Here is a 144,179-nt window from a genome sequence, read left to right on the forward strand (position 1 = left end):
GAGTGTTCCCCTGGCTATCTGTAAATGATGTCTGAGTGTTGGAGTGTCCCCCTGGCTATCTGTAATGATGTCTGAGTGTTGGAGTGTTCCCCTGGCTATCTGTAAATGATGTCTGAGTGTTGGAGTGTTCCCCTGGCTATCTGTAAATGATGTCTGAGTGTTGGAGTGTTCCCCTGGCTATCTGTAAATGATGTCTGAGTGTTGGAGTGTCCCCCTGGCTATCATTAAATTAAACAAACAAGAACATCGTGCTGTCTGGTTTTCTTAATATAAGGAATTTGAAATGATTTATACATTTACTTTAACTTTTGATACTTAAGTATATTTTTGCAATTATATTCACTTTTAATACTTAAGTATATTTAAAAACCCAAATACTTTTTGACCTTTACTAAAGTAGGATTTTATTGGGTAACTTTCACTTGAGTCATTTTATACTAAGGTATCTTTACTTTTACTCAAGTATGACAATTGGGTACTTTTTCCACCACTGGAGGAGACAAGACATTACTGAGCAGGGAGACAAGGCATTTCGTTTTTCAATTTTTTTTTTTTTTATATATATCAAGACATACAGCAACCGAGATGACAAACATGTAAAAACATTTTTGTTACAGATAATTATTAAAAAAGGTTTTTTTTTTAATTTTTTACTTTTTTACTTTACTTGCTACGTGAAGGAAGGAACTAATTTACAACTGAGCTCAAACCCTGTCTGCATCATTCAATCATTCTTCATAACGAACATTTCCCACCTCTAGGTAAATAAAATGCTCTGTTCAAAAAGACATGCATGCCAACTACATGGAAAACATTTGTCACATTACACACACTTGCATACCTAAACATATGTAAAGCAAAGAATAATAATAATAATAATAATAATAACAACAACAATACACCAAAAGTAATGTGAATGGTTATCAATATCAACAGTTTGTCCGCATTTTTGGGGGGCAGAAAATATCCCAGTTAATTCTCAGAACTCTAAAAACAAGGTTTGGAAAAATAACCTTCTAAATGCCATAAGATGTCAACAAATGCATTCTATGGACTATCAACAGGTCGAGACGAGGAGGAGGAGGACAGGTGGAAAATGAGCTTTTCTTCTGCAAATCAATTCCTTTAATAAAACATAAAAAATAAAAAACTGAAAGTAAAAAAAAAAACTAAAAAAACATCCACTCGCCTCTTTCTTTTAGTCAAATCTTACGTTCTGTTCGTTCATCTTCCGCAGCAGAGCAAGTACAAAAAAAAAAAAGTCCTTTATTTAACGCTTCATTAGACCACCAATTCTGAAATAAGTGTCAAATTACCTGTCGAAATAGGGCTGTGAAAAACCATTGTACTTTTCACCCTGGCAGTCAGTCAGTCAGTCAGTCAGTCAGTCAGTCAGTCAGTGTCCACGCATCCTCCAATGAAAAGGAAACAGACTACTTTATTCTCTAGTCTCCTAAACCTACATCAAAAACACTTCCTGTGACGTGGGTACGAATGAACACAGTGATGTCACAAAGCAAGACGAAAGCCAGGACAAATACAGAGTCTTAAAATCGGTTGACGATGACGATGATTCCCCTTCAAAATGGAGAAACACTTTGTCCTCCCCAAGTGCTGTCTGTTTTCCCATCGCTGTGTTTTTCTCCCCCCCCCCGGCCCCCGTGACAACGTTATGATGCTGTGTTCTTCTGTTCCAACCATCCGGATCCTTCTAAATGTGACCAATCGACCGACGAGCAAAATGACATAGGACATACACAGCTATTTGTGCTGTGTATTGCTCGTGTTGATAAACCCGGGAGTGGGGGAAAGCATGGGATAGAGACTAAAGAACTAGCTAGCAACTACAGTTAAAGCGGACTCAACAGTTTTTTTTTTCTCGTATTTTTTTTGATTTCACCGAAAATCATAAAAGAAAAAAAAAAAGCAAGAGAAATGTAATTATGTGCTTTCAACCGTTTTAACAGAAGATCAGTAATAAACCAATAAAGAAGTTGAAACACGGTGTCCTTGGCACCACAACCTCCAGTGATGAGGGCAGGGTTCTGGGATTATTTTCAAATGGGTTTTTCCCTTGCGGCCGTTTTGTGAATGATGGGTAGTTTGGGTCCAGGTTTGGGGGACCGCTCTGGGTCCAGGTTTGGGGGACTGAGGTTGAGGCAAGGATATTGTAGATAGTTGGTGAGGGGGCTGGTTGAGGCTGGGGTGTTGTATTCAGTAGGAAGGTGTTGTATTCAGTTCAGTCATAGTCATCATGGAAAACAAGAGGAGAAGAAGGAAACCCCTTTTACTGGTCTGATCTGGCCTTCTTTGGACCAGTAGCTTTCCTAAAGGACAGAAACAAAATGATTCAACAGATGAACATAGACAGGGGGGGGCTGCAGGGTTAAGAGTCATGAGTCGGGGTTAAGAGTCGGACTGAGAGTCGAGAGGAGAATAAAGTTGAGAGTTTAAGGCTCACCCATGTTGAATGTTATATTGTTTGGTTTTTGTGTGCATCTGAGTTGATGTTGTATCGATTCCCGAGGTCATTTCATGTTTATCTAAGATCTTGATCAGAAACTCGGGTAGAAATACAGCCGGTATGACGCAAAACGCATCGTACCGGCTAGATTACCCCCCCCCCCCCTGGATATCTGAAAAGTTAATTGCTGACATGCAAAGCGTTTTGGGACTGCATCCAAAGCGGACTAATTAAACAAATACCAAAATATCGTTTTTGAGTGGAGCGTAAAGTTAAGAATTATGACAGAGGGGTGACTGGGCTTGATCACAACTGACTACTTTGTTCAAATACTTTCGCATTTCTCAAATAAATTCATAGCATTTTTTTTTTTGAATGTATAGTTAAATAACCTATTATTTCATGTGGATGAAGAGAGACAGGGAGAGAGAGAGAGACAGGGAGAGAGAGAGAGAGAGACAGGGAGAGAGAGAGAGAGAGAGACAGGGAGAGAGAGAGAGAGAGAGACAGGGAGAGAGAGAGAGAGAGAGACAGGGAGAGAGAGAGACAGGGAGAGAGACAGGGAGGGAGAGACAGGGAGAGTGAGCGAGACAGGAAGAGTGAGCGAGACAGGGAGAGTGAGCGAGACAGGGAGAGTGAGCGAGACAGGGAGAGTGAGCGAGACAGGGAGAGTGAGCGAGACAGGGAGAGTGAGCGAGACAGGGAGAGTGAGCGAGACAGGGAGAGTGAGCGAGACAGGGAGAGTGAGCGAGACAGGGAGAGTGAGCGAGACAGGGAGAGTGAGCGAGACAGGGAGAGTGAGCGAGACAGGGAGAGTGAGCGAGACAGGGAGAGTGAGCGAGACAGGGAGAGTGAGCGAGACAGGGAGAGTGAGCGAGACAGGGAGAGTGAGCGAGACAGGGAGAGTGAGCGAGACAGGGAGAGTGAGCGAGACAGGGAGAGTGAGCGAGACAGGGAGAGTGAGCGAGACAGGGAGAGTGAGCGAGACAGGGAGAGTGAGCGAGACAGGGAGAGTGAGCGAGACAGGGAGAGTGAGCGAGACAGGGAGAGTGAGCGAGACAGGGAGAGTGAGCGAGACAGGGAGAGTGAGCGAGACAGGGAGAGTGAGCGAGACAGGGAGAGTGAGCGAGACAGGGAGAGTGAGCGAGACAGGGAGAGTGAGCGAGACAGGGAGAGTGAGCGAGACAGGGAGAGAGAGACAGGGAGAGAGACAGGGAGAGAGACAGGGAGAGAGACAGGGAGAGAGACAGGGAGAGAGACAGGGAGAGAGACAGGGAGAGAGACAGGGAGAGAGACAGGGAGAGAGAGTGAGAGGGGTGAGAGTGAGAGAGGGGTGAGAGAGGGGTGAGAGATGGAGAGACAGGGAGGGGGAGAGTGAGAGTGAGGGGGATGAATGGTACTCACATGTCAGGCGAGGAGCCTGGTCTCTTGGCAGTAGGCTTAGCTGCGACGCCATCTTTCCCTACCTCTACAGGGAGAGGACATAGGATTAATACATTATAGCACTTCTCATTACAACGAGAAACTCAAAACCTCACCTCATCTTTCCCTACCTCTACAGGGAGAGGACATAGGATTAATACATTATAGCACTTCTCATTACAACGAGAAACTCAAAACCTCACCTCATCTTTCCCTACCTCTACAGGGAGAGGACATAGGATTAATACATTATAGCACTTCTCATTACAACGAGAAACTCAAAACCTCACCTCATCTTTCCCTACCTCTACAGGGAGAGGACATAGGATCGTAATAATACATTATAGCACTTCTCATTACAACGAGAAACGAGAAACTCCGTCTTCAAGAGAGCGAGAGTTGCACCCCTTCTGAAAAAACCTACACTCGATCCCTCCGATGTCAACAACTACAGACCAGTATCCCTTCTTTCCTTTCTCTCCAAAACTCTTGAACGCGCCGTCCTTGGCCAGCTCTCTTGCTATCTCTCTCAGAATGACCTTCTTGATCCTAATCAGTCAGGTTTCAAGACTGGGCATTCAACTGAGACTGCTCTTCTCTGTGTCACGGAGGCTCTCCGCACTGCTAAAGCTAACTCTCTCTCCTCTGCTCTCATCCTTCTAGACCTATCTGCTGCCTTTGATACCGTGAACCATCAGATCCTCCTCTCCACCCTCTCCGAGTTGGGCATCTCCGGCACCGCGCACGCTTGGATTGCGTCCTACCTGACAGGTCGCTCCTACCAGGTGGCGTGGCGAGAATCTGTCTCCGCACCACGTGCTCTCACCACTGGTGTCCCCCAGGGCTCTGTTCTTGGCCCACTCCTATTCTCACTATACACCAAGTCACTTGGCTCTGTCATATCCTCACATGGTCTCTCATATCATTGCTATGCAGATGACACACAATTAATCTTCTCCTTTCCCCCTTCTGACAACCAGGTGGCGAATCGCATCTCTGCATGTCTGGCAGACATATCAGTGTGGATGACGGATCACCACCTCAAGCTGAACCTCGGCAAGACGGAGCTGCTCTTCCTCCCGGGGAAGGACTGCCCGTTCCATGATCTCGCCATCACGGTTGACAACTCCCTTGTGTCCTCCTCCCAGAGTGCTAAGAGCCTTGGCGTGACCCTGGACAACACCCTGTCGTTCTCCACTAACATCAAGGCGGTGACCCGATCCTGTAGGTTCATGCTCTACAACATTCGCAGAGTACGACCCTGCCTCACACAGGAAGCGGCGCAGGTCCTAATCCAGGCACTTGTCATCTCCCGTCTGGATTATTGCAACTCGCTGTTGGCTGGGCTCCCTGCCTGTGCCATTAAACCCCTACAACTCATCCAGAACGCCGCAGCCCGTCTGGTGTGCAACCTTCCCAAGTTGTCTCACGTCACCCCGCTCCTCCGCTCTCTCCACTGGCTTCCAGTTGAAGCTCGCATCCGCTACAAGACCATGGTGATTGCCTACGGAGCTGTGAGGGGAACGGCACCTCCGTACCTTCAGGCTCTGATCAGGCCCTACACCCAAACAAGGGCACTCCGTTCATCCACCTCTGGCCTGCTCGCCTCCCTACCTCTGAGGAAGCACAGTTCCCGCTCAGCCCAGTAAAAACTGTTCGCTGCTCTGGCACCCCAATGGTGGAACAAGCTCCCTCACGACGCCAGGACAGCGGAGTCAATCACCACCTTCCGGAGACACCTGAAACCCCACCTCTTCAAGGAATACCTGGGATAGGATAAAGTAATCCTTCTAACCCCCCCCTTAAAAGATTTAGATGCACTATTGTAAAGTGGTTGTTCCACTGGATATTATAAGGTGAATCCACCAATTTGTAAGTCGCTCTGGATAAGAGCGTCTGCTAAATGACTAAAATGTAAATGTAAAACCTCACCTCATCTTTCCCTACCTCTACAGGGAGAGGACATAGGATTAATACATTATAGCACTTCTCATTACAACGAGAAACTCAAAACCTCACCTCATCTTTCCCTACCTCTACAGGGAGAGGACATAGGATCGTAATAATACATTATAGCACTTCTCATTACAACGAGAAACTCAAAAGGCGCTTTAAAAACTAATCGTTTTGTCAAAGACTAAAGGTGGCTTTTTATTTTTAAACGAAAGAGCATCATGAAGTATTGGTCGTTGCTATGGAGTCCATCAATCTTCATTTCAATTCATCAAAAAAGGTCAACACAAGTCAAGTTTGGATTTTATTCCATCATAAATATCCAGAGTCCTCTGGTATAATAGAATATCAACTTTTATTTATATGTATTTATTTATACAGGGAATTAATTCCCTTTCAGATCAATGGGATTTCACTTAAGAGCAGCACAAAATACAAAAACACAATAAGGAATTAGTGACATAATTCTACCAGCTTAGAGACAGAGGAAAGCAGGGTTAGCTTAGCGTAGCGTAGCGTACCTTGGAGCCACCTGACCTGCGTGGCAGGGCCGTATCCTTTCTCGTTGCGGGCTGCGATGCGGAAGATGATGGCAGGCTTTGTGGTGTAGTCTATGTGCGCGTTGGAGAGGCTGGACGACTGCACCAGACAGGAAGGGTTGGGCCCACAGAACACCCGCATGAAAGCCAGCTGGGCTGGGGTGGTGGTGGTAGTGGGCTTGGCCTGCTCCCCGCTCTGGGCGCTCTGGATGGCCAGGTACACCGAGTACTCGATGATCTTACCAGATGTGACGGACGGAGGCTCCCAGGTCAGGTGGGCTCCGTCTGGGCTCTGAGGGGAGAGAGGGAAGTGGGGAGAGAGAGAGAGAGGGGAGTGGGGAGAGAGAGAAGAGAAGAGAGGAGAGGAGAGGAGAGGAGAGAGGAGAGAGAGAGAGAGAGGAGGGGGAAGGGAGAGAAACTTTTAAAACTCCAGTGAGATAAATGTAACATTACTGATCTCTGACGTGGCGTGTTTTGAGCTATGAACACAAATTCAAAGGAAACTAAATAAAACATTCAAATTAGAAATAACGCTCCCTGGGCAAAGGACGTTCAAAAATATGTTTTTTATTTTAAAAAGAACTTTCGTGGTTAAATAAATTACACTGAACAAAAATATAAAAACGCAACAACTTGAAAGATTTACAGTTCAGATAAGGAAATCAGTCAATTTAAATAAATGCATTAGGCCCTAATCTATGGATTTCACATGACTGGGAATACAGATATGCATCTGTTGCTCACAGATACCTTAAAAAAAGGTAGAGGCGTGGATCAGAAAACCAGTCAGTATCTGGTGTGACCATTTGCCTCATGCAGCGCGACACATCTCCTTCACATGGAGTTAATCAGGCTGTTGATTGTGTTCTGTGGAATGTCGTCACGCTCCTCTTCAATGGCTGTGCGACGTTACTGGATATTGGGCGGGAACTGGAACACACTGTCGATCCAGAGCATCCCAAACATGCTCAATGTGTGACATGTCTGGTGAGTATGCAGGCCATGGAAGAACTGGGACATTTTCAGCTTCCAGGAATTGTGTACAGATCCTTGCGACATGGGGCCGTGTGCATTATCATGCTGAAACATGAGGTGATGGTGGCGGATGAATGGCACGACAATGGGCCTCAGGATCTCATCACGGTATCTCTGTGCATTCAAATTGCCATTGATAAAATACAATTGTGTTTGTTGTTCCGTAGCTTATGCCTGCCCCATACCATAAACCCCACCCCCACCATGGGGCACTCTGTTCAGCAAACCGCTCGCCCTCATGTAACATTTGGGTCGGTTCGGGGTCTCGCGGACCTGTTCACACCACGACATCTTCCTGGTACAGTTGAAACCGGGATTCATCTGTGAAGAGCACACTTCTCCAGCGTGCCAGTGACCATCGAAGGTGAACCATTTGACCACTGAAGTCGGTTACGACGCCGAACTGCAGTCAGGTCGAGACCCTGGTGAGGACGACGAGCAACGCAGATGAGCTTCCCTGAGACGGTTCCTGACAGTTTGTGCAGAAATTCTTTAGTTGTGCAAAACCCCCCAGTTTCATCCACTGTCTGGGGTGTCTGGTCTCAAGACGATTCCCGCTGGTGAAGAAGCCAGATGCGGAGGTACTTGGGTTGCCGTGGTTACACGTGGTCTGCGGTTGTGAGGCCGGTTGGACGTACTGCCGAATTCTCTAAAACGACGTTGGAGGCGGCTTATGGTAGAGAAATGAACATTCAATTCTCTGGCAACAGCCCTGGTGAACATTCCTGCAGTCAGCGTGCCAATTGACATCTGTGGCATTGTGTTGTGTGACAAATCTGCACATTACATTTTAGAGTTGTGTAAAAATGCAAATGTGTTACCTTGCTGATCTTGATAGCACAAGGAGCTCCGGGGAAGCCTGGTAGACAGGTCTTGAAGGCTGAGACCTCTGAGAAGTTCCCCCGGCCACAAGTGTTGATCCCGGCCACTCTGAATTTATAGGCCGTCCCAGGCTGGAGTTCCATCTTCTTCATCTGGCTGTAGTCCGGGATGGCCCCAGAGTCATCCTACAAGAACAAGACAAGTTCAGTCACACACGCACGCACACACAACGTGAATAAATTAAATTCATGTTAATTGGTAGCGTACACTGATTTGCAGATGTTATCGAAGATGCAGCTAAATGCTTGATTCTTTAACTCCAACAGAAAGCTAAATAAACCAAACTCAATGGATTCTTCGCATTCTGTCTTAAAATATTGGATGAGAAGGTCAGAAGGGACTTGGATGTTTTCCTCCAGAGTGTTTTGAGAAGGAGAGGATGACTGAGCATGTGAAAGAGCCCTAGAAAAGCGCTATATAAACCCAATGTATCATCATAGATTCCACGGTGGCATTAGTGTGACTTCAGAATAACAGTAGCCTTGATGAGGCCTCTGCATGCTTCCCAGCAGAAACCGTTTGGAAGAGTTCTTGCATATATTATTGCAACATTTTGTGAAGTTTGTTTGTTTTGGACTTCGACGAGTTCTCTTTCCCCTCTTCTCCCGACTGTTCGGGCACACAAAAAATGTTTGAGAGAGACAAGCCGAAGTTCGGAGGCGAAGTCCACGCCCCATTTGTCAGTGATTGGTCAACAGTAGGGATTCTTCAATAAAGTCGTTGTCACTCAACAAGAGACGACTCGTTTTCATGCAAAAAAAATTTCATTGAGAAATACTGCACTAAATATCTTAGTTCGACGTAAAATCACGACTAAGATCTCCTCTGCAAAAACATCAAAATGAATGACAGATGAGTTATCTTAGATTATTTTTGAGGAAGTGTATACAGGTTACGGCATCTCAAAATGGACAAACAGTACTATCGCCGCTTTAAAAAAATACAAATAATTCAAGCCAAGGTCCTTTTAAGGGATTATGCGAGCACAGGCGCCAGCCAAACTGAAGCATGCTGATGCCTTTATAGAGTCTTACATCGACCGAGGCCTGGTCATCAGCGGGTAGTGTGTGTGTGTGGTGTGTGCGTGGTGTGGCGTGTCTTACGTCGACAGTGGCTTGGTCGTCAGTGGGCAGGTAGTAGTGCGTAACCACGGTGTTGGTCACCTTGACGATGCCAACGTCAAACCACTGGTTGTCTTTCTTCACCGGGGCTTTGGCCACCGCAGGAGGAGCTCCTTGCCTCTAAATAAACAATATGGGAGGATTAGAAGACAAGGTAATAATCTGGAGGATTAAAAAACAAGGTAATAATCTGGAGGATTAAAAGACAAGGTAATAATCTGGAGGATTAAAAGACAAGGTAATAATCTGGAGGATTAAAAGACAAGGTAATAATCTGGAGGATTAAAAGACAAGGTAATAATCTGTAGGATTAAAAGACAAGGTAATAATCTGGAGGATTAAAAGACAAGGTAATAATCTGGAGGATTAAAAGACAAGGTAATAATCTGGAGGATTAAAAGACAAGGTAATAATCTGTAGGATTAAAAGACAAGGTAATAATCTGTAGGATTAAAAGACAAGGTAATAATCTGTAGGATTAGAAGACAAGGTAATAATCTGTAGGATTAAAAGACAAGGTAATAATCTGTAGGATTAGAAGGTAATAATCTGGAGGATTAAAAGACAAGGTAATAATCTGTAGGATTAAAAGACAAGGTAATAATCTGGAGGATTAAAAGACAAGGTAATAATCTGTAGGATTAAAAGACAAGGTAATAATCTGGAGGATTAAAAGACAAGGTAATAATCTGTAGGATTAAAAGACAAGGTAATAATCTGTAGGATTAGAAGGTAATAATCTGGAGGATTAAAAGACAAGGTAATAATCTGTAGGATTAGAAGGTAATAATCTGTAGGATTAAAAGACAAGGTAATAATCTGTAGGATTAAAAGACAAGGTAATAATCTGGAGGATTAGAAGGTAATAATCTGTAGGATTAAAAGACAAGGTAATAATCTGTAGGATTAGAAGACAAGGTAATAATCTGGAGGATTAAAAGACAAGGTAATAATCTGGAGGATTAAAAGACAAGGTAATAATCTGTAGGATTAGAAGGTAATAATCTGTAGGATTAAAAGACAAGGTAATAATCTGGAGGATTAAAAGACAAGGTAATAATCTGTAGGATTAGAAGGTAATAATCTGGAGGATTAGAAGGTAATAATCTGTAGGATTAGAAGACAAGGTAATAATCTGTAGGATTAAAAGACAAGGTAATAATCTGGAGGATTAAAAGACAAGGTAATAATCTGGAGGATTAAAAGACAAGGTAATAATCTGGAGGATTAAAAGACAAGGTAATAATCTGGAGGATTAAAAGACAAGGTAATAATCTGGAGGATTAGAAGGTACTAATCTGGAGGATTAAAAGACAAGGTAATAATCTGTAGGATTAGAAGGTAATAATCTGTAGGATTAAAAGACAAGGTAATAATCTGGAGGATTAGAAAACAAGGTAATAATCTGGAGGATTAAAAGACAAGGTAATAATCTGGAGGATTAAAAAACAAGGTAATAATCTGGAGGATTAGAAAACAAGGTAATAATCTGGAGGATTAAAAGACAAGGTAATAATCTGGAGGATTAAAAGACAAGGTAATAATCTGGAGGATTAAAAGACAAGGTAATAATCTGGAGGATTAGAAAACAAGGTAATAAACATCCTTTAACATCTATCTCTGGAAATAGGGTCAAAAATATTTTATTTTTTGACAAAATATTATATTTATTCAGACAGTAAATCTCAAGAGGTGAACATAAATTCGCGACATCTAACAATCAATCAACAGATGACAGAAATTCTGACAAGGTTCAGTCCACTCACCCCTGCAGCAGACTCTATGCCGTTAGCCACCTCTGCCAGGGTCGCAGCTGCCTGCATCTTAGCCGGACTGGCCACCATCATGGGCTGAGTCTTAGCCGGACTGGCCACCATCATGGGCTGAGTCTTAGCCGGGCTGGCCACCATCATGGGCTGAGTCTTAGCCGGGCTGGCCACCATCATGGGCTGAGTCTTAGCCGGGCTGGCCACCATCATGGGCTGAGTCTTAGCCGGGCTGGCCACCATCATGGGCTGAGTCTTAGCCGGGCTGGCCACCATCATGGGCTGAGTCTTAGCCGGGTTTGTCACCACCATGGTGCAGGTCGGGGCTAGCCGGGCCACAGCCTGGGTCACTGCTGCAGCCAGCTCCTGGCCGTTACTCTCTGACGCTGGGTCGTTCAGGCTGTCTGCTGGGGCCAGGCCCTCGGTGGGCTGGGTCAAATCAAACTTCATTTATATAGCACATTTCTTTAAAAAAAAAAAATCTGTTCAAAGTGCTAAACAGAAGAAAAAGAGAGAACACCAAAACCAATCGATTTATAGATTTAATACGCAACGCTTCACCCACACGCATTGGTCCCCAGTTCAAATGTTTAATATGAGTGCATTGATCCCCGGTTCAAATGTTTAATATGAGTGCATTGGTCCCCGGTTCAAATGTTTAATATGAGTGCATTGGTCCCCGGTTCCCCAAACCGACCCAAATGTTACATGCATCGGTCTCAAAATCAATTAAAACTTTACGAATCACTGGTTCATATTTTTTCCCCCCATCTGAAGTTACTTTCTACCATCCCCCCCAAAAAAACGACATTTTCTGACAACGGTATCCTCTCCTCCAGTGTCAATCTAAACATGCAATTGGGAGCTTTATATAGTCCTTATACTGGTTTCTACTTAACTGGGAGCTTGCTACAGCCCTTCTTATGCTGGTTTCTACTTAATTAACTTCTTTGGGATCTGGGGGCAGTATTGAGTAGCTTGGATAAATAAGATGCCCAGAGTAAACTGCCTGCTACTCAGGCCCAGAAGCTAGGATATGCATATTATTAGTAGATTTGGATAGAAACCACTCTGAAGTTTCTAAAACTGTTTGAATGATGTCTGTGAGTATAACAGAACTCATATGGCAGGCAAAAACCTGAGAAAAATCCAACCCGGAAGTGGGAAATCTGAGTTTTGTAGTTTTTCAAGTGATTGCCTATCCAATATACAGTGTCTGTGGGGTCATATTGCACTTCCTAAGGCTTCCACTAGATGTCAACAGTCTTTAGAACGTTGTTTCATGCTTCTACTGTGAATGGGGAGAGAATAAGAGCCGTTGGAATCAGGTGTCTGGAAAAATGGCATGAGCTCAGTCATGCGCACCGTGAGAGCGAACCGAGTTCCTTTTCATTTCTGAAGACAAAGGAATTGTCCGGTTGGAAAATTATTGAAGATTTATGATAAAAACATCCTAAAGATTGATTCTATACATCGTTTGACATGTTTCTACAAACTAATGCAACTTTTTTGACTTTTCGTCTGGACTTAGTGCAAGCGCCTTCTGCATTTGGAATAGTGAGTGAACTGAACGCGCAAACAAAAAGGAGGTATTTGGACATAAATATGGACTTTATCGAAACAAAAACGAACATTTATTGTGGAACTGGGATTCCTGGGAGTGCATTCCGATGAAGATCAAAGGTAAGTGAATAATTATAATGCCATTTCTGACTTCTGTTGACTCCACAACATGGCGGGTATCTGTATGGCTTGTTTTGCTGGCTGAGCGCTGTACTCCGATTATCGCATGGTGTGCTTTTCCCGTAAAGCTTTTTTGAAATCTGACACACCGTTGCATTTTTTATTTTTTAGATATACAGGGTAAAGTTGATCATTTCATAACGAAGACAGCAATCACGTTTGCTACCCTTCACTGCATGGTTGAAGCGGTTGGGGGTCTCAGGCTCTGCACACTCCTGGATTGCATCATACCTGGTAGGTCTCTCCTACCAGGTGGCGTGGAGAGGATCTGTGTCTGCACCACGTACCATCATTACTGGTGTCCCCCAGGGTTCAGTTCTATACCCTCTCCTCTTCTCTCTATACACCAAGTCACCAGGCTCAGTCATATCCTCACATGGTCTCTCCTATCACTGCTATGAGGATGGACCTCTCCTCTTCTCTCTATACACCAAATCACTCAGCTCTGTCATATACTCACATGGTCTCTCCTATCACTGCTAAGAGGGTGACACTCAACTACTCATCTCCTTCCCCCCCTTCTGACACCGCGGTGGCGACACGCATCTCTGTGTCAGGCAGACAGCTCAGCTTGGATGTCGGCCCCACCACCTCAACAAAACCGAGCTGTTCTTCCTCCCAGGGAAGGCCTGTCCGCTCCAAGACCTCTCCATCACGGTTGACAACTCCACGGTGTCGCCCTCCCAGAGTGCAAAGAACCTTGATGTGACCCTGGACCACACCCTGTCGTTCTCCGCAAACATGAAAGCAGTGACTCGCTCCTGCAGGTTCATGCTCTACAACGTCCGTAGGGTACAACCTTTTCCCTCACACAGGAAGCGACGCAGGTCCTAAACCAGGAACTTGTAATCTCCTGTCTGGGCTACTGCAAGTCTCTGTTGGCCCAGTTCCCCGCTTGTGTCATCAAACCCCTTCAATTTATCCAGAACGCAGCAGCCCGCCTGGTGTTCAACCTTCATAAGTTCTACCATATCACCTGGCTCCTGGGTCTCCATAGGCAAGCACCTGGGTCTCCACCGGCTTCCAGTCGAAGATTGCATCATCTTCAAGACCCAGGTGCTTGCCTATGGAGACCCAGGTGCTTGCCTATGGAGACCCAGGTGCTTGCCTATGGAGCAGCAAGGGGAACTGCCCCTCCTTAAGGGGCGATGCTCAAAGCCTACATCCCAACCCATAGCACTTCGTTCCACCACCTCTGGTCTCTTGGTCCTCCCACCCCTATAGCAGGGCAGCTCCCGCTCAGCCCAGTCAAAACTCTTCTCTGTCCTGGCACCCCACCACCACCACCTCCCCGCCAGCACCACCACCTCCCCGCCAGCACCACCACCTCCCCGCCAGCACCACCACCTCCCCGCCAGCACCACCACCTCCCCGCCAGCACCACCACCTCCCCACCAGCACCACCACCTCCCCACCACCACCACTACCTCCCCACCACCACCACTACCTCCCCACCACCACTACCTCCCCACCACCACTACCTCCCCACCACCACTACCTCCCCACCACCACTACCTCCCCACCACCACTACCTCCCCACCTCCCCACCAGCACTACCTCCCCACCATCTCAGCAGCACTACCTACTAGCACTGACGTTGCTGAGTAATACTTTGAGAGAAAATGTACTTGATACGATTGTGATGCGTCGTCTCACCTAGCTATCTTACGACGAAGGCAGTAATTACGTCTAGATAAGAGCGCCTGCTAAATGACTACGACGAAGGCAGTAATTACGTCTAGATAAGAGCGCCTGCTAAATGACTACGACGAAGGCAGTAATTACGTCTAGATAAGAGCGCCTGCTAAATGACTACGACGAAGGCAGTAATTACGTCTAGATAAGAGCGCCTGCTAAATGACTACGACGAACTGTAAGAGAAGCTCATTCAAGTCCGTCAACTTTCATCATTCCATGATGAGGGGTGACATCCATACCCGTGCTATCTATCTATCTATCTATCTATAGTATCTATCTATAGTATCTATCTATCTATCTATCTATCTATCCATAGTATCTATCTATCTATCTATCTATCTATCTATCTATCCATCCATCTATCTATCCATCTATCCATCTATCCATCTATCCATCTATCCATCTATCCATAGTATCTATCCATAGTATCTATCTATAGTATCTATCCATAGTATCTATCTATAGTATCTATCTATAGTATCTATCTATAGTATCTATCTATAGTATCTATCTATAGTATCTATCTATCTATCTATCTATCTATCTATCTATCTATCTATCTATCTATCTATCTATCTATCTATCTATCTATCTATCTATCTATCTATCTATCTATCTATCTATCTATCAGAATGGAAAATGAATGTGTTTATGTAACAAACTTTAGTGAATCGAACCGTTCCTCTAATCAAACAATCTCTCTGAATCGTTTCAAATTAAAAAAAAAGGTATGGTTCAACAGTCTACATACCTAGATACGCATCGAAAATCATCTTGAAAATGAAACGAAGACAGACAGTTCAGACAGACAGATGAAGAAAGCAAAACAACAGTGGACTGACCTGGTTGTGCTGTGCTGCTGCTGCCGCCGCCGCTGCTGCCTGAGCCAGGGCCTGGGCTTCCTGTAGCTGCTGTTGTTGTTGAACCAGGGCTGCCAGTTCAGCCTGAGTCAACACAATGGGGATGGCGGTGGTCTGGCCACTGTCTCCTTCATCTGGAGGAGAGGGGGGGGGGGGGGGATGAGACTTGTTACAATCTACCAAACTACTAACTAGGGCTGGGTGATAAGTCTATTAATGCGAATGTATGTTTTTGCACGATATTCCAAAGGCCAGTACTGCAGGAATATTTTTTTTTTTACATTTTATTTTAATGAGTTTAAGTCTGCTTGTTCTCATTTTGGTATCATCTCCTTCTGTGCCTATAGGCTGTACCTTCCAATGTAGACACACACACACACACACACACACACACACACACACACACACACACACACACACACACACACACACACACACACACACACACACACACACACACACACACACACACACACACACCAAAGATGAGATCACATTCCTCTGACAAGCGGTTTCAACTCACCATTTGCATTTGAGGTTCGGTCCAACAGAAAATCAGTCATATTGAACTGCAATGCACTGAGACATTATTTTACTCTAAAAGAGATGTTCAACTGACTACCGATACCATTTTATGTTTCAACTCATGGAATTGCGCGCAGAGCAGACACTACTAAAACGGGAGTATAAATTAACATTGAATCTGGAAAATCAGTTTGTTGCGCGCGACATTGCAGTACCACGTAACGCTAGCAGCATTTTAACCAAATACCATTACGCCAGCCGCCCGGTCAGCGTCCGCACGCCAGCCGCCCGGTCAGCGTCCGCACGCCAGCCGCCCGGTCAGCGTCCGCACGCCAGCCGCCCGGTCAGCGTCCGCACGCCAGCCGCCCGGTCAGCGTCCGCACGCCAGCCGCCCAGTCAGCGTCCGCACGCCAGCCGCCCAGTCAGCGTCCGCACGCTAGCTGTCTATAGTAACTCGTTCTCATTCTGAATCACTTATTTTATATTTTTGAAACCGTAACCTCTTTCCCCCCCAAATTTCATGACATCCAAATTGGTAGTTACAGTCTTGTCCCATCGCTAAAACTCCTGTAAGGACTCGGGAGAGGCAAAGGTTGAGAGCCATGCGTCCTCCGAAACGCGACCCTGCCAAGCCGCACTGCTTCTTGACACACTGCCTGCTTAACCCGGAAGCCAATGTGTCGGAGGAAACAACGACCACGCCCGGCCCGACACATGGAGTTGTGATGGGACAAAGACATCCCGGTCGGTCAAACAATCCCTGCATCCCGGACCACGCTGGGACAATTGTGCGCCGAATCTGTAGTGACGCCTCTAGCACTGCCTTAGACCTCTGCGCCACTCGGGAAAGCCAACATTTAATTTCAAAATCTGTGAGACAGGCTAGCATGCTGTTCAAAACAGTTGGAGACGGACAGAAGGGTTTGTGTTCATAACAATTCAACTGTTCTACCTTAGTAGCTAGCAAATACAGCCAAGTTGGCTAAACTTGAAATAAAAGATTAGCTGGCTACTTACAATGACGGGCGTTTGAGATATTGTTTATGAGACCTGTGTTAAATTTTCTGTAATGTCTGCTACAATAAGTTAGTCTATTTGTGAATGTGTATTATGCATGATTCTGGTTAAATTGGACTTCATAGACTTGAAAGACAGATCAGTGATTATTGCAAAGCAGGTTCAACTAGTTTGATGAAATAATGAAATGATTGTTGAAACCGGGATTCAGCCGTCACCCAGTTCCTGCACTGACAAGGTAAAAATCTGTCGTTCTGCCCTTGAACAAGGCAGTTAACCCACTAGGCCGTCATTGTAAATAATAATTTGTTCTTAACTGACTTGCCTAGTTAAATAAAGGTTAAATAAAGGTTACAAGTTGCAGAGAGTCCCTGTAATCCGAGATAAAGATCATTCAGTCGAGAAATAGGCCAGTCGTGTGAGAAACTTGTCATCATGCAAGCGGTCAGACAAGTGAACATTATGGTCAGTAAAGAAAACTTTAAGCTCGTCTCTCAATTCAAAAAAATAAAAATGTCAATACTTTGCCCCTTGATAACCAGTGCTCTTCTGTATGTTGTAAAAGCGTAACATAGTCGCTGCTCATATCATTGCATAGTGCAGAGAATACACAAGAGTTCAGGGGCCTTTTGCTTTAACAAAGTTAACCATTTTCACTGTAGTGTCCAAAACGTCTTTCAAGCTGTCAGGCATTCCCTTGGCAGTAAGAGCCTCTTGGTGGATGCTGCAGTGGACCCAAGTGTCGTCGGGAGCAACTGCTTGCAGGCGCGTTACCACTCCACTATGTCTCCCTGTCATGGCTTTTGCTCCATCAGTACAGATACCAACATGAGCAGCAGCTACGTTTGGATACTTACAGACTGTTAGTGGAATTCCCGAGGGAAACGATTAATGTGATTGGATGTTAATAATTTGACTAGGCTACCTGTATTTGACAGTGTGTTGTTATTTCGCTGAACACTAGATGGTTTCATTTTATTTTTGGCAGTGAAACGAGGCTACTCCGGCGAGGAAAAAAAAAAACTCACCCAAATGTATAGACCCATTAGAAAATATAAATGGACAGTTATATATATATATACATTTTAACGTGTATCACATTTTTATTTGGGGTACCCCCGACGGCATTGTGGGTACCCGTACCCCAGTTTGGGAATACCTGATCTACAGTATGACCAGGACCAGGACTGTCTGTAGTCTGTAGTGCAGCCTGTATGACCAGGACCAGGACTGTCTGTGTAGTCTGTAGTACAGCCTGTATGACCAGGACCAGGACTGTCTGTAGTCTGTAGTACAGCCTGTATGACCAGGACCAGGACTGTCTGTGTAGTCTGTAGTACAGCCTGTATGACCAGGACCAGGACTGTCTGTAGTACAGCCTGTATGACCAGGACTGTCTGTAGTACAGCCTGTATGACCAGGACCAGGACTGTCTGTAGTACAGCCTGTATGACCAGGACTGTGTGTGTAGTCTGTAGTACAGCCTGTATGACCAGGACTGTCTGTAGTACAGCCTGTATGACCAGGACCAGGACTGTCTGTGTGTGTGTGTGTGTCTACTCACTCATGACAGCGTGCTGTGCGGCCTGCAGGACAGCCTGTATGGCCATGGCCTGGGCTGTGTGTGTGTGTGTGTGTGTGTGTGTGTGTGTGTGTGTCTCTACTCACTCATGACAGCGTGCTGTGCGGCCTGCAGGACAGCCTGTATGGCCATGGCCTGGGCTGTGTGTGTGTGTGTGTGTGTGTGTGTGTGTGTGTGTGTGTGTGTGTGTGTGTGTGTGTGTGTGTGTGTGTGTGTCTGTGTGTGTGTCTCTACTCACTCATGACAGCGTGCTGTGCGGCCTGCAGGACAGCCTGTATGGCCATGGCCTGGGCTGTGTGTGTGTGTGTGTGTGTGTGTGTGTGTGTGTGTGTGTGTGTGTGTGTGTGTGTGTGTGTGTGTGTGTGTGTGTGTGTGTGTGTGTGTGTGTGTTTCTCTACTCACTCATGACAGCGTGCTGTGCGGCCTGCAGGACAGCCTGTATGGCCATGGCCTGGGCGTTAGCCTCCTCAGTAGCAGCGTGTTGTGCCGCCTCCTCAGCAGCAGCGGTAACAGCCAGCTCCTCGGGGGTTAAACCCGTCACCATCAGGGTCTGCTGGCCCACCGAGCCACCTTCAGACATCAGCTCTGCAGGCAGGCCCTAGAGGCAAAGAAGAAAATAATGACAAAAATATATATATATATATATTTTTTTCAATGTTACTAAAAATGTTTTGTTTTCGCACACACAATTCAGTCGCTCATGTGTGTTGCTAGGAGAAAACAGCGTTTCATTCTGTGGCCTTTTCCAAGACATGACAGTGGACCGACCTGTGGATGGTGGTTCCCTTCCGCGAGTGTGTGTTGCACTGTATGTATATACACACTACCAGTCAAAAGTTTGGACACAGCTACTCATTCAAAGGGGTTTTCTTTATTTGTAAACTTGTCTACATTGTAGAATAATAGTGAAGACATCAAAACTATGTAATAAACACATATGGAATCATGTAGTAAAAAAAATTATTTAAAAAAGTGTTAAACAAATCGAAATATATTTTATATTTGCGATTCTTCAAAGTAGCCACCCTTTGCCTTGATGGCAGCTTTGCACACTCTTGGCATTCTCTCAACCAGCTTCACCTGGAATACTTTTCCAACAATCTTGAAGGAGTTCCCACATATGCTGAGCACTTGTTGGCTGCTTTTCCTTCACTCTGCGGTCCATCTCATCCCAAACCGTCTCAATTTGGTTGAGGTCGGGTGATTGTGGAGACCAGGTCATCTGATGCAGCACTCCATCACTCTCCTTCTTGGTCAAATAGCCCTTACATAGCCTGGAGGTGTGTTGGGTCATTGTTCTGTAGAAAAACAAAAAGTGTCCCACTAAGCCCAAACCAGATGGGATGGCGTATCACTGCAGAATGCTTTGGTAGCCATGCTGGTTAAGTGTGCCTTGAATTCTAAATAAATCACTGACAGTGTCCCCAGCAAAACCCCCACACCTCCTCCTCCTCCATGCTTCATGATGGGAACAACACATGCGGAGATCATCCGTTGACATACTATGCGTGCCACAAAGACACAGCGGTTGGAACAAAAAAAACTAAAAAAATGTGGACTCATCAGACCAAAGGACAGATTCCCACCGGTCTAATATCCATTGCTCATATTTCTTGGCCCAAGCAAGTCTCTTCTTATTGGTGTCCTTTAGTAGTGGTTTCTTTGCCGCAATCGACCATGAAGGCCTGATTCACACAGTCTCTTCTGAACAGTTGATGTTTCGATGTGTCTGTTACTTGAACTCTGTGAAACATTTATTTGGGCTGCAATCTGAGGCTGATGAACTTATCCTCTGCAGCAGAGGTAACTCTGGGTCTTCCATTCCTGTGACGGTCCTCATGAGAGCCAGTTTCATTATAGCCCTTGAAAGTTTTTGCGACTGCACTTCTTCAAAGTTCTTGAAATGTTCCGTATTGACTGACCTTCATGTCTTAAAGTAATGATGGGCTGTCATTTCTCTTTGCTTATTTGAGCTGTTCTTGTCATAATATGGACTTGGTCTTTTACCAAATAGGGCCATCTTCTGTATACCACCCCAACCTTGTCACAACACAACTGATTGGCTCAAACGCATTAACCTCTTACATCTAGACGTTCCGCTAGCGGAACTCCTGCTCCAATATCCAATGATAGGCGTGGCGCGAATTACAAATTCCTCAAAAATACAAAAACTTCAATTTTTCAAACATATGACTATCTCACAGCATTTTAAAGACAAGACTCTCCTTTATTTAACCACACTGTCCGATTTCAAAAAGGCTTTACAGCGAAAGCAAAACATTAGATTATGTCAGCAGAGTACCAAGCCAGAAATAATCAGACACCCATTTTTCAAGCTAGCATATAATGTCACAAAAACCAAAACCACAGCTAAATGCAGCACTAACCTTTGATCTTCATCAGATGACACTCCTAGGACATTATGTTATACAATACATGCATGTTTTGTTCAATCAAGTTCATATTTATATCAAAAACCAGCTTTTTACATTAGCATGTGACTAGCATTCCCACCGAACACTTCCGGTGAATTTACTAAATTACTCACGATAAACGTTCACAAAAAACATAAATTATTTTAAGAATTATAGATACAGAACTCCTTTATGCAATCGCGGTGTCCGATTTTAAAATAGCTTTTCGGTGAAAGCACATTTTGCAATATTCTGAGTAGATAGCCCGGCCATCACAGGCTAGCTATTTTGACACCCACCAAGTTTGGTACTCACCAAACTCAGATTTACTATAAGAAAAATTGGATTACCTTTGCTGTTCTTCGTCAGAATGCACTCCCAGGACTTCTACTTCAATAACAAATGTTGGTTTGGTTCCAAATAATCCATAGTTATATCCAAATAGCGGCGTTTTGTTCGTGCGTTCAAGACACTATCCGAAGGGTAAAGAAGGGTGACGCGCCCGGCGCGTTTCTTGACAAAAAAATTCAAAATATTCCATTACCGTACTTCGAAGCATGTCAAACGCTGTTTAAAATCCATTTTTATGCGTTTTTCTCGGAAAAAAGCGAAAATATTCCGACCGGGAGTCGTTGTTTTCGTTCAAAGACAGATAAAGTAAAATGGACTCTTCACGTGCACGCGCGCACCCGTCTCATTGTTCTCAGATCGACCACTTACCAAATGCGCTACTGTTTTTCAGCCAGAGACTGGAGAGTCATCATTCAATGTTCTGGCGCCTTCTGAGAGCCTATGGGAGCCGTAGAAAAATATTCTAGTTACTGGGCAGGAGTAGTAACCAGATTAAATCGGGTACGTTTTTTTATCCGGCCATGCAAATACTGCCCCCTATCCCCAACAGGTTAGCAGGTGTGCCTTGTCTTTCCTTAACCTCTTATGGCTAGGGGGCAGTATTTTCACGGCTGGATAAAAAACGTACCCGATTTAATCTGGTTACTAATCCTACCCAGTAACTAGAATATGCATATACTTATTATATATGGATAGAAAACACCCTAAAGTTTATAAAACTGTTTGAATGGTGTCTGTGAGTATAACAGAACTCAAATGGCAGGTCAAAACCTGAGAGATTCCTTTACAGGAAGTGGCCTGTCTGACCATTTCTGGAACTTCTTTCCCATCTCTATCATTTACTAAGGATCTCTGCTCTAACGTGACACTTCCCACGTCTTCCATAGGCTCTCAGAGCCCGGGAAAAAACAGAATGTCGTCATCCCAGCCCCAGGCTGAAACACATTATCGCCTTTCTCAAGTGACCGATCAAGGGACACTGGGCTTAGGCGCGTGACCTGGCCGCCCCCGTCTTTGTGATTTTTTTCCTCTGTTTGCCGAAAAGGAGATTCCCGGTCGGAATATTATCGCTTTTCTACGAGAAAAATGGCATAAAAATTGATTTTAAACAGCGGTTGACATGCTTCGAAGTACGGTAATGGAATATTTAGAATTTTTTTTGTCACGAATTGCGCCATGCGCACGACCCTTCTTTACCATTCGGATAGTGTCTGGAACGCACGAACAAAACGCCGCTATTCGGATATAACGATGGATTATTTTGGACCAACCCAACATTTGTTATTGAAGTGGCAGTCCTGGGAGTGCATTCTGACGAAGACAACAAAAGGTAATCAAACTTTTATAATAGTAAATCTGATATTGATGAGTGCTAAACTTGCCGGGTGTCTAAATAGCTAGCCCGTGATGGCTGGGCTATGTACTTAGAATATTGCAAAATGTGCTTTCACCAAAAAGCTATTTTAAAATCGGACATATCGAGTGCATAGAGGAGTTCTGTATCTATAATTCTTAAAATAATTGTTATGCTTTTTGTGAACGTTTATCGTGAGTAATTTAGTAAATTGTTAGCAAATTCCTCCGGAAGTTTGCGGGGGGCATGCTAGTTCTGAACGTCACATGCTAATGTTAAAAGCTGTTTTTTGATATAAATGTGAACTTGATTGATGTTTTGCTTTCGTTGTAAAGCCTTTTTGAAATCGGACAGTGTGGTTAGATAAAGGAGAGTCTTGTCTTTAAAATGGTGTAAAATAGTCATATGTTTGAGAAATTGAAGTAATAGCATTTCTAAGGTATTTGAATATTGCGCCACGGGATTCCACTGGCTGTTGACTAGGTGGGACGCAAACGTCCCACCTAGCCCAGAGAGGTTAATTGAAATGCATTCTAGGTGACTACCACATGAAGCTGGTTGAGAGAATGCCAAGAGTGTGCAAAGCTGTCAAGGCAAAGGGTGGCTACTTTGAACAATCTCAAATATATTTTGATTTGTTTTAACACTTTTTTGGTTACTACATGATTCCATATGTGTTAATTCATAGTTTTGATGTCTTCACTATTATTCTACAATGTAGAAAATAGTAAAAATAAAGAAACACCCTGGAATGAGCAGGTGTGTCCAAACGTTTGACAGGTAATTAATTAATTAATTAATATATATATATATATATAAATAAAACTGTATGTATTGTACTGTACCTCCTGCTCCCCCTGGTTCTGTTCCTCCATGCCCTCCACATGGACCTGTATCCCAGCTGCAGCAGCCTCCTCCAGGGTCACGACCCTCACCGTGCCCTCTGGGAGACAGTCGGTCTGCATGGCCTCCTCTCCCTCTATACATGCCGCCACCATCGCCTCAGACGACCCAGACATCGACGAGATCTCCTGGTGGAAGGAAGGGTCGGGGACAGAAAAGGGTTGAATGGTCAAAAGTAAAATGATCCCAAAAATAAACATGCCATACTGCAGTGACTATCTGAACCAGCTAACCACAAGAGAGTAGACACTATAACAGCCTTGTGTGTGTGTGTGTGTGGCCCTTACAGGTACGGAGGGTCCAGGTGTGGGTGTGGACTGGGTAACCGTGGTAACTGCTCGACCAGACGCCACCACGGCGCTGGACTCTGTGGTTACCGAGGACGACGAGGGAGCCTCTGTAGTTCCGTTGTCTCCCTGTGTCGAGTCACCAGGCTGGGCTGGAGGGAGGAGAGACGTCACACAATTAAAACCAAAACATCCCGACCAAAACGTCCCGACACGGAGACCAAAACATCCCGACCAAAACGTCCCGACACGGAGACCAAAACGTCCCGACACGGAGACCAAAACATCCCGACCAAAACGTCCCGACCAAAACGTCCCGACACGGAGACCAAAACATCCCGACCAAAACGTCCCGACACGGAGACCAAAACATCCCGACCAAAACGTCCCGACACGGAGACCAAAACGTCCCGACACGGAGACCAAAACATCCCGACCAAAACGTCCCGACACGGAGACCAAAACATCCCGACCAAAACGTCCCGACACGGAGACCAAAACGTCCCGACACGGAGACCAAAACATCCCGACCAAAACGTCCCGACACGGAGACCAAAACATCCCGACCAAAACGTCCCGACACGGAGACCAAAACGTCCCGACACGGAGACCAAAACATCCCGACCAAAACGTCCCGACCAAAACGTCCCGACACGGAGACCAAAACATCCCGACCAAAACGTCCCGACACGGAGACCAAAACATCCCGACCAAAACGTCCCGACACGGAGACCAAAACGTCCCGACACGGAGACCAAAACATCCCGACCAAAACGTCCCGACACGGAGACCAAAACATCCCGACCAAAACGTCCCGACACGGAGACCAAAACGTCCCGACACGGAGACCAAAACATCCCGACCAAAACGTCCCGACACGGAGACCAACACTGAGACCAAAACGTCCCGACACTGAGACCAAAACGTCCCGACCAAAACGTCCCGACACTGAGACCAAAACGTCCCGACACTGAGACCAAAACAGAGACCAAAACGTCCCGACACTGAGACCAAAACGTCCCGACACTGAGACCAAAACGTCCCGACACTGAGACCAAAACGTCCCGACACTGAGAACAAAACAGAGACCAAAACGTCCCGACACTGAGACCAAAACAGAGACCAAAACGTCCCGACACTGAGACCAAAACGTCCCGACACTGAGACCAAAACGTCCCGACACTGAGACCAAAACGTCCCGACACTGAGACCAAAACGTCCCGACACTGAGACCAAAACGTCCCGACACTGAGACCAAAACAGAGACCAAAACGTCCCGACACTGAGACCAAAACGTCCCGACACTGAGACCAAAACAGAGACCAAAACATCCCGACACTGAGACCAAAACGTCCCGACCAAAACGTCCCGACACTGAGACCAAAACGTCCCGACACTGAGACCAAAACGTCCCGACACAGACCAAAACGTCCCGACACTGAGACCAAAACGTCCCGACACTGAGACCAAAACGTCCCGACACTGAGACCAAAACGTCCCGACACTGAGACCAAAACGTCCCGACACGGAGACCAAAACGTCCCGACACGGAGACCAAAACGTCCCGACACGGAGACCAAAACGTCCCGACACGGAGACCAAAACGTCCCGACACGGAGACCAAAACGTCCCGACACGGAGACCAAAACGTCCCGTATTCAGGTAGGAGAAAATATTACTAACATCTTAATCTTCTGTTTTAAAACACTAAGGCTGTGTTTATACACGCAGACCAATTCTGATCTTTGGACCAATCAGATCAACCCCTTTTCCCCAATAATTGGGCAAAATATCAGAATATGTAGGCCTGTGTAAAGATAGATAGATAGATAGATAGATAGATAGATAGATAGATAGATAGATAGATAGATAGATAGATAGATAGATAGATAGATAGATAGATAGATAGATAGATAGATAGATAGATAGATAGATAGATAGATAGATAGATAGATAGATAGATAGCAGTAGCTCCCACCTGTAGTAGCCGTGTTGGTGGTGCCCGTTTCGTGTGTTTCACACGGCGGATTGGAACACACTCTCTGGACCGTTCCCGTTCCCGCCAGGTTGGACGTAGTCTGAGACGGGGTGTTGGTGGTGCCCGTTTCGTGTGTTTCACACGGCGGATTGGAACACACCTTCTGCACTGTCCCTGTAGTCTGCCCGTTGCCCATACTGGAGTTGGCCCTGCGTCGACGTAGCGGTAGTGCCAGTCTGGTGTGTTTCACAAGGTGGATTGGAGCAGACCTGTGTGGCGCTGCTGCCTTCAGCTCCGGTCACAGTGGGGCTTGTCTGGTGTGTTTCACAAGGTGGATTGGAGCAGACCTGTGTGGCGCTGCTGCCTTCAGCTCCGGTCACAGTGGGGCTTGTCTGGTGTGTTTCACAAGGTGGACTGGAGCAGACAGAAGAGGTGAGTGGGGATCCTCCTCCACCACCAGCGTTGGATGACTTGCTCTGGTTATCTGAGGACGAAGAGCTAAGCGTCATGCCCATCTTGTCAGAACCCATGTTAGAGCGCGCGGTGGTCGAGGTGTAGGTGGTCCCCGTTCTCAGAGTCTCCGGTCGTAGCACCCCGGGGACAGAGCTGGTACCAGAGACAGACGAGGGCGAGACGGCTCCGGAGGAAGAGGAGCACGGAGAGGACGGGGGATCAGACCCGCTGGTGTTGTTGGTCACACTGGAACCTTGTTGTTGCTGGTTAGATCCCATGTTACAGCTGGCGATGGTCTGGGTGTTGGTGGTACCTGTATCGTGAGTCTCTGACGGCGGGTTGGTGCACACCTGCTGCACCTGGCCCATGTTGGAGGACGCCGTCGTTTGAGTATTGGTGGTGCCGGTCTCGTGAGTTTCGCACGGCGGGTTTGTACACATCCTCTCTACCCCACCATTACCAGTCATGTTAGCCGAGGCCGTTGTAGCGGTATTGGTAGTGCCGGTCTCGTGGGTCTCGCAGGGTGGGTTTGAGCAGACCAGGGTTACCGTTCCTGGGTCGCCTGCCTCGGGCTGGGTGGACGAGGGGTCGGCGGAAGTAGGGGAGGACAGGATGGAGACAGGGAGGTCGTGGACAGGCTGAGCATCCACACCACTGGGGGTCGTGATTAGGGTCACCTGAGTGGGTTGAGCTCCCGCCTGGAGGACAGAACGAGTACAGGAGGTCAATCAGGAAGTCAATCAGGAAGTTAATAGAAACTGTTTTTAAAGCTGTGTAAGCATTTTTTTTTTTTTATATATAAAAAAAATTACATATTTGAATAAATAAAACATATTTAAATTGACAATTGAATCAATCCAAGTATGAGTGTTTTCTACAGGTTTTTTCATGATGGCATGTCTGACCAGAAGAGAAGAGCCACAGTTCATACGAGAAGCACAGCAAGTCCTGCTTTTCACAGACAGCCATCTCCCAGCTGTATCACTGCATGTGCCAGCAGGACAAGCATAGCAGCCGAATTCAAAATGGGACTCAACCCATTGCAAGTATTCATGACAACATGACAGGATTGGATGCATCTATACCAAACACAAACAACTTTCCCCGACGTAAAAAACGTGACAGATAAGACGCCGAGACGACACTGCTTTTACAAAAATAAGGCAGCCCGATTCTGATATTTATTTTTGACCGATCAGATCTTCTAATAATTGGGCCGCCTGTGTTAAAACTCAGCCTACGTTTTTCCTACATGAACTGTACCTGAGCTGCGGCGACGGTGACCTGTCCAGGCAGAGTGGTCATGGTGCCCAAGGTGGTGATGGGGGTAGCCGTGGCAACGCTTCCACCCGCCAGGCTTGAAGACACTGTGCCAGTGACCGTACCAAACGTTGTCACACCTAAAAGGGGAAAGAAAGGGGACAACATTAATCGATTATGTATATTGGTAGCCTGAAACCCAGACCGGTTTTGTGCTAACATTCCACCAGGTGTTGTTAGCGAGTGGAACGTTAGCGCTAAACAGACTGGTACCCAGGCTAAATCTATTGGGATTGATGCTTGAAAACAGTAAAGGATTTAGCTAAAGGATTTAGTTCAATGCATCCAACTGTTGATGATTCAACGCGTCACTAAAACTAAAAACGAATCTTTTAGGGAACACAACTAGTCAAAAGGATGAAGCTAAGCGCGCCGACTAGCAAAGCTATTGTCGGAGGTTCACTGAACATCCTTACCCGTGGTTCCCTTGACGACAAGGGTGGTGACGTTAGGTTTGACGCCGGAAACAGTAACCGGGGAGACGAGACGTACTCCTCCCATGGGGACGGTCCGTAAAATAGTCCCGGGCTGTCCAGGAGCACCCTTCAGCACCACCTGGTACAAACATAATATTAATAACAGCCTGTTAGAATCATAACAACAACAACCTGGTAGATTCACAACCACAACAACCTGGTAGATTCACAACCACAACAACCTGGTAGATTCACAACAACAACAACCTGGTAGATTCACAACAACAACAACCTGGTAGATTCACAACCACAACAACCTGGTAGATTCACAACAACAACAACCTGGTAGCATCATAATAACAACCACAACAACCTGGTAGATTCACAACCACAACAACAACCTGGTAGCATCATAATAACAACCACAACCTGGTAGCATCATAATAACAACCACAACAACCTGGTAGCATCATAATAACAACAACAACCTGGTAGCATCATAATAACAACAACAACAACCTGGTAGCATCATAATAACAACCACAACAACCTGGTAGCATCATAATAACAACCACAACAACCTGGTAGCATCATAATAACAACAACAACAACCTGGTAGCATCATAATAACAACAACAACAACCTGGTAGCATCATAATAACAACAACAACAACCTGGTAGCATCATAATAACAACAACAACAACCTGGTAGCATCATAATAACAACAACAACCTGGTAGCATCATAATAACAACAACCTGGTAGCATCATAACAACAACAACCTGGTAGCATCATAATAACAACAACAACAACCTGGTAGCATCATAATAACAACAACAACAACCTGGTAGCATCATAATAACAACAACAACAACCTGGTAGCATCATAATAACAACAACAACAACCTGGTAGCATCATAATAACAACAACAACCTGGTAGCATCATAATAACAACAACAACCTGGTAGCATCATAATAACAACCACAACAACCTGGTAGCATCATAATAACAACAACAACCTGGTAGCATCATAATAACAACAACAACAACCTGGTAGCATCATAATAACAACAACCTGGTAGAATCACAACAACAACAACCTGGTAGAATCACAACAACAACAACCTGGTAGAATCACAACAACAACAACCTGGTAGCATCACAACAACAACCTGGTAGCATCACAACAACAACAACCTGGTAGCATCACAACAACAACAACCTGGTAGAATCACAACAACAACAACCTGGTAGAATCACAACAACAACAACCTGGTAGAATCACAACAACAACAACCTGGTAGAATCACAACAACAACAACCTGGTAGAATCACAACAACAACCTGGTAGCATCACAACAACAACAACCTGGTAGAATCACAACAACAACAACCTGGTAGAATCACAACAACAACAACCTGGTAGAATCACAACAACAACAACCTGGTAGAATCACAACAACAACCTGGTAGAATCACAACAACAACAACCTGGTAGAATCACAACAACCACAACAACCTGGTAGAATCACAACAACAACAACAACCTGGTAGAATCACAACAACAACCTGGTAGAATCACAACAACCACAACAACCTGGTATAAACATACAGGTGAAGTATACATGAGCAAGATAGGAAATATACGCACGTCAAACTTATTCAGGTGGGCAAGAGAATAATGTATGCAGCTTTTGGTTGAACATAGAAAGACTTAAATTGATTATTACATTAGGCTAGTTTGATATTTAACCAATGGCTGGACAGTATACTTTATTTTTTATATTTTATATTGAACCTTTATATAAAACTGGACAAGTCAGATACGAACAAATTCTTATTTACATTGACGGCCTACACCGGCCAAACCCGGACGACGCTGGGCCAATTGTGCGCCGCCCTATGGGGACTCCTAATCACGGCCGGTTGTTATAACAGCCTGGATTTGGAACCAGGGTTTCTGTAGTGATGCCTCTAAGCACCGAGATGCAGTGCCTTAGACCGCTGAGCCAGTCGGGAGCAGCTGTTCTGCAGGTATCGATGCAACGGACCAGTTTGGGTTTTTTAACTTGACCTTCTAAAACGGCATTTCAATGTTTGGTTTTGTTCAAATGTGATGCGTAACTCCGGTAATGTAATGTAGTAATGCGTAACGTAGTTTAAAAAAAAAAATAATACTTTTACTCCGTTTGCTACGAGTCATCTTTCTCCCTTTACTTTACTGCTGTTGCATGGCGCTTACAAAAATCCCACTGGCTAGATGTGCCAAGCTTATAGAGACATATCCCAAGAGACTTGCAAACGGTGGCTCTACAAAGCATTGACTTTGGGGTGTGAATAGCTATGCACGCTCAAGTTATTTTTCTTTTTTTTTCACCAAAAATATTTTGCATCTTCAAAGTGGTAGGTATGTTGTATAAATCAAATGATACAAACCTCCCAAAAAAATCTATTTTAATTCCAGGTTGTAAGACAACAAAATAGGAAAAATGCCAAGGGGGGGGTGAATAGTTTTGCAAGCCACTGTACACGCTGAAGCTGTGCTGCGCTTGGGTGACCTCTGTTTCAAACTAACATCGTTGGTGCCGACGTGGATAACAATATCCCTATACTCTCTACACTCGCCAGTTTTAGCCTCACCCTCTTCAGATTAGCCTTAATGTCGGTAGCCCTGCCCACTGGTAAACAGCGTATGATCGCTAGATTATATATTTTTTTTTAAAGTGTAATATTGCAGGTAATGGAGTCGCCAAAGACTCGTTTTTTTTTTATTTTATTTGTCAGAGCTAAAACGGTAGGAGGCTTTGGTGGAGGAGAGACCTGAGCAGTCTCGGCCTCTTGACTCGTTGCTTAATGAAGAGGACCGGTTGAAAGAGTGTCGGCTGAATGGAGCGACACCGATTGAGGATGAAACAGCACCTGTGCCACCGGTCGTGGGGATTTATACTACTATCTGTACTTACTGGTGGCACAGACACGGTTTCATCCTTTCTTACACTTAAACTGCCCTCGTCTAACGAATGCGTCTGAAGCTGGGCTTACAACACAGCTATGCTCACCATTAAGACGATAGTTCTCATGTATATTATGAGCACGGCGACTGCAGTTAGATGGCATAGTGTTAACGTTACTACTTAGCTTTTTCGGCTGGCGGAGGTCCTGCAGAACCATGGAAATGATAAGTGCATAATTTGATGAAAATTCAGATTTTTTTGTTGTTTGAAGTTGAATGAACCGTATAAAACTAAATCAGAATGGATAAAATACCCATTGAAATCACTTGTGTTGCCACCATAGGGTCATGAACTTACTCCAGGCATATTTTGAACTTCTATTATTCAAAAACAAAATACCGTAAAAAAAAATAAAAATAAATAAATAAATAAGAGACATAGTTTGGTCATATGGCCCCAGCCTTAACTGGAGCCCAGAGCCAGAGCACAGCTTGACCTGGAACTGCCTGGTTTTCTCCTCGTTCCTTATTTACTCTTCTTACGTTTACCAAATGTTATTTGTTACCTGACCCAAGTTAGGGACTGGAGTCGAAAGAGACTGTACACGAGTCCCTGCTGATGGTCTTGACTGGTGTTATTGTACCAGGGTTAAAGGTTAGAGAGGGGATAGGTGTACCATTGCGCTGATGGTCTTGACTGGTGTTATTGTACCAGGGTTAAAGGTTAGAGAGGGGATAGGTGTACCATTGCGCTGATGGTCTTGCCTGGTGTTATTGTACCAGGGTTAAAGGTTAGAGAGGGGTTAGAGAGGGGATAGAGAGGGGTTAGAGAGGGGATAGAGAGGGGTTAGAGAGGGGATAGGTGTACCTGTGTGAGTCCCTGCTGGCCAGCCCCAGCTCTGGGCATTGCGCTGATGATCTTGCCTGGTGTTCCAGTGCCTGGTGTCATCATCTTAGTGGTAATGATGGTAATGGGGGACTTCATACCACTTCCTGTCACTCCTTAACCAGACAACAGATTAAATACATTTAGTAACAGGAAGTTATTGTCATACGTAGACACATTTACAAATTATCCATGTGGTTGCACCAATGGGCCACTATGAAAACGTTGTACAAAATCCAAAATGTCATGCCGACTATGAATCCAAACGATCTAAAAAAATAAAAAAAACTCAACATTTGTAAAGCCCTCTTTTAACAATATTTAAAAAAATCACAAATTGCCTTTCAATTGATTGATGAATTGGTTGACGTATAGGAAGCAGACAGGACTAACCTGCTTGTCCGATGGCAGACATGGGTATGGTCTTGATGATGTGCGTGCCAGGCTTGGTGGTGGTGGTGGGCATGCCGCTGTAAGATAAGATGGTGGGCTTTCCTCCCGCGGTCCCAGCCTGAGACGTTGTGATGATGGTGGTTGGCTTGCCGTCCGCTGACGTCACCAGCTTCAGGATGGTGCCCGCCGGGAGGGGACCTTTAGTCTGATTGAAAGGAAAGGAGATAAGAGGTGGTTTTCAGGGTTAGTGGTCGGTAGGTCAAGATAAGAGGTGGAAGCTGACGTACAATATGAAAACATGGTCCTTCGAGACGGATATCTCAGGTTGGTTGACATTGCATTCATCAGAATACTAGGCTGATCCCGTACAGGACTAGGCGGATCGCGACCATGTTTCTTGATCGCGTACAGGACTAGGCTGATCGCGCACAGGACTAGGCGGATCGCGCACAGGACTAGGCGGATCGCGTACAGGACTAGGCGGATCGCGTACAGGACTAGGCGGATCGCGTACAGGACTAGGCGGATCGCGTACAGGACTAGGCGGATCGCGTACAGGACTAGGCGGATCGCGTACAGGACTAGGCGGATCGCGTACAGGACTAGGCGGATCGCGTACAGGACTAGGCGGATCGCGTACAGGACTAGGCGGATCGCGTACAGGACTAGGCGGATCGCGTACAGGACTAGGCGGATCGCGTACAGGACTAGGCAGACCCCGTACAGGACTAGGCTGACCCCGTACAGGACTAGGCGGATCGCGTACAGGACTAGGCTGATCGCGTACAGGACTAGGCTGATCGCGTACAGGACTAGGCTGATCGCGTACAGGACTAGGCAGACCCCGTACAGGACTAGGCAGACCCCGTACAGGACTAGGCAGACCCCGTACAGGACTAGGCAGACCCGTACAGGACTAGGCTGACCCCGTACAGGACTAGGCTGACCCCGTACAGGACTAGGCAGACCGCGTACAGGACTAGGCAGACCCGTACAGGACTAGGCAGACCCCGTACAGGACTAGGCTGACCCCGTACAGGACTAGGCTGACCCCGTACAGGACTAGGCTGATCGCGTACAGGACTAGGCTGACCCCGTACAGGACTAGGCTGATCGCGTACAGGACTAGGCAGACCCGTACAGGACTAGGCAGACCCCGTACAGGACTAGGCAGACCCCGTACAGGACTAGGCAGACCCCGTACAGGACTAGGCAGACCCCGTACAGGACTAGGCTGATCGCGTACAGGACTAGGCAGATCGCGTACAGGACTAGGCTGATCTCGTACAGGACTAGGCGGACCCCGTACAGGACTAGGCGGACCCCGTACAGGACTAGGCGGACCCCGTACAGGACTAGGCGGACCCCGTACAGGACTAGGCGGACCCCGTACAGGACTAGGCGGACCCCGTACAGGACTAGGCGGACCCCGTACAGGACTAGGCGGACCCCGTACAGGACTAGGCTGGCTGTCAAGAGATTTTCTCACCAGATCTAAAGACATATCGAACACAGCCACACAGATTAAGACTAGTCGTCGACACAAACCCTAAATCAGGGATGGGCACCCCCAGTCCTCGTGGGTCTGATTGGTGAAACAATTTTGCCCCAGTGCCCGTAAACACACTAATCATGGTCTTTGGTTTCAAATGTAATTAGGTTAAAAATCAGATGCATTTGCTAGGGATGGGGGGGAAAAGTGAGACCCCAATCAGGCCCTCGAGGACTGAGTTACACATCCCTGAACTAAATGACCCAAGTTATACTTTATTAAAAGTTTATTTAACCTTTACTTAACTAAGCAAGTCAGTTAAGAACAAATTCTTATTTATAATGACGGCCTAGGAACAGTGGGTTAAACTGCCTTGTTCAGGGGGCAGAACGACAGATTTTTACCTTGTCAGCTCGAGGATTTGATCTAGCAACCTTTCGGTTACTGGCCCAACGCTCTAACCACTAGGCTACCTGCTGCCCCCAAGACTAAGGGAAAGAGGGGGATATCTAGTCAGTTGTACAACTGAATGCATTCAACTGAAATGTGTCTTCCGCATTTAAACCCAACGCCTCTGAATCAGAGAACAGATTTTTTTTGACATTGTCAGCTCGGGGATTCGAACCAGCAACCTTTCGGTTACTGACCCAACGCTCTTAACCACTAAGCTACCTGACTACTGACCTGTATAATGTGCTGGAGGCTGGAGCCAGCCTGTCCCGTCACAGCTCCGGTCTGACCAGGCTTGGTCTGGACCACGGACATCACCTTGCCCAGGTTGGACAGGTTAGACAGCTGAGGACAGAGGAGAGACAGGTCAAAAACAACATATCTTGATAATGTATCTATAACCTAGTATAATACATTCCACTTAGCAGACGCTTTCGCATCACTTCTATCAAGATAGGCCAATTTAATGTCAGATAATATCATATATGGGTGGGTATGGTTGTACTTACATGGCTGAGGAAACTATGTATTTTACATTTGTCACTAATTAAATTAATTAATGGAAGTTAGCAGATGTTTTTATTTAAAGCGACTTCCATACTGTACGTGTTTAATATGTGACCCCCCCCATGGGAGGAATGGACTGTTCTACTGTACATGTTTAATATGTGACCCCCCCATGGGGAGGAATGGACTGTTCTACTGTACATGTTTAATATGTGACCCCCCCATGGGGAGGAATGGACTGTTCTACTGTACATGTTTAATATGTGACCCCCCCATGGGGAGGAATGGACTGTTCTACTGTACATGTTTAATATGTGACCCCCCCATGGGGAGGAATGGACTGTTCTACTGTACATGTTTAATATGTGACCCCCCCCATGGGGAGGAATGGACTGTTCTACTGTACATGTTTAATATGTGACCCCCCCATGGAGGAGGAATGGACTGTTCTACTGTACATGTTTAATATGTGACCCCCCCATCGGGAGGAATGGACTGTTCTACTGTACATGTTTAATATGTGACCCCCCCATGGGGAGGAATGGACTGTTCTACTGTACATGTTTAATATGTGACCCCCCCATGGGGAGGAATGGACTGTTCTACTGTACATGTTTAATATGTGACCCCCCCATGGGGAGGAATGGACTGTTCTACTGTACATGTTTAATATGTGACCCCCCCCCATGGGGAGGAATGGACTGTTCTACTGTACATGTTTAATATGTGACCCCCCCCCCATGGGGAGAATGGACTGTTCTACTGTACATGTTTAATATGTGACCCCCCCCCATGGGGAGAATGGACTGTTCCACTGTACATGTTTAATATGTGACCCCCATGGAGGGGGAATGGACTGTTCTACTGTACATGTTCAATATGTGACCCCCCCATGGAGGGGGAATGGACTGTTCTACTGTACATGTTTAATATGTGACCCCCCATGGGAGGAATGGACTGTTCTACTGTACATGTTCAATATGTGACCCCCCCATGGGGGGAATGGACTGTTCTACTGTACATGTTTAATATGTGACCCCCCCCATGGGGAGAATGGACTGTTCTACTGTACATGTTTTAATATGTGACCCCCCCATGGAGGGGAATGGACTGTTCTACTGTACATGTTTAATATGTGACCCCCCCCCATGGGGAGAATGGACTGTTCTACTGTACATGTTTTAATATGTGACCCCCCCATGGAGGGGAATGGACTGTTCCACTGTACATGTTTAATATGTGAATGGACTGTTCCACTGTACATGTTTAATATGTGACCCCCCCATGGAGGGGAATGGACTGTTCCACTGTACATGTTTAATATGTGAATGGACTGTTCCACTGTACATGTTTAATATGTGAATGGACTGTTCCACTGTACATGTTTTAATATGTGACCCCCCCATGGAGGGGAATGGACTGTTCTACTGTACATGTTTAATATGTGAATGGACTGTTCCACTGTACATGTAAAAGACAACAGAAGGCATCCTAACTAACCCAATGCTGCACGTCCTTGCCAGACATCACTTTGTTTTGACCCTGGTTGGCCGCAGTCAGCTTAGAACGGGGGGCACAAAACAGATGCAGTGAGTCACTGCTAAACCAGGGGTGTGGGGCATGTCACAAAACTGGGGTCAACGAGATAGCCAGCTAACTTGTTTAGCTTTAATGTTCAGATTTGTTTAAACATATTGTATAGGAAGGATGCATGAAATGAGAATTGGGATTAATTCAACCAACAATTTACAACCCATATACCAAGTTTATCTTTGGAATAAGCAGAAAAACAAACCAGAAAATCTAGTTATTTCTGAATTGTCAAAGTTATTATTATTATCATTAATATTTGTTATTAAATGGTTTCATTAAATTTATTGAAAACAACTACTCCAAACTGTAGACCCCCCCCCCCCCATAAATCGAGTTATTTCTGAATATTTCTCAAAGTTAGCCGGCCAATTTATGGATCCTGATAAGGTAACTAAACAGTATCTTACCAGTGTTCCACCTCCCCCCATAGTAAGGGGACTCTTAACCAGGGTGATTGTCTTGGTGACTCCTCCCACTACCGTGGTAACCACCTGGTGTTGCTGGGCAACCGTCACCGTGCCAGACTTGTGCACGGTGATGATTGGGCGAGAAGGAGTTCCGGGAGTGGCAACACCTGACGTGCCAACCTGAGCGGCAGCAGTCTTCAGCATGCGGGTTGCTGGGTTACTAACCTAGGAGGACAACACCGGGTGAGAGACAGACAGAGAGACAGAGAGCATTCAGAAGGCACGGCCAAGACAGCATTCAGAAGGCACGGCCAAGACAGCATTCAGAAGGCACGGCCAAGACAGCATTCAGAAGGCACGGCCAAGACAGCATTCAGAAGGCACGGCCAAGACAGCATTCAGAAGGCACGGCCAAGACAGCCCCTACAGCATTCAGAAGGCACGGCCAAGACAGCCCCTACAGCATTCAGAAGGCACGGCCAAGACAGCCCCTACAGCATTCAGAAGGCACGGCCAAGACAGCCCCTACAGCATTTAAAAGCACGGCCAAGACAGCCCCTACAGCATTTAAAAGCACGGCCAAGACAGCCCCTACAGCATCTAGAAGGCACGGCCAAGACGAGCCCCTACAGCATTTAAAAGCACGGCCAAGACGAGCCCCTACAGCATTTAAAAGCACGGCCAAGACAGCCCCTACAGCATCTAGAAGGCACGGCCAAGACGAGCCCCTACAGCATTTAAAAGCACGGCCAAGACGAGCCCCAACAGCATTTAAAAGCACGGCCAAGACGAGCCCCTACAGCATTTAAAAGCACGGCCAAGACAGCCCCTACAGCATCTAGAAGGCACGGCCAAGACGAGCCCCTACAGCATTTAAAAGCACGGCCAAGACAGCCCCAACAGCATCTAGAAGGCACGGCCAAGACGAGCCCCTACAGCATTTAAAAGCACGGCCAAGACAGCCCCAACAGCATTTAGAAGCACGGCCAAGACGAGCCCCTACAGCATTTAAAAGCACGGCCAAGACGAGCCCCTACAGCATTTAAAAGCACGGCCAAGACGAGCCCCTACAGCATTTAGAAGCACGGCCAAGACGAGCCCCTACAGCATTTAAAAGCACGGCCAAGACGAGCCCCTACAGCATTTAAAAGCACGGCCAAGACGAGCCCCTACAGCATTTAGAAGCACAGCCAAGACGAGCCCCTACAGCATTTAAAAGCACGGCCAAGACGAGCCCCTACAGCATTTAAAAGCACGGCCAAGACGAGCCCCTACAGCATTTAGAAGCACGGCCAAGACAGCCCCTACAGCATCTAGAAGGCACGGCCAAGACGAGCCCCTACAGCATTTAAAAGCACGGCCAAGACGAGCCCCAACAGCATTTAAAAGCACGGCCAAGACGAGCCCCTACAGCATTTAAAAGCACGGCCAAGACGAGCCCCTACAGCATTTAAAAGCACGGCCAAGACGAGCCCCTACAGCATTTAGAAGCACAGCCAAGACGAGCCCCTACAGCATTTAAAAGCACGGCCAAGACAGCCCCTACAGCATCTAGAAGGCACGGCCAAGACGAGCCCCTACAGCATTTAAAAGCACGGCCAAGACGAGCCCCTACAGCATTTAGAAGCACGGCCAAGACGAGCCCCTACAGCATTTAAAAGCACGGCCAAGACGAGCCCCTACAGCATTTAAAAGCACGGCCAAGACAGCCCCAACAGCATTCAGAAGGCACGGCCAAGACAGCATTCAGAAGGCACGGCCAAGACAGCATTCAGAAGGCACGGCCAAGACAGCATTCAGAAGGCACGGCCAAGACAGCCCCAACAGCATTCAGAAGGCACGGCCAAGACGAGCCCCTACAGCATTCAGAAGGCACGGCCAAGACAGCCCCAACAGCATTCAGAAGGCACGGCCAAGACAGCCCCAACAGCATTCAGAAGGCGGGGCCAAGACAGCCCCTACAGCATTCAGAAGGCGGGGCCAAGACAGCCCCTACAGCATTTAAAAGCACGGCCAAGACGAGCCCCTACAGCATTTAAAAGCACGGCCAAGACGAGCCCCTACAGCATCTAGAAGGCACGGCCAATACATTGCTTCACTCCATGGTGGTACAGTAGGTAATGTGGATATTGGAGCACAGCCTTGATAATCAGAATCACTCTAGTGTACCTGAAGAGTTCATAATTAACAGCAGAGGTTTACATGGTGTGTGTGTGTGTGTGTGTTACTATTCGTACAGAGATCTCTTACCATAACAGGCGAAGCTACTTTAGCAGTCTGTGCTCCGGGGCTCATGGCCACGGTCTTGACTATAGTAGCACCGGCTGGCAGCTGCATGGTGGCCGTGGAGGGCGGGATCTTCTGGGTGGCCGCAGCTGCTGCAGCCAACGCAGCCATGCCACTCATCTGAGGGCTGCTGCCCATTGGCTGAGGGGGTGGGGTTGGGGGGGAGAGGAAGCAGACGCGTACAAAATAATTACAATTATTAACATTTATAAATCACTTTTTTTGTTTAACAAGAATAATCTCAGTGTATAAAGTTTGGTTATTCATAGGACTAGAGAATATGGAATAGAAGGAACTAAACTTGTTGTGCATGAATCAAACCTGGGATAACTATAGTTTTAACTACGACTTATAGAAATATATTTCCTTTATTATTTTCCCATAACCCTACCACCCCTCCCCTACTATGAGTAAACTAATGGACACCAACACTTAGGCTTCTACTTCCTGGTTACACACACACACACACACACACACACACACACACACACACACACTAAATAATGTAAAATATACTCTCCGTGAAATTGAAGGAGTATGTCTGTCTGTAATAAAGCCCTTTCGTAGGGAAACACTCATTCTGATCGGCTGGGCCTGGGGCTCCCCAGTGGCTGTGCCTGGCTCCCCAGTGGGTGGGCCTATGCCCTTCAAGGCCCACCCATATATGCACCCCTGCCCAGTCATGTGAAATCCATAGATTAGGGCCCAATGAATTTATTTCCACTTATATGAACTTTAACTCAGTAAAAAAAAAAAAAAAAAAAAAATGAAATTGTTGCACGTTTCGTTTATATTTTTGTTCAGTATCTCTGAAGACCATCGAGTTTTGATATCTAACTGCCATATATTTTTTCCACTGTGCTGTTTCACAAAAGTTCTGAATCTTTCTATTTATATAGTTCCTACAGATTGTAGATAAACACCATTGCTAAGATAAGTCATAGTCAAATCGATCAATAATATAATTAATCAAAATCACCCAGCAGTGCTATTTGTATCAGTGCATAAACCATGTGCCATGTATATCGGTAAATCTCCTCTCAACTATTTTGCAACCAGTAAGGTACAGCTGTCAAATTTTTGGTCCTTAAATTAAAAACTGGTATACTTTATTTCTCACAATTTTCTTTAAACAATTTTGTTCTTTAAAGCCATTAGTTGGAGGTCCAATGCTTTAATATTTTATAATTTCTTCCCTCCGAATTAATATTCATTATATAAATAGGCCTGTTTAATTTTGAATGGCTTGCCTTTCCAAATAAAGTGGAATATTTTTTTGCTCATATAAAAAAAGTTGTTAGGTAAACTGGGATATGACTAAAGAGTTAATCAGGGTGATTTTTACACAAACACACGTGTTGTGCTTTCCATGGTAGTAAAATCTTAACAAATTTGACTAACTTTCTATAAAAATGTATTGTAGTGAGATAACTTCCTTCTTTCGGGACATGAATACAGAGTATGCCCACTTCACCGTGGGACATTTACATTTTAGTCATTTAGACAATACCCTTTTTATGGAAGAAAATGTATGAAATGTATGCATTCACTACTGTAAGTCGCTCTTATCCAGAGCGACTTACAGTAGTGAGTGCATACATTTCTTCCGTACTGGTCCCCCGTGGGAATCGAACCCACAACCCTGGCGTTGCAAACACCATGCACTACCAACTGAGCCACACGGATCATTTTATTGGTAAACTACATGGTAATGTAAACGTTTAATATTTTAGAGATCCAATACCTAATATGGTAATCTTATCATAATTTGGTTTTAATCCTCTACGAGGCTGTGGAGGGATCCAAATTGTGGTTTTAAAAAGAAAAAACACGAATCGTCAGCGTACAATGACACCTTTGTTTTTTAAGCACTGGATTTCTATCCCCTTAATATTATTGTTGTATCCGATTTTAATAGCTAACATTTAGATGGCCATAATAAATAGATATGCTGATAACGGACAACCTTGTTTTAATCCTCCTGACAATTTAATACTTTCTGAAAAGTATCCATTATTAATCATTTTACACCTGGGGTTGCTATACATAACTCCATCCCATTGTATGAGAGATTCTCCAATATTAAAATAGTCCAGGAATTTATATATAAATTCCAGTTGTACTTTCCCAAAAGCCTTTTCAAAGTCCGCCATGAATACCAGGCCTGGTTTCCCAGATATAGTGTTCTATTGTTTCCAGTACTTGTCTTATATTGTCTCCAATATATTGTCTCCATGTATTATCCATGTAAAAACACTGATTAGGATGAATAATATACGACAATACCTTTTTAATTCTATGCGCTATCTATGGATGTGTACAGGGTCTCCAGTTTGTTTAAATGGACTGGATCTTAATATATTTACCACTTGGGTTGTGTTAGAGTAATAAATAAATCAGACCTTCTTGCTGAGTATCTGATGGTCTACCATTTTTATAGATGTGGTTAAAACAGGTTAATAACGTGCCTTTGAGTACAAAAAAATATTTCATATATAGTGCCTTCGGAAAGTATTCAGACCCCTCAACTTTTTACACAGTTTGCTAAAATGGATTAAAAAAATAATCTCAGCAATCTACAAACAATACCCCATAATGACAAAGCGGACAGGTTTTTAGAATTTTTTGCTAATTTATCAAATAAAAAAAACTAAAATAACTTATTTATTTAAGATTCAGACCCTTTGCTATGCGACTCGAAATTGAGCTCAGGTGCATCCTGTTCCCATTGATCATCCTTGAGATGTTTCTACAACTTGGAGTCCACCTATGGTAAATTCAATTGATTGGACATGATTTGGAAAGGCACACGCCTGTCTATATGAGGTCCCACAGTTAACAATGCATGTCAGAGCAAAAACCAAGCCATGATGTCGAAGGAATTGTCTGTAGAACGCCGAGACAGGATTGTGTCGAGCCACAGATCTGGGGAAGGGTACCAAAAAAATGTCTGCAGCATTGAAGATCCAACAATACAGTGGCCTCTATAATTCTTAAATGGAAGAAGTTTGGAACCACTAAGACTCTTCCTAGAGCTGGCCAAACTCAACACTTGGGGGAGAAGGGCCTTGGTCAGGGAGGTGACCAAGAACCCAATGGTCACTCTGATGTGGCTCCAGAGTTCCTCTGTGGAGATGGGAGAACCTTCCAGAAGGACCTCCATCTCTACAGCACTCCACCAATCAGGACTTTATGGTAGAGTGGCCATCGAAAAGTACAACGTTCCTTGATGAAAACCTGCTCCAGAGTGCTCAGGACCTCAGACTGGGGCGAAGGTTCACCTTCCAACAGGACAACGACCCTAAGCACACAGCCAAGACAACGCAGGAGTGGCTTATGGGACAAGTCTCAATGTCATCGAGTGACATAGCCAGACCCCGGACTTGAACTCGATCGAACATCTCTGGAGAGACCTGAAAATAGCTGTGCAGCGACGCTCCCCATCCAAACCGACAGAGCTTGAGCGGATCTTCAGAAAATAATGGGAGAAACTCCCCCAAAACAGGTCTGCCAAGCTTTGTGGCTGTAATCACTGGCAATGGTGCTTGAACAAAATACTGAATTGATAGTCTGAAATCTTTTGTAAATGTGACATTTCCATATATAATATTTAATACATTTACAAAAAACTGATTTTGCTTGGTAATTACATGGTTTGGTGTGTAGATTTGGGGGGGGGGGGGCAATTTAATCCATTTTAGAATTCGGCTTTAACTAGCGATGCACAATATATAGTCCGATATTAGCTAAAACTGGCAACATCGGTATCAGCCCGATGTCTAGTTACACGTGCACCACAGCATTCCTAACCTAGCCCACAATGTCTGCTGTGTGGATCGAGCAGTCAACAAGTCGAGCAGTCATTTGAAAAAGGTAAGAACATTTCAGAGAGACAACTCAAAAGGCGAAATACATTAAAGCCAAGATAATGGAATTCATTGCCCTTGACAATCAACTGTTCTTTGTCGTGGGTGATGTTGGCTTTCGCCGACTGGTCGAGCACCGATACACACTACCAAGTGCGCTATTTTTGCGCTATTGTTGCCCTACCGGAGTTACACAGTAATAGCGTCACTGCTATTAGCTTCACGACCAGCGATATCAGCCCCATGAGCAGGCTGAGTCTGACAGCACGGTGGGTCGTCGAGGACTTCGTACTGAGGAAAGTTGTATTGCATGCTCACGAATGTGCTGGTTGTCATACCGCTGCTGCCATTTCAACGGCATTTGAGAACATGTTTGAAACATGAACACGCTAGCTGGCTCCATTCGAACAACTGAGAAGGAGAGAAATAAGCTCCTCAACTGCACCTGCAGCAGACGTTATACCCTCTGTCATGGCATTGAAACACCTGCTCTCACAGGCTGTGAACAAGCGAGTCGGTGGCTTTCTCTCTTTACTGTGTCGCCACCATGCTCGATGCTATGTACAAGGACCGCTACTTCGACGCAGACAAGAAACAGGGTTTACGCGAAATGTCACAGACACAGCTGGACAAGATGGAAACGGACACAGCGACAGTGCGCACCGAGGAAGAGGCGCTACGGACAGACAGAGCTGAAACTTCACCGCTTGACATGTATGATGAAATCCAGGTTTTTACTTAACCTGTATTTAACTAGGCAAGTCAGTTAAGGACAAATTCTTATTTACAATGACGGCCTAACCCCGGCCAAACCCAGACGACTCCGCCCCTATGGGACTCCTAAACACGGCCGTTTGTGATACAGCCTGGATTCGAACCAGGGACTGTAGTGACGCCTCTTGCACTGAGATGCAGTGCCTTACACACACGGACACTGCGGTCTGTTAACTATTTAACTGTACTAGAATGCTTAAAAAGGCCGTTTTGTTTTTTTTTAATATAGGCAGTGTTTTTTTGAGCAAGAAAAATATCAGATATCGGTACCAGCCAAAAATGTCATATCGGTGCATCACTAGCTGTAACATAACAAAACGTAGAAAAAGTCAAGGGTTCTGAATACTTCCCGAATGCACTGCACCTCAACTTGCATGCCATCCAGTATATCAAAAAAAGTTTGGTATACTTCCACTGGTATGCCATCCAGCCCTGGAGTTTGGTTATACCTCCACTGGTATGCCATCCAGCCCTGGAGTTTGGTATACTTCCACTGGTATGCCATCCAGCCCTGGAGTTTGGTTATACCTCCACTGGTATGCCATCCAGGCCTGGAGTTTGGTATACTTCCACTGGTATGCCATCCAGCCCTGGAGTTTGGTTATACCTCCACTGGTATGCCATCCAGCCCTGGAGTTTGGTTATACTTCCACTGGTATGCCATCCAGCCCTGGAGTTTGGTTATACTTCCACTGGTATGCCATCCAGCCCTGGAGTTTGGTTATACCTCCACTGGTATGCCATCCAGGCCTGGAGTTTGGTTATACCTCCACTGGTATGCCATCCAGCCCTGGAGTTTGGTTATACCTCCACTGGTATGCCATCCAGGCCTGGAGTTTGGTATACTTCCACTGGTATACCATCCAGCCCTGGAGTTTGGTATACTTCCACTGGTATGCCATCCAGCCCTGGAGTTTGGTATACTTCCACTGGTATACCATCCAGCCCTGGAGTTTGGTTATACCTCCACTGGTATGCCATCCAGCCCTGGAGTTTGGTTATACCTCCACTGGTATGCCATCCAGGCCTGGAGTTTGGTATACTTCCACTGGTATGCCATCCAGCCCTTGAGTTTCCCCAGCCTTAAAGGCTTTAATTGCATCAAGAAGTTCCTCCTCTGTAATTAGGCCTTCACATGAGTCTCTGTACAGCTGTTAATGTTACACTATTATTAGAAAAATACCCTTACCATTAGCTTTAGTTAGTGGCGATGGAGGAGAATGAAAATGAGAACATATGTTTAAAGTACTTTGCTTCCTCTTTTAAAATATTGTTTGGTGAATCATGGAATCATTTGTAAGAAGTTGAAGTAAATCATTTTCGGTAGCATTTTTATGTTGAATATAATAAATAATAAAAAAATTCTGTGCATTTTCTCCCCCCCACATTCCATCCATTTTTTTTTAATAACGCTTAAATATTTTATACACTTGATCTTTATTACGTTCCTTCATTTCTTTTTCTTATTCTGAGCCTTTACGGTACAGTTTTTATTGCTATCTATCTATACTTTTAGTTCCTCTGTTTGAGATTAACTCTTTTTACCTAAATATGTTGTTGTTTAAAAAAAAAAAAAAAGAGAGGAGTATTGAATTGCATGGCCTCTTAAAGTACATTTAAGTGTCCCCATACAATAAAGGGGATCAGTTGTATCTATTTTACGTAGGGGGGGAAAAAAGTCACTTAAATTCTTCGGTCTAGGTTAATAAAAACAATTTGTCATCCAGTAGGCTTTGATTACATTTCCAACACATCCTTTCTCTAAGAGTATTGTGTATACCAATGATTTGATAGTTGGGGGACAGAATGCTGTCAATCAACACTAACTTTTGGTGCCAGCAAAAATGACATGGGTAGTCAAGACGACTAGCTTGATCGAGCCTCCGCCATGTATATCTCACAAGGTCAAGGTATTTAAGTCTCCATATATCCACTAGTTCCAATACATCCATGATTTCCTTAAGTGCATGAGGGTGTTAAGTTTGTAGTGTGATTTCCCTATGGGCCCTGGTCAAAAGTAGTGTCCTCTATAGGAAATAGGGTCGCATTTGTTACATAGAACATAGTACGTCCTTTACCGTTCCCTGTGCACCCTGGGCCGGCACCACCATGCGGACCCCGGCAGGAAGTGACGTCACCGTTACGGGAGATTTCCCGCCCTGGTTGGCCTGTCTCACCGTGACGATGGAGGTGCCTGTGGTGGCGTGAGGAGCAGACACCTTCAAGATAGCTGGAGGGGAGAAAATTAAAACCAATGTTTAAGATGGTGGCTGATCTGAAAAGAAACCGTTCGATTTCGTTTTGACACAATTATAATTAAAACAGTTTTGGAGAAGTTAAGCCCCCCCCCAAAAAAAGAAAAAAAAAGAGATCATTTAAAATATTACAGCAATAAGGTTAAATAAAATCATTTATTCAGTCGTCGTTACCTGGCCCGCGTGCATTAGCAGCAGCCAGTGGACTCCCAGGCATTGTGGTGGTGGGGGAGGGGACCAGCGTTATGCCTTGGAGAGGCAGGCCCTGCGGGGACGCTGCAGAGGCTGTGACAGGGCTCTTGGGGGAGTTGACCGGTAGTGATGTCGCGGGGCTGACCCCGGGGGTGGTGGTGGCTGAGGTGGGAGGGATATCGTACTTCTGCAGCTGCAACAGGTAGGTGTCTGCGGTAGGTACCGCCCCCCAGCTCACCTCTAGGCTACTGGTATTGGCTCTCACCAGCTGCACTCGTGACGGGGGGCGGGGCTTCTCTGTGAGGAACAGAGCAGCGGCTCGTGTTAACAAATCAAAAATAACTCCCTGATTTCTTAAGGATTCGCTGTATCCCACCGTACTTATTTGTACTGTTAAATTCCCAACACACAAGTACTTCACAGATTATCACGTTGCGATTCCCTGTATTAAAAATAATAATAAAGTGTCCTACATAAAAATGAATTATTGATACTTTCAATTAAAAAACATACAAACAGGCAACAGCATCTTTCTGAACAAGCAAGTGTCATACAGACTGACGAAGTGAACTAAGGGACTCACCTGTCTCCAGGTACCAGAGGTCCTTACAGCACACCTGGTTGTTCCAGGCCTTGCGGTATCCGTCCCGGCCGCTCCACACGTAGAGACGTGAGTTGATGGCCACGGAGCAGTGACCGGCCCTGGCCCTGGGGATGTTATCTTCTAGAGAATCCATCAGCACCGACTCCCACGCCATCGAGTCTAGGAGCGGACAGAGGAGAAACATCAGCGGCACTAGTCAAGTCACTAAACATTTTGATTTTTGGATTCGAGCCATCATGTCCCTGTTAGGTTTGGGCAGTACACCCGTATACCGGGGTATTTTGGGGGCAGTACACCCGTATACCGGGGTATTTTGGGGGCGGTACACCCGTATACCGGGGTATTTTGGGGGAGGTACACCCGTATACCGGGGTATTTTGGGGGCGGTACACCCGTATACCGGGGTATTTTGGGGGCAGTACACCCGTATACCGGGGTATTTTGGGGGCAGTACACCCGTATACCGGGGTATTTTGGGGGCGGTACACCCATATACCGGGGTATTTTGGGGGCAGTACACCCGTATACCGGGGTATTTTGGGGGCGGCACACCCGTACACCGGGGTATTTTGGGGAGGCACACCCGTACACCGGGGTATTTTGGGGGCGGTACACCCGTACACCGGGGTATTTTTTGGGGCGGTACACCCGTATCCCGGGGTATTTTGGGGGCGGTACACCCGTACACCGGGGTATTTTTGGGGGCGGTACACCCGTACACCGGGGTATTTTGGAGAAAGCCTCATGATGGTTTTCAATACCTGCTTAACTATTTCATTGAAGTATAAAAAAAGATATATTTGTAGCTACTTTTTTAAAAGTAAATACCTGCAGTCAACTTGTGCAACACGTTAGGAGATAAAGCAGATCGCGTACTTCATTTCGTCTGTCGCATTATTATGATGCTTACGGTAGTGCTCAGTCACGTGTTTGTTTAACAGCACACAACAACGACAAACCGGAGCCTTGCGAGTCACTCGCTGCTGTGCAGAATGCGCCAGGTGATCTAATTACAGGATGGGAATTCACTACAAAAATGTTGGTCAGCTGGATATAATATAAACGATTAAGTTAACTGTGTAAAATGTACTAAATGCTTCACAGTTGAGCATTTGTTTTGCCAATGTAGTAGCACGTTAGCTAAGTGGTTAGCTTCTTCCATTCCATAATCAAGCATTCGCTTGGTAACAGCAGAGAATTCCCTCCTGGATAGAGAGCCTTGCCAGCTAATATTTATTTGTTTTGTGCATGCAGCGGTGTAGCACTTGAGTACTTTATATAGTTTAGGTCATGAACTTGTACAAAAAATGTTTTTGCAATGTGATCGTTAGCATTCTCTATGTGATTTTACATGTAACGTTATTTTTTTAGCATTGCGAATGGAGTTTCAAAATAGCGCCCCCCCTGTTCAGTTCCCGGGTATTACAGAGGTTGTATGAAGGTATGACAAGCTGGATACTGGCCAAGCCTTGTCCCTGGGACACATTTTACATTACACAGCTTTAATAAATATATATATATATATATTTTTCACAGAAATGTGTCCGGGTACTACACGCTCAATTTAAAATGAACGTTTTAAAATGATTTTTGTAACCATGGAGAAACAAAATAAGCCATTAGCTAGCAAAACCAGAATCTCTTTCCTCATCATTGATAACATTCCAAACAGCTGATTGGTCAGACATACCAAGGCCAATACAATGTTATTGTCCATGGAAACAGTCTGGGACAGAGGGGAGATTGCATTTCACATTACTAAGTTGAGAGGTCAATTGTAGCAGAGACGGGTTTCTGTCTATCATTACAGTTTCTTTTTTTTTTTTTTTCGAAATGTGTAAAAAAAAAAAATTGAGGTCAACATTTTATAAAACATTGAGCACTAAATACTGTAATTTTTAGGCCATTTTAGCTAAAGGGCTCTACACACTATGCACTAACAGAACAACGGAGCGCCGTATACGACCCGCTCCAAAATTATTCAGCGGCACAAAAGTATGTAAAACTACACAGATAGCGACACAGAGAGCGTGTAGCCCCTTAAAAGAATGGTTGATCGGTCAGTCAGCCTGACATACCTAGGTTGAGACGGGCCAGTGTGTCGATCAGCCTGACATACCTAGGTTGAGACGGGCCAGTGTGTCGATCAGCCTGACATACCTAGGTTGAGACGGGCCAGTGTGTCGATCAGCCTGACATACCTAGGTTGAGACGGGCCAGTGTGTCGATCAGCCTGACATACCTAGGTTGAGACGGGCCAGTGTGTCGATCAGCCTGACATACCTAGGTTGAGACAGGCCAGTGTGTCGGATCAGCCTGACATACCTAGGTTGAGACAGGCCAGTGTGTCGGATCAGCCTGACATAACTAGGTTGAGACGGGCCAGTGTGTCGGATCAGCCTGACATACCTAGGTTGAGACGGGCCAGTGTGTCGGATCAGCCTGACATACCTAGGTTGAGACGGGCCAGTGTGTTGGATCAGCCTGACATACCTAGGTTGAGACAGGCCAGTGTGTTGGTGCACTTCCACTCCTTCTCGTGTGTCGCTACTTTGACGTCATCCATCACCAGGGGAACCCAGCCTCCGAAAACGTACATCCTGTGTTACAGAAGAGACAGGTGAGGAGGGAGAAAGGTGAGCTCCTGATAGACAAAATACGCACCAGACTAGCTCAGAAATAAAAATGTTCACACTACATCCAGTTACTTGCCGGTTCAGGGTATAAAAAGCAAAAAAGTGATGACAAAAAAAATAAAACTTTTAAAAAAAAGTCCCTCTCCCTGAAAAGACAAATGTGTTGCTCAAGTTAAGCAATTGGATTAACTCACTTGTTGGTGATGGTTGTGGCAGAGTGGAGACTGCGGGGAAGAGGAGCTGTCCCGTTGATAGACGGTTTATTCCATGTCAGGGTGTCTGCAGAGGAAAGACAAGGACAGATCAAGTTCCTGTGCTAAAAAGGCCACGCTACTAAGTAGTAGGGATGTGACAAATGGGGGATTTTTTTATAGAATTATTTTGGGTTCTGTTAAAACGATAAGAAAAACTGGATAAAAAAATAAAGAAATTATTCCCATACAGGACTTCACTGCCTTTCACTTGCCTTTCTCTGCCATTTTTCCAACTTACGGACAATGGTCTTTCTTAGTGGTAAAGACTCCAAAATAATTGATTTCGTGAACTCCATTGCATATCGACTCCCGTTTTAGTGTCGAATCTGCCAACCGCTAAAATGTATTATCTTTGGAATGGAGGAGACTGATTAGTAGCCGTACTTCAGAGAAGAGCGGCACAGTATAGGCCGGTCAGCCACCATGCAGACGGAGTCAGAACCGTGCACCGGGCCCGTCTATCAGCAATGTAATGCTGTTTGTTATCTCGCAATTACTTGGCTTGAAATGTCTCGCAACTTCAGTAAAGCAGGGACTATAAACGAAGAGGCTATGATACTCTACACGCAACAGACCAAAACCAAAAGCAACAGGCAAGCCAGTGAGACAGTGAGAGACGAGAGAGAGAGAGGGTGCAGCCAGAATGAACTGGCACATACAGTTTGAGCACATACAATCCCCCCACATAGATCTGCCGATGCAAAAACAGCTTTATAATTTATTTTCTTTTAAATGATTGCGTAAGCCCCAAGAAGCATTTGTCTGCAGCCATCTTGGCCAAAGCCTGTGAAACCATGTACTTGCTCTGGGGTGCCAATAATTTTGTCCATGCCATGTCTCTGTTGCACTTTTCCTTAAAAAAAAAAAAAAAAAAGACTGATTTCTTTTAAAAAACATAGAAATGTGACAAATTTTGATCACCATACATTGGATTTTTTTATTTTATTTTTGGCATGGACAGAATTATTGGCACCCCGGAACAAGTACATGGTTGCACAGCCTTTGGCGAAGATAACTGCAGACAAACGCTTCTTGGGGCTTATGCAATCTTTTTTTTTTTTTTTTTTATAAAAGCCCTTTTTTACATCAGTAGACGTCAAAGGGCTTATACAGAAATCCGGCATAAAACCACAAAGAGAAAGCACTGCTCACCTTTCTACTGGCAATTTCTCTCACTTTTCAGCAGCAAACTGTTTGCATTCTTCAATATTTTGAGGGGTACCCTCTCCAACATGCTTTCAGATCTCGCCATAAGTTTTGGGTGAGATTCAAATCTGGACTTGTTGTTGGCCAGTCCAGCATCTTTTCTTAACCATTCCTGTGTGGTTTTTAAAACAAATATGTTTGGTGTCGTTGTCCTGCTGGAAGACCCACAACCTTGAATGGAGACCCAGTTTTTATAAACTGGGATGAACATTGGACTGCAAAACACCTGATAATCTGCTGATTTTATGATGCCTTGTTCATGCCCCCCCCCCCCCCCCAGAAGTATAAACGCAACCCCACAGCTTGACAAAACCTCCCCCATCTTTGAGACTGCTCTTTCCATGGATTGCTTCATTTGGTCGTCAGTGAACACAGCACTGACATGTATTGCCAAAGAGCTCTAATTTTGTTTCATTTGGTCCACAGAATATTTCCCCTCCAGGATTTAGGTGGGTTTATTGAGAAGTTCAAATCAGTTCAACAATGCTGCGGGGCTGCCTCTGGTACTACGGGCCTTGAATGTGTGCAAGACATCATGAAATCAGATTATCAATGCCATACAACTCTCCTTAGGTGGCCTCCAACTGCTCTTAAAATGCTAGTAAAAACAAATGCATGCTTTTCAACCGTTCGCTGCCCGCACCCGCCCAGCATCACTACTCTGGACGGCTCTGACTTAGAATATGTGGACAACTACAAATACCTTGGTGTCTGGTTAGACTGTAAACTCTCCTTCCAGACTCACATCAAACATCTCCAATCCAAAGTTAAATCTAGAATCGGCTTCCTATTTCACAACAAAGCATCCTTCACTCACGCCGCCAAACACACCCTCGTAAAACTGACCATCCTACTGATCCTCGACTTCGGCAATGTCATTTACAAAATAGCTTCCAATACTCTACTCAGCATACTGGATGCAGTCTATCACAGTGCCATCCATTTTGTTACTAAAGCCCCTTATAACACAAACCACTGCGACCTGTATGCTCCAGTCGGCTGGCCCTCGCTAAATATTCGTCGCCAGACCCACTGGCTCCAGGTCATCTATAAAAGTTTATGCTAGGTAAAGCTCCGCCTTATCTCAGCTCACTGGTCACAATAGCACCCACCCGTAGAACGCGCTGCAGCAGGTATATCTCACTGGTCATCCCCAAAGCCAACACTTCCTTTGGCCGCCTTTCCTTCCAGTTCTATGCTGCCAATGACTTTAAACATCAGCTATCTGAGCAGCTAACCGATCGCTGCAGCTGTACATAGTCCATCTGTAAACAGCCCTCCCAATCTACCTACCTCATCCCCATATTGTTTTTATTTACCTTGCTGCTCTTTTGCACAACCAGTATCTCTACTTGCACATCATCATCTGCACATCTATCACTCCAGTGTTAATCTGCTAAATTGTAATTACTTCGCTACTATGGCCTATTTATTGCCTTACCTCCTCACGCCATTTGCACACACTGTATATCGACTTTCTTTTTTCCCCAATTGTATTATTGACTGTATGTTTGTTTATTCCATGTGTAACTGTGTTGTTGTTTGTGTCGCACTGCTTTGCTTTATGTTGGCCAGGTCGCAGTTGTAAATGAGAACTTGATCTCAACTAGCCTACCTGGTTAAATAAAGGTGAATTTTTTTTTTTTTTTTTTTTAAATCAAGGTGTTTTGGAGTGCAATGTTCAACCCAGTGTCCAAAAACTGTCTCTTGAAGGTTGTGGGTCTTCCAGTAGGACAACAAACCCCAAAACACACGTAAAAAGCACCCTGGAATGGTTTAAAAAAAAAAACCACTGGACTGTTCTGGAGTAGCCAATGAGAAGTCCAGATCTCAATCTCATCCCATAACCTATAAAACATCAATTGGTGGATGGCACCCAACAAACACTGAAGAATAAGAGCAATTTGCTTATGAGGGCCAAATTGGCCATAGAACAAGTTGCAGCAAGCTCATCGATGGCTACAATTTCCGACATTGTAGAATAATAGTGAAGACATCAAAACTATGAAATGACACATATGGTATCATGTAGTAACCAAAAAAAAAAAAGTGTTAAACAAATCAAAATGTATTTGAGATTCTTCAAAGTAGCCACCCTTTGCCTTGATGACAGCTTTGCACAATCTTGGCATTCTCTCAACCAGCTTCATGAGGTAGTCACCTGGAATGCATTTCAATTAGCAGGTGTGCCATGTTAATTTGTGGAATTTCTTTCCTTCTTAATGCGTATGAGCCAGGTAGAGGTGGTATACAGAAGATAGGCCTATTTGGTAAAAGACCAAGCCCATACTACAGCAAGAACAGCCCAAATTAACAAAGAGAAACGACAGTCCATCATTACCTTTAAGACATGAAGGTCAGTCAATCTGGAAAATGTCAAGAACTTTGAAAGATTCTTGAAGTGCAGTCGCAAAAACCTTTCCTTATCGTTTTAACAGAAAACCACTTTTTTTTTTTTTTTACATTTGTCACATTGCTACCAAGAACCAAAATGACCACTGACAGAACTACAGAGTTCCTTAGCTGAGATGGGAGAACCTTCCAGAACAGTCTCTAGAGCACTTCACCTATCTGGAAGAATTTCCCCAAATCCAGACACAGACATAACCAAGACAATCAAAGCTGCACTCGCCACCAAAGGTGCATCTACAAAGTATTGAATCAGGGGTGTGAACACTTACGTAAATTTGATATTTCTGTATTTAATTTTCAATTATCTTTTTTTATTAGCAAACATTTCTAAAAACATGTTTTGACTTTGTCATTATGGGGTATTCCATGTGTATGGGTGAGAAAAGTAAATTTAACAGATTTTTGAATTCAGGGGTTAACACAAAATGTGGAATACGTCAAGGAGTATAAATACTTCTGAAAGCCCTTTTTTTTTGTTTTTTTTTTTTACAAATGTAAATACATTTAAATAAATCGCAGGAAATTACATTTAAAACTGAAACAAGCTCTCCATGGAGAAGTGTGTAGAATTGCAGGAAATTGGCTTAAATATCAAAAAAGTTCTCTACACCGCCAAGATGGGGGTATTTAAAAATGTTCTCTAAACACCCAGCTGTACGTGCCCATTGCCACGCCCTCTGCCACATAAGCTCCCCTTTGATAAAGGAAAAAACCCTGTACCGTGTATCCAGTGCATATGAAAAATGAACTTGATTTGATTTTCCAAAAATCGGCAGGAAAATTGACCAATCACTCACCTATATCCAGGGTCCACAAATCCCCCAGTCGACAGCCGCTCATACCCCCATAGATGACCAGACGGGACTTGCTAGAGGTCTTCTCTGTGTAGACGACGGCAGTATGGCTCTCTCTGGGTGGGGGCAACACCCCGTAGGTGATGGGGATGTCCCAGCCTACTACACTGGAGCCGGCGCGCAGCTCCAGCGTATACAGATCATTCAGGTATCTGGGTGGAGGAGGGAAAATAACATTAGTCTTATTCTGTGCCTTATATTCAAATCACATTTTATTTGTCACGTGTGCTGAATACAACAGGAGTAGGTTAACCTAACCGTGAAAATGCTTACTTACAATCCCTTTACCAACAAGGAAGATTATTATTTATTTTTTTAAGTAAGAAAATTGCACAAACAAAATGTAAATTAAAACAAATTAACTAACCAAATTAAGAAAAAGCAGCAAAATAACAACAAGGCTATATACATGGGGTACCGAGTCAATGTGTGGGGGTACAGGTTAATTGAGGTAATATGTACATGATAGGGGTAAAGTGACTATGCATCGATAATGAACAGCAAGTAGCAGCAGTTTAAATAAAAGGGAGGGTCCGGGTAGCCATTTGATTAACTGTTTTGCAGTCCTTTGGTTCGGAGGTAGAAGCTGTTAAGGTGCCGTCGGCAAACAGGGAGAACAGGAGGGGACTAAGCACGCACCCCTGAGGGGCCCCCGTGTTGAGGATCAGCGTGGCCGAGGTGTTGTTGCCTACCCTTACAACTTGGGGGCGGCCCGTCAGGAAGTCCAGGATCCAGTTGCAGCGGAAGGGTTCTTGGATTAGTGATGAGCTCGGAGAGCACTACGGTGTTGAACGCTGAGCTGTAGTCAATGAAAACCATCCTCGCGTAGGTGTTCCTTTTGTCCAGGTGGGAAAGGGCAGCGTGGAGTGCAATAGAGATTTCCTCATCTGTGGATCTGTTGGGGTGGTACGCGAATTGTAGTGGGTCTAGGGTTTCTGGGATGATGGTGTTGATGTGAGCCATGACCAGCCTTTTAAAGCACTTCATGGTTACAGACATGAGTGCTACAGGCGGTAGTCATTTAGACAGGTTACCTTGGCGTTCTTGGGCACAGGGACTATGGGGATCTGCTTGAAACGTGTATTACAGACTGGGTCAGGGAGAGTTTGAAATGGTCACTTCGCCAGTTGGTCAGCGCATGCTCAGAGTAAGTGTCCTGGTAATCCATCTGGCCCTGCGGCCTTGTGAATGTTGACCTGTTTAAAGGTCTTATTCACATCGGCTACGGAGAGCGTGATCAGTCATCCGGAAGAGCTGGTGCTCTCATGCATGGTTCAGTGTTGTTGCCTCAAAGAAAGCATAGAAGGCATTTAGTTCGTCTGGACGCTTTAGTTCGTCTGGAACGCTAGCTCGCGGCTGGGTTTCCCTTCGTAATAGTTTGCAAACCCTGTCACCACATCCAATGAGCGTTAGAGCCGGTGTAGTAGGATTCAATCTTCATCCGGCATTGACTGTTTGATGGTTCATCGGAGGGCATAGCAGGATGTCTCATAAGCATCCAGATTAGAGGTCGACCAATTATGATTTTTCAACGCCGATACCGATTATTGGAGGACCAACAAAAGCAGATGCCGATTAATCGGCCGATTTTTTATAATATATATATATAAAATAAATGACAACAATACTGAATTAACACTTATTTTAACTTAATACATCAATAAAATCAATTTAGCCTCAAACAAATAATGAAACATGTTCAATTTGGTTTAAATAATGCAAAAACAAAGTGTTGGAGAAGAAAGTAAAAAAGCGCAATATGTGCCATGTAAAAAAGCTAACATTTAAGTTCCTTTCTCAGAACATATGAAAGCTGATGGTTCCTTTTAACATGAGTCTTCAATATTCCCAGGTAAGAAGTTTTAGGTTGTAGTTATTATAGGACTATTTCTCTCTATACCATTTGTATTTCATATACCTTTGACTATTGGATGTTCTAATAGGTACTTGAGTATTGCCAGCCTAATTTCGGGAGTTGATAGGCTTGAAGTCATAAACAGCGCAATGCTTGAAGGACAGCGAAGAGTTGCTGGCAAATGCAGGAAAGTGCTGTTTGAATGAATGCTTACGAGCCTGCTGCGGCCTACCACCGCTCAGTCAGACTGCTCTATCAAATCATAGACTTAATTAGAATATAATAACACACAGAAATACGAGCCTTAGGTCATGAATATGGTCGAATCCGGAAACTATCATTTTGAAAACAAAACGTTTATTCTTTCAGTGAAATACAGAACCGTTCCATATTTTATCTAACGTGTGGCATCCCTAAGTCTAAATATTGCTGTTACATTGCACAACCGTCAATGCCATGTCATAATTATGTACAATTCTGGCAAATTGATTACGGTCTTTGTTAGGAAGAAACGGTCTTCACAGTTCGCAACGAACCAGGCGGCCCAAACTGCTGCATATACCCTGACTCTGCTTACACTGAACGCAAGAGAAGTGACACAATTTCCCTAGTTAAAAGAAATTAATGTTAGCTGGCAATATTAACTAAATATGCAGGTTTAAAAACATACTTGTGTATTGATTTTAAGAAAGGCGTTGATGTTTATGGTTAGGTACATTGGTGCAACGACAGTGCTTTTTTCGCAAATGCGCTTGTTAAATCACCCGTTTGGCGAAGTAGGCTGTGATTCAATGATAAATTAATAGGCACCGCATCGATTATATGCAACGCAGGACAAGCTACATAAACTAGTAATATCAATCATGTGTAGTTAACTAGTGATTATGTTAAGATTGATTGTTTTAATTTTATAAGATAAGTTTAATGCTAGCTAGAACCTTACCGTGGCTCCTTGCTGCACCCGCATAACAGGTAGTCAGCCTGCCACGCAGTCTCCTCGTGGAGTGCAATGTAAATCGGCCATAATCGGTGTCCAAAAATGCCGATTACCAATTATTATGAAAACTTGAAAATCGGTCCCAATTAAAAATCGTCCATTCCGATTAAATCGGTCGACCTCTAATCCAGATTAGTGTCCCACTCCTTGAAAGCTGCAGCTCTAGTCTTTAGCTCAGTGCAGATGTCTGTAATTAGGGCTGACCACAATGACCTCAGTGGCTCCATATGGAGGAAGTGACCTAACTCCGGAGCCTCCAGAGGCATGCAGAGGTCAAATGAAGCTCATTACCCCATCGCCATGCGCCTCCCTCTGTATAGCTCCGCATTGACGGCAGGTGGGGGGGTGGTACATTCTGTATAAACAAACTCACTTCCTTGACAACAGCTCTACGCTGCTCTGCAAAGCGCAAAGTAGTATGAATGCCCTGACTTCTACAGTATCACCGTAAAAGCTGCATGGCCAATGCAGACGTTGGATTTAACACATTCATTGTTTCATAACACCATTGTGCGAATTGTTGGCGTCAATTCCCCATTACATATATCACCAGTAGTACATTTAGCATTAATTCCTAATCTACAATGTTTATTTGGTTACAGCAATTTCAATATATGATTATTAAATTTTACCTTTTGTCATTGTCGGAGTGGACACATTGTTTTGCAGAGCGCACAACATATGCAACACTTGTGAGAAACAAGTTTTGGTTCATTTCATTCCATTTCCGAGGTTTGTAAACGTAATGTAGTCATTGTCTTTTGTTTGGAGTGCTCCTGTCAATGTTGATTGAGGACGCTGATTACGCTCAGAAGTAGGCCTATAGGTTTCCTGGCCTGCGCACAAATGTAGGCATAATAATGTTGCATTTGGGGGATCTGATAGCGTTTATGATTGGTTTAACGCACCACCACTAATAATCCGCGGAGCTTCTCAAAGTAATATTTTCTTCACCTCAAAAACAGCAAGCAAACAAAGTCTGTTTTTACATCCATTGAGAATGACAATTCTTTAATATATTTGAAAAATCTTTCCAGCTCTCTCCCTTTCGATAACCACTCGGCGTGAAATGGAAAAACGTCATGCTCTGATCTAGTGGAAAACGTTAAAAATAGGCCAACCTGATTACTTCTTATCAGTGCTCGACTTGGACCGAAATAGGTTTTGATACTCATTTTGGGTGCTGGTACTGTTTATATTTAGGTGGATCAGGCCAGACCCAAGATAATAGTTGAAACATTTCAAGTTCGTTGCAGACAGGACATACGTAGCCAATGTGATTTATAGGATATTTCTTTTTATCATTATATTTTCTACCTGCAGGCTGCAATGTTTTTATTTGTTGGCTGTATGTAGGCAATTTTTACATAGTTGGCAACGGCAATAGAAGTGACTTTTTAGGTTTGTATCATTTTCATTTAGATATAATTTTGCTTAACCACATGACAAGGAGTTTAAGATATGAAGACATTATTATAAATTAAATGAAACTGTTCCACAAAAAAAAACGTGCATATGAAAACCATAACTGGCAAACAGATCGGTCGTAATTGTAAGAAATTGGCATTAAACATCAGAAAGGTTGCCAACTCTTTATATAGCCCATTACAGGCAACTTCTGGAGAGTAATGGCAGAATCTGTGAAAGCCAGCAGGATATTTAAATCTTGGGCCATTTGTGTCTTATTTAATCAAACAGCATAAAGCATCAGACAAGATCAATGCCAGATCAATGCATATAGTTGATTTTATTAAAAACGCATAAGGTACGTCTATATGGAAAAATACATATTTAAAATGTTCAAACAAATTGACTGGTCCAAAGAACAGACTTTAGGTCGACCAAGATTTTTTTTATATAAATAAACAACTTCCTTCACTACCTGTAATCCAGGGCCTCTGGTTTGGATATATGTACAGTCAATGTGGGGACAACACCGGCGGCGATGTACTTGTTGATGAAGCCGGTGACTGGTGTGGTATATTCCTCAATGCCATCGGATGAACCCCGGAATATATTCCAGTCTGTGCAAGCAAAACAGTCGCTTAGCTCATCAGACCACTTTGGCATTTAGCGAGTCGCTGGTACTTCCTGCTTGAGTTTTTGCTTGTAAGCCGGAATCAGGAGGATAGAATTATGGTCAGATTTGCCAAATGAAGGGCAAGGGAGAGCGTTGTATGCGTCTCTGTGTGTGTGTGTTGTAAAGGTGGTCTCGAGTTTATTCTCTCCTCTGATTGCACATGTAACATGCTTGTAGAAATGGGGAAAAACACATTTAAGTTTCGCTGCATTAAGTCCCCAGCCACTAGGCGAGCCACGTCCGGGTGAGCATCCTCTTGTTTGCTTATGTCCTTATACTGCTTGTTGAGTGCGGTCTCCGATCCTGCATCGGTTTGTGGTGGTAAATAGACAGCTATGAAAAACATTGATGAAAACTCTTGGTAAATAAATAGTCTACAGGTTATGAGTTACTATACCTCAGGTGAGCAAAACTTAGAGACTCCCTTAACATTAGAGATGGCACACCAGCTGTTGATGACAAGACACAGATCACCACCCCGTCGTCTTACCAGAGATTGCTGTTGTCTTGCTGATGCACAGAAAACCCAGCCAACTATATATTATCCATGTCCTTGTTCAGCCACGACGACTCGGTGAAACATAAGAGATTACAATTTTTAATGTCCCGTTGGTAGGATATTCTCGAACGGAGCTCATCCAGTTTATTCTCCAGTAATTGCATGTTTGCCAGCAGGATGGATGGTACATGCAGATTATCCACTCGCCAACGAATTCTCACCAAACACCCGGTTCTGCACCCCTTGTATCGGAGTATCCTTTTCATGTGAATGAGGGTGATTTGGGCCAGGTCCGGGAGGGGCCGTACATCTTTCGCCTCCGATTGAATAAAGAAAAAAAAAAAAATCTTTGTCCAATCCGAGGTGAGTAATCGCTCTTCTGATGTCCAGAAGTTATTTTCAGTCATAAGAGACGGTGACAGAAACATTAAAATGATGAAATAACACATATTGCGTCATGTGGTAACCAAAGAAAGGTGTTAAAACGAATCAAAAATGACTCTTGGCATTCTCTGAAACAAGTTTCATGAGGTAGTCACCTGGAATGCATTTCAATTGACAGGTGTGCCTTGTCAAAAGTTAATTCCATAAATGTCTTTCCTTAATGCATTTGAGCCAATCAATTTTGTTGAGACAAGGTAGGGGTGGCACACAGAAGACAGCCCTTTTTGGTAAAAGACCAAGCCCATATTATGGAAAGAACAACTCAAATGAGAAAAGAGAAACAACAGTCCATCATTACTTTAATAAGACATGAAGGTCAGTCAATCCAGAAAAAGTAAAGAATTTTGAAGGTTTCTTCAAGTGCAGTCGCAAAAACCCATCAAGCGCTATGATTAAACTGGCTCTCATGAGGACCGCCACTACTAAAAGACACCAATAAGAAGAGATTTGCTTGGGCCAAGAAACACGAGCAATAGATATTAGACCGGTGGAAACCTGTCCTTTGGTCTGATGAGTCCAAATTTTAGGTTTTTGGTTCCAACCGCCAAGAGTAGGTGAACGGATGATCTCCGCATGTGTGGTTCCCACCGCGAAGCATGGAGGAAGAGGTGTGATGGTGCTTGCTGGTGACACCGATTTATTTAAAATTGAAGGCATAGCCAGCATAGCTACCACAGCATTCTGCAGCGATACGCCACCCCATCTGGTTTGAATCTTAGTGGGACTATTATTTGTTTTTCAACAGGACAATGACCCAACACACCTCCAGGCTGTGTAAGGACTATTTGACCAAGAAGGAAAGTGATGGAGTGCTGCATCAGATGACCTGGCCTCTACAAATCACCCGACCTCAACCCAATTGAGACGGTTTGGGATGAGTTGGACCGCAGAGTGAAGGAAAAGCAGCCAACAAGTGCTCAGTATATGTAGAAACTCTTTCAAGACTGTTGGAAAAGCATTCCAGGTGAAGCTGGTTGAGAGAATGCCAAGCGTGTGCAAAGCTATCAGGGCAAAGGGTGGCTACTTTGAAGAATATAAAATATATTTTAATTTAACACTTTTTTGGTTACATGATTCCATGTGTGTTAATTCATTGTTTTGATGTCTTCACTATTATTCTACAATGTAGAAAATAGTAAAAAATAAAGAAAAACTCTTGAGAGAATAGGTGTCCAAACTTATGACTGGCACTGTAAGTATTCAGATCTTTTGCTACGAGACTCGAAATTGAGCTCAGGTGCATCCTGTTTCCATTGATCGTCCTCGAGATGTTACTACAACTTGGAGTCCACCTGTGGTAAATTGAATTGATTGGACATGATTTGGAAAGGCACACACCTGTCTATATAAGGCCCCACGGTTAACAGTGCATGTCAGAGAAAAACCAAGACATGAGTTTGAAGGAATTGTCCGTAGATCTGGGGAAGGGTACCAAAACATTTCTGCAGCATTGAAGGTCACAGCGACCTCCATCAATCTTAAATGAAAAAGTTTGGAACCACCAAGATTCTTCCAAGAGCTGGCCACCCGGCCAAACTGAGCAATCAGTGGAGAAGGGCCTTGGTCAGGGAGGTGACCAAGAACCTAATGGTCACTCTGACAGAGCTCTGGAGTTCCTCTGTGGAGATGGGAGAACCTTCCAGAAAGACAACCATATCTGCAGCACTCCACCAAATCAGGCCTTTATGGTAGAGTTGCCAGACGGAAGCCGCCACTCAGTTTGCCAAAGGGAACCTAAAGTACTCTCAGACCATGAGAAACAAGATTCTCTGATCTGATGAAACCAAGATAGAACTCTTTGGCCTGAATGCCAAGCAACACATCTGGAGGAAACCTGGCACCATCCCTACGGTGAACCATGGTGGTGGTGGCAGCATCATGCTGTGGGGATGTTTTTCCAGAGGCAGGGACTGGGAGACTAGTCAGGATCAAGGCAAATATTGAACGGAGCAAAGTACAGAGAGATCCTTGATGAAAACCTGCTCCAGAGCGCTCAGGACCTCAGACTGGGGCAAAGGTTCACCTTCCAACAGGACAATGACCCCTAAGCACACAGCCAAGACAATGCAGGAGTGGCTTTGGGAAAAGTCTCTGAATGTCCTTGAATGGGAGAAACTACACAAATACAGGTGTGCCAAGCTTGTAGTGTCATACCCAAGAAGGCCCGAGGCTGTAATCGCTGCCAAAGGTGCTTCAACAAAGTGCTGAGTAAAGAGTCTGAATACTTACGGAAAGGTCATATTTCTTTTATATATATATATATATATATATATATATATATATATATATATATAAAAAATTCAACCCTGTTTTTACTTTGTCATTTTGGAGTATTGTGTGTAGATTGACGAGGGGGGAAAAACGATTTAATACATTTTAGAAAAAGGCTGTTCAGTAACAAAATGTGGAAAAAGTTGAGGGGTCTGAACACTCTCCGAATTGCACTGTAGGCTACACAGTACACACATACCTGGGGGTGTGGTTCTTGGTGGATAATATATGATGCATACCTGGGGATGTTGTTCTTGGGGTCCTCACTGTCGTTAGCCAGTCCTCCAAACAGGAAGCATTTGTTCCCTACTAGGGAGAAGCTGTGTCCCAGGCGGGGACAGGGAGGAGGGCCGTTCTTAGGAGACTTGGGCTTCAGACGCTTCCACTCCCAGCGACTGGCCTGAGGAGAGATCAGCAGCAAACGACAACATGAATGCAGTGACTCACTAACAAGCTCAGTTGTGCCTACAGAGCTAAGATCTCTAATTAGGCTATACCTGTTCAAGCACATCTTATGCAAAACATAGAAATGACAAGGAACGTGTGTTACAGTTTAAAATTGAGGACGGAAATTAGTATAACAGATATTTTTTGCAAACTATTTCGTGTTTACAACACCAAATCCCACTAAATAACTGTCAGAGCTTAATTCTGTGGGCTGAACACGTACCTGCAGTTCATACAGATCGTTACTGTATTTGCCATACTCCACCATCCCTCCGAACACCAGCAGCCTTGTGCCGTCGCACACAAACCCATACGCAGCACAGCCAGGCGGGATGTCGCCACGGACAGCAGGAATGAACCACTGATTGGTTGCTGAAACACATTGAATTGATGGATTATAAACCCTGCTAGGTACTGAAGTTACTGTAGTAATAACCAGTGCTCGACTTGGGCAGGCCGGCTAATCAAATCTACTTAGTGTTGCACGGTATACCGGTACCACTGTACTACCACGGTACCAAAAAAAGTGTCATGATACCAACATTTTAGAATACCATAGTACCGTTTCATATACTACCAAATTGTTCAGTCCTACTGATCTAAAAGAACCTGCTTACTCGTGTTATAAAACGTTTAATAAAGTCAGTTGTGTTTATAAATTCTGTTGAATCTAAGCAACAGTCACTAGTCTCTTGTATGTTCTGGTCCAATAATATCTACTTCACTTTAAATGCTCATAATCACGTGTGACAGCTATAAATACGGTAGTGCATCCCTTACAGCAATCACTCACCCGCTTCTCTCCTTATGCATCATTATGCATGCATATTCATTCCTCCATCCAAATCACAGGTAGGCATTTGCAAATACTGTATGAGCAAGTGTGAATATCAGCGACAGGTTGTATAGCGCATGCGCATAATGTTTAGAAAGCAGGAACATGGTTTCCGGTGACGGGTTGAACAGGACTCTAGGTCACTGAATTTCTCACTGTGGTATCCTGATACTACTCGGTATCCTGATACCTGGTCCGGTATTTTATTAGTAAAAAAATATTCTACTGCTTGAGTACTGCAACTTATAGAGTATTAGCTCGAAAGTATTGCAGAGTTCCTGCACCTAAATATAAACAATCAGAGCAAAGCATCTATTTCAGTCCAAGTCGATCACTGGCAATAACCTGCTTAACTAACGACTGTCAAAAGCCACAGCCTGTTAGAATTCCAGTTATTTCAATTAATTAAATAGACTATCAAACATGCCAATATGTAAATTAATTCCTGATGCTGCACCACTGGCAGACCATAGAAATAAAGTGATGCCCAGTGAAAGGGATGCTTTGTTTACATTTTTTTGTTGTTGTTGTTTTTGGCACACCCGTTGAAAAAAAATACCCATTAGTGTGGATTTTCACAAACGGCATGGCTTATTAAAAATGCAGATCATAGATTAATGGTCAGTTTATATATTTCAGTTTATTATGCAGTTACAGAGCTTTTGTTGATATTATGACGTGGGTTGTTTTAATTTAACCCGCCATTTCTCTTTGCAGTTTCCCTCCAATCTCCACTGGGCGAGTTCGGCTTTGCCAAAAGGCTTCGCAGCTCAACTGGGTACCATTAGCCATATAACTAGCGAGCTAGCTACTTGGTCCCATTAAATTTCACGGCACGTCAACACTGGCGCATGATTGCTTTGCACAATATGAGAAAAAAAACAAGTCAAACACTTTAACCACCTACCTATTCACTGTCACAACCACAGAGATACATTGGTAATTTACTGGTGTTGAGCGACCCATGCATAAGAGGTTTAAAGCAATAACTACTTGGTGAAAATATTTAGCTAGTTAGCGCTACAGCCCATGAAATGGCTAACTAGCACAAATTAGCCGAGGAGTATAGTTCGTATCCAATTGCTAAAAATGTTAGTACCATAGCAACTCAAACATTTATGAACAATACCGAATGTATGCAAAAATAACAATGGGGACGATTAATCTTTACCTGTGTTATATACGTGTAGCTCATCCACAATTCCTTCATTGCCTCCCCCGAAAACAACCATCAATTCTTTGATTGCAACTGCACGATGTCCGTGTCGGGGCCGAGGGACAGGGCCGGACCAACCCAACACCCGCTTCCACCGTGGCTGCAGAACTGAGCCAGAGTTCCCAGATGTCATGGTGCCGGTAGATTCAGTTTCTCTTTGAGGGAAAAAAATCCAATTTGAAAAGCTTTCCAATATAGCTAAATTGCTAATGTACAACAATGCTAAGCTAACTAGTTAGCTAGCTTCCGTTAGGACTAGCCAGCTAACGTTAACTGACAACAAGCTAACAGTAGCTGGCTACAGTAACGTTAACGCTAAACTAACAGGATTAAAAAACGCGTCCTGCTAAAATACTGCACTCAAACATCAAATATAGTATCAAGATTTGTATGCGTTGTTCCCAGTTCAAGACCACTTGTAGATAATTGTATAGAGAATATAAATATGTCCAGGCTGTGGATGCTAGCTCGCAAGCTTATTTAGCCAAGAAGAAGCACAAAAAAAACCATCTATGGGAGCCGCCATTTTAGCAAGCGAGACACCCGAGAAGAAAATATGAAACGTAGATCCGGAACAACATGAATGCACAGCCATCAAAATTGTGTAACTCTGAGACCATTTTTTTAAATAATCTCTTCAAAATTAAACGCATTAATTTTCTGTTGCAGTTATATTTCAAAGGAAAGCAAGGCGGTGCGATTCGATGGGTGCCGCCATCTTGTAGCTAACAAACTAAACAAACCATCCAGAAAACAGCCTGACTAAAAAAATAAAAAAATGGCAGTACCAAATTAGGCACTGAAACTGGCTTGCTAGTTTAATCGTTTCAGATACCTTTAGAGTAATGTATGTACCCAATCCCGATTAAAATTTGCAAGATACATTATGGTTGGACATTATTATCCCGGGAGAAATGACTATTGCAGTTGATTTTCATGCTTCTTCATGAGCAGAAATTATTTCTCAACTTGTTTCAGTCAGTAAACCTCCAATTGTCATATGTAACTGTAATTTTATAGCCAGTGTTTATTTGTTCTGTTGCACTGTGATTGCACTGTGACGGTAACAAGCTAGCTTCCAGACAAAAAATGTCATGCCTTTCTGTTCTGGGTGTCGCCATTTTGACATACTTAAAAAGCTACAGTAGTTAAAAAAAAAAAAAAACGCTAGCTCAGCTAACGCGTTAGTGAAGCATCTTTGCTAGTGAGCTAGCTAACGTTAGCGGATGCTGCAAATTAACATTCAAAATAACGTTACTACCAGATTATACAAGACATTCCAATACAAACCAGATAGCTAAATGGCTAAGCTAAATAGCAAATATGCTAACAGCTAATTTCTTAGCTTGCTAACGTTAGCTTTCAGCTTGGAGGCTACAGCTAACGTTAGCTTGCTAATATCCTTCTTGACCAATTAACAGAAGCTAGTTATAAATGAAGAACAACCTTAATAAATCCTAACATGATAGAATCATTTAACGAAATTAAGTTTTACTTCTTTATTAACGTCTGTTTCATTGATGCATTCATATCAATAAGTTATTTTTTTTGTATTAGCCTTGCTAGCAAGCTAGCTAGCTTCCCTCAAGAAAAATGGCGGAGATAACGTTAGCCGTCACAATAAAACGCGAAAAAAAGTTAGTCGCGTAATCGTTAGCACATTATACTTACTCGTAAGTTGTAACTTTAATCAAAAGTCTCGAGAGCGGGACTCAATTTAATAATTTGAACCCGGGATAATTCTAAACAAAAATGAGAAAAAGCTACATGTTCTCATGCCGCCCAGGAAGCCGCCATTTTCTCATCCGCCTCAAACACCACTTTCCATAAACCGATAGTGGAGAGATGTCGAGCACGGTGGCCACTGTCACCAATTCTCACTGATTACCTGCTACAGAATGGTTGGTGGTCAACTTCGAAATTAAAAATCATATATATTGCTCATTCAAAGACAAGTTTGATACGACACTGAACCTGGAGAAACGATTGTCATTCTGGCAAACTGCATGCTAATGTAGAGTAGGCTATGTCGCCATATTATTGTGTGAAAAAAAAAATACAATGCAACAGTGACACAGCCATCATCCCACTGCTGACACCAATGCAGCAAATTGAAGGAAAATATTAATACAACTGGCTCCCACGGCAACAGGTGGCAAAGGTTGGCAGGACACTACATTGCATGAGCCAAGTGTCCCTCGGACTTATATCATTAGGTGACTACTGCCCTAGTTTGACAGTAAAAAAAATAAAAATGCACCCCTCTGGACAGTTGAAGGCCTGTACCCCAAACATGATCAAGTATATTGTGGGCCATGTTTTAAAATAAAGTATAACAATTGAATTACTCTTGATAACAAAATCATGACAGACAAATAATTCACATTAATAGCTAAATAACTCTACTTTGTTAATTTGAAGCAGTCTATACAGTAGACTTTCTATTCAGAAATTATAGTTTAAAAAAAATGTAACTCTAAGGCTATTTGTAACTGGCATATTTCATGAAAACCTTGACATACACTGTAAAAATACAAATCCTACATTTTCTGAAATATCTAAAAGATACATTGTGAATACTAAAAAAGGATGTCATACAATTTGGGAACAATGATTTGGTGTTGAGAACTAGTGATGTGTTGTGGCCTAGGGCAGGGTTTACCAAACCCGGTTGCACATTTTGTTTTTTTGCCCTAGAACTACACAGCTGATTCAAATAATCAAAGCTTAACGACGAGTTGGTTATTTGACTCAACTGTGTAGTATAGTTTCACTGATTCCCAACTGTATGCTTCAGTATTTTTAATTAAATGGAAAATACTCCTATACTGTTTGTTACTAAACATTTGCTTTGCTCTTCCAGAACTGACTTAGATAAAAGCCAAAATGTACTGTTGGCCAGTGTATGACACACAGACAACTGTGTCCGTATGTATTGCAGTGTGTACTGGGCCGGTAAGATAGTTTTATTTTTAATTATTATAAAAAAAATTGACAATTTCAACACAACAATAGAACAATTATTATTATGATTTCTGTCAAACCCCCGAAGGCTAGGATGTTAGCTGTGAGTTTAGGTTGGTCTGGATGTGTTGGCTTGACTCACTGGCCTCTCCTGAAATGTAGTCAAGCTCATCGCTTTCCTCTGGTCCTCCGCTTGGTGGGTTCATCTCCGCATCTGAAAGATCAATGAAAACCAAAAACTACTTACGGTGCCGACGGAAAGTATTCAGACCCCTTGACTTTTTCCACATTTTGTTATGTTCTAGCCTTATTATACAATGGATTAAATAATTTTTTCACCCTCATCAACACACAATACCTCATAATGACAAATCAAAAACAGGTTTTTAGAAATGCTTGCTGATTATGATTCTTTTTTTAAATTACTGAGTAAAGGGTCTGAATAATTATGTAAATGTTATATATTTCCATTTTTTAAGCACCTTTGGCAGCGATTACAGCCTTGAGTCTTCTTGGGTATGACACTACAAGCTTGGCACACCTGTATTTGGGGAGTTTCTCCCATTGTTCTCTGCAGATCCTCTCAAGCTCTGTCAGGTTGGATGGGGAGCGTTACTGCACAGCTATTTTCAGGTCTCTCCAGAGATGTTCGATCGGGTTCAAGTCCGGGCTCTGGCTGGGCCACTCAATGACATTGAGACTTGTCCTGAAGCCACTCCTGCATTGTCTTGGCTGTGTGCTTAGGGTCGTTGTCCTGTTGGAAGGTGAATCTTCACTCTAGTCTGAGGTCCTGAGCGCTCTTGAGCAGGTTTTCATCAAGGATCTCTCTGTACTTTGCTCTCTTCATCTTTGCCTTGATCCTGACTAGTCTCCCAGTCCCTGCCGCTGAAACACATCCCCACAGCATCATGCTGCCACCAACATGCTTCCTTTTGGCAAACTGCAAACGGGCTGCCATGTGCCTTTTACTGAGGAGTGGCTTCCGTCTGGCCACTCTACCATAAAGGCCTGATTGGTGGAGTGCTGCAGAGATGGTTGTCCTTCTGGAAGGTTCTCCCATCTCCACAGAAGAACTCTAGAGCTCTGTCAGCGTGACCATCGGGTACTTGGTCACCTCTCTGACGGGTGGCCAGCTCTAGGGTTCCAAACTTCTTCCATTTAAGAATGATGGAGGCCAATGTGTTCTTGGGGACCTTCAATGCTGCAGACATTTTTTGGTACCCTTCCCCAAATCTGCCCCTCGACACAATCCTGTCTCAGAGATCTACGGACAATTCCTTTGACTTCATGGCTTGGTTTTTGCTCTGACATGCACTTTCAACTGTGAGACCTTATATAAACAGGTGTGTGCCTTTCCAAATCATGTCCAATCAGTTGACTTTACCACAGGTGGACTCCAATCAAGTTGTAGAAACATTTCATGGATGATCAATGGAAACTGGATGCATCTGACCTCAATTTCTGAATACTTATGTAAATAAAGTATTTCTGTTAACTTTCTTTGTTAAATTAGCTTTTTTGCTAAATTTGAAAAAAATGTTTTCGCTTCATCATTATGGGGCATTGTGTGTAGTAGATTGATGAGGGGACAATCAATTTTAAAATAAGGCTCTATCATAACAAAATGTGGAAAAGGTCAAGGGGTCTTAATACTTTACGAAGGCGCTGTACATGCATATTTAAAAACAAAAAATGTCATCATGCCATTAAACAATAATACCGTTATTACAGTTAAATTCCAGTTCAAATTGTGAAATGAAAGAGCAGCTTACAAAGTTCATCAGAGGAAAGCAGCTCGCCGGTCTGTATTCTGCCTTCCTCACAGAGCGCCATCTTGTGGAGGAAAGCAGCTCGCCGGTCTGTATTCTGCCTTCCTCACAGAGCGCCATCTTGTGGAGGAAAGCAGCTCGCCGGTCGGTATTCTGCCTTCCTCACAGAGCGCCATCTTGTGGAGGAAAGCAGCTCGCCGGTCTGTATTCTGCCTTCCTCACAGAGCGCCATCTTGTGGAGGAAAGCAGCTCGCCGGTCTGTATTCTGCCTTCCTCACAGAGCGCCATCTTGTGGAGGAAAGCAGCTCGCCGGTCTGTATTCTGCCTTTCTCACAGAGCGCCATCTTGTGGAGGAAAGCAGCTCGCCGGTCTGTATTCTGCCTTCCTTACAGAGCGCCATCTTGTGGAGGAAAGCACCTCGCCGGTCTGTATTCTGCCTTCCTCACAGAGCGCCATCTTGTGGAGGAAAGCAGCTCGCCGGTCTGTATTCTGCCTTCCTCACAGATCGCCATCTTGTGGAGGAAAGCAGCTCGCCGGTCTGTATTCTGCCTTCCTCACAGAGCGCCATCTTGTGGAGGAAAGCAGCTCGCCGGTCTGTATTCTGCCTTCCTCACAGAGCGCCATCTTGTGGAGGAAAGCAGCTCGCCGGTCTGTATTCTGCCTTCCTCATAGATCGCCATCTTGTGGAGGAAAAGCTCTTTGCACGTATTAACAACTATTCATTTTTACATTTACATTTTAGTCATTTAGCAGACGCTCTTATCCAGAGCGACTTACAGTAGTGAATGCATACATTTCATACATATTATTATTATTATTTATTTTTTTCTGTGCTGGCCCCCCGTGGGAATCGAACCCACAACCCTGAGCTACAGGGAAGACCATGGCTGAGCAAGCCTGGCAGGGTTATTCCAGAGAGGGCAAGCCTGGCAGGGTTATTCCAGAGAGGGCAAGCCTGGCAGGGTTATTCCAGAGAGGGAAAGCCTGGCAGGGTTATTCCAGAGAGGGCAAGCCTGGCAGGGTTATTCCAGAGAGGGAAAGCCTGGCAGGGTTATTCCAGAGAGGGCAAGCCTGGCAGGGTTATTCCAGAGAGGGAAAGCCTGGCAGGGTTATTCCAGAGAGGGCAAGCCTGGCAGGGTTATTCCAGAGAGGGCAAGCCTGGCAGGGTTATTCCAGGGGGCAAGCTTGGCAGGGTTATTTTCCATGCACCGGCAGAACAGAGATGCTACCTCTGGTAAGACGAGGGGTGGGGGTGTGTGTCTTTTGTCAATAACAGCTGGTGCGCAATGTCTAATATTAAAGAAGTCTTTAGGTATTGCTCGCCTGAGGTAGAGTACCTTATGATAAGCTGTAGACCACACTATCTACCAAGAGAGTTCTCTATTTGTAGCAGTCTATTTACCACCACAGAGCGAAGCTGGGACTAAGACCGCTCTCAAACCAACTCTATAAGGCCATAAGCAAACAAGGAAATGCTCACCCAGAAGCGACGCTCCTAGTGGCCGCAGACTTTAAGCAGGCAAACTTAAATCAGTTTTACCAAATTTTTACCAGCATGTCACATGTGCAACCAGGGATAAAAATATCCTAGACCACCTTTACTCCACACACAGAGATGCATACAAAGCTCTCCCCCGCCCTCCATTTGGCAAATCTGACCACAATTCTATCCTCCAGATTCCTGCTTACAAGCAAAAACTAAAGCAGGAAGTACCAGTGACTCGCTCAATACGGAAGTGGTCAGATGACGCGGATGCTACACTACAGGACTGTTTTGCTGCACAGACTGGAATATGATCCGGGATTCATCCAATGGCATTGAGGAATACACCACCTCAGTCATCGGCTTCATCAATAAGTGCATCGACGACATCGTCCCCACGGTGACTGTACATACATATCCCAACCAGAAGCCATGGATTACAGGCAACATCTGCATTGAGCTAAAGGCTAGAGCTGCCGCTTTCAAGGAGCAGGAGACTAATCCGGACGCTTATAAGAAATCCCGCTATGCCCTCAGACAAACCATCAAACAAGCAAAGCGTCAACATAGGATTAAGAATGAATCCTACTACACCAGCTCTGACGCTCGTCGGATGTGGCAGGGCTTGAAAACTATTACGGACTACAAAGTGAAACCCAGACACGAGCTGCCCAGTGACGCGAGCCTACCAGACGAGCTAAATGCCTTTTATGCTCGCTTCGAGGCAAGCAACACTGAAGCATGCACGAGATCACCAGCTGTTCTGGATGACTGTGTGATAACGCTCTCTGTAGCCGATGTGAACAAAACCTTTAAACAGGTCAACAATCACAAAGCCGCTGGGCCAGACGGATTACCAGGACGTGTACTCAAAGCATGCCAACTGGCAAGTGTCTTCACTGACATTTTCAACCTCTCCCTGATCGAGTCTGTAATACCAACATGTTTCAAGTAGTCCCTGTGCCCAAGGAAGTGAAGGTAATCTGCCTAAATGATTACCGCCCGTAGCACTCACGTCGGTAGCCATGAAGTGCTTTGAAAGGCTGGTCATGGCTCACATCAACAGCATCCTCCTGGACAACCCTAGACCCACTCCAATTCGCATACTGCCCCAACAGATCCACAGATGATGCAATCTCAATCGCACTCCACACCGCCCTTTCTCACCTGGACAAAAGGAACACCTATGTGAGAATGCTGTTAATCGACTACAGCTCAGCATTCAACACAATAGTGCCCACGAAGCTTGTCACTAAGCTAAGGACTCTGGGACTAAACACCTCCCTCTGCAACTGGATCCTGAACTTCCTGACGGGCCGCCCCCAGGTGGTAAGAGTAGGCAACAACACGTCTGCCACGCTTATCCTTAACACTGGTGCCCCTCAGGGGTGTGTTACATTTACATTTTTACATTTTAGTCATTTAGCAGACGCTCTTATCCAGAGCGACTTACAGTAGTGAATGCATACATTTCATAAATGTTTTTCTCCATACTGGTCCCCCGTGGGAATCGAACCCACAACCCTGGCGTTGCAAACACCATGCTCTACCAACTGATACATTCTCCTCCTGTATTCCCTGTTCACACACGGCTGCGTGGCCAAACACAACTCCAACACCATCATTAAGTTTGCTGACAACACAACAGTAGTAGGCCTGATCACCGACAACAATGAGACAGCCTATAGGGAGGAGGGCAGAGAACTGGCAATGTGGTGCCAGGACAGCAACCTCTCCCTCAATGTGAGCAAGACAACGGAGCTGATCGTGGAAGACAGAAGGCGGGCCGAACAGGCCCCCATTAACATCAACGGGGCTGTAGTGGAGCGGGTTGAGAGTTTCAAGTTCCTTGGTGTCCACATCACCAACGAACTATCATGGTCCAAACATACCAAGACAGTTGTGAAGAGGGCACGACAAAACCATTTCCCCTTCAGGAGACTGAAAAGATTTAGCATGGGTCCCCAGATCCTCAAAAGGTTCTACAGCTGCACCATCGAGAGCATCCTGACCGGTTGCATCACCGCCTGGTATGGCAACTGCTCGGCATCTGACCGTAAGGCGATACAGAGGGTAGTGCGTACAGCCCAGTACATCACTGGGGCCAAGCTTCCTGCCATCCAGGACCGATATAATAGGCGGTGTCAGAGGACAGCCCATAAAATTGTCAGAGACTCCAGTCACTCAAGTTCTAGACTGTTTTCTCTGCTACCGCACAGCAAGCGGTATCAGAACGCCAAGTCTAGGACCAAAATGCTCCTCAACAGCTTCTACCCCCAAGCCATTAGACTGCTGAACAATTCATAAAATTTGCCACCGGACAATTTACATTGACCCCCCCCCCCCCACACACTGCTGCTACTCGCTGTTTGTTTGTTACCTACTGGTATGTATTATTTTAAAAAATATATAAATACAAAATAATGATGCAAGCGTGTGTTAAGTCGTTCTTTTGCTTGTACAATATCTACGATCTACTAAATAGTATACCTACTCATTGATGAAAGCTAAGGTAAGTGAGCTAAATGACTACCGCCCTGTAGCACTCATCATGAAGTGCTTTGAGAGATTAGTCAAGGACCATATCACCTCCACCCTACCTGACACCCTAGACCCACTCCAATTTGCTTACCGCCCCAATAGGTCCACAGACGACGCAATCGCCATCACACTGCACACTGCCCTAACCCATTTGGACAAGAGGAATAGCTATGTAAGAATGCTGTTCATCGATTACAGCTCAGCATTTAACACCATAGTACCCTCCAAACTCGTCATTAAGCTCGAGACCCTGAGTCTCGACCCCGCCCTGTGCAACTGGGTCCTGGACTTCCTGACGGGCTGCCCCCAGGTGGTGAGGGTAGGTAACAACATCTCCACCCCACTGATCCTCAACACTGGGTCACCACAAGGGTGCGTTCTCAGCCCTCTCCTGTACTCCCTGTTCACCAATGACTGCGTGGCCATGCACGCCTCCAACTCAATCATCAAGTCTGCAGATGACACTACAATTACATTTACATTTACATTACATTACAATGGTAGGCTTGATTACCAACAACGACGAGACGGCCTACAGGGAGGAGGTGAGGGCCCTCGGAGTGTGGTGTCAGGAAAATAACCTCTCACTCAATGTCAACAAAACAAAAGAGATGATTGTGGACTTCAGGAAACAGCAGAGGGAGCAGCCCCCTATCTACATTGACGGGACACTAGTGGAGAGGGTGGAGAGTTTTAAGTTCCTCGGCGTACACATCATGGACAAACTGAAATGGTCCACCCACACAGACAGCGTGGTGAAGAAGGCGCAGCAGCGCCTCTTCAACCTCAGGAGGCTGAAGAAATTCGGCTTGTCACCAAAAACACTCACAAAATTTTACAGATGCACAATCGAGAGCATCCTGTCGGGCTGTATCACCACCTGGTACGGCAACTGCTCCGCCCACAACCGTAAGGCTCTCCAGAGGGTAGTGAGGTCTGCACAACGCATCACCGGGTGCAAACTACCTGCCCTCCAGGACACCTACACCACCCGATGTCACAGGAAGGCCAAAAAGATCATCAAGGACAATAACCACCCGAGCCACTGCCTGTTCACCCTGCTATCATCCAGAAGGCGAAGTCAGTACAGGTGCATCAAAGCTGGAACTGAGAGACTGAAAAACAGCTTCTATCTCAAGGCCATCAGACTGTTAAACAGCCATCACTAACATTGTGTGGCTGCTGCCAACATACAGACTCAAATCTCTAGCCACTTTAATAATGGGAAAATTGATGTAATCAATTTATCTCTTGCCACTTTATTATTTATATTAGATCATGTTTACATAACGTACATTATTCATCTCATATGTATATACTGTACGCCATACCATCTACTGCATCTTGCCATCTTGATGTAATTAGATGTATCACTAGCCACTTTAAACAATGCCACTTTATATAATGTTTTCATAACCTACATTACTCATCTCATATGTATATACTGTACGCCATACCATCTACTGCATCTTGCCATCTTGATGTAATTAGATGTATCACTAGCCACTTTAAACAATGCCACTTTATATAATGTTTTCATAACCTACATTACTCATCTCATATGTATATACTGTACTCTATACCATCTACTGCATCTTGTCATCCTGATGTAATGTATCACTAGCCACCTTAAACAATGCTGCTTTATATGTTTTCATACCTTACAATACTCATCTCATATGTATATACTGTACTCCATACCATCTATTACATCTTGCCTATGCCGTTCAGCCATCACTCATTTATATATTTTTATGTACATATTCGTATTCATTCCTTTACACTTGTGTGTACAAGGTAGTTGTTGTGGAATTGGTAGATTACTTGTTAGATATTACTGCACGGTCGGAACTAAAAGCACAAGCATTTCGCTACACTTGCATTAACACCTGCTAACCATGTGTATGTGACAAATACATTTGATTTGATTTGATGATAAGTCCTGCTTTACTGACATTTCAAGCCAGGAAATTGCAAAATCCATTGCGAGATACAGCTTTAGATTGCTGATACACGGGCCTAGTGCACGTTTCTGACTCTGTCTGCCTGGTTGCCGATCTGCCTATTCAGTACCCATCTCCTCTCTCTCCGTCTCTTGCTAGCTCGCTATGACAGTTTTGTTTTGTCTGCAATATATGGCAACTAATCACTCTCCTCCGTACCAAAAATACTTGAATACCTATCGGACGATTCCTACCACCAAAAAAATGCAATGTTCTTCCCAGACTTTTTCTAAATGTTTTTTGTATTTTACATTGTTTATGTGTCCAGAATTTTGAAAATCACATTACAGTAAAGTATTTAGAGACTTTAACCCCCTCCATACCTATTTACAACTTAACCCCTGAAGACAATGCGCTATAGAGACAAAAAGTGAGTAAAAAACACAAAAAACTACAAATGAACTTTCTTCTGTTATTTCTAGTTTTTCTTATGTCACAATTCAAAAAGTGACCCAAAAGAGACACTCTGGCGGAGTTACTTATTTTTTTGATTTTTTTATTATTTTTTTTATTTTAGTTTTTTACATTTACATTCCGCCCTGAATGTAAGCCAGGGCGGGATCAGCCAGCGGTGACTTCTCGTATGCACAATTCATTTGCAGTCTGGATGCGGAGGGGTGAACATCTCCTGCTCTGACTGCAGCTGGGAAGGACTGCTGCACGAGGACTGGGCCGCCTGAGAGTGCTTTGGGACGGGGGTGGGGCCCACGGCAGCACCCGCTGCTCATTGAGAAGAGTAAGAACGATACGTGCTTTCACGTCAGAGTCCCCAATAACACCAGAAAAAGTCGCTAGATTTGTTGCTAGTCGCTTTTTTAAAAATGTGTCGCTGGAGGGGTCTGAATGCTTGCTAAATATAGCAGCAAAATCGCTAAGTTGGCAACACTGTGTAGGATGTTGGTACCCAGCCAGGCTATAAAATGTCTCTTCTCACTGAATGACAAATGGATGAATGGGCGATTTAATTGTGCACGTTACTTCACAATAACATGTAAATGAGGCCCTAATGATTGATAAGGTGGGTGAAGAGGTTGATTTCATTTAGAACAACAGTGTGTAAATGGTGAGTTTGTATTAAGTCATTTTTACAGTGCGGTTTGCGGGATGATGTCATTCTCTTAAACGTTTTACTTTTGGAAAAGATGCTGTCATGGGACTGTTTTGTTTTACTCTAAGCCTATTACGAAAACTATACCGAAACTAATTTCACACATAATAAGAGTAGTGCTGAGCGATTAACCGAAATTGTGGTTATTTTTCGGGGTTTTAAACAACTAATTGACTTACATTGATTCAAATATTTGAATTTCATTTCATTAGTTTTTCTTCTGTGTGATTATTGCGCACATTGCTTCTCAAGAGGTTTCTCTAGGCATAAATCAGATCCAGCCTGAACTGTGCGATGTAGTAGGGAGTTGTAGTTTCTCTAGGCATAAATCAGACCCAGACTGAACTGTGCGATGTAGTAGGGAGTTGTAGTTTCTCTAGAGATAAATCAGATCCAGCCTGAACTGTGATGTAGTAGGGAGTTGTAGTTTCTCTAGAGATGAATCAGACCCAGACTGAACTGATGTAGTAGGGAGTTGTAGTTTCTCTAGAGATAAATCAGATCCAGCCTGAACTGTGATGTAGTAGGGAGTTGTAGTTTCTCTAGAGATGAATCAGACCCAGCCTGAACTGTGATGTAGTAGGGAGTTGTAGTTTCTCTAAAGATAAATCAGATCCAGCCTGAACTGTGCGATGTAGTAGGGAGTTGTAGTTTCTCTAGGCATAACTCAGATCCAGCCTGAACTGTGCGATGTAGTAGGGAGTTGTAGTTTCCAACAGGCCAATATTCTACATGTTTAGCACATAAAACGGGGTAATTAACTAAAATGACGATAATCCATTGCCGGTGGCGATTTTAGGATGTAACACAACACTAAACAATACATTAACTGCCCTATAACGGTGACAAACGGTGGCCACAAACTGTCCCAACAGCAGAGTCCCAACACCCACTGCTACACCTGGCTATCAGCGGAGACTTGTCTGGCAGCAAAACAGTTCATTCAGCCTCATTTACTGGCTTTAAAAAAAACATAGCTGATATGGCTGACTTGCTTAAACAAATGTGGTTTCTACTGACAATTGAGATGTACAAACTATGGCATAAGGAGATGACAAGCTGATAAGAGGCAATCCGTAATTTTGATTAAGACATTAATGAGCGAGCTAGGATGGATGTAGTCAATATAACTATTTGTTCAGCACTTTTGAAATGTACAGTGACAGAATTCAGAACATGATCTGTTTCTTACATTGTTCTCCCTGTACACCAAGTCATAACTGTAGGATAAATAAAGGGGGCATATAAGCAGACAATGAAAACTCGTACAATATTCTATGATTACATTTCTCAAAAAACAGGTTATAGGCCACATGTGTACCACCGAGTCAGAGCAGTAGGCAAAATTAAGAGGTGAAAATAGACCAAATTATTAGGGTGAGGCACATGAGCTACTAACAGCTTACTACACAACATACACATAGTATTACTTTCTTAGCTACAGTATACACATCTCCTTGGCATATTACATCATTTATGCAGCAGCATACAGGACATTTTTGGACTCACCTTGTTGTGATGTGCTCACTTGAACAGGAAGGTGGCACAGCGGTCCTTCGTGGGCAAATTTTGTCAACAAACAAAGAGAAAGAGGCCGGATTTACAATTCTATACATTTTTTATCAAAAATTATTATGTGGAATTAATCAATCAACATAATAGTGATAATGTGAGTATATTTTATATAAAGCCTACAGTTGCAAAGGCCTGCATGATGCAAACATGCATAAATCAAGCTCAGCCCTGTGAGTTCTATTGTCTATTGTTTGTTGTCTATGTGTCTGGGTAGAGGAAATCCCCCTCCTAATCTAGTCTAAATATAATTTATATGAACCAATATAAGTTTGCTGCAGTTTGACAGGGTTTTCATCCCCCCCCCAGGGCCAGGAGTTTTTTTTTCAGGAGTTTTTTTAAACCATGTGACCTAATTAGGAAAAACTGGTCGCATCATAGTCCATATCAAAACTTTTTACAACTGATTAATCACTGTCATACATAAGGCCCAGAGTTTTCCTAGTTAGGTTAACATATAAGGAAAAACTCCAGGCCCCAGGGGGTAAAAATTTCCCCACCACTCTGGGACCACCAGTCTGATTGTAGTTGTCAGTTATCCTCAGGTATGTGGATGATCAGGACTTTATTCAGGTGACGTTTCTTGGGATACTTTGATGTGTCAAGTGGGCGAGATGCACAGTCTGTGTTTTGACTTTATGAATTTTGAGATGTCTGAGTTTAACTTCGTAGAGAAACTAGTTGTTCAAACCTACGATGTCACAGCTGTAATGGAATGTATCTGCTCATTTGTATTTTACAGCTAAGTCCCCCTCCTGTTCCCTGATTAAAGAGGTGATGAATACTCCACTCCACTACCATTGTCAACTTTCTCCTGACATTAACTGAAGCCATGTCTCATGTGCCCGCTCATCCACTGGCACATTGAATGTTTCCTCTTCAAGCACTGTGAGTACCTCTATCAATTTTCTCTCATTACTGTATGTAGAGTCAATCTCATTATTACACATCTATGATTTTACTCCTTGCTTGGACTAACTTATTCTTAGCTCTTTTGTCTAACTGTGTAGTGTGTTGTGTTTATTGTCTTTTGTCTAATCAGTCAAATCCTGTCCTGCACTGGTCAAGCCTCTGAACACCTCAACTCGTGCCTCATACCCTCATTCAATCACTGCTGTGATCCCTTTCCAACACCGTAAGTAGCCCTCTCATTCCCATTCTATTGTACCATAAATGTCTTTATTAAATGCTTTAGGTTAAAATAATTAGTCTTTGACAATTTTTTAAAAACACTTTGTTTTCTCTGTGCATTCCGCGCCAATACCGTGGGTCTCCCATCCTCCTCAATTATTAAAGTCACCAGCCTCCACTGATCTACAGTGACACCATTTTTCTGTGGGGTTAATTTGGAAAGAGGCTGTTTAAGCTACATTGCTCAAATTCTTCCCTGTCCACACAGTATTGACAGTCCTCCGGATCCCTTGGTCAAGTTCCTTGTACAGGAAGAGCTCAAATAAGCAAAGAGAAACGACAGTCCATCATTACTTTAAGACTTGAAGGTCAGTCAATTCTGAAAATGTAAGGAACTTTTAAAGTTTCTTCAAGTGCAGTCGCAAAAACCATCAAGCGCTATGATGAAACTGTCTCTCATGAGGAACACCTGTAACGAGTGTGCTGAGAGTCAGGAAACAAGTACAGGAAGTGAGTGTTTTAATAAATAAACAAAACAATAAACACGAACAACGCACCGACATGAAACAGAGTGAATAACAGCTGAGGAAAGAACCAAGAGGGGTGACAGATGTAGGGAAGATAATCAAGGAGGTGATGGGAGTCCAGGTGAGTGTCATGAGGCGCGAGACGATGGTGACAGGTGTGCGGGATAATCAGCAGCCTGAGGACCTAGAGGCCGGAGAGAGAGTATACATGACACCGCCACAGGAAAGGAAGACCCAGAGTTTGATGAACCTCATGTTTGAGGTCCTCTAAATCTGACTCAAAGGTCAGAGCAAAGGCAAACAGAGACTCGTCATTCAAGAATGTTGTACTCTTTGGGTTGAGAGACTGGACCCTTTGCATTATCTCGCAATTTTTCTTTGAAAAACACCTCATAGCTCAGCGGTGAAACTGTCAAGCACCTGATAAAAGATAGCTCTTTGGAAGCTCTCACCATCACTTTGGTCACTATTTTTTTGTCCTACAGAGTCGTGAAATCTTAAGCTTGTTTTAGGCTGTCTTTTACACACGGTTTTGTACACTTATTTTGCAGTGCTCTGCAATCTCTTCAACCTTTTTCCATAGTTCTCCAAAGTAACCCTCACTGCTGTAGTAGTGTACTGTGTCTGTAAGGGCACCTACTAGATCCACAGCCCTTGCTAGGTCAAGAGAGCTTGATTGGAGCATGTCAGAAATACATTTGGCATCACCAAGCACTTTACAAAAGGTAACCAAAAGCCCTATGAAATAAAAATCTCAGGCCCCTTGCCTCTACTGATCTGTCACTACTTATTTTCAAGTGTGATATCCTGTAACACTCTCAGAACTGCTGGAAGCCTGTCCTTTCAGATTATGGCATGCCATGTATCTGCAGTCCCACCTTACATCTGTAAATCTCTGCTGTGGATACAGCTCTTTCTGAACTGCAAGCCACTTCAGATAAACATACACATCAGAGTTATAAAGCTTCTGCAGGAGAGCAAAAGAAGTTAGCTGCCTCAGGCACGGATTATACAGCATCGACAAGAACCAAATTCAAACAAATGTGCATTACAGTGCACATAAATTGCAAATCTTGCACTGTTTTTAATCCTTGCAGACACACCAGAATGCTTTCCGCTCATGACGGATATACCGATTTATTTCTGTAGTCCAGACCATGTTTTTCCAAGGCAATCAATTATCATTTTTGAGAGACCTGCTACATCTAAGCTTTCAGCTGACTGAAAGTGTAAAATGGATGGCCCCGTTGTAATAGTACCTCACAACTAAATACATGTATTTTTTCTTTAAAATCTTTGGTTTTATCTGCAATTACGCTAAACTTATTTAAATACTATTATTTCACTTTGTACCATCTCAGCTAAGCCCTCAATAACTTTGTTCTAGATTTGGTGGCTTGTGTACTTAGCATTGCCACATGCTTTTGTAACCGATGTGAAATGGCTAGCTAGTTAGCGGTGGTGCGCGCTAGTAGCGTTTCAATCAGGTGACGTCACTCGCTCTGAGACCTTGAAGTAGTTGTTCCCCTTGCTCTGCAGGGTCGCGGCTTTTGTGGAGCGATGGGTAACAATGCTTCATGGGGTGTCAGTTGTTGATGTGTGCAAAGGGTCCCTGGTTCAAGCCCAGGTTGGGGCGAGGAGAGGGACGGAAGCTATACTGTTACACTTTCATCCTTTTCTCTGTGAGAGGGTCAGGCTTTGCTTTTCTCCTGTAACAAGATAGCCGAGTAATTTACATGTACCTGTAACAAGATAGATGTTTAATATTGAAATATTGAAAGCAAAAAAACACACCAACAGTAGATGTACTGGTATCAAATTAAAATGTTTATTACAAAACAAGAAAACACTTTAAGAGAAAACAGAAATCCACTTTGGGTTTCAAAATAATAAATAAAAGGACTTCACCAAAACCATTATTTTTACTGACAGTTCACCCATGCATGTGCCTCCTGCCCCAGCCAGTTCACACTCCTTCACATAAATCCTGAAAAAGACTCAATAAAAAAAGCTACAACATTTACCAAAACATGAGCAAAGTAGAGTTGTGTGAACATTCTGTAACTAGCTAAACTGCCACATACTTATTCAAATTGGCGTGCCAAGGTTAAACAGTAACAAGTTCAGCATACCATTACTTTCACCATAAACAGGCTGTGTTCCATGAAACTAGCTAGACCCATTCAGGCTGTAAAACATTCAGGTAGAAACTCATGTTGTATAGCATGAATATTAAAATCAGTTTAACACAGATAAAACAAACCGGCCCGACGGCTCGGACGGGAGACATGTTGCGACCAGCACCGCTGTGGAAAATAGCAATGTAGGCTACCGTGTTACTAGCGTTAGCTATAGCTAGTGGCAATGCATAGTGCAGTGGCAAGAGGGCCAACTATGGCCAGTTGAACTCATGTTAGTCAAACCCTTTGTTTGTGGCATATCTCCTACCATGTTCGCCACTGACATAAATGCCTGGTATTGTCATCTGCACTAATAGGGCTCTACCAGTGCTCAAAGTGTTCAATAGAGGCATTTTGTATGTTATGAATTTCGAGCTATGAATTATGAAAATAAAACATTTTAAAGGTCTGTGCACGGCCCTGGATCATCAGACCCTGTAAGGCCTCGATCACCCCTACATCGTCATTGCGCATAATGGTACGCTGCATCATCTGGATACGTGTGCAACAAAAAGTTCAACATTCCCCCTTCTGCTACCATTTCTGTCAAGCCGTCTACGCGTACAGTTTGACAAATTCAAAGTACGCACCACATAGAACGCACTGCAAAGCAATGCTGCATGGCGAACGCAGCGTTCCATTGGAAATGAATGTACTTCTGGTGTACCAAAACGCAAGAACACTGTCGCTGTGATCGAGGCGTAACACTTTGAACACAATACCTGTTGTTTTACAAGTCGCTAACTAACTAGGCCAATATAAAGTTGTAGCTCAACAGCGAGCAAGTCGTCACCCTGTAGCTAACGTTACTGTTAAAACAGTTCTAACTTCTTGTCCTACCAAAAGGTCCTAACTAACTAAAAAAGGCACCATATGTTTTCAAATATGTAACGTTACAATGATCACGACTATTTCATGGTAAGTAGAACAAAAACGACTTATATTTCAACACCACCGCCGAAGTTTCGCTATTCGCCATCTTCCAAGTTGTTTACGTGAAGATATCTAACGTTAACTATCAAAACGAGCAGCCCTCTCTTCTAATGATGCATGATACATTGTGGCTATGAAATTCCCGAAGTGTGCAGCGATTTTTACTAGATGAAGATCCGACATGAGTAGGTCTATACTATCCTGACATTTAAATCCTACTCGATCAACAACAACAAAATTCACATACTATAAAACATTCAATGTTGGCATACGAGAACGCATCAATTCGCCTTTTCCGCTGTTTCCCGGGATTCGTTGATTTCAGTAGCTCCTCCCCTTATCTAATGATCAGCTGCTGTCAAAACCCAAATGAGTATGACTTCCGGGCATTTAAAAAGTGTCAAAACCCAAATGAGTATGACTTCCGGGCATTTAAAAAGTGTCAAAACCCAAATGAGTATGACTTCCGGGCTTTTAAAGTATACACCATTTCCGAAATGACTCATAATATTAAACTGTCTTTTTTTTTAACATACTCAAAACAACCTACTATTTAGGGCGCAAGTATGTGTATGTAGTATGGGTATTTGGATACAAACCTCTGCCTCGAATCTTTGGGGTTCCCAAATGAATGTCACCCAAATGAATGAACGAAGAATGTTTACACACAAGACTCCGTAGATATATGTTGTTTACTAGTATGTTTGTTACATAGGGCAAAATCAAACAAACAAATACATTACTACAAAAGTTGACACAAACTATGCTTTTCAGTTTCAGGAAGGCAGAGACATGGCCTGGAAATGGCATAACAATAATACAATATAACCCTTGACACCATGAATGTTTGTGATTGTTTCATTAAAATAGTTTTGCTAACATTTAGGACTACCCATCCCCTTTGCATTACTAGTTGAAACTAAATGGACAAATATCAAAAATAAAATGACTAATTCAGACAAAAGGTAAAAATACATAGAAAAGGGTGATGTGTGTCCTGTCAGGCAACAGACTTCATAAAGTGCAGATATTAAATTTTTGTATTTCATACACTGGCCATGATTTAAATATTATTTCATAAAAAGACATGGTTGGAAGGAATAAGGCAGGCTAATGATCACCAATTATTTGTGAATAATAATAATAATAATAATAATAATAAATGTTAAACAACACATTTTTTTTCCCTCCCAAAGTGCTAAAAATACGAAAAACAAAACCTCTTAAATTTGTCACAAGGTCTTATGACATATTCGTTATTGCCTGTTATAGTCCTCAGTTCCTCTAAAACACAATTTGTTTAAATGAAAAAATAAAAAGCAGGCAAATTATCAAACTAATAAAATATTTTATATATCTATACACTCAAAGCGCAGAACAGCAACAAGAGGCAAATACAGGACTTGGAATAAAAAAACACATTGACCACAGTATAAATTCTAGTACTGCAACTTCAAGGCACAAGACTATGTTAAATAGACAGTTAACTTCTCCAACAGTGGATTTTTGAATTTGTATGAAAGTCTGTTTTTTTTTTTATTTTTGACCTGAATTGGCATTCAATAAATAACTTGGGTGTAGTTGAGCTTAATGCTATACATCATGCAATCTTACAAATGTTACCTATTACACCTTCAAAAGTGTGGGGAGAAATTTTAAGCAGTTAATAAGTTTAATAAATGAAGTAAAATGTAAATTCACTGGTTTTCTTAATGCGCTAGGCTATTGCTTTTTTAAAAAAAGCAGTGATTTGGTGGAAGAGACAAGAGAGTTTAAACAGCATTGTCAAAGCTACCATGTCTGAAATAGTTAAATCTATAACATCTGAAGCAGGGACAAGTAATATACATCTCCCTTATCGAAAGAAACACAAAGTCCCTTGTAAGCTGGCACAATCTTTCTCCCCCCCCCTCTTCATAAATATAAAAAAACTGAAATAGTTATTTAGATCTTCTTAACCACATGCTAAACACATCAAACACCTGTCTAGCCGTGTCCATGAAATTACATTCTACATCGTTGGATATTTCTTTAATAAAATCAAATAGAAAAATGAAGGGATTTATTATTTGAATGTAAATGTTCATTGAACAAGACACAAGCATACGTCACAATCAACTACAGGTTATATACTGAATGAGGATTGAGTCCAAACATCACAATCAACTACAGGTTACATACTGAATGAGGGTCGAGTCCAAACAGACGCTCTGATTGAAGTGTTATAACCATCTGTTATTCACATGTTATGACCTGTTATGACCTGTTAACGTTATGACCTGTTAACATGTTATGACCTGCTAACATGTTATGACCTGCTATTCACATGTCATTCACATGTTTTGACCTGTTAACATGTTATTACCCTTTATTCACATGTTACGACCTGTTATTCACATGCTATGACCTGGTATTAACTTCAACTGATTTAAGGAAACGCTAGATCCTCGTTGTGAAATTGTAGCAGGGTCCCAGATCAGATTGGGCCATCTTGCCAAGTCCAATGGTGGTTAAGTTGGCAAGACAGCACAAACAGATCTGGGACCAGGCTAGTGAATTGTCCTAGTCATCCACTGCTTTCCTTTGACCTTTTTAGTTTAGTTTTATTGGGATAAAATAATCATTGTGTTAATCAAAGGCCACAAAATATACTGTACATGCATGTCATGTAAATCCGCCAAAGCAAGGCACTATCCCAGGCCATCAATGTTGTTCCTATGGAGACAGAGAGTCATTCACTTTCCTCAAGTCCACACTTATCACAAATGAGAGAATTTCAGGACATATAGTACCAGTCAAAAGTTAGGACACACACCTACTCATTCAAAGGTTTTTCTTTAAACAATTTCTACATTGTAGAATAATAGTGAACGCATCAAAACTATGAAATAACACATATGGAATCATGTAGTAACCAAAAAACAAATCAAAATCAATTTTATATTTGAGATTCTTCAAAGTAGCCACCCTTCGCCGTGACAGCTTTGCACAATCTTGACATTCTCTCAACCAGCTTCATGGAGGTAGTCACCTGGAATGCATTTCAATTAACAGGTGTGCCATGTCAAAAGTAAACTTGTGGAATTCCTTTCCTTCTTAATGCATTTGAGCCAATCAGATGTGTTGTGACAAGATAGGGGGTGGTATATAGAAGAAGCCCTATTTGGTAAAAGACCAAGTCCATATTATGACAAGAACAGCTCAAATAAGCAAAAGAAAAACGACAGTCCATCATTACTTTAAGACAAGCAGGTCAGTCAATCCAGAATGTTTCAAGAACTTTGAAAGTTTCTTCAAACGCAGTCGCAAAAACCATCAAGCGCTTTGATTAAACTGGCTCTCATGAGGACCGCCACAGGAAAGGAAGACCCAGAATTACCTCTGCTGCAGAGGATAAGTTCATTAGTGTTACCAGCCTCAGAAATTGCAACCCAAATAAATGCTTCACAGAGTTCAAATAACAGACACATCAACATCAACTGTTTAGAAGAGACTGCGTGAATCAGGCCTTCATGGTCAAATTGCTGCTAAGAAACACAAGCAATGGACATTAGACCGGTGGAAATCTGTCCTTTGGTCTGATGAGTCCGAATTTGAGATTTTTGGTTCCAACCGCCGTGTCTTTGTGAAACGTACAGTAGGTGAACTAATGATCTCCGCATGTGCGGTTCCCACCGTGAAGCATGGAGGAGGAGGAGGTGTGATGGTGCTTTGCTGGTGACACTGTCAGTGATTAATTTAGAATTCAAGGCACACAACCAGCATGGCTACCACAGCATTCTGCAGTGATACGCCATCCCATCTGGTTTGCTCTTTCATTTGTTTTTCAACAGGACAATGACCCAACACACCTCCAGGCTGTGTAAGGGCTATTTGACCAAGAAGGAGAGTGATGGAGTGCTGCATCAGGTTTGGGCTGAGTTGGACCGCAGAGTGAAGGAAAAGCAGCCAACAAGTGCTCATCATAATGTGGGAACTCCTTCAAGACTGTTGGAAAAGCATTCCAGGTGAAGCTGGTTGAGAGAATTCCAAGATTGTGCAAAGCTGTCATCAAGGCAAAGGGTGGCTACTTTGAAGAATCTCAAATATAAAATATATTTTTGATTTGTTTAACACGTTTTTGGTTACTACATGATTCCATATGTGTTAGTTCATAGTTTATGTCTTCACTATAATTCTATAATGTAGAAAATAGTATAAAAAAAATAAAACTCTTGAATGAGTAGGTGTCAACTTTTAACTAGTACTGTATGTAACCAAAATACATTTTTCCATCCTACTTTTGATATTTACTTCCACTAATTTCTGCTTCATTAAAAGAGCAAACATTAAATGGCAAACTGAATATGTATATTTTGCCTTCAAACTGTGGTGTAACTGACAGACCCATATCCTCCTCTAGCCTCCACCTCCAGGCTTCTGGACCATATTACTGAAGACCGAGTCAGACCCTGGTACTGTTAAATCCCTTTCACACTACTGTGGTGTAACTGACAGACCCGTATCCTCCTCTAGCCTCCACCTCCAGGCTTCTGGACCAGGGGGAAACATATTACTGAAGACCGAGTCAGACCCTGGTACTGTTAAAATCCCTTTCACAACTACTGAGCCCAGCTGAGCCAAAACAGAGCTGACACAAACTGCACTGCACTGGCCTGGCCTAGTTTACACATCCACCATACAATTGTTGCTGGAACTGTGCTGAAAAGAACCATATCAGAGCCAGCACAGTACAGCTTAGTTGTATGTAAAGGGCATTAGAATAGAATAGGAGCTACTAGTGATAATCTAGAGCGAGACAGAGAGACAGAGAGACAGAGAGAGAGACAGAGGTACTTGGGGTCACTCAGGGGGAGAAATATGTCACAACTTGTACCACGAATGTCCAGCTGTGACGGTGTGATCACGTCAGGTTTCCGATCAACTGGTCATAGCCCTTTGTGAGAGAGGATCTTCAGTTATACCCCTCCCTAGTCACTAGGGGGAAGGGAATATGAAGGAGAGAAATGGGCCACATCCAAACTATTGTCTACACTTTACATTTTTATTGAGGAGGACAAGCCACAGGGTGTATACATTGGTCTGAATGTCTGGTCGATATAGGACATATTCTCAATGCAAGGTGGAGACCGGAGTCATTCGATCTAGAAGGAGAAAAATTCTAGTGCACATTAAAAAAAAAAAATAATAATAATAATAAATGTTTTCTGTTATTTCTGGTGTTGTTCCAAAACTGATTACTACCGTTTAAGCAAACTACTTTAACAGGCCTGCTCTACTGTAACAGCCACATACTGCCAACAACATGACAAGAGTATTACAGGTTTAACATATTGGTGCATTAAAGTAAATGAGAATATAGCTACTATCGTATTATGTTACACTTTAAAAAAGTCACTAACAAATAGATCTCTCGTGCAAGGACACGTTTTTTTTTTTTTTTTAAAGAAAACAAATGTTTTTCTAGACAGGGGCGTTACATTGATGGAAGTACTTGTGCAAGAGTGATTGAGCGTAGGCTAGAATTCATTCAAACATTTTGTTCTTGAGCCAGAAGAAAAGTGCATGGTTTTATCTAATGTAATTAGCAAGACATTGTTCACTGGGGGGGGCGGTGGGGAGAAAACATATTTCATTCATGTTGTAATCAAAAACGCGCTTGCTATGTTTGCGCAGGGGATTCCGGTTTCTGCTCACTGCAGATTTGATTGAACTCCAAAACACTAGTGACCACGGACAAGAGGCGTTTTTTTTTTCTTCTTCTTCCCCCCCGCCATATCTTTTGACTTCCCACCTGTGAGTTTAAACTAAAGGAAACCCACGAGCCTAACACCAAGTTTCATGAAGTCACGGATAAATAGGCTAGTCCTGTTGCATGCAGAAAGGAATATGGGGTGATGATATTCAACATAAGTCCTACGTCAAAACTGGAGACAGAAATGTTCCTGATCAAAACAATACATCTTCTAATTTAAAATAATTCTTAAAACAGAACTATATATAAAATTCATTACATTTTTTTTTTTTTTTCCCCCAAACACAGACAGAAAAACAACTTCCTTCAGTGGGGTTGGGTTATTTATGTCTCTTGGAAATAATTTAAATATTATTGACAAAATACAGGACTGGGGGGGGTCAAGAAATCTATGGCGCCTCCATAATCATGTCTTGGGTCCTGTTGTGCTTTTAGCTTCCTGTCTGACTGTGGGGAAACAGTTCCATTTAGGAGTGATTAGGTAAAATTGTCCGTTTACTGGCTAATTCATGTTACTGGGGAAAACATATAGGTTTAATGATTGGAATCCTATTATTTTCTTTTAAAAACGTTGTAGGACTACAACTTCCAAAAAAAACATCAGTAGAATTTTGAATTCTTTAAAGCCTTGAAAATAAAATTCAACCTGTTTTTCAGTAGAGGTCATCAAGCTGCTGGCAGCATCTAGTCACTTGGTGAACAATGTAGTTGGTGAACAAAAATTGATTGTGAGCCACCACACATCATTGGTGTATCTAGGCCTCTAAAACCCTGGGGTTTCATCACCTCGACCATCAGATAGGAAGTTATGTCCGCATCAAGACGTTTCCATTTCAAAGCGTCAGACTGCGTCCCAAATGGCACCCTCTTCCCTTTGTAGTACACTACTTTTAGATGGCCCATAGGGCTCTGGTCAAGATTACTGCACTATACAGGGAACAGGGTGCCATTTGGGACACAGCCTCAGGAATAATTGGAGAAGGTCTATACTCAGCCCTATATTGCTGCCTGGGCCACATCAACATCCTATATACTCAGCCCTATATTGCTGCCTGGGCCACATCAACATCCTATATACTCAGCCCTATATTGCTGCCTGGGCCACATCAACATCCTATATACTCAGCCCTATATTGCTGCCTGGGCCACATCAACATCCTACTATACTCAGCCCTATTGCTGCCTGGGCCACGTCAACATTCATAATCTCTCTGATCATCAAGCACCTCTGGTCTCTGTGTGAAGTGAAAGAATCTCCAGCCTGCTTGGGGAGACTAGCAGGCTGTAGTGCACTACTTGTCTCTCCCTGTGTAAGGAATAGGCTGCTGTTTCAGACAGAGACTACTGTATATAGAAGGAGATGATCGACACACACACACACACACACACACACACACACACACACACACACACACACACACACACACACACACACACACACACACACACACACACACACACACACACACACACACACACACACACACACACACACACACACACACACACACACACAGAAGACTTGGCATCTACATAATATAGGCCAACGAGGAAAACATATGTCACCTAAATTAATATGCTGACTGTAGAGCAAGGACTGGAAACCCATCTGTGTCCCAAATTATTCCCTATTTAGTGCACTACTTCTAGCCCACTACTTTAGACCAGGGTCCATAAGGCTCTGGTCAAAAGCAGTGCATTATAGGGAATAGGGTGCCCTATTGGATACAGCACAAAGCGTTGATGGACTGGATGTTGAGCGTACTGCAGTAAACAGAGGATGCTACAACAGAAGAAGAAGAAGCAGTGGCAGCTTGTATGACATATGTATGTCGTACCGTTTCTAGCCACAACACTGGAAAAGACCAACTGTGAGGAAACTACAGACAGGACACATGCCTCAGTCCCAGTTTTTTTTAGTTTTTTTTTTTATACGTTATCTTAAAACCACAGTGAAGAACTGAATGATTGAGGTTTATGAGTCATCGTCGTGGTTGCCGTGGTTTCCATCCGATGATGGCACCGGAAGGTGTAGGTCCTTCACTTCCTGTTTAGATTTTAAGCAAAGGCTTCTGGGTCGGGGTGGATGGGTCAGATGACAACAGGTTTAAAGCACAAAAAAAAAAAAACGGAGAACAAGACAATGACCAAAACAAAGGAAGAAAAAAAAAAAAAAAAAAAAAAAAACGTTCATTTATCAGGAAGCAATCTGTTGTGGGTTGACCATTAAGCTGTGCTACCTGTCAATAAACAGATAAACAGCCCAACCCACAGAAAGAACAACCAACCAACAAGCTGCCTTGTGTTTCTATATACACGTCCTTTTCTGTTGTCTTAGAAAACCCCACAGCTCCTACACACGGCTCCTTTTCTCCTTACAGACAGGGGTCCTACCATACAGTCAACTAACCCGTTCAGTGACCGGTGTCCGAGACTCGACCGTCTCCTCTCGGCTGGGCCTGGGCACAGTAGAGACCATCTCCTCCCGGCTAGGTCTTGGTACAGCGGAGACCGTCTCCTCTCTGCTGGGCCTCGGTACTGCTGAGGAGGGTACAATGTCTCTCAAATCCCTCCCTACTACCACTGTCCCCGTTGCCTCGTCTGCTCGATTTCTGTTGCCTCTGGCGTCACTCGTTCCCACTACTACAACCGCAGCCGAGCTGACCTCTCCCCTCTCTCCTCTGGTCGTGGTGTTGCCCTCTGGCCTGCTGCTGGCCCGGCATGGTCCCCTAGAGGTGCTCAGGTCCTGGGGCTTGTTCTGTTGGAGGGCCCCTGACCCCACCGAGGCCCTGGCTGTATGGGAGACCAGGCCCATAGTCAGGCCGGGGAAGTGGTGGTGAGGGGGCCGCTGGGAGGGTTGAAGAGGATGATCCTCCACTACAGAGGAGTGTGTGTGATGGTGACGGTGGTGGTGGTGATGATGGTGTTTGTGCGGCGTACGTTCTTTTCTCTTGTGGCTGTGACTCTTTGGAGTAGTAATACTACTGCTGCCTCCGCTAGGCCAACTTTTAGACCCACCACTGGCCCCTGTGGTAACCGCTGCTGTCAGGGGAATGTCCTTGTGCTTCCTCCCTGGACTCTTTGGCAGCTTCTGTCCCTGCTCTGTCCCTTCTGTTGCCACCACAACCAGACCACTCCCTGTCCCCATCCCAGTTCCTACCCCACCACCACCACTCCCTGTCCCTATCAGAGTTCCTGCCCCACCACCACCACTCCCTGCCCCCATCCCTATCACAGTTCCTGCCCCATCACCATTCCCTGTCCCCATCACAGTTCCTGCCCCACCACCACCTCCTGCCCTGAGCAATGGCGTGGTGATGGCTGGAGTCTCCTTAGTCTCCTCAACAGTTTCTCTGGTCTTGCGTTTCTTAATGGGCAGAGCGGTCTGCTGCACCGGCTTAGCGGAAGCCTCCTTCTGAGCTTTCCTCTTGGCTTCTGCAGCCATGATAGCAGCCGCTGCGTAGGAGGAAGTACTGGAAGCCGCCGCCCCAGAAGCTGCTGACAGCATCGACCCAGTCACCCCCGACCCTGGCTTACACCCCCGCTTTTTCAGAGCAGTCTGCGGTGGTATCTCCGCTTTCCTTTTCCGTCCTGGGCGCTTCTTGGTGACTACGACCAGCTCCGATGTCTGCCCAGCTGCCTCGGATGCCTTGGACGCTCCAAACGGCATCTTAACCAGGAGCTTCCCAGGACTCTTCTCCACCACGCGCTTCATCGCCACACCCTCCGTAGCAGGGCGCAGCTTTCCACTCCCCTTCGGCCGGCCCCTGCCCCTCCCCGACGGTTTCACCACTTTGGGTTTCTTCGGGGGTCTCTTCTCGCGGCGGGAAGGGCTGCCACGCCCGGTTACGGTGAAGTCGAAGTCGTTGGGGTCGGTGGTGGTGTCCCCAACCTTCTGGAAGTAAGCGATCAGCTCCACCTTGGATCGGAAGGCTTTCCCCTCGGGGCTGAAATACAGATCAAACCGAAACATTCTAACTGTAAACGGATCTGTTAACGTCCTTTCTGTAAACACAAGTCTGGAATATTTTATGTGTATATGATGGAGATTAAATGTTCATTCCTCTGGAGATCAACTAAAGGGAGTGTCCTTGGAATAAAGATGGTGGGCGTCTGGGCGAGTAGGAACCAAAAGTTTGGACACAGCTACTCATTCGAGAATTTCTCTTTATTTTTTACTATTTTCTACATTGTAGAATAATAGTGAAGACGTCAAAACTATGAAATAACACATATGGAATTATGTGGTAACTAAAAAAATAAATATTAAAAAGTGTTGAACAAATCAAAATATATTTTATATTTGAGATTCTTCAAAGTAGCCACCCTTTGCCTTGATGACAGATTTGTAGAAAATAGTCAAAAAAAATTAAGAAAAAAACCTTGAAAGAGTAGGTGTGTCCAACCTTTTGACTGGTGCTGTATGTGTGTATGTGTGTATGTATGTATGTATGTATGTATGTATGTATGTATGCATGCATGTATGTATGCATGTATGCATGCATGCATGCATGCATGTATGTATGTACGTATGCATGCATGTATGTATGTATGTATGCATGCATGTATGTATGTACGTATGCATGCATGTATGTATGTATGTATGCATGCATGTATGTATGTATGCATGCGTGTATGTATGTATATATATTGAAGTATTTCCATAAACCTCAAAACAGTCCTGTGAAACGCTCTTTATACAGTTCAGTCACGTTATAATATCAAAAGGGGGATGAAACGGTCAGCATTTTGTTACTTCCAGGGAAGGATTTTATGTCACCCCTAAAGGAGATCAGGCTGTAACATATTTAGTATTATCATATGAAATCATTTCTGTTAGGGGAATAACCTATGTGTAAATGTAATCTGTTGCTGTATTTTTGTTGTTGTTGTTGTTGTGTTATCTGTGATCGTTTTGTTTGTCTCGTGTAGTTTTTTAATCATTGTACCTAAACTGTATGTGTTAACATGTATACGCAGGGCCCAGCTGTAAAAGAGACCTTGGCTCTCAGTCTGCGTTCCTAGTCGAAATAAAGGTATAATAATATGCTTTTAAGAGACAATATTTGATAAGGCTCTCTCTCTCATCGCCTACTCACTTCATCAAGTAGACGTCAAACTTCCCGGCGGACCGTCCAGACTTGCGTTGTTTGAGTTTACGTGTCCAGCCCTGGGGTAGAGAGGGGTCGTCGTAGAGTGGACCTCGGTCTCTGATGATGGACCTCCTCTGTTTGGGCGAAGGAGAGGACTCAGAGACACCCGAGGCCTCACCAGCTGCAGCGACCGTGGGCTCCGAGGGCCCCGCCTCAGCTAACTGGAGCTGTTCCTGGTCTGAACAGGGCTGCTGGGCTGGAGGATGAGGAGGAGGAGGAGGAGGAGGGGAGGACATGGTGGTGGATGAAGACTCCAGCCTCTCCTTCTCCACATCCCTCCTCTCCCTCTCCCGCCTCACCTTCTTGGGCTTGCTGTGTGTCTTAAGGTCCTTGGAGCTCTGATTCTGGTTGGCGTCCTCACTCTTCTCCTCACTGCTGTGGAAGACAACATTAGTCATGAGTGGGATGAGATAGAGCAGAGGCATGATCTCATCTTAGTCTATCTCATCAGATCAGAATATGGAGAATGGCTATCTTTGGCTGATAATACATTTTAAAACAAGAGTTTAAAGTCCCAGATAAGTTTCGAACATCAGCTTGCTCCCTCCCAACCTCTACATTAATACACAAAAGGTGTAGTAAAAACACATCACTTTTTTGGGAATTGTTGTTGTTGTTATTATTGTGATGTTTCTTCCCATAAGTGAAACATATATTACATTATTAGACGTTTGGAAAATGCACCAGGACTGGACTGATAAAATCTACCAGCTGAGGAACTAGCCTAAACCAAGCCCTATATCAGGCATATAGAATGATGCAGCCAGCTAGAGAAGCCACTGGGGCAAGAGATAATGTTATGAACTGCACATGGTCCAGACACACACCCCTTATCATGATCTACACAGCAACACTTATTGAAATGAATATAAACAATATTTACCATACATTTTGTTTTATTCAAATTGTCCCATCTAGAATATTTCATTACCAGACGTCAGTGTAAGGAAAACATTTTTTTTAAATACAGGGCGGTATTTTGACGGTATATCAACTGTACTTTTCTACCACGGCACTCAGTCCTTCATGCAAAATAAAAGCAATACTTTAATTGCTTCATAACATGAGTATTAGTTATTCTAGAAAAAAAATGGGCCAACTCATGTCAGTTAGTTCTCGCGTTTAGCTAGATGATAACAGTCGTCACAACCTAGAAACCTAGCTAGGATATTTCCTCTGTAGAAAAAATATATATATTAAAAAAATGCAATATCATAACAAACGCAGCAATGATGTGGCTACTTTGTTGCCACATTACCTTGTCAAATGGCAACGTATGTAATCAGCTGACGCTACGATGTATCCAGCTACAGCTATTTAGCAGCATGCCAAATTGGTTACGAGGGTGGAGGATGCGGACAAAATCTATTTTGACAGTTAATATCTTTAAAAAACACACACATCTTACTGCTCTTCGTTTTCAGAGATGTCAGAAAAATTGACACACACACCCAACCACATACGTTTAAGCTAACTGAGACATTTTTGTTTCGCTCAGCCATGATCTTGTAAAGTAAGGGAAATACTTAGCTATAACTTGGTGACGTATTCACAACGCTTCTTTCAGTAAGCTACACCGCTGACCAGTTCATAACAAAAATACACCACATTACTTCAGTTAAATACAGCGATACCAGTTTTTTTTTTTTTTTTAAACACCTACAGTCATATAACTCGACATTTTTAAATGGTGAATACATGTAATTCACACTTACAGTTTCTCCTCTCCGCTCTCTATGGCGGCCATTTTTATTTAAATAAATAATTGGATAAAAAATGTCTCCAAACATCTCATGGGTACCTCTCTGAACCCCGCCCCCTGCCTCAATTCCACTGCCGTCAGTGGCGTACTCCCGCGAGATCCGTGGGACACTTTTATAAGACCCTATCGCATGAGCGCTTAGATCTCGCGAGAGAAGTTGTCTTAACGCTGTAAATATGTAAATGATTGTGAACTCTGAGCTGAGGCTACGATCTTCAACTGCAGAAAATACACATGACACACATAATCCCACAGCAAGGCTGAATGTACAGGCAGACTATGCACTGATGTTAATAAGTGTAGGATTTTTTTTCTGGGTGTTAATAAGTGTAGGATTTTTTTTTCTGGGTGGTGAAAACTGACCAGAAAATCCCCATTTATTATAGCGTTCCTTGACAATCTGTCTCTCATTCAAAGTTGCATTTGTTCAGCTCTAAACACATTTCAAGTGATGAATTACTGGTAAAATAGTTTAATTGAAACGTTATCTCATCTCTGTACTGATTGTAGTCCCCCAAAAACCCTCGATGATTAAACAAATGATCAGATTCAACTCACCAATTACCCATTGATTATGGAGTGGCCTTAATTGGACTGGTTAATTGTTTGCTCCCCTTTGCAACCTCTACTACAGGTGACTTAGTCAACCTGACAGTCTACCTTAGGGGTAGGCAACCCTGGTCTTGGAATACCTCAGGCACTTCAGCTTTTTGATTTAACTGAACATGGAAGACCAGGGCCCGGTTTCTTAAGGCTAAATTAATACTTATAACCATATAGTTTATGTTAAAAAAAAAACCACACATATATATATATATATATATATATATATATATATATATATATATATATATATACACATATACATATATACACATATACATATGTATATATATACACATATACATATATACATATATACACATATACACATATACATATATACACATATACATATATATATATATATATTAGTTCTAACAATGAAGTTAGTCTTAAAATGCCTTAGGAAAAGTGGGCACAGGTGTGTTGAATTTAGGCAATCACTAGACTGATCAATTAGCCCAGTGGGTGAGGTGCCGTGCTTACTTGGATGGGGCCCTCCAGGAAAAGGGTTGCCTGCCTCATTTGATTGCTTTTCCCCCCATGTCTGATTTCCTACCGTAACACTTGATTGTTGACTGTGTAGGTGACCTTTTAAAAAAATATATATATATATTATTTTATTTTTTTGATCGGAAATGTGGACTTTGTGTCTTCTCTGCGTCTGTTTATCACGGTCGTCGTGCCGTGACGCAGAAACAGCTGTTAACGTTGCGGCTGAAGGCAGAGCAGAGCTGCGGAGGGTTCGGAATCTTGCGGCCCAACCGCGCTATGGTGAATGTTGGTCTAATGCGCTGGAGAACATCGACGCGCGTTGCAGAGACTTCACAGTTGACATACAGAGTAGGATTGCCCTACTTTTCACCCACTGTCACCTGCGCAAGTAAATAAACACTTAAAAAAATAAATAATTAATTTCTTAAAATATTTAACGACTGTTTGCTGAGAACTCTATCAAAGTGTAGCATGGTAGAAAAAGCCTCCTTGGGATCTCGTTACTATAGGTAGATTTATTGAAATGTTTAGTAGGCCCATATAAATATTAGGCTACTGCAAAATAATATATATTGTTTTTATCCTCCAGAAATTAAGAGACTGGTGGTCGTTCATTATGGCATTGAGCAAGTGACTAAGTTTCATTATGGCATTGTGACTGAATAACAGTAGGCTACATTATGTCTGTCAGATCTGGCCGTCCATTCCCAGCATGTCCAGAGGACAGCGAGGTCAGTAGCTGTACTAAAACCATGGATCCTGTGGCCTTCAACGCCTACACGGAATTCTTCACCCACGCCCACAGCATCTGTCGACACCTGCAGAGCGAGAGCTGGCAACACCAGGCTGAGAACACCATCCACAGGTGTCTGTCTAGTCTGACTACAGGTGCAGTGGTAGGTGCGGTACGCCTGACTACAGGTGCAGTGGTAGGTGCGGTACGCCTGACTACAGGTGCAGTGGTAGGTGCGGTACGCCTGACTACAGGTGCAGTGGTAGGTGCGGTACGCCTGACTACAGGCGCAGTGGTAGGTGCGGTACGCCTGACTACAGGTGCAGTGGTAGGTGCAATTTAATCAGTGTTCACAATTCACCTCATTTCATTCAGTGGGTGAGTTGGGTTTTGCTACACCAGGTGTCCCGGTTTGGTGGGGTTTGAACATTTGACCTAATTCCATTGGTTGTAAAATGAAATCTCCACTCACCCGGGGCACCGGGGCTATGCGAAACGAACTGTCTCAATAGCTCTCCAGGAGGGTTGCCGATCCATATCGTAGATGTTTTGTTATTGGACAAGTTTTTTTTTTTTTTAAGTCGTACCTCCCTGTTTTAACCACTTTCTTCTGTCTGGTGCCCTGCTGAATGTGGTGCTGGTGTCTAGGCTAACAGAGAGCTCAGCGGGGGTGGTGGAGCAATTGTCCTCTACCCAGCGTATGGCTGAGAGCCTAGTGGAGGCCCAGAGTGTCGCCCTCAAATCACAGGAGACGATCATACGCAACGGAGAGGAACTCAAACACACTCTCCACCATTCTACCCAAGGTAGCCGCCGTCTCAGTCCCTGTTCTGTTGATAAAGTGATGCTTATGGCTAACTTGTTAGAAAATTCCCCATCCAGGAAGTTCATGTCTCCTTTACACCTCTCCTCAGGCATCAGAGCAGTATTTGATGAGATGAGACTGTCAGCCCAGGAGCAGCAGGTAGCATTCTCGGAGATCTTCAACCGTGTTGCTTTCCTCCAGAGTTTCATCATGTCAGAGTCTCACACCTTCACCAGTCTACTCTACAACTCACTGGGGTTCCTCGCTGCCTTCTTCCTCACCGCTACACAGCGGACTGCTCCAGCCAGGTGTCCTTTATGTTTATATCATCCATCCAATTACACATGAACACCTGGCCTAAGGGGTTAGAAAGCAGATTAGGGGGAGAGAAGTGTGTGTTTTGGCTTTACACCCCCCCTGCTCTATTGTGGATAAAAAGTTTAACTGTTTAACAGAACACAGAGGGTGTTCTTTTAATTGGAAGCATCTCCAACAAAAGCCAGGTAGAATCAGGAATTCTCCAGGGCTGCTGTCTAGGACCCTTTTTATATATCTTTTTTTTCTTTTTTCCCCCCCAAATCTTTAAGTAAAGCCAGTGTGTATGTATACCAGGCCTGGGCAACTCCAGTCCTTGGGGGCCCGATTTGGGGTCGCACTTTTCCCCCAGCTAACACACCCGAATCCAATAATCAACTGATCTTCAGTTTAGAATGCAATTTTATTAATCAGCTGTGTTTGCTGGAGATTGGGGGGGGGGGGAGGGAGAAGTGAGACACCAATCAGGCCCCCGAGGACTGGAGTTGCCCGGGCCTGGGATAGTGCCATGTTCAAGGGCACAATGGCAGGATACCTAGAATCTGACCTGTTTTTTTTCCTTTTTTTTTCTCACCATCTGACTTTGAATCGGTATGAAACTCTCCCGTTGCAGGCCTACCTCTAACATTTAAGCTACCAGCCCGCCCCTTAGAATGGTTGGTGATCCCATGTACCATTCTGGTGACTGTCCTCTTTGTCATGTCACCTATCCAGGTTTGTTCTGTTTGGTCTGGTAGTGCTGAACGTGTACCTGGAGAGGATGCTCTGTAGAGCTGTGCTAGACTCCTCTGAACCAGGCTACCAGCAGATGGTGAGTAGAGCATGTGTTAGTTAAGATGCTTCAAGAGAACCTACGGTGGAATCTTAAAAGCAAATGTGACAGCGTGGAAATTCCACCCAGAAATTCTGCTCATTTCTAGATCCGGGTTGGACCATCTCTTACACATAAAGAGAGAAACTATGGCAACACATTGGACAAGAAAAGTAATGGTGGATAACTTGTTCTTCTACATTTTTAACTGTGTTCACTCAACATTTCAGAGTGCTGTCTATTGACACATCTGTAAATGTCTCCTGGTGCTGTGTTCTAACCAGCGATGGAGTCTTTTTTTTTTTTTATAGTCGGAGTCTAATTCCAGTCTTGACTCCATTCCTCTGTGTTTCTGCCCAGGAACAAATCAGCCTGTTGGTGAGCCTCCTCAGAAGGGCCATGGTCCTAGTGGGTCTATTGGCTCTGGTCTACGTTGCTGTACGGTATCGTAACGTCACCAAAGAGAGCCTGGAGATTCTCACCCAACTCAAAGAGACTCGTACAAGTCTTGAGCTGGCCCTGCAGAAAGCGGGTAGGTTTGGTTATTTGGCTTAGTTTTAAGCCTGGTCCAAGATCTGTTTGTATTGTCTTGCCAACTTGTGGTTGACACAGGACTTGGCTATACAGCACAGATGGCTATCTGATATTCATGGTGCACAGACGGCAAATTGAGAGTTTGTTAAAGCTTCACTATCAAGACAGAGCAGTCTTGGATCAATTTGATTTCCAAGCGACTTTAGTCCGTTCATAAAGTCGCTTTAAAAATGTAATTAATTCAGTCAAATTGTTTTCTGAGGATTAAAAAAATAATTAAATGTATTAATACTGAATGTCCCCAAAGCATCGTGTGGGGTCGTATTCACGAGGAACCAAACAGGATAAAACTGGGAGGGACCTACATAAATTTGTCCAATAAACAACTTATTTTTTTGTCTTTTTTTTATTTATTTTTTAACGTTTTGCTACGGTGTGAACAAATAAAATACGACATTGCTGTCCAGAGTGTCTCTCTGAGGCGGTGGACAGGAGGAGCAGTGGAGCAAGAGGTCGAAGGTCAGAACAACAACCCAGTAGAAGGAGGGAGAATAAGGAAGAAAACAATAGCACTTCAGATTTCACATCAGAGAAACCCTACATGACTCACACCTATGATGGTGAGGAATATTATACTCATAATGTTAAAAAAAAAAAGGCTATTTTTAAATTCCTGTATTTGTCTGAGACCCCGACTCCTAACATGGGGTCTGCACATGTATAACTCTAAAGTTTTAAAACACATTTTTCGTTATCCTCATGAATGATTTATGCGAAAGTCTGAAATGCTCTGAATGTAGTATGGCGAGGGACTGTATTGTTCAACATAGCCAGTTGTTTGTGTTGCATCAGGCTGGCAGTATGACAGCAGTTACAGCACCCCTGGAGGAGAGGAGACCTCGACCCCGAACCAGTGTACCCTACCCAGACCTCAGCGTCGCTCCTCTGTCTCTAGACGTGCTCCGTCCTCCCCTTTGGTCTACAGTATACAGGTGGAGGATAAGCAGGTAGACTTGTGATTAGGGTTGAAAGCTTTCTGTAACTTTCCAATAATTCCCTGTTTTTCCAGGAATCCCTGTTGGGGGGGGGGGGGGGATTGTTTTGTTCCCCCTGCTGATTCCCTCGTAACCAAGATTTCTGGGAAAACCTGGCAATTTTGGGGAACGTTACTGGAATTTTGCAACCCTACTTGTGATACTCTCGATTCCAGATCTATCCCACCCTGTTCCTGGAGAGAGATGCCCTCCTGTAGGTTTTAACTCCAACCCTGTTCCTGGAGAGATACCCTCCTGTTGGTTTACACTCCAACCCTGTTCCTGGAGAGATACCCTCCTGTAGGTTTTAACTCCAACCCTGTTCCTGGAGAGATACCCTCCTGTAGGTTTTAACTCCAACCCAGTTCCTGGAGAGATACCCTCCTGTAGGTTTACACTCCAACCCTGTTCCTGGAGAGATACCCTCCTGTTGGTTTACACTCCAACCCTGTTCCTGGAGAGATACCCTCCTGTAGGTTTTAACTCCAACCCTGTTCCTGGAGAGATACCCTCCTGTAGGTTTACACTCCAACCCTGTTCCTGGAGAGATACCCTCCTGTAGGTTTAAACTCCAACCCTGTTCCTGGAGAGATACCCTCCTGTAGGTTTTAACTCCAACCCTGTTCCTGGAGAGATACCCTCCTGTAGGTTTACACTCCAACCCTGTTCCTGGAGAGATACCCTCCTGTAGGTTTAAACTCCAACCCTGTTCCTGGAGAGATACCCTCCTGTAGGTTTACACTCCAACCCTGTTTCTGGAGAGAGATACCCTCCTGTAGGTTTACACTCCAACCCTGTTTCTGGAGAGAGATACCCTCCTGTAGGTTTACACTCCAACCCTGTTCCTGGAGAGATACCCTCCTGTAGGTTTACACTCCAACCCTGTTCCTGAATTAGAGTTTTAAACACTCTTTTTTCTTTTCCCCTCCGTGCTCACGGACGTCCCTGCAGACACGCTACAATCTGAGGAACCGGAGGTCTTCCGTGTCAGGCCTGGGGACAGAGAGACAGACAGAGGGACTGACACAAACCGACTGACGGAGATCAAAGTGTACCCAAACACGCTTCAGCCTTGGCTAAAGGAATACTTTTATGGACTGAGATGATTCGTGTTTCAACCTGTCTGGATCATAGCAGTGAAGCGGCTGATCCCACGATACATTTTCATGACCATGAATATCACTGGTTTTCAGGAATGTAATAATGCAAAACTGTCTCAATCTTGTGTATTTTAAGTAAATAAAGCTTTTAATATTTTTTGTACGTGTGTGTATATATTCACTTGACTATCAAGCTCCAATCAAATAAAATTAACCAGTCTTCTTTGTGATGGAGGATTTTAATGTTTTTCCAGTAAACCCTCTTCTCAGACTGACCTGTTTGTGTGCAAAGGGTAGTCCACTATAGGTCAAATAATTGTGCACTTTATGATAAATGTATCAAACTTTGTACACAAATGCTATATTGAACAAAAAATATAAAACACAACGTTCAATGATTTTCACAATTACAGTTTAAAAAAAGGAAATCAGTCAATTGAAATAAGTTAGGCTCTAATCTATGGCTTTAAATGCCTGGGCAGAGGTGCAGCATTGGGAGGGCATAGGCCCATCCAATCAGAATGAGTCCCCCCCCCACAAAGGGGCTTTATTATAGACAGAAAAATAATCCTGTTTCATTGGCTGGTCTCCGATGATCCCGTAGGTGTAGAAGCCGGATTTGGAGGTCCTGGGCTGGCGTGGTTGTGACGCGGGTTGGACGTACTGCCAAATACTCTAAAATGATATAGGCTGACTATGGTAGAGTACATTCAATTCTCTGGCAACAACTCTGGTGTGCATTCCTACAGGCAGCATGGCAATTGCACACTCCCTCAACTTGAGACATCTGTGGCATTGTGCTGACAAACCTGCACATTTTATTGGCCTTTGGTCCCCAGCACAAGGTGCACCTGCGTAATGATCATGCTGTTTAATCAGCTTCTTGATATGCCACACCTGTCAGGTGGATGGATTATCTTGGCAAAGGAAGAATGCTCACTAACACGCTGATTACACTACCCACCATCGTGCTCACTTCGATTTGGTCCATCCGCGCCAGACGCGATCAGGACACGCAGGTAGAAATATCAGAACGAACTCTAAACCAACTAAATTAATTTGGGAACAGGTTGAAAAAAACAAACATTTAACTAGATAGCTTGCTGTTGTTAGCTAATTTGTTCTGGGATATAAACATTGGGTTGTTATTTTACTTTATTCCACCTGAAATGTACAAGGTCCTTTTATGTTCTGGATCTTTCTAGAATTTTGACCCATTTTGAGTTACACAAAATCTTGTTATCTACTACGACAATTAAACGTAGTTTCTAGTAATCACTCCTTCAGTCTTCTGTGGACTTTTTTGGTGGTTGGCAACCAACTTTAAGGTGCATTACCACCACCAACTGGACTGGAGTGTGGACCTCAGTTCAGCTTTCAATCACCCACGTGGGTATATGCTCCTAACAACCAATGAGGAGATGGGAGAGGTGGGACTTGCAGTGTGTCAAAAAAATAGAACCACGTTTTATTTCAGGACCTGGCTATGCATACGTTCTTAACAACGATCGCAAGCAGTTTGGATGAAATTATTGAGTAACATGTACGTGTACAATTATTTTGTAACTTGAGTGGTGTGGTCAGCATGTAACAGGGATGTAAACAAATTTGTCGACAACATTTGAAAGAAATACGTTTTTTGTGGAATATTTCCGGATCTTTTTATTTCCATTCATGAAACATGAGACCAACACTTTACACGTTGCGTTTTATAATTTTGTTCAGTGTAGATCCCTTAAGTGGAAACTCACTTTTTTTTTTAATCTGAAAGATGATGCTCATCGCTTACCCATGATGTTGCACAATGATTTTACGTCAATACGTCATCGTTTTAGTCAAAGTATCATATATTTGGGCTTGATGTGGGAAATCGGAACTGGTAAATTAAATATTTTCGGTGTCAATTGTGTGTGTTTAGTCTGGGATGACGTGCTAATACTTTTCAGTCCACATTTCTTTTCAGGATCAGGTTTTATTTGAATGTTACCACCCACCAGCATAGCATTGTTTCGGGGTGGCAGGTAACCTAGTGATTAGAGTATTGGGCCAGTAACCGAAAGGTTGCTGGATCGAATCCCAAAGCTGACGAGGTAATAATCTGTTGTTCTGCCCCTGAACAAGGCAGTTAACCCAGTGTTCCCCAGTAGGCAGTCATTGTAAATAAGAATCTTCTTCCACTGACTTGCCAAGTTAAATAAATGTTAAATAAATAAAAAAAGGTTTATTAATCACATCCTTCCTCTTTGCGAGTTTTGTGACTGAGCTGAGACAAACCATACTGGCTGCCAAACCATAGGACAAATTAAAATAAGCAGGTGCAAGCTAGTCTGCATTTAAAAAAAATGTGTGTATGTATGTATGTATGTATGTATGTATGTATGTATGTATGTATGTGTATATATATGACCATTTTGTGAGTGCAGCTCAGTTTCCACCTCATTTTGTGGGCAGTGTGCACAAAGCCTGTCTTCTCTTGAGAGCCAGGTGGAAAGGTGGCCTTTCTCAATAGCAAGGCTGAGTATGTACATAGTCAAAGCTTTCCTTAATTTTGGGTCAGTCACAGTGGTCAGGTGTTCTGCCAAAATTCAGCAATTTGGTGTTTGTCCCATTTTGTGAATTCTTGGTTGGTGAGCGGACCCCAGACCTCACAACCATAAAGGGCAATGAGTTCTATAACTGATTCAAGTATTTTTAGCCAGATCCTAATTGGTATGTTGAATTTATGTTCCTCTTGATGGCATAGAATGCCCTTCTTGCCTTGTTTCTCAGATCGTTCACAGCTTTGTGGAAGTTACCTGGGATGCTGATGTTTTGGCTGAGGTATGTATAGTTTTTTGTGTGTTCTAGGGCAACGGTGTCTAGATGGAATTTGTATTTGTGGTCCTGGCAACTGGACCTTTTTTGGAAGACCATTATTTTTGTCTTAAGGAGATTTACTGTCAGGGCCCAGGTCTGACAGAATCTGTGCAGAAGATCTAGGTGCTGCTGTAGGCCCTCCTTGGTTGGGGACAGAAGCACCATAACATCAGCAAACAGTAGAGATTTGACTTCAGAGTCTAGTAGGCTGAGGCCGGGTGCTGCAGACTGTTCTAGTGCCCTTGCCAATTTATTGATATTCACATTGAAGATGGTGGGGCTCAAGCTGTGTGTTTTTTGTTTTTTTTTGTCCATTTTAACCTCACACTTGTTTGTGTACATGGATTTTAAAATGTCCTATGTTTTTCCCCCAACACCACTTTCCATCAATTTGTATAGCAGACCCTCGTGCCAAACTGAGTCAAAAGCTTTTTGGAAATCAACAAGCATGAGAAGACTTTGTTTTGGACTTGTTTGTTTGTCAATTAGTGTATACAGGGTGAATACGGAGTCTGTCATACGATAATTTGGTAAAAAGCCAATTTGACATTTGCTCAGTACATTGTTTTCACTGAGGAAATGTACGAGTCTGCTGTGAATGATAATGCAGAGGATTTTCCCAAGGTTGCTGTTGACACATATCCCACGGTAGTTATTGGGGTCAAATTTGTCTCCACTTTTTGTGGTTTGGGGTTATCAGTCCTTGGTTCCACATATTGGGGAAGATGCCAGAGCTGAGGATGATGTTAAAGAGTTTAACTATAGCCAATTGGAATTTGTGGTCTGTGTATTTTATTATTTCATTGAGGATACCATCAACACCACAGGCCTTTTATGGGTTGGAGGGTTTGTATTTTGTCCTGTAGTTCATTCAATGTAATTGGAGAATCCAGTGGGTTCTGGTCGTCTTTAATAGTTGATTCTAAGATTTGTAATTGATCAAGTACATGTTTTTGCTGTTTGTTCTTTGTTACAGGGCCAAAAACATTAGAGAAGTGGTTTATCCATACATCTCCATTTTGGATAGAGAACTCTTTGTGTTATTGTTTGTTTAGTGTTTTCTAATTTTCCCAGATTTTATAGATTCTTCAATTATATTGAGCTGATTTCTGACGTGCTGTTCCTTCTTTTTCCTTAGTGTATTTCTGTATTGTTTTAGCGATTCACCATAGTGAAGGAGTAGACTCAGGTTTTCTATGTCTCTATGTTTTTGGTTGGACGGGTTTCTCAATTTCTTTCTTAGGTTTTTGCATTCTTCATCATTGTTGTTCATTTTCTTAGGTTGTCTGCTTGAAATGTTTAGATTTGATAGGGAAGCTGAGAGGTCAAATATATACTGCTCAAATAAATAAAGGGAACACTAAAATAACACATCCTAGATCTGAATGAATGAAATAATCTTATTAAATACTTTTTTCTTTACATAGTTGAATGTGCTGACAACAAAATCACACAAAAATAATCAATGGAAATCCAATTTATCAACCCATGGAGGTCTGGATTTGGAGTCACACTCAAAATTAAAGTGGAAAACCACACTACACGCTGATCCAACTTTGATGTAATGTCCTTAAAACAAGTGAAAATGAGGCTCAGTAGTGTGTGTGGCCTCCACGTGCCTGTATGACCTCCCTACAACGCCTGGGCATGCTCCTGATGAGGTGGCGGATGGTCTCCTGAGGGATCTCCTCCCAGACCTGGACTAAAGCATCCACCAACTCCTGGACAGTCTGTGGTGCAACGTGGCGTTGGTGGATGGAGCGAGACATGATGTCCCAGATGTGCTCAATTGGATTCAGGTCTGGGGAACGGGCGGGCCAGTCCATAGCATCAATGCCTTCCTCTTGCAGGAACTGCTGACACACTCCAGCCACATGAGGTCTAGCATTGTCTTGCATTAGGAGGAACCCAGGGCCAACCGCACCAGCATATGGTCTCACAAGGGGTCTGAGGATCTCATCTCGGTACCTAATGGCAGTCAGGCTACCTCTGGCGAGCACATGGAGGGCTGTGCGGCCCCCCAAAGAAATGCCACCTCACACCATGACTGACTCACCACCAAACCGGTCATGCTGGAGGATGTTGCAGGCAGCAGAACGTTCTCCACGGCATCTCCTGACTCTGTCACTCTGTCACATGTGCTCAGTGTGAACCTGCTTTCATCTGTGAAGAGCACAGGGCGCCAGTGGCGAATTTGCCAATCTTGGTGTTCTCTGGCAAATGCCAAACGTCCTGCACGGTGTTGGGCTGTAAGCACAACCCCCACCTGTGGACGTCGGGCCCTCATACCACCCTCATGGAGTCTGTTTCTGACCGTTTGTGCAGACACATGCACATTTGTGGCCTGCAGGGCTCTAGCAGTGCTCCTCCTTGCACAAAGGCGGAGGTAGCGGTCCTGCTGCTGGGTTGTTGCCCTCCTACGGCCTCCTCCACGTCTCCTGATGTACTGGCCTGTCTCCTAGTAGCGCCTCCATGCTCTGGACACTACGCTGACAGACACAGCAAACCTTCTTGCCACAGCTCGCATTGATGTGCCATCCTGGATGAGCTGCACTACCTGAGCCACTTGTGTGGGTTGTAGACTCCGTCTCATGCTACCACTAGAGTGAAAGCACCGCCAGCATTCAAAAGTGACCAAAACATCAGCCAGGAAGCATAGGAACTGAGAAGTGGTCTGTGCTCACCACCTGCAGAACCACTCCTTTATTGGGGGTGTCTTGCTAATTGCCTATAATTTCCACCTGTTGTCTATTCCATTTGCACAACAGCATGTGAAATGTATTGTCAATCAGTGTTGCTTCCTAAGTGGACAGTTTGATTTCACAGAAGTGTGATTGACTTGGAGTTACATTGTGTTGTTTAAGTGTTCCCTTTATTTTTTTTGAGCAGTATACTTTTTAGGTTTTCTTCTACCACTTACAGTGAAACATTTTGTCCAGGAAATTGTCGAAAATGGATTGAATTTGTTGTTGCCTAATTGTTTTTTGGTAGGTTTCCACACTACCTTCCTTCCATCTATAGCATTTCTTAATATTTTGCAGTTCCTTTGGCTTTGACGCCTCATGATTGAGTATTGCTCTGTTCAAGTGGACTGTGATTTTGCTGTGATCTGATAGGGGTGTTAGTGGGCTGACTGTGAACGCTCTGAGAGACTGAGATTTCCAAGATGGCGTAGCAGTCGGACGTCTGTTTTTCGTCTTGTCTATTCCCGTGTATATATTGTTTTCTTCGTATATATTTTTTATCTCATTTTCCATCTACGGATTGAATATACTCTCCTGCAACCCGCCTCACCCAATGTGGTACGGATCTGCTATTTTTTATACTTTAGAACCGGAACCCCCATCAGCAGCTAGCCAGCTAACTAGTTACTAGCTAGTTGTCAGTTAGCCACTGCTAGCGGTCTTCACCGTTAACTCGGACATCAGCCAGCCTCAGCCCGGTCAATTCCTGCCAGCCTGCACAGCGCGATATCAACCCAGAGCATATCGGACTGCTCTACCACATCTCCGGATTCCTACCGCAAGCTCTGAACCTTTACACCGGATCATCGCAGTTAGCTTGCTGCTATCCGAGTGGCTACTCCTGGCTAACGTCTCTGTCTCGAAGCAAGCACCAGTTATCCTTGAGCTAGCCTCGAGCTAGGCCCATCGTCCGGCTAGCTGCAAAGATCCATCAGCCAATTCCTGGGCTACAATACCTCTTTTGCCAATTGGTCTGGACCCCTTTACTGCCGACATGGAGCCCCGCCGATCCATCACGACTGGTCTTCCGACGTAACCATCAGAGGGGTTTCTACAGGCTCTTCCATTGCGACGTCCCCCGGAGGCCCATCTGCTAGCTTGCTATTCCCGGCCTGCTAGCTGTCTGAATCGCCATGTCTCCAGCTCGCCTAGCTACTCACTGGACCCTATGATCACTCGTCTACACATGCCTCTCCCTAATGTCAATATGCCTTGTCTACTGCTGTTTTGGTTAGTGATTATTGTCTTATTTCACTGTAGAGCCTCCAGCCCTGCTCAATATGCTTGATCTAGCCCTTTTGTTCCACCCCCCACACATGCGGTGATCTCACCTGGCTTAAATAGTGCCTCAAGAGACAAAACCTCTCTCATTGTCACTCAATGCCTAGGTTTACCTCCACTGTACTCACATCCTACCATACACTTGTCTGTACATTATGCCTTGAATCATTCTTCCGCGCCCAGAAATCTACTCCTTTTACTCTCTGTTCTGAATGCACGAGACGACCAGTTCTTATAGCCTTTAGCCGACCCTTATCCTACTCCTCCTCCTGTTCCTCTGGTGATGTAGAGGTTAACCCAGGCCCTGCAGCCCCCAGCATCACTCCCATTCCACAGGCGCTCTCATTTGTTGACTTCTGTAACCATAGAAGCCTTGGTTTCATGCATGTTAATATTAGAAGCCTCCTCCCCAAGTTTGTTTTATTCACTGCTTTCGCACACTCTGCCAACCCGGATGTCCTAGCCAAGAATCCTGGCTTAGGAAGGCCACCAAAAATCCAGAAATGTCCATCCCTAACTATAACATTTTCCGCCAAGATAGAACTGCCAAAGGGGGTGGAGTTGCAATCTACTGCAGAGATAGCCTGCAGAGTTCTGTCATACTATCCAGGTCTGTGCCCAAACAATTTGAGCTTCTACTTTTAAAAATCAACCTTTCCAGAAACAAGTCTCACTGTTGCTGCTTGTTATAGACCCCTTTCAGCCCCCAGCTGTGCCCTGGACACCATATGTGAATTGATCGCCCCCCATCTATCTTCAGAGTTCGTACTGTTAGGTGACCTAAACTGGGACAATCTTAACACCCCGGCCGTCCTACAATCTAAGCTAGATGCCCTCAATCTCACAAAAATGATCAAGGAACCTACCAGGTACAACCCTAAATCCGTAAACATGGGCACCCTCTTAGATATCATCCTGACCAACTTGCCCTCTAAATACAACTCTGCTGTCCTCAACCAGGATCTCAGCGATCACTGCCTCATTACCAGCGTGCGTAATGGGTCCGGGGTTAAACGACCACCCCTCATCACTGTCAAACGCTCCCTAAAACACTTCAGCGAGCAGGACTTTCTAGTCGACGTGGCCCGGGTATCCTGGAAGGATATTGACCTCATCCCGTCAGTAGAGGATGCCTGGTTGCTCTTCAAAAGTGCTTTCCTCACCATCTTAAATAAGCATGCCCCATTCAAATGTAGAACCAGGAACAGATATAGCCCTTGGTTCACCCCAGACTTGACTGCCCTTGACCAGCACAAAAACATCCTGTGGCATTCTGCATTAGCATCGAATAGCCCCTGCGATATGCAACTTTTCAGGGAAGTCAGGAACCAATATATTCAGTCAGTTAGGAAAGCTAAGGCTAGCTTTTCAAATAGAAATTTGCTTACTGTAGCACTAATTCCAAAAACCTTTGGGACACTGTAAAGTCCATGGAGAATAAGAGCACCTCATCCCAGCTGCCCATTGCACTGAGGCCCATTGCACTGTCACCACCGATAAATCTACGATAATCGCTAGTTTCAATAAGCCTTTTTATACGGCTGGCCATGCTTTTCACCTGGCTACCCCTACCCCGGCCAACATCTCAGCACCCCCTGCAGCAACTGGCCCAAACCCCCCTCCCCCTCTTCTCCTTCACCCAAATCCAGACAGCTGATGTTCTGAAAGAGCTGCAAAATCTGGATCGCTGCAAATCAGCTTGGCTAGAGAATCTGGACCCTCTCTTTCTAAAGTTATCCACCGAAATTGTTGCAACCCCTATTAATAGCCTATTCAACCTCTCTTTCGTATTGTCTCAGATCCCCAAAGATTGGAAAGCTGCCGTGGTCATCCCCCTCTTCAAAGGGGGAGACACTCTAGACCCAAACTGTTATAGACCTATATCCATCCTGCCCTGCCTTTCTAAAATCTTCGAAAGCCAAGTTAACAAACAGCTCACCGACCATTTCGAATCCCACCGTACCTTCTCCACTATGCAATCTGGTTTCCGAGCTGTTCATGGGTGCACCTCAGCCACGCTCAAGGTCCTAAACGATATCATAACCGCCATCGATAAAAGACAGTACTGTGCAGCCGTCTTCATCGACCTGGCCAAGACTTTCGACTCTGTCAATCACTCTTGCTGCAAGTCACTCTTGCTGCTGGTGATTCTCTGATCCACCTCTACGCAGACGACACCATTCTGTATGCATCTGGCCCTTCTTTGGACACTGTGGGGCAGTTTTTTCACGTCTGGATGAAAAGCGTGCCCAAAGTAAACTGCCTGTTACTCAGGCCCAGAAGCTAGGATATGCATATAATTGGTATATTTCGATAGAAAACACTCAAAAGTTTCTAAAACTGTTAAAACTATGTCTGTGAGTATAACAGAACTGATATGGCAGGCGAAACCCCGAGGACAAACCATCCCCCCCCAAAAAAAATTCTGCCTACCACTAATTTCAATGGCTATCACTTTTATTATAAGGCGAAATCCTCCCAGATTGCAGTTCCTAGGGCTTCCACTAGATGTCAACAGTCTTCAGAAAGAGTTTCATGCTGGTTTTTGGAAAAATGAGCCAGAAATTGTAGTTTTTCTAGGTGGCTCCCATTTTGGCTGTAGTGTTTCCAAGTGGTGCCACAGGGTTCAATTCTCGGGCCGACTCTTTTCTCTGTATTTATCAATGATGTCGCTCTTGCTGCGGGTGATTCTCTGATCCACCTCTACGCAGACAACACCATTCTGTATACATCTGGCCCTTCTTTGGACACTGTGTTAACAAACCTGCAGACGAGCTTCAATGCAATTACAACTCTCCTTAGGTGGCCTCCAACTGATCTTAAATGCAAGTGAAACTAAATGCATGCTCTTCAACCGATCGCTGCCCGCACCTGCCCACCCGTCCAGCATCACTACTCTGGACGGTTCTGACTTAGACTATGTGGACAACTACAAATACCTAGGTGTCTGGTTAGACTGTAAACTCTCCTTCCAGACTCACATTAAGCATCTCCAATCCAAAATTAAATCTAGAATCGGCTTCCTATTTCGCAACAAAGCCTCCTTCACTCATCCTGCCAAACATTATAAGTTTATTATTATACCTTTATTTCAACAAGGAACGCAGACTGAGACCAAGGTCTCTTTTACAGCTGGGCCCTGCGTATACATGTTTACACTTACAGTTTAGGTACAATGATTAAAAAACTAAACAATACAAACAAAACGATCACAGATAACACCCTCGTAAAACTGACTATCCTACCGATCCATGACTTCGGCGATGTCATTTACAAAATAGCCTCCAACACTCTACTCAGCAAACTGGATGTAGTCTAACACAGTGCCATCTGTTTTGTCACCAAAGCCCCATATACCACCCACCACTGCGACCTGTAAGCTCTCGTTGGCTGGCCCTCACTACATATTCGTCGCCAAACCCACTGGCTCCAGGTCATCTATAAGTCTTTGCTAGGTAAAGCCCTGCCTTATCTCAGCTCACTGGTCACCATAGCAGCACCCACCCTTACCACGCGCTCCAGCAGGTATATCTCATTGGTCATCCCCAAAGCCAACACTTCCTTTGGCCACCTTTCCTTTAGTTCTCTGCTGCCAGTGACTGGAACGAATTGCTAAAATCTCTGAAGCTGGAGTCTTATATCTCCCTCTCTAACTTTAAGCATCCGCTGTCAGAGCAGCTTACCGATGGCTGTACGTGTACACAGCCCATCTGTAAATAGCCCACCCAACTACCTCATCCCCATACTGTATTTATCTTCTAGCTCTTTTGCACCCCAGTGTCTCTACTTGCACATCATCATCTGCACATCTATCACTCCAGTGTTAATCTGCTAAATTGTAATTACTTCGCTACTATGGCCTATTAATTGCCTTCCCTCCTTACTCCATTTGCACACACTGTATATACATTTTTCTATTGTGTTATTGACTGTACTTTTGTTTATTCCATGTGTAACTCTGTGTTTGTGTCTCACAGCTTTGCTTTATCTTGGCCAGGTTGCAGTTGTAAATGAGAACTTGTTCTCAACTAGCCTACCTGGTTAAATAAAGGTGAAATAGAAAAAAAAAAAAAAAAAAAAAAAAAATATATATATATATATATATATATATATATATATATATATATATATATATATATATATATATATATATATATATATATATCATGTCACCGTGTGGGACTGTGGGTCAATTAACCTTGTCGGAGTGGGCGCCCTGATCTGGGGGGGGGGGGGGGGCATATAGGGTGTGGCCAGGGTTTGTTTGGGGTGGTCTCAGCTGGCTGGGGTGTGGCTGGTGATGCTGTGGTCTAGGTGTCCTTCAGGAGGGGGTCTCGCTGGTCTGGGAGGGAGGGCGTCTCACTGGTCTGGGAGGGAGGGCGTCTCGCTGGTCTGGGAGGGAGGGCGTCTCGCTGGTCTGGGAGGGAGGGCGTCTTGCTGGTCTGGGAGGGAGGGCGTCTCGCTGGTCTGGGAGGGAGGGAGGGGCGTCTCGCTGGTCTGGTCTGGGAGGGAGGGGCGTCTCGCTGGTCTGGGAGGGAGGGCGTCTCGCTGGTCTGGGAGGGAGGGCGTCTCGCTGGTCTGGGAGGGAGGGCGTCTTGCTGGTCTGGGAGGGAGGGAGGGGTGTCTCGCTGGTCTGGTCTGGGAGGGAGGGCCGTCTCGCTGGTCTGGGAGGGAGGGCGTCTCACTGGTCTGGGAGGGAGGGAGGGCGTCTCGCTGGTCTGGGAGGGAGGGCGTCTCGCTGGTCTGGGAGGGAGGGCGTCTCGCTGGTCTGGGAGGGAGGGCGTCTCGCTGGTCTGGGAGGGAGGGCGTCTCGCTGGTCTGGGAGGGAGGGAGGGGTGTCTCGCTGGTCTGGTCTGGGAGGGAGGGGCGTCTCGCTGGTCTGGGAGGGAGGGCGTCTCGCTGGTCTGGGAGGGAGGGCGTCTCGCTGGTCTGGGAGGGAGGGCGTCTCACTGGTCTGGGAGGGAGGGCGTCTCGCTGGTCTGGGAGGGAGGGCGTCTCACTGGTCTGGGAGGGAGGGCGTCTCACTGGTCTGGGAGGGAGGGCGTCTCGCTGGTCTGGGAGGGGTGTCCAATGCTCTGTTGCTCCTGTGTGAAGTGCTGGGGCTGTGGTTGAAGGTGACGTCCTTCAGGGTCCTGGCAAAAATTGGGATTGTTGCCTTGTAGAGGTGGACCTGGTTTCATCAATGTCTATTATTCAGAGTTTCTGTCCTGGGCCAATACACTCTCTCTTGACATAGTGGTAATGTAGCACTCTTATAGCACTCTGCCATGCCAGGGGATGGTCTGTGTGGAAAATTAAATTGCTTACGTTCCCCTCTTTGTAGCAGTTAGCAAATAGTGTCTGTGGATTTTCCTTGAGGAGCATTACAGTACAGTACTAATTGGATGTTAAAAATAACATTGCACCATTTTTGTCAACATTTTTATTTGGATTGAAGGTTTTGACATAGAGGGTAGTATCCTGTTTAAATCCAAGTATATCTACATGTAAACAACTCAGGAGACCATGATTTCATGACCTCTTTCTCTCTTTCTTTCTCTATCCCTCCCCCCCTCCATTCTGTCTCCCTCCTTTCCTTTCCCTTACCTCTAATCTATTTTTCTCTCTCCCGCCTCCACCTCTCTCCACTTTCCTACCTCCACAGACAGGATATTGCAGAATAGATACTGTATGCATCAAGGGTATTGGCGCATAAATCCATCCATTGCATTCAAGGCAAAAAAAAGTTGGTGATAGAGCTGCAATGGGTAAACTGGCGAAAGACCCAAACCAGGTTTCTAAAAAAAAAATGTGTGACAGGCCTAATAGAAAAATACAAAACACGCTAGACAAGGTGGGACCTTTATTTGTTGGTAATGTAATGGAAACACAAAACACGCTAGACAAGGTGGGACCTTTATGTGTTGGTAATCTAATGGAAACACAAAACACGCTAGACAAGGTGGGACCTTTATGTGTTGATAAAATGAATTATGCGAGAAATCTCAGTGGAAACGCTATTATGCACAAATATTGATATAATAACCATCATATCGAAGTAAAACTTCGAGTCACACGATGATGAGATGATGACGTGCGGTCCTCTCACTACGACTCGTCGGGAAAGCATGCAGTTTATTATTAAACTACACACTAAATAAATTATGATGAACTTCACAGGGCGGTGAAAGTGTAATGTGATGATCTTGATGCTCCTTTACAATAAATATCAAGGGTCTTATTCTGGTGATATGATAATCGATACTTGGCTGCCATTTGACAAATAAAAAAAACAATCTTGCTCTTTTTGTCCGTTAATAATGTCATGTAGGCTATACGCGCCCTCTAGCCAACAGCGCGTAGATACTGCGTCTGCCCGCTGTGTGTGTTGGCTAGAACGCACAGCACGCTTGCTGTATATGTAACCGATGTGAAATGGGCTAGTTAATTAGCGGTGGTGTAACCGATGTGAAATGGCTAGTTAGTTAGCGGTGGTGCGCGCTAATAGCGTTTCAATCGGTGACGTCACTTGCTCTGAGACTTGAAGTAGTTGTTCCCCTTGCGTTGCAAGGACCGCGGCTTTTGTGGCGCGTTGGGTAACGATGCTTCGTGGGGTGTCAGTTGTTGATGTGTGCAGAGGGTCCCTGGTTCGAGCCCGGGTTGGGGCGAAGAGAGGGACGGAACCTACACTGTTACATATAATATAACACAACATTTATTTTTGTTATAAAACTATCAGTATAGTTGAAAATGCAAGGAAAACCCATTTCACTTGTATTGTTTTATTTGGTTCATGAGAATTTAACCGCAAAATGTATGTTTATGAGCACTAGGTCATCGCGCCCAGTCTTTTATCTACAACAAGTCAATTTGACGAAAACACATCTCTCCGGTGGGAAAATGCACTTTTTGGTTTTTATGCGGATTTTGGAATATTCCTATGAAAATGTGTCGCCAATTGGATGGAAACCTAGCTACGGACAGACATCCACTCAGAGGCAGACAGAGACAGACAGGCAGGGAGGCAAACAGACATATAAACTCACAGGCAGACAGGCACACTCTAAACTCAAACTTAAACCTAACCCTAGCTTTATGTCCACATCCCAGCACAACCCTAACCCTAGCTGTATGTCCACATCCCAGCACAACCCTAACCCTAGCTGTATGTCCACATCCCAGCACAACCCTAAACCTAGCTTTATGTCCACATCCCAGCACAACCCTAACCCTAGCTGTATGTCCACATCCCAGCACAACCCTAAACCTAGCTTTATGTCCACATCCCAGCACAACCCTAAACCTAGCTTTATGTCCACATCCCAGCACAACCCTAACCCTAGCTGTATGTCCACATCCCAGCTCAACCCTAAACCTAGCTTTACATCTTGACTCAGCTCTTGAAGGAGTTAGGGTTGATGTGGACAAGAAGTTAGTGTTAGTGGTGAGCCGGAAATTTCTATGAAGTTAAGGTTGAGGCTAGGGTAAGGTTGAGGCTAGGTTTAGGGATGAATCTGGGATGTGGACATGAAGCGAGAGTTAGGGTTGAGGCTAGGTTAAGGTTGAGGCTAGGTTTAGGGTTGATCTGGGATGTGGACATGAAGCTAGGTTTAAGGTTACGGTTCGGGTTGAGCTGGGAGTGGACTTAACTCTTGACATAACCCCTAACCTTAATCCAATTAACAATGAATTAATTTGTCCCTGCCCACTACATGTCAGAAAGGTAGGCCTCACTTTAACCCTGACCTATAGTTAGAGCTCTGCTACCCGACCCCGAGCCCCACGTGCCACAACATTACACATCGAATTAGAGGCTTTTTTCCCCCATTAATAACTAGAGAACTGGCAGGGCTCGGGTATCATTAAATGGATCACTAACATTTTGAAGCTGAGCCATTTTGCTCGTGCTCTGCTGTTGCGACGTACCGTCATATCAGACTAAGATCATAACATGCATGGTGTTAAGAGTGACAAAAAAAAAAAGTATTTAACTCTTCTCTCTCTCGTCTCGTCATTGAGTAGAGCAGCCCAGAGCCGTTGCTGTGGATACTCACCGACTCAGAGCCATCTTGAGAAGAGTGCATGCAGAGTGAGCTGCACTCAGGGAGCGAGTGACAGACCGAAAGGAGAAGCTAATGTATTTACTAATGGAGGAAGTTATTGCAGAATTCGGGGCAGGGCCCGGGCTTTAAATTTGACAGAAGCAATCAGGCCTGGGTTGGGAAGGGCCTGAACATCGCACGCATGGGTAGGACTCGGGCGTAAAACTCATGCCCGCGCAGGGCTCTAACTATAGTTGATGTGCTTTTGCGTGGCACCGTTCAGAACGGTTCATCCAAGATGTGGAGATGAAGTGAGGGTCAGGGTTAGGGTTAGGTTAGAGTTAGGGTCAGGGTTAGGGTTAGGGTCAGGGTTAGGGTTAGGTTAGAGTTAGGGTCAGGGTTAGGGTTAGGGTCAGGGTTAGGGTTAGGTTAGAGTTAGGGTTGAGCTGGGATGTGGACATGAAGTTGGAGTTAGGGTTAGGGTCAGGTTAGGGTTAGAGTCAGGGTTAGGGTCAGGGTTAGGTTTAGAGTCAGGGTTAGGTTTAGAGTCAGGGTTAGGGTTAGAGTCAGGGTCAGGGTTAGGTTTAGAGTCAGGGTTAGGGTTAGAGTCAGGGTTAGGGTCAGGGTTAGGTTTAAAGTCGGGGTTAGGGTTAGAGTCAGGGTTAGGGTTAGAGTCAGGGTTAGGGTTAGAGTCAGGGTTAGAGTCAGGGTTAGAGTCAGGGTCAGGGTTAGAGTCAGGGTTAGGGTTAGAGTCAGGGTTAGGGTTAGAGTCAGGGTTAGGGTTAGAGTCAGGGTTAGGGTTAGAGTCAGGGTCAGGGTTAGAGTTAGGGTCAGGGTTAGAGTTAGGGTCAGGGTTAGAGTTGGGGTTAGAGTTAGGGTTAGAGTTGGGGTTAGAGTTATAGGGTCAGGGTTAGGGTTAGAGTTGGGGTTAGAGTTAGGGTCAGGGTCAGGGTTAGGGTCAGGGTTAGAGTTAGGGTTAGGGTTAGAGTTAGGGTTAGAGTTAGGGTCAGGGTTAGAGTTGGGGTTAGAGTTAGGGTCAGGGTTAGAGTTGGGGTTAGAGTTAGGGTCAGGGTTAGAGTCAGGGTTAGGGTCAGGGTTAGAGTTAGGGTTAGAGTTAGGGTTAGGGTCAGGGTTAGAGTTAGGGTTGAGCTGGGATGTGGACATGAAGTTGGAGTTAGGGTCAGGGTTAGAGTTAGGGCCTCAACCGTAGACATAACCCTAACCTTTAATCCAATGAACAATGAATGATTTTCTTCCATACTTTCTAAATATTGCATAATAAAATTATAAAACTATAAGATTTCACTTTCCTTTATAACTGTAAAATACATATTTGTATGTTTAGTGTTAGAGAAAATGTGCATTAATTTCTAAAAGGTCTCTCTTGATCAAACCGTATGAGATTCATCAATAGAAAAGGTCTCTCTTGATCAAACCGTATGAGATTCATCAATAGAAATGGATTTCTGAATGTGATAGCGTGATTGCTGTGAACATCTCACAGAGCTCTAGCTTGACTTCCTGAACTCGTTAGGAGCTCGCCTTTCATCTTATATTCATATTGTCCGTCTATAACAAAGTGGTTTTTTTACATTTAAAATCTATACATTATTTGAGATTCATCAATATAAATGGATTTCTGAATGTAATACAGTGATGAAATCACCATCGCTTGCTGCGCTACGATGTAAGATTACAGGGATTTACGAGGAGGCTCCAAGATGGCAGCTTGAACGCACGTTTCCTACCGAGCTCTGCATACCAACTTTTGAAAGATAATGAAAAGTGTATTTTTTTTTGAACTACCAAACTAATAATTTGCTTGCTAAAAACATCAGGTTATTGATGATTTAAGATTTATATTTTCCAAAATGTCACAGTGCGCTGACAGAAAGAGAAATGTTATTGCTACCTCCTCAGCTAGTAATGCTCAGGCATCATCCAATGTCGTTACACAGGAAGCAAAACGCTTTGATTGACAAACTGCCACAACTATACCGCTCTGACAGACTCTATGACACTTACCGGGTGAGACGAGGATTTTCCTTCTTTGCCTATAACCCCAAGCAAACCTCCAGCTTCCAAGAAAGGCATGTGTTGAACTGGGCCCAGATGTCGCCGCCAATAATGATGTTATCGCCACTCTTTCCAGGCTCATCAATGCAAGGTCCGAAGCCATAGAGAAAATGGTTGGCGACAACGCAATGAAAATCGAGGTCTTAAAAATAAAAAATGTTCACTTTGCATGCATGGAAATCAAGGATGTTAAGGTCACCCACGTTGAAAAGCGTGTCGAAAAGGAGGTGGGAAAGATGGACTTGTGCCAAAGAAGAATCGCGAAACTCGAAAGCTACTCCAGACGGTGGAATCGGAGACTGTATGGAGTTCCCGAAGCAGATGGGGGGGGGGGGGGGGAAACGTGCGGCAAGAGACCGTCAAAGTCTGCCAAGCTATCCTACCTGTGGAGAAGGCTAAACTAACAGATGTTATCCACACTGTGCCTCGGGCACGACAAGGCAGGGTGACTCCAAGCCCAGAGGTGTCATTCTCCAGTTCACATCACGGATCTACAGGGATACCACTTGGAAAGCAACCAAGAAATCTACATTCCTACGCGATAACAATCTGCGGTTTGCTGAAGACCTCTCGAAAGCAGACAGAGAAAAGGAGAGAGAGAAACTGTGGCCAGCTGTGGATAAAGCACGAAAAGAAGGGAAAGCGGCTTACTTCATCGGAGGGCGCGCTTTCATCAACGGCTACGAAATCAACCTTCCTCCTTGAGAACTGTCATGGACTGATGCCTGGTGGTCAACATACCTAGATATCTACCTCTGATGTGATCAGATCTCACTCCCGGCTCTAAGGTGATTTTAACCTTCGTTCTAACTGCACAGGACTACTGGAGTAATGGATATTTACTATTGTATTTGTTCTCTCACTTCTGATATGTTTACCTGCAGTATAGGCAGTGAGCAAGATCTTTTGTTGTTTCTTGTTCTGTCAGTTAGCTTTGTTATGCTAAACTATTCTCACTCAATAATTTATATCTATACGGTGAGCAACGCTGGTTTCCTTCCATTCATTTTTCGATTTGCGATTGTTGTTTAGCTCATAGTACTTTGTTCTATATTCCACTTTGTCGTTGTCTATAGTTTCACTCAATGCTAGGGGGGGTTAAGAAATAATGTAAAGCGCAAAGCATTATTTTTATTTGCCTAACAGCTTAAAACAGATTTATGTTTTTTTCCCCCCAAGAGTCTCATTCAGTTGCTACCGACGTCAACTTCTGGAGATGTCAGTGATGTATGTCTCTCTCATGGTTCTGAACTCTCTGCTGGAGTTATCACTCTAAAGAATCATTTCAATGGAAGTATTTTGCACTCCGACTGTGACCCTTTTGGTCACTTTCTTTGTCTTGTCATCAACTGTAACAACATCATCATCACCAACATTTATGGGTTCAATTCCAAACTTGAAAATGATCACTTATGTATTCTCCATTGGCTAACCAAGTTCTCAAATGCTTTACTTATAGTAGGTGGTGATTTTTAATATTTATCAGAACAATTTAATTGATCGATGGCCTCTGGGACAGTCCACTTGATTTAACTAGAGAAGTCAGTTAAGAGCAAATTCTTATTTTCAATGACGGCCTAGGAACAGAAGGGCAGAACGACAGATTTTTACCTTGTCAGCTTGGCGATTCGATCTTGCAACCTTTCGGTTACTGGTCCAACGCTCTAACCACTAGGCTACCTGCCGCCCCACTTCTAGGAATACAAGTTTGAAGCAGTTTATGGAAAGGTTTGATATTATTAGATATTTGGAGAGGAAAGTTTCCTGATGACAAGTCTTCCACTTGGAGTAATAAGGCACGATCCAGACAATCACACATAGATGTTTGGCTGGTGTCTAAATGTTTTGATAAACAGGGTATTTCTGTTAACATCCTGGCCACTACCCTTACTGATTATATAGCTATTTACACTGCTCAAAAAAATTAAGGGAACACTAAAATAACACATCTTAGATCTGAATGAATGAAATAATCTTATTAAATACTTTTTTCTTTACATAGTTGAATGTGCTGACAACAAAATCACACAAAAATAATCAATGGAAATCCAATTTATCAACCCATGGAGGTCTGGATTTGGAGTCACACTCAAAATTAAAGTGGAAAACCACACTACAGGCTGATCCAACTTTGATGTAATGTCCTTAAAACAAGTCAAAATGAGGCTCAGTAGTGTGTGTGGCCTCCACGTGCCTGTATGACCTCCCTATAACGCCTGGGCATGCTCCTGATGAGGTGGCGGATGGTCTCCTGAGGGATCTCCTCCCAGACCTGGACTAAAGCATCCGCCAACTCCTGGACAGTCTGTGGTGCAACGTGGCGTTGGTGGATGGAGCGAGACATGATGTCCCAGATATGCTCAATTGGATTCAGGTCTGGGGAACGGGCGGGCCAGTCCATAGCATCAATGCCTTCCTCTTGCAGGAACTGCTGACACACTCCAGCCACATGAGGTCTAGCATTGTCTTGCATGAGGAGGAACCCAGGGCCAACCGCACCAGCATATGGTCTCACAAGGGGTCTGAGGATCTCATCTCGGTACCTAATGGAAGTCAGGCTACCTCTGGCGAGCACATGGAGGGCTGTGTGGCCCCCCCAAAGAAATGCCACCCCACACCATGACTGACCCACCACCAAACCGGTCATGCTGGAGGATGTTGCAGGCAGCAGAACATTCTCCACGGCGTCTCCAGACTCTTTCACGTCTGTCACGTGCTCAGTGTGAACCTGCTTTCATCTGTAAAGAGCACAGGGCGCCAGTGGCGAATTTGCCAATCTTGGTGTTCTCTGGCAAATGCCAAATGTCCTGCACGGTGTTGGGCTGTAAGCACAACCCCCACCTGTGTACGTCGGGCCCTCATACCACCCTCATGGAGTCTGTTTCTGTCCGTTTGAGTAGACACATACACATTTGTGGTCTGCTGGAGGTCATTTTGCAGGGCTCTGGCAGTGCTCCTCCTGCTCCTCCTTGGACAAAGGCAGAGGTAGCGGTCCTGCTGCTGGGTTGTTGCCCTCCTACGGCCTCTTCCACGTCTCCTGATGTACTGGCCTGTCTCCTGGTAGCGCCTCCATGCTCTGGACACTACGCTGACAGACACAGCAAACCTTCTTGCCACAGCTCGCATTGATGTGCCATCCTGGATGAGCTGCACTACCTGAGCCACTTGTGTGGGTTGTAGACTCCGTCTCATGCTACCACTAGAGTGAAAGCACCGCCAGCATTCAAAAGTGACCAAAACATCAGCCAGGAAGCATAGGAACTGAGAAGTGGTCTGTGGTCACCACCAGCAGAACCACTCCTTTATTGGGGGTGTCTTGCTAATTGCCTATAATTTCCACCTGTTGTCTATTCCATTTGCACAACAGCATGTGAAATGTATTGTCAATCAGTGTTGCTTCCTAAGTGGACAGTTTGATTTCACAGAAGTGTGATTGACTTGGAGTTACATTGTGTTGTTTAAGTGTTCCCTTTATTTTTTTGAGCAGTGTATATTGACTTTAAACTTTTTATCTCTGATAATGGCCTTGGCAGAGCATCCTACTGGAAGCTTAAATGCTCTATATTAAAACATGAGTTGGTCAAGATAATTTAATTACACACTTTTGGAACAAAGCTTTTAAATGACATTTCATACAGTAATAACTGGGAGCTTTTTAAATATGAGGTTGGAAAATATTTAAGAAAATATGGGAGTGTTCTTGCCGAGGACAGCTGAAGAAGAAAGTGTAATTACAAAGATCACCTGTCTTGTTCAAAAGCCTGTTGAAAGTTTCTCAGAGGAGGACAAGTCTGTTCTGTTTGAGCTACAAAACAAGTTGGATGATATGTATGAACTGGAAGCAGAGGGAGCCTGTATAAACTGGAAGCAGAGGGAGCCTGTATGAGCTGGAAGCGGAGGGAGCCTGTATGAACCGGAAGCGGAGGGAGCCTGTATGAACCGGAAGCGGAGGGAGCCTGTATGAACCGGAAGCGGAGGGAGCCTGTATGAACCGGAAGCGGAGGGAGCCTGTATGAACCGGAAGCGGAGGGAGCCTGTATGAACCGGAAGCGGAGGGAGCCTGTATGAACCGGAAGCGGAGGGAGCCTGTATGAGCCGGAAGCGGAGGGAGCCTGTATGAGCCGGAAGCGGAGGGAGCCTGTATGAGCCGGAAGCGGAGGGAGCCTGTATGAGCCGGAAGCGGAGGGAGCCTGTATGAACCGGAAGCGGAGGGAGCCTGTATGAACCGGAAGCGGAGGGAGCCTGTATGAACCGGAAGCGGAGGGAGCCTGTATGAAGCGGAAGCGGAGGGAGCCTGTATGAGCCGGAAGCGGAGGGAGCCTGTATGAACCGGAAGCGGAGGGAGCCTGTATGAACCGGAAGCAGAGGGAGCCTGTATGAACTGGAAGCATCTAGGAAGATGTGGCTTGAGGAGGGTGGACGAAATTCATCTAATTTTTTTCAGGTTAGAAAAATACCACTCTAAATATTAATGGTCTCATCACAGATGATCCCAAATTAATCTCTAACTTTATATTTTAGTCATTTATGACTTATTTTAGTCATCTTGTCCAGAGCTACTTACAGTAGCGAATGCATACATTTCATACATTTTTCTCCGTACTGGTCCCCCGTGGGAATCGAACCCACAACCCTGGCGTTGCAAACACCATGCTCTACCAACTGAGCCACACGGGGCCACTTTAGTTGCAACTTCTACAGGAATTGATATATAGTTGTAAGTATTATGAGGTTTCCTCAACTCTTTTTTTCCTTTGACTCTCTGGGGGGGGGGGTGAAATCAGTTGGGGAGGCTGAGAGGGAACAGGGGTGATGACCCTATTATAGTTGAAGAGATCATTTATTCTATTGAACACCTTCAAAATAATAAGTCTCCTGGGACTGATGTTATATCTGCTGAGTTTTACAAAACTTTTTCTCAACAGTTGGCCCCATTTTCTGTTGGAGGTATTTTCTGATTACATTGATAATAATGCTCTCCCTCCCAGTTTCACTCAAGGTCTGATTACATTAATCCCTAACCCCAAGAAAGACTTGCTTCTCCTCGATAATTGGCGTCCAATCTGTCGGCTCAATAATGACTACAAAATATTAGCCTCTATATTTTCAAAAAGAATGAAGGCAGTATTGGACTCCATTATAGAAGAGACCCAATCTGGCTTCATGAGGAATAGACATATATCTAATAATATCCGACTGGTGTTAGACCTTATTGACTATTCTGATCTAATCTTCGATGATAGTTTTTATTGTCGTCTTAGACTTTTATAAAGCCTTCGATACAGTGGAATATGAGTTTCCATTTCTCTCCCTTGAGAAATTTGGTTTTGGGGAATTATTTTGTAGTACTATTAAAACTCTTTATATGAATGGGAACAGTTCAATTAAATTAAAGCATGGCACTTCTCCTAGATTTGATTTGAAAAGAGGAATTAGGCAAGGTTGCCCAATTTCGCCATTACCTCTTCCTGCTTGCTACCCAACTTCTTACAAGTTCTGTTAAATCCAGCGATTATAAAAGGGATTTCTATTTCTGACAGAGGTATTATCATAAATCAGCTTGCAGATGACACAACCCTCTTTTTGAAAGATGCTGACCAGATTCCTAGAGCAGTCGATGTGATGAAATATATTTTCCAAAGCATCTGGTCTTTTCCCTAAACCTTAATAAGTGTGAATTGTTTGCTGTTAACGACTGTGTGATACCCTCTATATGCAATATTCCAGTCAAGGAAAAAGTAACATACCTTGGGATTACCATATCTAAAGATCAACAGGAAAGATGCTCATTAAACCTTTTAAATATTATTGAAAAAAAAAAAAAAAAAGAAGTTGATCCATTGGTTGCAGAGGGATTTATCCTTGAAAAGTTGAGTATTGCTTTCTAAAGCTGAAGGTAACTCCAGCCTTACTTATGCAGCCCAGTCCCTCCATCTTGACAACAAAATAGGTAAACCGGTTGACCAGGTACTTATCAACTTCATCTGGAAAAATCGTACACATTATATTAGGAAATCTGTCATTATGAACACATATGACAGGTCCCGTGTGGCTCAGTTGGTAGAGCATGGTGTTTGCAACGCCAGGGTTGTGGGTTCGATTCCCACGGGGGACCAGTACGAGAAAAAAAAAATGAATTAAAATGTATGAAATGTATGCATTCACTACTGTAAGTCGCTCTGGGTAAGAGCGTCTGCTAAAATGACCAAAAATGTTTAAAAAAAAGAATATGGTAGTCTCCATTTTTTTGTTTATTTTCCTACTTTGAATAATACTTTTTAAGATAAATTGGGCTAAACATTTTTTAAAGAATCCAACTTCAATTTGGAATTTCATCCCTCGTTACATCTTCTCCTGTTTTGGTGGCCTCAATTTTATGTTACTTTGTAACTATAACATTGATAAGATTCCTGCAAAATGATCTGCTTTTCATAGACATGTATTCTTAGCGTGGTCGTTAATATATAAACATAATTTTCCCCCCGCATAGGTATTTCATTTGGAACAATAAGGAAATGTTGTATAGAAACAAGTCTTTATCTTCTAAGAACTGGTTCAATAATCACGTCCTGCTTGTGAGTCAACTCTTTAATGCAGAAGGATTGTTACTCAATAATGAAGAATTTTTATCTCGTTACAATATCCCTGTAACACCTAAGAGAGTTCGCCGTAGTCTTTGATGCTATTCCGTCTGGAACTCTCATGTTATTGAGAGGTGTAGCCAGACCTCACCTTCTTGACCTACCCTCGCTTAATCCAGTTGACACTCCAATAGGGAAAATGTTTCTCTTTGATCCCTCAGAACAACAGATCTATACGGGCTTTATTTCAAAGGGATATCGTATCCATTCCTTATGTCACAAGTTACTGGAATACATTGGTCGCTAATATCTGTTGGAGGGGAAAAGTCTGATTATTACCACACAAATACTTTCTTGTTAACAAGGTCAAAGACAGTCTCTTTCAGAATGATCCATAAGTATTACCCTGCGAATCATTACCTGAAGAAACTAAAAAAAATACATTTAACATTAATTGTACTTTTTGTGTTGAGCATCCAGAAACAGTTTCACATTTTATTTTGGCATTGTCTACATGTAAAACAATTATGGAAAGATATTCACAGTTTTATAATTATTCATATTCTTGATGACTTTTGTTTGTTAAGGTAGAATGTGCTGCTCGGTTTCCTTAACCATAATAAAGATGAAGAAAAACAATTTTATCTCATAAATCTAATTGTGCTAATGGGGAAAATGTCATATTCATAAATGTAAATTCACTAATTACAAAAAACTCTTCCGTGTTTTCTAGAAGGAATTCGTGCAGTACATTAAGACCATTCGACATTCTTCTAATAAGAAAGCTGTTAAAACAATAAGTGTGTTTCTTTTAAGGCCTTTGTATAATTGTCACGGTCGTCGTAATGGATGGACCAAGGCGCAGCGGGTTGAGTGCTCATATTCACTTTATTAGAACACTTATAAACAAAACAAGAAAACCGGACGGACGACAAACAGTCTTGCAGGCAACACACAGTCTTGCAGGCAACACACAGTCTTGCAGGCAACACACAGTCTTGCAGGCAACACACAGTCTTGCAGGCAACACACAGTCTTGCAGGCAACACACAGTCTTGCAGGCAACACACAGTCTTGCAGGCAACACACAGCTATGCTAAGAACAACCTCCCACACATCCCATGACAAACACATTCCTATTTATAGGACCTTCAATCAGAGGCAACGATAGACAGCTGCCTCCAATTGAAGGCCCCAACCCCAATTACCTAAACATAGAAATAGAAATGACTAGACAGAACAGAGAAATACACTAACATAGAACAATGACAAAAACCCCGGAATACATAAACCAAACACCCCTCTACATACACACACAACCAGAACCATATAAGACAAATACCCCCTGCCACATCCTGACCAAACTATAATAACAAATAACCCCTATTACTGGTCAGGACGTGACAATAATCTGTAATTTGTTGTACCCCCTAGCATATGTTATCATTGTCTATTTGTATACTTCTTGTATGTATACAGATTATTATTATTTTTTAAATATATAATTTAGAATAATCTTTGGCATATGAAAAAAAAAGTAAGATTACAGGCATGCGCTTCACTAGCTACGATGCACGGTTCAGCCAGGAGTTGATGGACAGTCGGAAGAGCGAATGAAATGTTAGGAGGGACGTCCCAGTTTTAAGTGGTTTCAAACTTCACATCCTACGTCACACTGGCTCAGAACAAATACTATCGTGTCCGTGGGAACCAGGGCTGTCGTTCAATGCAAGCTTTTTCGATCTACGGTGTCCACAGATCGACGTGTGAGCGACAATGTCGGTCGGAACAGGTACCAGAAGCACACAGGTCCCCACAGATCTGCCTGTTTCTGTCTGCCTGCCTGTGGAAGAGAGGAGGTGGGAGAGAGAATGGAGGGGGGAGAATCAAAATCAAACTTTATTTGTCACATGCGCCGAATACAACAAGTGTAGACTTTACCGTGAAACGCTTACTTACAAGCACAAAACCAATAGTGCAGTTCAAGAAGAGTTAAGAAAATATTTACCAAATAAACTAAAGTAAAAAATATTTAAAAAATAACGAGGCTATATAAAGGTGTACCGGTTACCGAATAGACAGAGAAAATGGGGAGAGGCTGAAGGAGTGATGGGCGAGAGAGAAGAGGCAGGGAAAGGAGGAGGGAGAGTGAGGGAAGGGGAGATGAAATTTGAAGTCAATCAACCCAAAAGCATTTTTGACCTCCATTGGACAGTGTCTGTGGCGACTGTCATTCAGAGCAGGTGCGAGCCCCACCAGTTTTGAGCCCCACATTTATAGGGCTTGCCTGTTTTGCATGTTATTTTGGCATTAAAACATGTCACATATCAGTTTGCAAATAATGTAAAAAACGTATATCATTGAGTTAATAAAGCTGCATACAAACATGGTCTCTTTTTTTGTTTTCTTGAGTAAAGCAGCTCCAAAACGCAGATGTTTCAGCCCAGCTCAGTGCTTTCTGTGGTGGTGGGGCAAGCAAGCAGAAAATACGGAGCGTTGAGCCGTGATTGGCTCAGTGTTCTGTCACTCATGGGGACACTACGTCACCGCCAAGTCTAAGGGTAGAGCTAGACAATTCAAGCCCCTCTTGGGTGCTGCCATAGAGTTACATTAGAAGTGCGCATCCAAGAAGGCTCAAGGTCATTGGCCACAGATAAAATGACGTCAAATCACGTTATATATACAGTAGCTTTGGTTGGAGTGATCATGTCAACATCATACTTTCACAATCTTCGCTAGCAGTCATCATGAATCAAGTCGACAATCTACTGGCAAATCCTTTTTTAATCCTTGTCATATGAAGAGAAATAATGAAGGGAAATTATAGATAAAATGTAACGGTGCTCATCGGCCAATGGACATAAGCATTACACAACAAGTTGGAAATTGCAAATTCAACAATAAGTGGTTTGGAAGGAATCAGTGACAGTGGCTAACTGCAAACATTGCAAAGCAATCACATGCCTGCTATTCAGTGGAGTGGCTGTGTGCTCCCAAATCAGGGATTTAGTGTCTCTTAAAAATGATAAACATTCAACATTGTCCATGCTGTCAATGAAGCATGATTTGTGCCGCAGTCAAAACAACTTAACTTGGAACTGCGAAGTCTTGAATTCACTGAAGTCAACTGGGAAGTCAGGAATAAACGAGCTCCGACTGGGAAAATAGGTTTCGAACAGTCATCCAACTCGGAATTGTAAATCCGGCCTCTTTCTAGAGCTACGGCCTGAAGATCAATGACGTCATCATGATTCGACCTTGTTTTTCTCTGAGTTCCCAGTTGTCTTGAAAGCACCATAAATCCAGAGAATGCCATGACTTGGATGACAAAATTTGCCCACGAAGGACCGCTGCTCCACCTTCCTGTTTAAGTGAGCACATCACAACAAGGTGAGTCCAAAAATGTCCTGTATGCTGCTGCATAAATGATGTAATATGTCAGGGAGATATGTATACTGTAGCTAAGAAAGTAATACTAAGTGTATGTTGTGTAGTAAGATGTTAGTAGCCCATGTGTCTCACCCTAATAATTTGGTATATTTACCCCTCTTAATTGATTCTACTGTTCTGACTTGGTGGTGCACATGTAGCCTATAACCTGTTTTAAAGACATGTAATCATGTCACACCCTGATCTGTCTTGTGCTTGTCTCCAACCCCACCAGGTTTCTCTCATTTGTCCCCATTTATCCCCAGTGTATTTATACCAGTGTTTTGTGTTTGTCTGTTGCCAGTTCGTCTTGTCAAGTCTTACAAGCGTGTTTTTCCCATTTTCAAGTCTTTCTAGTTGCTGTTTTCTAGTCTTCCCGGTTCTGACCATTCTGCCTACCCTGACCCTGAGCCTGCATGCCGTTCTGTACCTCTTTGACTCTGCCCTGGATTACTGACCTCTGCCTGCCCTCAATCTGCCCTGGATTACTGACCTCTGCCTGCCCTCAATCTGCCCTGCCCCCTTGTATAATACATATTATGGGAACTGTACTATCCAACTCTTGTGTCTGCATCTGGGTCATATCCTGAGTCGTGATAAATCATAGAATATTTTAAGAGTTTTCATTGTCTGCTTTTATATGCCCCCTTTATTTATCCTACGGTTATGACTTGGTGTACAGGGAGAACAATGTAAGAATGGCCCATGTTCTGAATTCTGTCACTGTACATTTCAAAAGTACTCAACAAATACAGAATCAAGGACAGAATCATTGATCTAAATGTCAAAATGTATGTCAAATTAAAATGTTCTGAAAAGCTGTCCCAATCCAGGACATCAATGATAACTTCAGACTGGTGAGATGGATCTTTCATGTAGAATATAGAATATAGTTTCAGGTATAAACATTCTATCTACAACATATGTTTCACCCACAGAATAAACTCCCTGGAACATTCACTGCGTTGCCATGACATTCACTACCAAGAACATGCATCGCAGAACCCAGGACTCCATCCCAAATGGCACTTATAAAGTGCACTTTTGGCCCTGGTCAAAAGTATAGAACTATTTAGGGAATAGTGTAACATTTGGGATGCAGGCCGTGCATCACAGAACCTTCCTCCTCATCCTGACAAATAAAACTCCTCCAGACTAAAGCATGCAGCTGGAAATGTGAGTGACTCAACCTGCCTTAACCCTAGTGAGAATAAACACTTCTAGGCCTACAGGAAATACCAAGGACAAGGACTGCTGTCTTTTGGTCTGTCGGTCTATGTGTCCTCTCACGTCCTTTCCTCCCCAACACTACTACAACTATACAGTTGTATTTCTCCTACAATGACAGATGAAATGTACTGATGATGGATTATGGGGAGGGGGAAAAAAGTGTCAACGAGGGACATTGAGTTTCACCTGGTGAGTTATAGTCGTGATGGAATATGTACTGCTTTAAGTATTAGACCCATGTGTGTGTTGGTCAGAGCACAGGTTGGCTGATGGCCACCATGAAATGATAGGTTGTCAACTTACATTATAACCTATCAGTCACACAATTGTAAAACAAAGTAACAGTTGTTAATTCGCTGGTTTTAAGAGATGGTCTCTTATTTTTATTCAGTCTTATTGACTGTCATTTAAACTGGTGAATAATAATCAAATCAAATGTATTTATAAAGCCCTTCTTACATCAGCTGATATCTCAAAGTGCTGTACAGAAACCCAGCCTAAAACCCCCCAAACAGCAAGCAATGCAGGTGTAGAAGCAGTAATAACTCTCCTATTCTATTCAATTGTATTCTATTCTCCAGTCATCGGTGTGAAGGAACTCAGACCACTGTCCCTGTCCACAGGGCCAAGTGAAGTGACTATAGTTAACTGGGTCAGACTGGAGCAGACAGTCAGCCCTCCTGTCAATACTCCCTCTTCATTAGCTCACTGGCATAGCACACCACCGCAGTCCAACCCCCCAAAAATATACAGTATATTTAAAAAAAATCCACCTGAGGTCAGACCCCCAAGATAGCATATGAACACTTCATAAGCCATTACATTTTTTTTTGGGGGGGGGGGGGAATTTACAGGAAATTTGCTTTAAAACTACAACATTTTTTTCTTCTCAGCCTCATGGCAAAATGTGTTGAATAGCAAGAAATTAGCTCAGAGATTCTTGAAAGTCAGGACAATCCTTGTCCAGCAAGGAAACCTTTTATTTTATAGTATTTTTTTTATTTTTTATTGCATTATTTTATAATACTTGACAATAATGGATATTAACTGAAAAAACTATCTTATATACTTTCTTGCAATAGCCCTCTGTGGCTTTAAATATAATTTCCCTCAAAACTGTGATTCCTAAAAGATGTGCTCGGGAGATTTGGTCAACTTGGTCAGATTTGTCTAAAATCCTATATTAAATCAGGAATTCGCAGGGTCAGCTATACCATAAGGACCCCTTTTTTTCATGTCTTCATTACATCGAGTGCAACAAGACCACTCACTTCTGGTCTGTAAATTTCTCTAGTTTTGATTTAGATTGTGTTCGTAAATTCAATCTGAAGTGCCAGAGTACGCTCAGAGTGCGGTTTTTGGGTGTTCGTAAATTCAGAGCGTTTCTTCTCTCGCGGTGTTCAGAGCGCACACACTGGACGCTCTGGCGGAGGAGTCAGGTTGAGCCGAGCGTTCTGACCTCACGGCAGTCAAAACACCCGAGCTAACTGACACAAATGAGAGAACACCTCACTCTGACCATTTTTGTAACGGCCATCGAAGGGAGTAGACCGAGGCGCAGCGTGTTGAGTGCTCATCTGTCACGACTCCCGCCGAAGTCGGCCCCTCTCCTTGTTCGGGCGGCGTTCGGCGGTCGACGTCACCAGGCTTACTAGTTGCCACCGATCGATGTTTCACTGGTTTTGTCTTTATTGTGTACACCTGTTTTGATTTTCCCTAATTATGTTCATTATTTAAACCTCTGCATTTCCTGTTTGTCTTGTCGGTGATTGTTTGTCTGTTTTTGTGTAGTTGGAGGTGTTTCTCCAAACGATGTATTTTTGATGAGAAGATTGATTGATAATTTTAGTAAACACGTTTGTTTACCTTTATCCCTGTGCCTGACTCCTCCACTTCTCTAAGAAAACCATTACATCGTCATATAATTTTAATAGAACACTTTAAACAAAACAAGGAAATGAACGACAGCCAAAACAGTTCTGAAATTATGTGGATATATTGAAGCAGCATCTCAAGTCATCAGTCAGGAAATTAAAGTTTGGTCACAGATGGGTCTTCCAAATGGACAATGACCCCAAGCATACTTCCAAAGTTGTGGCAAAATGGCTTAAGGACAACAAAGTCAAGGTATTGGAGTGACCATCACAAAGGGGCAGAACTGAAAAAGTGTGTGCGAGCAAGGAGGCCTACAAACCTGACCCAGTTACACCAGCTCTGTGAGGAGGAATGGGCCAAAATTCACCCAAATTATTATGAGAAGCTTGTGGAAGGCTACTCGAAACGTTTGACCCAAGTTAAACAATTTAAAGGCAATGCTACCAAATACTAATTGAGTGCATGTACATTTCTGACCCACTGGGAATGTGATGAAAGAAATAAAAGCTGAAATAAATCATTCTCTCTACTATTATTCTGACATTTCACATTCTTAAAATAAAGTGGTGATCCTAACTGACCTAAGACAGTGAATTTTTACTTGGATTAAATGTCAGGAATTGTAAAAAAAAAAACTGAGTTTAAATATATTTATCTAAGGTGTATGTAAACTTCCAACTTCAACTGTATATACCTCACATGTGACTCATAATGAAACTAAGTAATTTGCCTATTGACATATTAATCTGACTCCATAAAGATAATTCAAATATACAAGCAAAGCATTAGGCAAGGAGTTGACATTGACTAGCAAGAACTGGTCTGAGAATGGTCTATATCAAAGGCAGATATTTCATTCACTTTGTAAAATGAATGGATTCACATGCAAGGTATAAAGTTAAAAAGCATTAACAAGCATTACAAGGTATTATTCCAAGCATAGCCTAAGGTTAACTTTCAGGACAAAGCGAGAACAAAGAGATGCTTACTAGGCCTAGAAACCTAAGAAATTAGAATTGATCATACAATCTTCCTCCATGGACTGGATACAGAATAAGAGCGAGAGAGAACAAAGGGCATTTTATTTTCCATTTTAGACAACCTGAAGATGTCACCTTTCAATCCAAGGACCAACCACCATTGACGCAATCAAACAATACCAAGTGTTTACAGTGTAACCTGACCCCCAAGACCCAATGTCCACAGGGTGTCACAGCATTAAAAGGCTCGTGTGATGAGGGGATGAGACAAGTCAGAATTACTGAGAAAATAATCAAACCCTTTGCATAATACAGTAATTCAGAGTTCTCCCTGTACAGATAGCAGTTACTACAGAGAGCATACATACATATAGTCTAGAAATGGTGTTATCCTCATTGAACAAGTTTCAGATCAATACCAGACATGGATACTATAACCTTATTCTATCACAATAGTCAGTCCTCTGGATACTTGTAACAGAGATACATTTTTTGGCCCCTCAGAGAGGGACGGGCTAACTAGTCCTTGGGCATTGTCCTTTGTTCCTGGACCATTTACCATGCAGCTCCAGGGGACAGAGAACACATCAATTAGGACCGAGTCTACACCAAGTCCTCACATGGTCTCCTATCATTGCAGCTCCCCCCCCCCCCTTCTGACACCGCGGTGGCGACACGCATCTCTGTGCCAGGCAGACAGCTCAGCTTGGATGTTACGCCCACCACCTCAACAAAACCGAGCTGTTCTTCCTCCCAGGGAAGGCCTGTCCGCTCCAAGACCTCTCCATCACGGTTGACAACTCCACGGTGTCGCCCTCCCAGAGTGCAAAGAACCTTGATGTGACCCTGGACCACACCCTGTCGTTCTCCGCAAACATGAAAGCAGTGACTCGCTCCTGCAGGTTCATGCTCTACAACGTCCGTAGGGTACAACCTTTTCCCTCACACAGGAAGCGACGCAGGTCCTAATCCAGGCACTTGTCATCTCCCGTCTGGGCTACTGCAACTCGCTGTTGGCTGGGCTTCCCCCTTGTGCCATCAAACCCCTGCAACTTATCCAGAACGCAGCAGCCCGCCTCGTGTTCAACCTTCCCAAGTTCTCCCATGTCACACCGCTCCTCCGCACACTCCACTGGCTTCCAGTCGAAGCTCACATCCACTACAAGACCGTGGTGCTTACCTTTCGGAGCAGCAAGAGGAACGGCCTCTCCCTACCTTCAGACTCTGCTCAAACGCTACACCTCAACCCGAGTACTCCGTTCTTCCACCTCTGGCCTCTTGGCCCTCCCACCCCTATGGGAGGGCAGCTCCCACTTAGCCCAGTCAAAGCTTTTCTCTATCCTGGCTGTCCAATCGTATAACCCAGCTTCCCCCTGAAGCTAGGACAGAAGAGTCCCTGTCCATCTTCTGAAAATATCTGAAACCCTACCTCTTCAAATAGTTACTTAAAGTATCTTAAATAATCCCACAGCCCACCCACCCCCCCCCCCCCCCCACACACACACACACACACTTGCATCCTCTCCTCACCTAGCCATTTTAAGATCATTGCGCTAACTGTAAGTCACTCTGAGTAAGAGTGTATGCGAAAAGACTAACATTTAAAAAAACGTTTTTTAATAAATGTCATTATTCTGAAGAAAAGTAATGTGGCACTGTTCTGCAACATATGCTTAAAAATGTAAGTATTTGCAGTGCTTATATTTATATTTTAGTAGACACTCTTATCCAGCGCAACTTACAGTACATTTTTTTTTCCATACTGGTCCCCCGTGGGAATTGAACCCACAACCCTGGCGTTACAAACACCATGCTCTACCAACTGAGCCACACGGGACCACTGCTTGATCTAAGGGATAATGTTTTCTGTTCTAAATCTAGAATAACATGCCCCAGTGGTTTAGAGTTTTAGAACACGGTCAAAAGTTTTAGAACACCTACTCATTCAGAAGAGTGTGCAAAGCTGTCATCAAGTCAAAATGTGGCTATTTGAAGTGTGTTTTTTTGGTTACGACATGATTCCATATTGTGTTATTTCATCGTTTTGATGTGTTCACTATTATTCTACAATGTAGAAAATAGTAAAAACAAAGAAAAACCCTTGAATGAGTAGGTGTTCTAAAACTTTAGACCAGTAGTGATAGCTGATATATACACTATACATATACTATATATACACACATACCATATATACACTATACATACACTATATATACACTATATATATACACATACTATATATACACATACCATATATACACTATATATAAACACACTATATACACATACCATACATACACTATATATACACATACCATACATACACTATACATACACTATATATATACACATACTATATATACACATACCATATATACACTATATATACACATACCATATATACACTATATATACACATACCATATGTACACTGTACATACACTATACATACACATATCATATATACACTATATATATATATATATATACACTATATATACAGTACACATACACTATACATACACTATATATATACACTATACTTACACATACCATATATACACTATAAACACACTATATATACACTATATATATACACTATACATACACATACCATATATACTCTATACATGCACTATACATACATACACTATACATAAACATACCATATATACATACACTATACATACACATACCATATATACACTATATATACACTATATATACACATACCATATATTCACTATACATACACTATATATACACTATACATACTATATAGATATAAACTATATATACACACTGTACATATATACACTATATATACACATACCATATATACACTATACATACACATACCATATATACACTATACATACACATACATATATACACTATACATACTATATATATATATATATATATATATATATATATAAACTATATATACACTATATATACACTATACATATATACACTATATATATACACTATATATACACATACCATATATACACTATACATACTATATATATATAAACTATATATAGACTATACATACACTATATATACATACACTATACATACATATGCACTATACATACACTATACATACATACACTATATATACACTATACATACACTATTTATACACTATACATACATACACTGTATATACACATTCCATATACACACTATATATACACTATACATACACTATATATACACTATATATACACTATACATACACTATTTATACACTATACATACACTATTTATACACTATACATACATACACTATACATACACTATACATACACTATGATACACTATATATACATATACTATATATACATACACTATACATACACTATATATACACTATACATAAACTATATATACACTATACATACACTATTTATAGACTATATATATACACTATACATACATACACTATTTATAGACTATATATATACACTATACATACAAACACTATATATAGACTATACATACATACATTGTACATACATACACTATATATAGACTATACATACATACATTGTACATACATACACTATATATACACTATACATATATATATATATATATATATACATACACTATAAATACACGTGCCATATCTACACTATACATACACATTCCATATACACACTATATATACACTATATATACATATATATACATATATATATACTATATATACATACACTATAAATACACGTGCCATATCTACACTATACATACACATTCCATATACACACTATATATACACTATATATACATACACTATACATACACTATACATACATATGCACTATACATACACTATACATACATACACTATATATACACTATGATACACTATTTATACACTATATATACACTATACATACACTATACATACACTATACATACATACACTATATATACACATACCATATATACACTATACATACACATACCATATATGCACTATACATACTATATATATAAACTATATATAGACTATACATACACTATTTATACACTATACATACACTATACATACATATGCACTATACATACACGATTTATACACTATATATACACTATACATACAAACACTATATATACACTATACATACATACACTATACATACACACACTATATATACACTATACATACACTATATATACACTATATATACATACACTATATATACTATATATACATACACTATACATACACTATATATACACATGCCATATCTACACTATACATACACATTCCATATACACACTATATATACACTATACATACATACATACACTATATATACACTATACATACATACACTATATATACACAATACATACACTATATATACACTTTATATACATTCACTATACATATATACACTATACATACACTATATATACTATATATACACTATATTTATATACACTATACATACACTATATATACACTTTTTATACATTGACTATACATACATACACTATACATACACTATACATACACTATGCATACACTATATATATACACACTATATATACATACGCTATATGTACACACATTATATATACACTATTCATTCATACACTAATATATATATATACATACATACACTATATATACACTATATATACACTATACATACATACACTATGTATACACTATACATACACTATATATACACTTTTTATACATTGACTATACATATATACACTATACATACACTATATATACATACACTATATATACACTATACATACATTGTACATACACTATATATACACTATATATATATATACACTATATGTACATACATTATATATACTAATCAAATCAAATGTATTTATATAGCCCTTCTTACATCAGCTGATATCTCAAAGTGCTGTACAGAAACCCAGCCTAAAACCCCAAACAGCAAGCAATGCAGGTGTAGAAGCACGGTGGCTAGGAAAAACTCCCTAGAAAGGCCAAAACCTAGGAAGAAACCTAGAGAGGAACCAGGCTATGAGGGGTGGCCAGTCCTCTTCTGGCTGTGACGGGTGGAGATTATAACAGCACATGGCCAAGATGTTCAAATGTTCATAAATGACCAGCATGGTCAAATAATAATAATCATAGTAGTTGTCGAGGGTGCAACAAGTCAGTAACACAAGAGTAAGTGTCAGTTGGCTTTTTCATAGCCGATCTTTGAGAGTATCTCTACCGCTCCTGCTGTCTCTAGAGAGTAGAAAACAGCAGGTCTGGGACAGGTAGCACGTCTGGTGAACAGGTCAGGGTTCCAGCAGGTCTGGGACAGCATGTCTGGGACAGGTAGCACGTCCGGTGAACAGGTCAGGGTTCCATAGCCGCAGGCAGAACAGTTGGAACTGGAGCAGCAGCACGGCCAGGTGGACTGGGGACAGCAAGGAGTCATCAAGCCAGGTAGTCCTGAGGCATGGTCCTAGGGCTCAGGTCCTCCGAGAGAGAGAAAGAAAGAAAGAGAGAAAGAGAGAATTAGAGAGAGCATATTTAAATTCACAGGACACCGGAAAAGACAAGAGAAATACTCCAGATGTGATAGACTGACCCTAGCCCCCCGACACAAACTACTGCAGCATAAATACTGGAGGCTGAGACAGGAGGGGTCAGGAGAAACTGTGGCCCCATCCGATGAAACACTATACACTATGCATTCATACACTAGAGATATATATATATATATATATATATATATATATATATATACACACATACATACATACATACATACATACATACATACATACATACATACATACGTACACTATACATACACAATTTTTTTTTAAAGTATGTGGACCCTTTAAATTTGTGGATTCGGCTATTTCAGCCACACCCATTGCTGACAGGTGTATAACATTGAGCACACCGCCATGCAATCTCCAAAGACAAACATTGGCAGTAGAATGGCCTCACTGAAGAGCTCAGTGATTTTCAACATGTGACCGTCATAGGATGCCACTTTTCCAACAAGTCAGTTCATCAAATTTCTGCCCTTCAAGAGCTGCCTTGATCAACTGTAAGTGCTGTTATTGTGAAGTGGAAATGTCTAGGAGCAACAAAGGCTCAGCGAAGTGGTAGGCCACACAAGCTCACAGAACGGAGCCGCCAAGTGCTGAAGAGTATAGCACGTAAAAATCATCTGTCCTCGGTTGCAACACTCATTACCGAGTTCCAAACTGCCTCTAGAATCAATGTCAGCACAAGAACTGTTCGTCTGGAGCTTCATAAAATGGGTTTCCATGGCCGAGCAGCAGCACACAAGCCTTAGATCACCATGCGCAATGCCAAGCGTCGGCTGGAGTGGTGTAAAGCTCGCCGCCGTTGGACTCTGGAGCAGTGGAAATGCGTTCTCTGGAGTGATGAATCACGCTTCACCATCTGGTAGTCTGACGGACTAATCTGGGTTTGGCGGATGCCAGGAGAACGCTACCTGCCCCAATGTATAGTGGCAACTGTAAATTTTGGTGGAGGAGGAATAATGGTCTGGGGCTGTTTTTCATGGTTCAGGCCCCTTAGTTCCAGTGAAGGGAAATCTTAACGCTACAGCATACAATGACATTCTAGATGATTCTGTACTTCCAACTTTGTGTCAAGTTTGAGGAAGGCCCTTTTCAAAGCCCTCGTGCACAAAGCCAGGACCAGACATAAATGGTTTGTCGAGATTGGTGTGGAAGAAATTGACTTGCCTGCACAGAGCCTCTCACCTCAACCCTGTCGAACACCTTTGGGATGAATTGGAATGGCTACTGAGAGCCAGGCCTAATCGACCAACATCAGTGCCGACCTCATTAAGTAAGTCCAGACAGCAATGTTCCAACATTTAGTGGAAACTTTCCCAGAAGAGTGGAGGCTCTAGTTATAGCAGCAAAGACGGGACCAACTTTATATTAATGCCAATGATTTTTGAATAAGATGTTCGGTGAGCATGTCTGTCTTTGGTCTATCAAAACGCTACTGAATTAGCTTTGTGGATATTTTATTTGCCATGATTTACAGATTTTATAAAACCGTTAAGTCTAATCACAAAATGGAAGCCAGTTACAAATGTTGACTTTTAGGGGATGAAAAAAACAACTGAGATCTTGTCAACGTTTTTGCTTTGCATCAAATTTCAGGCAAAAAAAAGAGAGAAAATGAAAACCAGATGTTGGGAAGGAAGGAAGGAGGGAGAGCGAGATGGTGGAGGAGGGGAGAGAGAGATTGCGAAGAAGGGGGGCTGAGAGGATTTCATGTAGACGGAATAACGCACACAGGAGCAGAGGAATAGAGGAGGGGGGTTACATTCAACGCATTGAAGGAATTGCTGTTTGACTGCGTTGTAGAAGGTTTCACACAAAGAATGGATAACTAACAAGCTGGGGGATCGTAAATACAAACGCACATGAAATTGACGACAAATGAATGCACCAAAAACAAACGAAAGGATTGGAATCTACATTATTTTAAAACTTTGGAAGGAGGAGTTTGAAGAAGTTTGAAGACGGGGTCTGAATGTAGTAAGTTAAGTAGACTAAAGAAGCTGAGATTGCATATTTTGGATGAACGTTTCCAGAGGAAAGTGGAGGACAGAAACAGAAGGAAAGATGTGAGCAGAGACGAGCGTTCACTTTTATAAAAGGCCTAATGTTTACAATATTTAACCACTTTTGTTTTGCGCATGGCCTTTCAAATACGTTTATTTTCTCAAATAATATTGGGTCGGACGGAGGAAAACTGTTTAGTCCAGAATGCGCATGGTCTTTAATCGAGATGTCAGCTGTATTTTGCGTGCCGTTTTTTTTGGGGGGGGGGGGGGGGGTAGCCTAAAATACTTGGATACAGTCGTAAAGAAGATAGTTTGTAGCCTTCCCATTTCCCCAAGAGTATGCCAAGAGTATGCCAAGAGTATGCCAAGAGTATGCCAAGAGTATGCCAAGAGTATGCCAATCTGTGTTGGAACAACGTGGCCAATTTCTGTTTGTTTATTGTAACTTTATTGCAACAATTGCTATATGTATCCGTGTGGATTGCAACCTCGTGTAGCCTAGGTTGCAGTACATTTGGTTGAATTTCTTTTCATTATATTGTACAGTAAATATATATTTAAAAAAAATGGTGGGCCAATTCGTTGGTAAAATAATTAGTAAATAAAATCTATATCTATTTGATGGCTTTTTCCGTCGTTGATAGAGAGTTTGATCGGGTTTCCAATCGTACAGTGCGGCTCACAGAGGAGGACTGCAGTTTGGTGGATAAAAGACTGGAGCCCATTTCAACCAGGAGTCTGATACCGGATAACGACTCGAACCAACGGACCACTCGTGGGAAAGGCCAGATTTTGGGGGGATTTAACTTCACAAGCCTGGAATCTAATTTTATTCACTTTTGTGAGATAACCCGAATCCTGTCCTGTAGGCTATGCCTGTGTAAACCGTGATCAGGCAGGTATGCAGTTGAACCGACCGAAGAGCGCTTTAGTGTCGAGCTTCAACCCGTCGATTTCCCCTGAGACGACAGCCAGGACCGGTTCCTTCTCCAGCCAGTTCAAAACAATGCGCTTCTCCTACCATATCAGCCGCAGCATGGCCAGGCCACAACCACCGCTGCGCAGGATACGTGAGTAACCTATTTGCTTTTGTTGTAGCCTACACAGTGCCGATTTTAAGCATCTTGGTGGAACAAACTCCCCAAATGTGTTTTAGGAAAATGCCAGCAAAGCCACTACACAACACTAAATTCATTACACTACAAAGGTGCCCACAAACTACATTTTAGTCATTTAGCAGACGCTCTTATCGAGAGCGAATTACAGTAGTAATTACAGTAGCATAAATTTCATATTTTCTTTCTCTGTACTGGTCCCCCTGTGGGAATCGAACCCACAACCCTGGCATTGCAAACACCATGCTCTACCAACTGAGCCACACGGGACCAACTATTAGGGCCTATATATAAAGCTGTCCCAACAGCAGAGCTTTCTTTTTAGCAACATGGAGTGAATCCTTACCACTGCTACACCTGTCTATCAGTGGAGCCTTGTCTGACAGCAAAACAGTTCATTCAGCCTCATTTACTGCCTTTAAAAAAACATAGCTGATATGGCTGACTTGCTTAAACAAATGTGGTTTCTACTGACAATTGAGATGTACAAACTATGGCATAAGGAGATGACAAGCGGATAAGAGGTCATTCGTAATTTCGATTAAGACATTAATGAGCGAGATAGGCAACATAACTATTTTTTCAGCACTTTTGAAATGTAGAGCGACAATACAGAACATGGGCTGTTCTTACAGTATTCTCCCTGTATACCAAGTCAGAACCGTCGGATAAAAAAAAGGGGGCATTTAAGCAGACAATGAAAGCTCTTACAATATTCAATGATTACATTTCTCAAAAACAGGTTAATGTGCACCACCAAGTCAGAACAGTAGGTGAAATTAAGACGTGAAAAAATACCAAATATTTAGGGTGAGGCACATGGGCTACTAACAGCTTACTACACAACATACACTTAGTATTACTTTCTTAGCTACAGTATACATATCTCCCTGGCATATTACATCATTTATGAAGCAACATACAATACATGTTTGGACTCACCTTGTTGTGATGTGCTCACTTGAACAGGAAGGTGGCACAGCGGTCCTTCGTGGGCAAATTTTGTCAACAAACAAAGAGAAAGAGGCCGGATTTACAATTCCGAGTTGGATGACCGTTCAAAACGCATTTTCCCAGTCGGAGCTGATTTATTCCAGACTTCCCAGTTGCAACGCTTGCAGTTAGCCACTGTCCTCCGATTCCTTACAAACCACTCATTGTTGAATTTGCGATATCCAACTTGTTGTGTACTGTTAATGTCCAATGGCCGATGAGCACCGATACGTCTGTAATTTGTCTTCATTATTTCTCTTCATATGACAAGGATTAAAAAGGATTTTCCAGTAGATTGTCAACTTGATTCATGATGATGACTGCTAGATAAGATTTTGAAAGTAAGCTAAGAGGTGAGGGGGAAAGGGACCAAATGATTAGGGTGAGACACATGGGCTACTAACATCTTACTACACAACATACACTCAGTCTTACTTTCTTAGCTACTGTATACATATCTCCCTGGAATATTACATCATTTATGCAGCAGCATACAAGACATTTTTGGACTCACCTTGTTGTGCTGTTTTCACAGGAAGGTGGCGCACGACAGTCCTTCTTGTGGGCAAATTTATTCATCAAACTTTGTCATCAAAGTCTGGCATTCTCTGGATTTATGGTGCTTTGGAGACAACTGGGAAATCAGAAGAGAAAAAAACAAGGCCCAATCATGATGTCAGTGATCTTCAGGTCAGAGCTCTAGAAAGAGGCCAGAGTTCCCGACTTGGAATTCCGAGTTGGATGACCATTCAAAACGTATTTTCCCATTCAGAGCTCTCTCCCCCCCGAGTTCCCAGTTGTCTGAAGTCTGAGATTTTTCGGTTCCGAGTTTCCAGTTGTTTTGAACGCGGCATAAATCATGCTGGATTGACAGCATGGCCAATGTATTCAACCTTTTCTGGCCCTTTTCTGGTGTTGAATGTTTATCCTTTTAAACTTGAAAAATAGAGCATTAAACCCAGACTTGGGACCACACACCCTCTCCACTGAATAGCAGGTTAGTGATTGCTTTGCAACGCTTGCAGTTAGCCACTGATTCCTTCCAAACCACTCATTGTTGAATTAGCGATTTCCAACTTGTTGTGTAATGCTTATGTCCAGTGGCCGATGAGCACCAATATGTTTTATGCGCGTGACGAGGGAAACAGGTGTGCGTAATGATGGTGGCAGGAGTGCGTAGTGATGGGCAGCCTGGCGCACTTGAGCGCCAGGGAGGGGGAGCGGGAGCTAGCTAAGATTTTGAAAGTAGGATGTTGACATGATCAGTCCAATCAAATTTATGGTAGCTATAACATGATTTGACATCATTCTATCTGTTGCCAATGACCTTGAGCGTTCTTGGATGGGCACTTCTAAT

The 144,179-nt window shown here is 43.4% G+C and overlaps 4 protein-coding genes and 2 non-coding genes across 7 annotated transcripts in view; 3 read left to right on the top strand and 3 right to left on the bottom strand.

The window, feature by feature from the left end:
• Positions 1-530: 530 nt before the first annotated feature.
• Positions 531-66,836, bottom strand: hcfc1b (host cell factor C1b). Its single transcript, XM_082962283.1, is given in 30 exon segments — positions 531-2,327; positions 3,869-3,932; positions 6,361-6,670; positions 8,235-8,420; positions 9,399-9,536; positions 11,183-11,611; positions 15,466-15,617; positions 19,010-19,205; positions 23,572-23,757; positions 23,917-24,068; positions 25,895-26,102; positions 26,104-27,045; positions 27,611-27,747; positions 28,084-28,222; positions 31,908-32,041; positions 32,319-32,523; positions 34,495-34,605; positions 36,268-36,327; positions 36,768-36,992; positions 39,018-39,194; positions 45,772-45,923; positions 46,123-46,437; positions 46,724-46,903; positions 49,238-49,344; positions 49,575-49,659; positions 54,050-54,258; positions 62,492-62,652; positions 62,923-63,071; positions 64,706-64,905; positions 66,422-66,836. Coding segments are annotated over 29 exon segments (5,727 nt in total). The 5' UTR covers positions 64,884-64,905; positions 66,422-66,836; the 3' UTR covers positions 531-2,287.
• A 16,799-nt stretch (positions 66,837-83,635) lies between these two features.
• mecp2 (methyl CpG binding protein 2) lies at positions 83,636-95,677 on the bottom strand. Its single transcript, XM_014147506.3, has 3 exons — positions 95,585-95,677; positions 93,816-94,244; positions 83,636-92,663 (listed from the first exon to the last, which is right to left on the bottom strand). The coding sequence occupies exons 1-3, from the start codon at positions 95,614-95,616 to the stop codon at positions 91,118-91,120; spliced, it is 2,007 nt and encodes a 668-aa protein (XP_014002981.1). The 5' UTR covers positions 95,617-95,677; the 3' UTR covers positions 83,636-91,117.
• Positions 95,678-96,814: 1,137 nt separating this feature from the next.
• On the top strand, positions 96,815-102,204 carry LOC106572929 (uncharacterized). Its single transcript, XM_014147517.3, has 9 exons — positions 96,815-97,117; positions 97,421-97,594; positions 98,111-98,268; positions 98,377-98,575; positions 99,297-99,393; positions 99,754-99,925; positions 100,395-100,547; positions 100,780-100,934; positions 101,913-102,204. The coding sequence occupies exons 1-9, from the start codon at positions 96,873-96,875 to the stop codon at positions 101,997-101,999; spliced, it is 1,440 nt and encodes a 479-aa protein (XP_014002992.2). The 5' UTR covers positions 96,815-96,872; the 3' UTR covers positions 102,000-102,204.
• Positions 102,205-125,079: 22,875 nt separating this feature from the next.
• Positions 125,080-125,155, top strand: trnaa-ugc (transfer RNA alanine (anticodon UGC)). Its single transcript has one exon. It is a non-coding gene; the product is annotated as a tRNA-Ala (tRNA).
• A 9,742-nt stretch (positions 125,156-134,897) lies between these two features.
• Positions 134,898-134,973, bottom strand: trnat-ugu (transfer RNA threonine (anticodon UGU)). Its single transcript has one exon. It is a non-coding gene; the product is annotated as a tRNA-Thr (tRNA).
• A 6,009-nt stretch (positions 134,974-140,982) lies between these two features.
• The window catches only part of fgd1 (FYVE, RhoGEF and PH domain containing 1), a 165,195-nt gene continuing 161,998 nt past the window's right edge, over positions 140,983-144,179 (top strand). For both annotated transcript variants that reach the window (XM_082962286.1, XM_082962284.1), the window contains exon 1: positions 140,983-141,784. In XM_082962286.1, coding sequence (XP_082818412.1) covers positions 141,616-141,784 — 169 coding nt within the window. In that variant the 5' untranslated portion in view covers positions 140,983-141,615. The remainder of the gene's footprint in view (positions 141,785-144,179) is intronic.

Source organism: Salmo salar, chromosome 15 (genome assembly GCF_965601325.2).
Source record: "Salmo salar chromosome 15, fSalSal1, whole genome shotgun sequence".
In the NCBI taxonomy this organism is placed as follows: Eukaryota; Metazoa; Chordata; class Actinopteri; order Salmoniformes; family Salmonidae; genus Salmo; species Salmo salar.

What these genes read in the sequence shown, in the direction of transcription:
- mecp2 (XM_014147506.3), bottom strand. Translation starts at nt 95,616, where the DNA reads ATGGCCGCCATAGAGAGCGGAGAGGAGAAACT. An exon ending in GAGAGCGGAGAGGAGAAACT is followed by an intron (nt 94,245 to 95,584) that starts GTAAGTGTGAAT and finishes TGTCTTCCACAG; the next exon opens with CAGTGAGGAGAAGAGTGAGG. An exon ending in TTTGACGTCTACTTGATGAA is followed by an intron (nt 92,664 to 93,815) that starts GTGAGTAGGCGA and finishes TCTGTATTTCAG; the next exon opens with CCCCGAGGGGAAAGCCTTCC.
- LOC106572929 (XM_014147517.3), top strand. Translation starts at nt 96,873, where the DNA reads ATGTGGACTTTGTGTCTTCTCTGCGTCTGTTTATCACGGTCGTCGTGC. An exon ending in GCTGAGAACACCATCCACAG is followed by an intron (nt 97,595 to 98,110) that starts GTGTCTGTCTAG and finishes GCTGGTGTCTAG; the next exon opens with GCTAACAGAGAGCTCAGCGG. An exon ending in GCTGGCCCTGCAGAAAGCGG is followed by an intron (nt 99,926 to 100,394) that starts GTAGGTTTGGTT and finishes ATTGCTGTCCAG; the next exon opens with AGTGTCTCTCTGAGGCGGTG.